The sequence below is a fragment of the Micromys minutus genome, assembly GCF_963924665.1.
Source record: "Micromys minutus genome assembly, chromosome: 2".
NCBI lineage: Eukaryota > Metazoa > Chordata > Mammalia > Rodentia > Muridae > Micromys > Micromys minutus.
In genome coordinates, this window is record NC_137971.1 from 35,434,997 (window position 1) to 35,579,175 (window position 144,179).

General features: G+C 45.0%; 2 protein-coding genes across 3 annotated transcripts in view; one reads left to right on the forward strand and one right to left on the reverse strand.

Moving 5' to 3' along the window:
- Positions 1–20,136: 20,136 nt before the first annotated feature.
- On the forward strand, positions 20,137–68,559 carry ENTREP1 (endosomal transmembrane epsin interactor 1). 2 transcript variants are annotated; one of them, XM_080912500.1, is made up of 11 exons: positions 20,137–20,591; positions 27,928–27,984; positions 47,386–47,496; positions 53,700–53,828; positions 55,647–55,754; positions 56,093–56,226; positions 61,130–61,259; positions 61,382–61,460; positions 62,806–62,961; positions 65,259–65,551; positions 67,710–68,559. In XM_080912500.1, exons 1-11 carry the CDS (start codon positions 20,202–20,204, stop codon positions 67,914–67,916), a joined length of 1,794 nt encoding a protein of 597 aa, XP_080768626.1. In that variant the 5' UTR covers positions 20,137–20,201; the 3' UTR covers positions 67,917–68,559. The 2 variants fall into 2 exon arrangements, with proteins under 2 accessions (XP_080768626.1, XP_080768627.1); XM_080912501.1 differs by having other exon boundaries at positions 62,809–62,961.
- A 26,601-nt stretch (positions 68,560–95,160) lies between these two features.
- Positions 95,161–144,179, reverse strand: part of APBA1 (amyloid beta precursor protein binding family A member 1) — a gene marked incomplete at its 3' end in the record, with an annotated part of 190,187 nt that continues 141,168 nt past the window's right edge. The window contains exons 3-13 of the mRNA XM_080911624.1: positions 127,717–127,812; positions 124,884–124,923; positions 123,235–123,380; positions 109,077–109,109; positions 108,011–108,097; positions 107,221–107,406; positions 105,577–105,756; positions 102,208–102,420; positions 97,175–97,294; positions 95,914–96,054; positions 95,161–95,232 (exon numbers count right to left, since the gene is read on the reverse strand). Coding sequence (XP_080767750.1) covers positions 95,161–95,232; positions 95,914–96,054; positions 97,175–97,294; positions 102,208–102,420; positions 105,577–105,756; positions 107,221–107,406; positions 108,011–108,097; positions 109,077–109,109; positions 123,235–123,380; positions 124,884–124,923; positions 127,717–127,812 — 1,314 coding nt within the window. The remainder of the gene's footprint in view (positions 95,233–95,913; positions 96,055–97,174; positions 97,295–102,207; positions 102,421–105,576; positions 105,757–107,220; positions 107,407–108,010; positions 108,098–109,076; positions 109,110–123,234; positions 123,381–124,883; positions 124,924–127,716; positions 127,813–144,179) is intronic.

Genomic DNA, 144,179 nt, shown 5'->3' on the forward strand with positions numbered 1-144,179 from the left:
TCTGTGGGATATAAGAAACTAAGTCTTCAATAGCATCCCTCCAATAAAACCGGGGGCAGTTTCCAGGCTCCGCCCACTTGTAGCACTCACTTGTGGGCAAGGAGTGACCCAGAGGCAAAGGTTACCTGGGAGTCTCTGGAAGCTGCTGGAAGAAAGCAGCCATCCAGATCCAACGCTTTTAGGAGACCAGCCCCAATTCCAAGGCAGTGTTTTAGACCACCCAGTGAGCTGCAAGGAGTGGTTTTTTTTCCTTCCTTTTATTGAAAGTAGATTTATTTTTCTCTCATAATACATATGGACTACAGTTCCCCTTCCCTCTACTCTTCCTAGTTCCTCCCCACCTGTCCTCCGTCCGGGTCCACTCCGTTTCTGTTTCTCATTAGAAAACAAGCCTTTAAGGGACAGTGGTAACACATAATAAGATAAAATAAAAAACACGCACACTGGAGGTGGACAGGTCAATCAGAAGAAAAAGAGCCAAGAGGAGACACAAGAACCAGACACCCATTTGTCTGCACACTCAGGAATCCCGTGAAAACACTGCGCTGAAAACCTTAAACCCTATGAGAGGACCTGGGGCAGGCTCCGTGCATGTGGCTCTGGTCCCTGTGAGTTCGTATGTGTGTGGATCATGTTGGTTTAAGTGGCCTTGTTTTCTTGGTGTCCTCCATCCCTCCAGCTTTTAAATTTTTTTTCAACCTCTTCTTTTGTGGGGTTCCCTGAGCTCTGAAGGGAGGAATTTGGCAGAGACATCTACAAGGTCTTTGTCTCTGTGTCTCTCTGTCTCTTTCTCTCTTTGCATACTGTCTCGCTGAGTCTCTGTATTTGTTCAAGCAGCTGCAGGAGGAGGCCTCTCTGATGTTGGCTGAGCAAGGCACTGTTCAGTTTCCTTGGTCAGAGGGCAGAAGTTTGGTCTCATCTGTCGTTTGAAACACAGACAAAAATTGGAGATCAGGGTCCACCTGAATTTACCTTGGAGGCTCTGTGAAGCTGTATCTGGTTTTGTTTATCCCCTTTCTCTGCTTCAACTGATTGTGCCCCATCTCACTTTCCTGCAGTCTTGGGGACAAGTTCCCTTGAATCTCTGTTCTTGAGTTAGTGGTTGTCCTCGAGCTGGCCCTACCATGCCGCTACCGTACTGTGGATGAGAAATCCTAAGGTAGAACCCAGAGGATGCTCCACCTCTGTAGTTCTTGGCAAAAAGATCCATGTTGGGCTCCAGTCTACTTCCTCTGCTCAGCTCCAGATTCCCTTGTGGTCTGCTCTGCAGTACACATGGTAAAGAGGAACATTCTGATCATGAGCCAGGGCAGACAGGCTTAGGTTTATAGCGGTGAGTCTCCAGGATTGTTCCTCCTGATGCCTTCAGTGGTTTAAAAATGTTTCTGTGGAAAATTCAAATCCTGTGGGGTGTGTGTGTGTGTGTGTGTGCCCGTGCTTGTGTTGATTTAACTTAATTAATGTTAGGTCAGTAATTGTTCATAAAAGCCCACTGGAGGGCATTATGTGTTACCCTGCAAGTTTTCTATGACAATGGGCCGGATTCTGTGTCCCCACTTGGGCTCTGAGTGGAGGGGTACAATGACTATATTCTGAAGCAATCCTGAAGCCAAAGGTTCTCTGGGTGCCAGGTTCACCCACGGTGAAACAGCTTGAAAAGATCCTGGTAAAATATAAAAAAAAAAGAGCCTTAACTTTTTCCTAGTTGCAAGTAGAACAAAGCTGCCTGAAAGTTTTTCTGTATGTACTGGAGTGTAAACTACACGGATGTATAGCAGACTATAACACAGTGTCTTAGGGTTTCCATTGCTGTAAAGAGACACCATTACCAAGGCAACTCTTAATTGGGTCTCGCTTAAAGGTTCTAAGATTCAGTCTGTTATCATAGCATGAAGCACAGCAATGTTCATTAGCAGTGGTATTAGAGGAGCTGTTGAGTTCTACAGGAGAAGGCTATTGTCTTCTAGGCAGCCAGGAGAACGGTCTCAAAGCCCACAGTGATATACTTCCTCCAACAAGGACACACCTACTGCAACAAGGCCATACTTCCCAATAGTGATAATCCATGGGCCAAGCATATTAAAATCACCACACATTTCCCCCTATGTAGCTCTGGCTGGCTTGGAACTCGAAGAGATGTGCCTGCCTCTAACCTCCCTTGCTGGGATAAAAGGCATGTGCCACCACACTCAGTCTGTAAGACACTCTTAATAACCTGTAAATAATCCATTTTTTGAAACAGGGTGTCAGATGCCCTGGAATGGGAGTTATAAACACTTGTTAGCTGCCATGTGGGTTCTGGGACTTGAACTTGGATCCTCTGGAGCAGTCTGTGCTCTGGGCAGCTGAACTATCTCTCCATCTCCTCTTCCTTTTGTTTTTGATAGACTCTTGTTGTCCAGCCTAGGACTCAGATCCCCCTGTCTCATACTCCTGAGTGCTGAGATTACAAGTGTGCAACGCCATCCTTGGCTACAAGTGTCTTTATTTTATTTTATTTTTCTTAGCAACTTCAGAGGGAGGTTTTGCCTCTCCTGCAGTAGACACTGGCTCCCAGTCAGCCTCTTACGGGCCAATGCAACCCACCCATTTCTTCCTGCAGTGTCTAGCTGTACTTGCATATGGGAATCTACCAGTCAGGAGAGTTTGTGCAAATGAGTCTATGGGCAATTTTATTCAACTCTATTCACGACCCATCATATAGACATTTTATTGTGGTGACTTCTCTCACAAACCACTGATCAAAAGCAAGCAAACAAACAAATGAACATTTGCTTAAGTAATGAAAAGTTTGGGACATTAAAATTTTATTTATAGCCATAATCTCCAATGTATTTAAACTTTATGAAGTTAATCAACTGGCTTGACTAAAAACTGACTTTTTCCAGGTGTGGTGATACATACCTTTAATCCCAAGCTCAAGAGGGAGAGGCAGGCAATTCCTCTAGGAATCTGAGGTTACCTTTGTCTACAAAGTGACTTCAGGCTAGCAACAGCTACATAGCAATAACCTGTCTCAAAAAAATTGATATTTGACTTCAGCTTCTTCAGGTATCTTGGTATTTGCTGTCTAATTAATACTCCATAGTTACAATACTCCCCAACACCCTGGGGGTGTGTTTCTGTTTTGTAATTCATATTGTGGGTATTTCTCTACCATGTTCTCTATGCTGCACCCCCTCCCCCTTCTTTTTTTCTGCTTTTGTTTGTTTGTTTGATTGATTGATTGTTAAGACAGGATCTTACAGTATAGCTCTCACTGGCTGGAACTCTCTATGTACAGAAAGTTGGCCTTAAACTCATACAGAGCTGCTTGGCTGCCTTTGCCTCTGCCTCCTGAGTGCTAACGATGTGGGCTGCCATAAATGACTCCCTCATGCTTCATGAGCTTGGTACTACTCAAGGTTGAGGGGGGGGGATTGGGGGGACTTCATGCATTATACACTTTCAGTGGGGAGAGCCTATAGTGGGAAAGGGAATGAATGATAAAATCCATATATTGTTCACTGGGAGAAATAGCAGTCTTAAGCTGCACTTCTCCCTACTGGCCATGGAGGGAAAGAAACAAAACAAGATATTGTCTGAGGGGTTACACTTAGATGACAGTTAGAACTTGGAGGGAGCTCAGATTTCCCCTAGACTTCATAGGTGGTCACCCCTCCTACAGGGCACACTTCCAGGGTCTGAGGGTCTTATCCTGCCTGTCATCCTCCTCATTTGGCTAGCTTGTACCTCTTTAGCTCCCCAGGGCATTGGAATGTAACTACTTAGGTGCTCAAGAGCCTTCCACAAGAAACACAAGGGCTTTGTGTTCCACCTTCTGGTTCTTTGCCCTACAACTGTCTCCCAAAACCACTGTGGTATTTTTGGAATGGAAAAAAAAAACCAAACACAATGGCTTCTTGAAAAGACAAGGAGATTGCTCTCTGGTTTGCTTTCAGAAAATAGGCACTTGAATGCTTCCCTCTGATAGACGTTCCACATTTGAGAAGAGCCAGGCCACAGGAAAGAGTCTATATTCACATCTTGTCACCAGAACAGCAGAAGTGGGAGCAAAATACAACCAAGCGCATCAGCACATACACACAGCGGCCATCAGTGGGATGGACTGTGTGGCTCACTTTCAGACCTGCTGTTTAAAAAGAAAAGAGCCCCTGATTCACTCCTTAGCTCTGGAATTTCCAGGTGACTGATTAACATAATGACTAGTAATGATTTCTTTTCTGTCTTCCTTATATACCATTTCAGTCACACATGTAACATATACCCAAACTATGTGCTGGGTTTTTTTTTCAGGTTTTCGTAATAATTCGTATACATGCTATATAGAGTGTTGAATATGTGCCTATACTATGTTGCCCAGAACTGTGTCTGTGACCTTATTGGGGAAGGGTCTTGGCAGAATTAGTCGAATATGAGATGGACCAACCTAGGATTCTGGGTAGACCAGAAATCTAACTTAGGTTTCCTTTGAAGAGCTGGGAGGGGTAGCAACACAGGCACATGGAGAAGTCATGGAGACACAGAGATAGAGACCAGAATGATACAGCCATAAGAATACCTAGAACTATCAGAAGCTGGTGAGGTGGAGAGGTTTCTCCCCTCGAGCCCTGGAATGACCTGATGATGCCTTCATTTAGACACCTAGCCCACAGACTGAATATACTTCTTTTATCTGAGGGCATCCAGTTAGAAGTAAAATGTTATAGAAACAAATGCGATTAATACCGCTGTTGAGAGGTTTGGGGAGCAAGGAGGACAGTGTTTACAATGGAGTCAGCATCAGACATGGCCCCTCGCGGCTTCTAGAGAAGGGATATTTATGTTGGGACGTGAGTAGAACAGACAGCCTCAGCTTTTCATAGCTGGCAGGAGCCTGTGAGACTGACTCAGGCACCTCATTTTGATCCTGAGGAATTTGAAACATTGCTGTACTTAAGGTCACATGGGCATCTAGTGGCAGGGACAGTGGGCTCTTCAGATTCCCACTCTGCAGGACTCCTTCTCCATGAAGTGGGCCACTCAACGGAAGCTTGTTCAGTAATCAGTGTGCGTCACTCTGGCAGGAGTGTGGCACCTGCATTCTTTCGGTCTTAAGTGACAGAAGGTTATCTAGAAGTCAGATGTAAAGCCAATGGCTTGCATGCCTGGAATGGAAGGAGTGGGGTTGGTATAGGGCACTGAAGCTGGATCTACCCGGACTGTACGCTCTGTGCTCAGTCAGTTCTTCTCCTCTTTCAGGCACAAATTCTCTGTTTATCTTCACTTCCTCAGATGGTGAACATGCCTTTATCAAGTTTCAATGAAGGCTGAAGACTGACCCAGTCTTCAAAGCTGAGAAATAAATTTTTGTCTGATCCATAGAGAACATCCAAGGAAGCACTCTGATTGGCTTAATGTAAATTATATGTCCACCTCAGGGGTGAAGTGCCAACCGGTAGATGGTAGAGGCTGCCTTTTGCTTCTCCTTGAGCGCTTGGGTGGAGAACCTATTCAGCTTCCCTCACAGAAATTCATGGTCAATCACCATAATCTAGCCAATGGCTAAGAGCCATGGACGTGCAGTCGCCTGGAAGAGAGATCATGGGCATCCAACACATGAATGACTTCATGGCTAAAGTCCAACTACTGCCCTGTTTATCTGCACACTACTTTGTGCGAAATAAGAGATGAACCTCTATTAAGTTTGTGTGAGTTTGAGGTAGGTATGCTTCTGCAGATAGTCTATTGTAACTAATATGATACATCACCAAAAGAAGGCATGAGCCAAAGAACCTGGGCTTCAAGAAAACTTGCAGTTCCACCAAAGCGGGTACCAGGTAGGCATGGTTAAGCTACAGTCACGATAGCTTAGTCTCTGCAGCAGTCTGTCACTTATGTAATGTTTTAATCATGGGCTGTCTAGAGAGAACTTGGAAGAGTGCAAGGACCCAGACAGAGGGACTCTCCAGCATCAGGAGTCATAACTGCCAGGCAGAGTGAAGGGAAGGGATTCATTCACTGGGTTTTATAGCATCAGCTGTGAAGAGATGTATTGTTCAAATCACATCCCTTAGTGATTCCTATGTATAAGAAGGTAGCTGAGCAGACACATGGCATTCCTATAGTCCAGGCTGTGCAGAGAAAAATGACCTTTCTAAGAAGCTTTTAGAACAGACAAGTGTGGCTTGGGGAAGAGAACTGGGAGACAGGGAGAGAAGTGAAAAGGGATATGGGTTTCTTCTCCTTTTTAACCCTCTGAAATTATAATTAAAAATATTTCATTAGCTTGACCTGATGACACACACCTTTAATCCCAACCATGGGGAGGCAAAGACAGGCAGATTTTTTTGTGAACTCCAGGCCGGGTTGGTCTCCGTAGATCAGCTAAGGGTACATAGTGAGACTCTGTCTCTAAATAAATAAATAAAATCTATTATAGTAAAATATAACAGGGAAGACCATCCTAAGCGTTTCCTGTGTGCAGTTCGGCTATCTTTGAAGCATCTATATGATTTAGCTTGAGTCTTCAGAACTCTCACCTTGCAGAACTCAAAGGTCCAAACCTATTCATTGCCAGCTTCCATGATCCCTATTGGCCATCCCCAGTAACGACTTTTATGTTTGAGCATGCCTACTGAGGCACCTGGTGTAAGTGGAACCACATAACATTTGTCTTGTAACTGGCTTGTTTCATTTAACATTAAGGCTGTTTTATGCATGTTGTAGCATAGGTCAATAGTCCCTCTTTTAGTTTTTTAAACTTTGTATTAACAGTATGAATTAATGTGTTTCAAAAAGTTTCCATACATTCATATAGTGTTCATGGCTGAAAGAATTTTCTGTTTTCAGAGACAAGTACTACCATTGTGGGTAGACACAGATTGAGTTATCCTTATCAAAATTGCTTAGATAATGAGAGTTTCAGATTTTAGGGTTTTGTGAATTTTGGAATATCTTTAGATGTACACTGAGATATCCTGTAGATGAGACTTAAGTCTAAACAGACACACATTTATGGTTCATGTATACATCACACAGCCCAATGGAAACTCTTGACATAACACTTTAATAAATAGCCTTGTGGATGACGTGAATTTCATTGTGCAGATTTTATTTATTTATTTATTTATTTATTTATTTATTTATTTATTTATTTTTTGCAGCATGTCAGAGACTCAGCTTTGGATATGGAACATTTTGGATTTCATATCTTTAGTTCCAAGATACTCTACTTATTCCCTGCTTTCCCTCCACTCAAAGGTGCCCAATATCTTCCATCTCTGGGCTACCGTGAAAGGCTTCTGTCAGCATGGTGGGTGAGGACCTACTGGAGACTCCTGTTTTTAGTTCCTTGGGAGATACGCCCAGTGGAATTGCTGAACCTCAAGAGAATACTATTTTTAATCTCTTGAGGAGCCGTGACTTTGGAGCTTTGCACTGAGAGGATGGTATCTGCTCAAAATAAATACGAGAAGAATGTTAATGACCAGCTGAAATAGTGTGTCAGCAGGCAATGCTGTCCAAAAGGCTGCGGGGTCTGGGATATGACTTGCTTGCAAGCCGCGTCATGACCGACAGCTTTGTCAGGTCCCCTTCCTGTCATATTGACCTTGCTGCCCTGCTCTCCTACCTTCGTGGTATCTGGGGCTTCTACCCATATCTCCCCAGCTTGGTAAAGACATGGAGGTTGAGCTCTGGCCATTGGAAGAATGGAGGGTAGTTCTCTGTCAACAGCACACTCCGAGCTGTCAGGCTTCTGAGCTGTCAGGGAGAAATGAATTCAGCTGCAAGCCCTAGTTTGGTTGTGAGGAAGGCTGGCTGCTGTTGGTTGATGTTCTGCAATAACATGTGGGACGTTGTCTGGCTTGGTGATTTTTGCCAGCTTTTTGTCAGTCATCTCCTCATTCTGAGCCCCTTGCCACCTTGAAGGGAGAAGAGTGGCATTTGTTTCCCTCGGATCCCAGAGCTTGACTGGAGAGGTTTTGCTTTGGGACCTGCTGCATTCCTCAGGGTAGAACGTAGAATTCAAGGGGAAACATGACTCTCTGTGTTTCAGAATGGCCTTACTGAAATACAATTCCTGAGTTATGTAACTCACTTACTTACAGTGGTGTGCTATATTCACAGAGTCGGGAAGCTATTACAATAGTGACATTTCAGGACTTCATCACCATTTCCCACAAAGAAAGACATACACTTTTCTATAATGCCCCATATGTATTCCTCACTCCATCTGTACCCATCTAGTCCACCACTGATCTTATTGTCCCTATAGCTTTGCCTATTATGGAAATTTCATTTAAACAGAGAGATATAGCACGTGCTCTTTGTGCCTGGCTTCTCTCACTTAGCACAATATTCTGGAGGTGCATCCATGTAGAAGCACACACCAACACCTCATTCCTTTAATGGCCAAATGATGCTCTTTTATATGGATATATTCTATCTGAGTTTGCGCTTTCATCTGTGGATGGGAGAAAAACATATGAGTGATGTTTTACTTCTCAGCTATTATGAACAGTGCTTCTGTGAACATTTGCACATAAGCTTCTGTGTAGACATAAAGATTTCATTCATATCAAGTATTGAACTAGCACTGGGGTTTCTGGGCTGTACAGTTACTCCAGTCAAGTGTTAAGTACTGTCAGTAACTGCCAGTCTGTCTTCTAAAATGGCTACTCCGTTTCCTATCCTCACTACAACATTAGAGCTTCAGCTTTGTCTCACCCTCTCTAACACACACAATTTCTACCAGATTTGTTTCACTATCCCATTGAGTGTGAAGTGATATGTTTTTCTCCTATTGTGTGATGACATTGGTCATCTTTTCATCTGTGTGTTGGCCACATGACTCTACTTGGAGAGCTACTTAGATTGCTTGCCCATTTTAAAATTGGGTTACTTGCTTTTTAATAGTTAACTTATAAAGTTCTTTAGCGTAAAGTCTTCAGTTAGATACATGGCTTATGAAAATGTCTCCCATCTTGAGGATTCTCTTTATAGTCTTGATATATTCCTTTCATTGAAAATCGGTTTTATTTTCTCACATAATTTATCCTGATGACTGTTACTACCCTCTTACTCCTCCAGCTCCTCCCTGCCTCCCATCCCATCTGGATCTATCCCCACTTCTGTCTCTCATTAGAAAACAAACAGGTTTCTAAGGGATAGTGATAAAACAAAGCAAAACATAACAAAACAACAACAAAACCCAAAACACTGGAATAGTACTAAACAAACAAACGGAAGGAAAAAAAAGAGCCCAAGAAGCCCCACTCATTTGCATAAAACACTAACCTGGAAGCCATGCACAAAGGACCTATATGGCATTCAGTTCGTTTTCTATTGGCTATCTACTGCAGGGCATGCAGCCCACCATTAAAAGTAGTGTGACTCCCTTGGAGAAAACTAAATTATCATTTGCAAGAAGTTATCAGTTGGAGACAGCTTCTGGGTTAGGGATGGGGTCATATGTCCCCTTCTTTCAGCTCTAGGACCTCAGAGGTACAGACCTGTGCAGACACTGTGTATGCTGCCTCCCGCTCTGTGAGTTCAGCCCTATTGATTCAGAGCGTCCTTTTCTTGCTGCCTTCACTCACTCTGGCTCTTACAACCTTTCTGCCTCCTCTTCTGCAGAGTTCCCTGAACCCAAGGAGAAAGATTTGATGGAGACGTTCTTTTTAAGGCTGAGTATTCCAAGGTCTTCTTCTCTCTGTGTAGTGTCTGGTTGTGGATTTCTGGTTTTGTTTCCATTTGCCTCAGAAGGAGGATTCGCTGATGATGGCTGAGCAAAGGCACTGATTTATGAGTATAGCAGAATGTCATTTAAGAGGGGCATTTGGTTTATCCTTAGGTCCTTGAGTTGTCTAGTCTCAGGTACTTGGTTACTTAAGCAGTACTGAGTATGGGTTCCATCTTGCAGAGTGGGCCTTAAATCAAAATTGATTGTGGTGCTTTGAGTAAAAATGGTCCCCATAGGTTTATAGGGAGTGGCACTTTTGGGAGGTGTGGCCTTGTTGGAATAGGTGTGGCCTTGTTGGAGTAGGTGTGGCCTTTTAGAGTGGGTGTGGCCTTATTGGAATAGGTGTGGTCTTGTTGGAGGAAGTGTGTAACCTGGGGTGAGCTTTAGGATTTCAGAGAGAGATTTCCGGATCTCTTCCTGCTGCCTGCCAATCCAGATGTTGAACTCTTAGCTACCTCTCTAGCACCGTGTCTGCCTGTGTGCTTCTATGTTTCTCACCATGGTGACAGTGGACTAAACCTCTAAACTCTAAGCCAGGCCCAGTTAAATGCTTTCCTTTTTAAGATTTGTGGTGGTCATGGTATCTCTTCACAGCAATAGACAGCCTAACTAAGATAGAGATATTGGTTGATTATTCCCAAGCCTTTGTTCCACCAATGTACTAGTGCAGTTTGCAGGCAGGACAGCATTTTAGATCAAAGAGTGTGTGGCCAAGTTGCTGTTTATTTTTCTCCTTTGGGAGGGAGCAGTGTAGCAATCTGTAACAAGGACAATAGCGTGCAGGGGTGATTTTCATGACCTCCATTTATCCCTTGCGTTGGTTGTATTGTTCACTTCTTATACTTTGGGATCATAGCTAAGAAACTGTTGCCCAACCCGTGATTTTTGAAGATGACTCCTATTGTTTCTTGTAGGGATTTTTATGGGTTAGCTGTGACCTTTAAGACTTAAAAAAAAAAAAGATTTATTTAATTTTCTTTTTATGTGTATATTTTAGTGCCCGTAGGCAGGTATGTGTATACTACCTGTGTGCCTGGTCCTTGTGGAGGCCAGTCCTCTGATTCCCCATAGCTGGAGTTAGAGGTTGAAAGCTGCTTGAGATGGGTATTAGGAACTGAATTCTGATCCACTGCAAAACCAGCAAGCTCTCTTAACCGCTGAGCTATCTCTCTAGACCTATATTTAGGTTTATGGATTAGTTTTGAAACAAGTCTCACCATGTAGCCCAGGACTTGGTCATCTTCTCGAAGTCTCTTGAGTGCTGAGATTACAGGTGTGTGCCACCACACACAATTTACACAGTAATTTTACCCCTTGAGTGTAACTCATAGGCCTTTGAGAGGTTCCAAAGCTCTACCTCCCTTCTTTTGCATGTGGCACGCAAGCATATCACTGCTTTTTGATGAAGAAGTCTGTCCCTCTTTGCCATTGTTGTTGAAAAGTAACTTGACTTTAAATATGTTCATTTCTGGTCTCCAGATTCTATTCCATGGATCTATATGCTGTCTGTTTCTAGGCTAGTGTTATCCGGTGAAGACTACTGTAGCTTTGTGGAAAGTTTGGGTTATAGCGTCCTTGTCATATGTAATTGAGACCTTTGCTTTAGCCACGTTTTTTGGTGGTAGAATATCTGGCCCATCATTTACTTCTTACAATGTAATGGGGTGGGAATTCCTATTGTTTCAGTTTGTTTGGGTTTTGAGTTATAGTTTCTCTGTGTAGCCCTGGCTGTCCTGGAACTTACTCTGTAGACCAGGCTAGCTTCGAACTCAGAGATCTACCTGCCTCTGACTCCAAAGTGCTAGGACTAAGAGGCATGTGTGCCACCACCACCTGGCTATTTCAGTGTTAATGATAAGGATTTTGGGGACTTACATTATTTTAATAACTTTCAGATTTCCATTTGTCTTTCTCAGTGGGCTGACTTAAGAGTGGACTTCAGAGGCTGAAATGAGGTATATTCTTCTCTAAATGCATTTACTGTCCCTTCTACCTTCTTCTGTTTCTAAATAGATATTTCTAGATTCTGAATATGTTACATTTTCCTTAAATGCAAAATTTATGCCAGAAGTCAAGTATAACTTAACATCAAGGGAGCTGCCACCAGGATTGAAGGCCCCGCATTCTCTTTACCCCCTTTCCTGAGTTTTACTCATGTTTCTTTCAGCCTGTCAGATTCACCCTGCAAATAAGGATACTCTTCCAAGACCAGGTTGCAGGTAGATTGCAAAACCTTTGACTCCAATCCCCGCCCACAATTTGAAAAATGCCAGGCAGATACTCTGATTGGATGTTTGTGATCATGTGACATGCAAACCCATAATCTGCACTTCCTGAGTACTTTGAGAGTTTTATTTGCAGAAAAGAATTCAGGAATTTCATTTTGGGTCAAGTATTTTGTTTTCAGAACTCTTATTTATAAACCTAGCAACTGTGAATCACTTTTTAATGAACCTTTATATGCGTTTAAAAACTCAACCAGTTAAATTGTTTCAACATTTCAAGCATAGTCATTTTAATATATTTGCTTTCCTTCTTAACTATTTTAGTTGCTTGGCTAACCAGTCTTCTTAGCACGTAAACAGTTCCCAGGGATTCAGTAAATAGTCTCATACATAAGGAGAACTCTGCGTTCTCATCGGCGGTCCAATACGTGTGTGCATGAACTTGGCAGGCTTCCAACAGGGCATTATTTATCTAACTTGGCTATTCAGTTGCCAGTCTTAAAGTCAGGTCACTGTGTTACTCTTCAAGGTTATAGTTTCTTTCATCTTGCAGACCCAGAAAATACCAAGCAAGGACAGATCTTTGAAACACAAAAATGTCAATTCTATGTTTTTGATACTTTTAAACGTCTTTATAGTCACTTAAACGTTCCCCAAAAGTGGGAGAATCCCATAGGGATTAATTTGGAGGCTAATTTGAGACTTTTCCAGGTGCTCATTCACTACTCACTATTTAAACCTTAAAAAAAAAAAAAAAAAAACCAATTGTTTATGTGTATGGTATTTTGTCTGCATGTGTGTCTATGTGAGGGGTTGGATCCCCTGGAACTGGAGCTACAGACAGCTGTGAGCTGTCATGTGGGCACTGAAGCTATTGAAACCAATTTTTAAGACAGGGTTTCACTGTGTAGCCCTGGTTGTCCTGGAACTTATTCTGTAGGCTGGAACTTATTATTATTAGGCTGGCCTTGAACTCACAGAGATCTGCCTGCTTCTGTCTCCCAAGTGATGAGATTAAAGGCGTATGCCACCACTGTCTGGCTTGAATTTTAAATATGTTTTTAACTATAGAGAAGTTCATATTTGGTGGAGTCCTCTGCACTTTTACACTCTTGTTTTATCCAGTTTATAAGTTATATATATATATATATATATATATATATATATATATATATATATATATATATATATTCAATAATGGTAATTATTCTAATCATTTCTTTTTGCTTTGCTAAAGAGCTCAGGAAAGCATCTAAAATGAAGAAAATGACATGCTAAACTTGGTCTAAATTTAATAAATATTTTTGAATGTTCTTGATAATTTGAGGACACCATAATTAAGAAATTAATGATCTCAGCATTCAGCAAGTGAAGGAAGAGGAATGTGTGTTCAAGGTCAGCCTGGGCTACATAGCAAGATGAAGTAGTAAAGAAAAAAAAAGTGGCGGGGGGAGGGGCAAGCCTGGTCTACAGAGCTACTTCCACACAGCAGGGCTACACAGGGAAACTCTGACTTGAAAAAAAGAACCACTTAAAACCTACAATTCAATGGTCTTAGTGTAGTCATACGTATGTGCAACCATTACCCCAGACAGTTTTTGTTTTTCCCACCCCTTTTATCTTTAATGTCACGCCCAGCCTGTGACGAAGGTCTTATTTTGGCTCACGGTGTGAGGGTGTAACCCACTGTGGTGGGAAGGTTCATGGGCAGGAGTGGGAGGCAGCTGCTCACATTACATTGGCAGGCAGGAAGCAGAGAGAGAGAGAGAGAGCTGAATGGTGTTGCTCAACTCACTTTCTCTTCTTATTCCATCTGGGGCCCCAAACCATGGGACCCTCGAGCCATTCGGAGTGAGTTGTCCCTCCTCACTGATATCTTTCTAAAACTACTCTCAGAGACATACCCAGAGGTGTGTCTCCCAGAGGTCTCTAAATTCAGTCACGCTGACAATGATTGTTACTTATCCAGGACACAGCAAAAAAGTCACTGAAAATGGGACAGGCATAATTAAAAATACCTTTCTTAAGTAAAGAACTAGAAGCCCTCCTCTACTCCCCCTCCCCACCTACGAGTGTCTGAATCAAAATAATAAAGCTGGACACAAAATGCCTCTGTGCTGTTTTGGGCAACTGAAATAGAAATTAGAAGTCATAGATTAGGTTTATTTTATTTTTATCTATTTATAGTTTGAATTTAAGGAATTTTTTCTAAATCTCTGAATTTTATTTATTTATTTATTTATTTATTTATTTGATGTGAACTCTTGTGCCCAAACAGTCCTCCTGCCTCAGCCTCCTGAGTAGCTGGAACAAGAATAGTACCACACTTAGTTACATTTGAACCTCATCCGCCTTCCCTCCTTCCCTCTCCACTGCTCATGCTCTTGATAGAGTCTTACTGTGTGGCCCAGACAAATCTCAAACTCACAATCTTTGGGCCCCGTCCTCCTGATTGCTGGAGTTCTTCATTTGTAAATGGGTAAAAATGAAAAAAAAAAAAAAATCAACTGCTGAATGTGGATGCTGGTGGCCTTAAATGAGATAATATGCCTGAGATCGTAGCTGGGAGATAGGTGGCTTGGTGGTTAAGAGCGTTGATTGCCCTTGCAGAGGACCAGGGTTCAGTTCCCAGCACACAGCAGCTAACAATGGTATTTCCAGTTCCATGACATTCAGCACCCTCTCTGGCCTCTGTTGGCACTACACGCTGCATAGACATATATGCAGGCAGAACAACCATAACCATAAAATAAAAATAAAATATATCTTTATAAAAAATATGCCTGAGGTCTCCTTCCATACCTCAGAAGTTCTAAGAGTCCTTCTCTACTTCCTTATCTTCTCTGATGCCCACAGTTGCTGCATAGACTCCTGCTTCCTGGAATGCTTTCAGAATTTGCTTTTGGGTGCACTTTGCATGCCAACTCTTTAGTTTTGTGTTGCCATTAAGGTCTGTGCTTACAAAAGTCCCATGTTAGTGGCTTTCATTTTTAAATCCCAACCTTAAGGGGCTTTGGTGGGTTGGCCAAGGCTGTACCCACCTGCCTCTTCCCCAAACGCTGGAAGCTCACATCACTGTCTCTAGTTGAGGTCTTCTCTCACTGCCCAAACCAGCCATTATAAGATGGTTATAGTTCCTCCAGTGTTGTTAGAGGCACGAGCAGACTTATTTTAGTTACCGCCTAAGCTTTCTCAGTTGAGGAAGGGACACAGTTCCTGTCCTTTGAGAATATAGCCTGAGCCTGACAGATTACACTGTGAGTGGGACACCAGATATTCCAGCCACAGGTAACCTGACACCAGGGCTGCCTCACTCTGGGTTCTCTTTCACACACACACACACACACACACACACACACACACACACAGAGAGAGAGAGAGAGAGAGAGAGAGAGAGAGAGAGAGAGAGAGAGAGAGAGTATGTTGTGTGTGCATTATATGGTAGCTTGTGTATGTGTGTATGTGGTGTGTATGTGTGTGTCTGTCTGTGTGGTATGGTGGTTTGTGTATGTGTGTGTTGTATATGCCTGTATGTGGTGTATATTTATGTTTATGGTGTGTATGTGGTATGAGTGTGTGTGTGTGGTTTGGTGTGGTGGTTTGTGTATGTGTGTGTAATGTGGTAGCATATATGTTTTTGTATATATGTGTTGTGGGTTTATGGTGGTGTGTGTGTGTGCTCGAAATGTCTTAGTCTCTCAGGCATTCTTGATAGATCAACACCTAGATCTTTAAGAAAGCTTCTGTAAAACACATCTTCAATTCTTTCTCCGTCACAGATGTCCTACAGTAGCACCTCTTTGGGTGTGGCCTTAGAAAGTGTACTGGCTGGTTTTGTGTCAATTTGACACAAACTGGAGTTATCACAGAGAAAGGAGCCTCAGTTGAGGAAATGCCTCCATGAGATCCAGCTGTAAGGCATTTTCTCAACTAGTGATCAAGGAGGGAGGGAGCCCAGCCCATTGTGGGTGGTGCCATCCCTGGGCTGGTAGACCTGGGTTCTATAAGAAAGCAGGCTGAGCAAGCCAGGGGAAGCAAGCCAGTATGTAACATCCCTCCATGGCCTCTGCATCAGCTTCTGCTTCCTGACCTGCTTGAATTCCAATCCTGACTTCCTTTGGTAAATCTGACAAGCTCTTCAGACAAAAGCAAACTACATCTTTGATTACAGAAACTTGGAACTGCAGAATTGTTTTCTGTGGGATTTTCACTGTTAGAAGTATTTAACTTCAACAATGAGAAAAATATGGCCGATACCTTCCTGTTTAACATACAGGTCTGTTTGGAGCTAAGGTGTTAGCAATTATTCACAATCCCTTCCTACCATTATTTCAGAAAGACACAGTGTCTAATTTGTCTAGCTATGCTCAGAGTTTGATTCATTCACTAATCCACATCTCTTAATGCTAGTAAGGACAGCTACACAGTCTTTTTTTGTGTTGTATAAAGGTCTCTGGAGCTCTCCATGAATTCATTTCCCCATAATACCCTCTAGAAAGAATCAGAGTTTAGAGGGAGGGTTGAGGTTTTGTGCTCGGTATTTTGGGTTTATAGTAGGTCTAAGATATCTCAGTGTGCCTGCCTTGCTTGGCCCTTCTCCTCTTGCTGGCAGTCCAAGAAACAGTAGCGATAAATGGCTGAACTCCACACCTAAGTACATTAGAGTGACTGTGCTGTCTGGTAACTAAGGCCAGAGAAACTCTTGACTGTTGTGAGATAGCTGAGGGGTGCCAGGTGCCATTTTCACCCACATGCAAACAGTCGCCTGCGTAGTAGTACTTGGCTGGGAACCAGTTTTGTCCCACTTCAGAACATGAACATGTAAGCCAGCTTTTAAACCTAATACTCCCTTTTTGACTTCTAACAAAATGGCTGTCCCTGGACCTCTACTATATGATAATATGCACATAAAAATCCTGACCTCTGAATACTTAAAAAAAAAAAACCAATATTTCTCTCAATGTAAAACACAAGACCCTAGCAATCCAGGAGAGACTCTGGATCCATTGGGCTGGGGAAAGCCCGTGACTCTGCATTTCGACACACCACATACCATCTTGGTTCTGAAGTGTGTGGAACATACTTTGAAGACCTTGCTCCATAGGTTTTGAGAGTTCCCAGGACTCTCTTAACTCAGAGAAGCTCTTTTCAGTTTGTAAAGTATAACAGCTGGAGGCAGGTTGCCAGGGAACAGGTTTTGAGGAGTTTCTTTAGCAGCTCAGTTCTCTAATTGGCTTTGAGGATGGGTGCGCTGAGCGGTGCTGAGGAGACCAGAGGGTGAGGTGAGCAGAGAGCAGAGAGAGAGAGGGGAACTTGGGTGATGGGCGGGGATGAAGTAGACGGGAGTTAATTGAAACTTCTCGGAATCAACTTTGATCTTGAGGACAATTGGTTGCTGGATTCCACGAAACAATACAGTGCAGCTATTGTTAACTTGAACTTTTGCCTACGTAAACAAGGCATCTGGGTCAAGTTTTACACAGCTTCGTCTTAATTTTGTTTACTCTTTTTGTAACAACTTTACTGAGACACAATCCACATATCATGCATACAACTTGTCCATTTAAACAAAGAATATAATTCAATGTTTTCATATATTCAGAGACCTGTGCAGCCATCACCACAATTGATTGTAGGATACTTTTTCACCTTGAAAACAACAACAGTAACAAAAACAAAAAAACCTGCCATTCTCATTGGCTATCACCTCCACCCCCAATCCCTCCATTTCCCAAGCACTCAGCAACCACAAAGCGAATCTCTATGGAAGTTTTGCTGTAGACATTCATTCAGAATGAAATCGTATAGGGTGTGTATTCTGTGACTGGCCTTTAACTTAAGCTGTTTCCAGGGTCCATCCAGATAGCAGCATGCATGAGTACCTCATTGCACTGGGCGGGTACTCCACATTTTGGCTGTATTTTCATCTAGTTGACTTACCGATGGAAGATTACGGAACAATGTGTGTACACGTTTGATGTGGATTGTCACTTACGGAGGAACTCCCTACCCTGTAAGGAAGGTTCAGTTTCTCCCCCTGCCCATCCTTCAAGTTCCAGTCCCTGCCTGTTTTACTATTATCTTCTACACCAAGATGGACTCGGTGGCCCTGACTCGTTGTAAGAGATCTGTTTTCTACAGCTCAGTCGAGTATGACCGAATACTTAAGCAGGTGGTGGTGTGAGGTTTGAAGAGTCAAGCTCTGGTTACAGGAATCTTAAGCACAAATACCAGAGGTCATTAATTGGTGCGACTTTAAAAGTTGGGGCAATGTATCTAGATTTGTGCTCCTGGAAACTAGAAAAAGACATTTACAGCAGAACATGTTGATAACAACAGAGAGAGGTTGGATTCGGGAGAGAACCAGAACGCTAAGTTCCTTTACATAGGAGCTTCCAGGGAGGTCATGCGACCTAATGGGTAGGGCTGGTAGATAAAAAAACATCCTTGTATTCCTTATCTCTGCTTCTGTGTGTTTCTACAGAGAGAAAACACTTAGAAACGCTGGGCATTTGAAGTCCTTAGGTAGATCCTTAAGAATAAAAACAAGGAGAAGCAGAAAGACCCCATGAGTAACCACATGGATTTTCACAGTAACCCTTACTGTGTAATTAGCCCTGGATTTAAAAGATAGATTGTCATCAGCACCTCCCCCAACTTTGTCCTAGTCATGGGTATCCCCAAGGGAAGGAGGAGGGTATCCTGACTTCTAACACAAACATTCTTAGACACAAGGAATGCATTTTTAATAGCATGGCTCAGGTGTCAGGCTCTGGCCAATAGAATAGATTTATTTAGCTTGAGAGAATGTCTGAACACTCAGGTAGACATACTGTATTTCAGGGTGTCATCCGGCCTTAAGAGTTAAATACTTTTAAGCTTGTGTTTAAAATAAGTTATAACCACAGCACTGATGAAATTTAACTCATCCTCACATGCAATTTAAGAGCATCTACTGTAGGTTTTTGTGAAGCACAGGAGACATCAGATTTTCAGTGTTCATTTAAAAACAAAACAAAAGCCAAACTACCCTCCCCGACTCCCAACCTCGAAGTTTATTCCTGGGAGCAGTCTGAAAGGAAGTCCGAGGTAGTATGAAACACAGGAGGCTTAATGACTTAAAACGTGTACATGTAAACACCTGCACATTGGTAACACATCACAGTTTGAGACATAATGTTCAGCATAAATACAGCCTTCACCAGCAGAGCACACGGACAAACCGCATTTCTCTTGTTTTACTGAAGGGGGGGGGCATTAGATAACCTCACTTTTCCAATAAGTCAAGCTTTCAAATGCTAAAACTGGCTGCAAACCGACACCGCTCTGGCTCTTACCTGGAAAAGAAGTTCATTATCCCCATCTTGCCTAGGATACATTAGCCGTCTAGACATTCTATTAGGGGAAACTTTTGTGCAAAAGTGAATAATTGCCTTTTCCTCAAAGTTCAATAAATATAATAAATTACCAAGGCAGATTAAGATTTTATTAGGCCATTTCCTGCGAAGTTTGGGAGTCTGTGTTCTATCAGGCGATCCCAATTAGCTCCCGGTCAAAGCTAAAAGGATGGAGCTTTGTGACCCCTGCCAATCTTCTTACAGGGCAGCCCTGGGCTCTTCCATTGTGAATGCTGAGTAGTGACTCCCAAGGTAACCTGGCTTTGCCACTATTGTTTCCACTCTGGTGCTGGGAAAGCACCCTGTTCCCTCCCAGCAGAGCTGCATCGACAGAGCCGGGAATTCTCCGTAGAAACCATAGATGCGGTTGCATTCCCGGGCAGCAATGTCCAGCGAGTGTCCTCTTCCCCGCTAGGACCTTTTCCCGTCCGGTCGCCCACAGCCCCACCTCCGGGCGTCGGGGAGGAGGAGAAACACACGGGACTCCCTTCCTATTTAAAAGGTCGCCAGGTCCCTCGGAGGGACCTGGGTCAACGTCGCGTCCCTTGGCGCCACGGTTGGGGAAAGATTCTGAGAACGGCTGGGCCGCTAGCTGCGGGGGCACCCCCGCCGTTCCTGGACACTTTTCCCGGGTAACCCCAAGGCGGCGGCGGCGGCGGCGGCGACGCACTTGTCACCGTGGGTGACCAAGAGGGGACCGCAGGGGGCGGGCCCCGCGGGGCAGGTGGGCGCGGCCGGCGCTGGCCGCCGCAGCAAGTGGTTGGGCCGTGCGCAGTCCGTCCTGCGCGGCGCCGGCGCGGGTGCCCGGTGCGCGGCGCCCTCCGCTCCGCTGCGCCGCTCGCCCGCCGCGCGCCCATGTCTCTGCCCGTGGTGCTCCCGGGCTCCTGCTGCCCGGTGGCGGGGCTGTCGGGCGGACCCCAGGCCGGGGGTCCTGGCACCGCCGCCGCCGCCGCCGCTCAGGAGCCGCCCTTGCCCCCGCTGCGGCCCCGCTGGTCCCGGGGCGCTTTACAGCCTCCAGCCCGGCCCCGCTGCGCCCCCGCCGCCGTGCTGGCCCCGCCACCCGCGCTCGCGTCCCGCCGCCCCGCTGCGCCCGGCTCGGCGCTGCTCCCCGCGCGCCCGCTGCTGTCGCTGGGGCTCCTGCAGCTGATCCTGGGCTGCTGCATGGTGGCGCTCAGCTTCGGGGCGCTGTCGCTGAGCAGCTCGCCGCAGGTGAAGAACTCTTGCCCATTCTGGGCCGGCTCCTCGGTGAGTACCGAGAGCACCTCTTTGCAGGGTGGGTGGGTGGGGACTCACCCTCGGGGCTGTGGGTTGTGGAGGGTCCCTTCCGTTGTTTTTGTTTGACCTCTAGTGGGGAGCGCAGACCCCAAAGCCGCCTGAAGTGTAAAAGACAGTGAGTGGGGGTGGGGTGTGGGAGGTAAGTGCCGCGAGGCAGTCAAGTTGATGGGAGAATTGGATTGCACCTGAGCGGTGTCTGTCCCTTGCACGCTAAGGATATTGTTTCGGTCAAGTTAACATTAAGCACAGAATCAAACTGTTCAAGAGATGGACTCGAAGATGGGCGTAAAAGAATTTAAAACTTTTTTTTTTTTTTTTTTTGGCCGCTGAATACTTTAGAGAATTGGCAAAGTAAACTCCCGGAGTACAGGGGTTTTTGATACCTTTTCCTCACCGATACACCAACAATTTTACCCGTACCGGGTGGGGGGACTTCTGGAATGGACAAAGTGACAGATTGAAGAGGGGGCAGGTGGTTGACTTGTTTTTATTCTTCATTAAGACACGAATACATGAAAGAGTGGCTGGAGTTGGATGACTGAGCCCGGAGGAGCTCTGAGGTAATAGGAGGTTGTGTGTGACTGTTGGCTTGTACCTGGTCATTAAAGAAGGGCTCAAACCCCCGGTGGGTTCCTGGAACCACCAAAGCTGTTCTGCAGGAGTGGATGCCCGAGAAACAGAACCTGTCATTACAGATGCACACCCCCAGAACTCCCGAAGTTGGGGCGGCTAGCTGAGGTTGTCTGCCTTACCCTGGCACCTGGTCCCGCCTCCTTGGCCAATAGGAACCCCGGCCTCTGAGAAAAGTGGCTGCCAGTGAGCAAGCATTTGTAGACTGGATGGCTGCTCTTCCCAGCTTCCGAACTGTGTCATAACTTTTAAGGCATCCAACGCTTTAAGGTTTGCCAGGGGTCTGGAGACTTGGAAACAAGGACTGTGGACGTTAAGTACAGCAAAATGACCTTTTTCTAAAAGCCTGTCAATGTCTACAGCTCTTTCTATGATCTCCAGTGAGTGCACATTTTGTGCTCTACTGGTTAAAACATATCCACAATCATACCAAATTAAAAAAAAAAAAGTGCGAGGACTTATTGAACCCCGAGTAATTGTTCGAATGAGAACATTAAGAACATGAGGTTTCTCTGGCCTAACCCAGAATTTTGTATTACCTGGTATTAATCTATACTTCTTCTAAAGACCTTTGCTAAATGCTTCTGTGGGGACTCCAGTCTTTTTGCACTCTAGTGAGTGAAATTCAGAGCTTAAGTATTAGGTGGACAGAGTTCCACCCTATAGTTCTGACCTACTCTCTTTGTGAGCATTGGAAGACTTTGAAGTATGGGGAATCTATTGAGTAGGAACCAGAATAATTCCTCCCCCACCTCCTGCCAGGCTAGTCCTCCAAATGGTTGCTGCATTTCTTCCCTCTAAGTTCCCTGGGGCTAGAATCTTGTATGTAGTTTATGGATTTACTCTTTGCAAAATCACAATCCTTTGTTCTCTCAAGATAGGTAGTTGATTAAAAAATCTTTGTGAGAGGTACTAGGGACATTGCCCAGTCAGTAAAATGTGTGCTGGGTAAACATGGGGACCTGGGTGTGGATCCCTGGATTTGGGTTTAGGGAGAGGGGAGCCTGGACCCCAGTGCCTGGAGTGGAGTCGGAGTCAGAAGAAGATTGAAGTTCATTGGCCAGTCAGGCTAGCCAAATGGATGAAACAAGCAGTCTCTAAAAATCAGATAAGGTGGAGAGTGTACCCAGTGTCATTCTCTGCCACCACACACCTAACACACACACACACACACACACACACACACACACACACTGTATTTGCTTTCCTCTAAAATTAAAAATCTGAAATCAGTTTGCAACTGTGAACTCTTTCCTAGGTAGGTAAATGCACTTAGATATCAGTGAAGCCATAGTGGAATTTGATGAAAAGAAAAACAAAGCTCACAAACCGGAATGCGGAATTCACAGGATGGTAAACCAGAAGGCACGGAATGGTACCTGGGCTTGCCACTGGCTGGGATGTCCTCAGGCACAAGCAAAACACCCAAGAAGGAATCTAGGATTTGGGCTTGAAAGGGTCACTTCTGTAAGCCCCAAGTCCCTGGGTCAGTATTCAGACCTGTAACTGCCATTCATTCTTTGTGTATGTGTGACCTGTTCTTAAGGTTGACTTCAGAATTTTCAAATCGTCAACAGAACCAATGAATATTAACTGTATCTTCAGAACGGTTAAGTAGGCTTTAAGCAGCTGCCAGTAGATGCCATCCTTTCTCTTGGTGTTTTAGGAAGAAAAATACTACACCTATATCATGTAGGTGAGAGAGCTCTGTTGAAAAGCAATCCTGTATTATGACACGCATTAGACTTATGTAGACAGTATATAACAAAACCACCCCCACGCCCCAGGCACTGGAGCAGTGGTCTCATCTGCACCCCTCCTAGGCCTGATCAGCCACTGGTCCCATGTGTCCTGATGTACGGCAGAGCAATGTCAAGGAGGAATTAAGTCCTTTGCGCTCCCAGTCCATTTGGCAGATTAAAATTGCCATGTTATTTCGAAAATCTCAGTATTACATCATTGTAATTTCATGTATAAAAACTTCAATGTGTGTATTTTTAGACAACAGAAATAGAGAAATATAAGAGATTTTATAAAAGTGGCCCTTTCACTTTTAACATTTCACTATGAAAAGAAAGTTGAAGTTTTAATGACTGGAGAAGGGAGAATGCAATGACCCTGTTTATTGACCCAGCGCCACCCTTGGGAGCTAGAGCATCTGAATATCTGACACCACACCCCATGCTGGGTTATTCTAACAAATACAAATGTGCAACTCCAGCCATTAAACACTTGAGTGGACATTTCAAAGGAGGGGCCTAACGACATATTACAAAAACTCAGTTGGCTCAAGGAGGGTTTTTATGGAAAATGGTGAGAAATGGAAACAAACCTAAATAACCCAGCGGGGAGAGACGTCAAGCTGAGCTGGGGCTTCACCCACTTATCTGAACGCCTGAGGAGCTTTTGCATTTGTGTGAAAATACATCAGGAATTAAGTCCTGTAAGCAACTTGCCCTGCACTTTTGAATTAATATTTCAGCACCTGGAAGGTACTATTTTAATGTAACCTTTATTTTTAAAATTACATTTCTTTTCTATTTGCTCATGCTATGACTATTATGGCCAAGGCTTGTGGTGCTAAGAGATTAGCCAGCTGTCTTTAAACACAGCCCATGGTTGGTAAGTGGCGGAGGGAGCATCTTGATGTCTGTGTTCAGCTTGGGTCGTCCTGGTTCTCAGTTCAGGCATGTGCTTTAGTTAGTATTTTGATCCCAGTGGGATTGTGGGTGATGGTGCCTACTGAACAGAGCTACATTTAATAAAAGACTAGAGAGTTTCGTTGGGTTGTCCATCTGATTTTGAACATCCATCCCCAGCTTTCTTTGATGCCGTTTCTTCAGCTTTTCAAATGGGTTATGTCATAGAAAGGGAAGAATCTCTGTTTCTCTCTCATACACACGTTTTTTTTTTTTTTTTTTTTTTTTTTTTTTTTTTTTTTTTCAGTTACATGAAAAGAGGTTGTGGAGAAGTTTGATAAATTATTTTCTGCCTCTTCACAAGGCAAACGGGACATTTTGCAACATGGCTTTCAGATGTCTGTGTTTAGACACAGCAGTTTGTGACAAATGCGCCAGAACATTTTTGCCTGAAGGCACGCTTGTGGATTAGCCAGGGAAAGTAGGCCGGTAGGAGTATAAGCTTTTGATTTTAATGATTGGTTTCTAAGCTGGAAAATTAAGGACATTAGCTGCACGTGGTGGGTCACACTGACTCTGACCAGTCGCTGCTTTGCATCACGGGGGAAAAGGAAAACTCCATTTTGTTCTTATGAGCTACAGAGATGATCTACAAGGAGTGGAACAGAAATGATAATGCCTGTGGTAATCTGGAGATGGTTTGGCACTGGCAATAGGCACTTACCTGCTCGTTCAGGGCATGTCTCATCTTGTGCTGGACGGAAGAATGATGGTGGTGTTGTCCTCTGCCGCTGTTCTCTTTCAGGAAGCACAGGGGGTGGAAATGTGTTCAGGCTTACGTAGCCATCCTTAAGCAAGCACGTCTTCTAGGCTCATGGTACTTGAGTGAGCTTTCCCAGGGACAGGCCCTCATGGCATAGGCAATTAGTAGTAGCACTGTGGACTAGTAGAAGCCATGACAGGCCATTGCTAAGAGACTTTCTGGACTTCCTCCTGACAGAGCCCATCCTCTGCTACACAGAGGTAGATGAAGTCTAGAACACTCTTTCTGACTCCTTGCCTTCTACAGCACCATGCTTTGACAACACGAGTATCCATTCCTTACTATGCCTTGAGATTTGAGCTCTTAAAGGATTCACCCTCAAGGCAGAGCCTCATTTCCTGCCACTTTTCCAGAAGATTCTGACCCTATGTTTCTCCTTTCTCTGTCTGTCCTTTCCCCTCCCCTCTCAAGGTGTTCCCAAAATGTCTTGGGATTCACTGGGTTTGAAAAGAATAGGGCTACTGGGTGAAAGTCAACAGGGTGCGGGTTTGCAGGTTCAGGACTGAGGGGCTTGCAGATGTGACAACCACCTAGAACTCAGATGCAGTTTTATTTCCCCTCTTAGTATTGGGGATTGAGCCACTCAGTATATCCCCAGCCTCCCTTTTACCATTAATTTGAAATAGAATTTCACTGCCTTGCTCTGGTAGCCTTGAAGCTCCTCTGTAGGTCAGATAGGCTTTGAACTTGTGATCCTCTGGCCTCAGCCTCTAAAAGCATTGTTAGGCCTGATTGAACTTACTTTTCAGTGCCTGCTAAGAAATTTGGTCCACATAAGCCTGCTGGCTGTGTTCTGAATCTATTTCAGAATTTGAACGGCAAAGCTAAACAGAGCCTCTTCTAACCCATGACCTTGATATGTCTTGATTTATTTGGGTCTTTATTCAATATTGCTCTATTAGCCTTGTTTTGCTCTCCAACAAGTCTTAAGTATTTTTGCTAAATATATTATGAGGTTATCGATATTCCTTACATATCACATATTTTATTCTTATTTTCCATTACATTTTCTAAAGTTGCTACTATATAAACCAAATACAACCTCCAAAGGAAGAGAGGGAACATGGGTGGTTCTTTTACTTCAGAGGGCTTATTGGAAAAGACATCTATCAACGAGGGTCTATTTGAATTAAAGATATAAATAGCGTTCTATTTACCCACTCATTTCCTAAGACTTTGTCCAACAGGAATAAAAGCACACATCTTTAAAGATATAGGCATAAAACTATGATTGTGTACTGTTGCATTGTTTGTAAGAGTAGAAAGCTGGGACTGGGGTGAAAGCCCATGGATGTGGGAATGACTGGATACATTAGGCTGCCACACAGCTGTCCCTCGGAGATGAATTCCAGCTATTTCAGTGGAGTTGACAAGACTCCAGTGAAGTACTTACTGAGATCAGCAAAAGCAGATCTGTCACAATGACATCGTGGAAATCACAGTCCTGTGCATATGTGCACACACACACCATTTGCACAAACAATAACATTTTCGGGAGAAATTTGTACTTACATAAAATACATTGTACTGACTCCTGAGTGTGGAGGAGGAGGGAGGCTAAGGCTGATACAGAAAGTGTAGCTTAGACACATCTTTGTTCTATGGCTTTTATGTCCTGAGCTGGACACTTCATCTTAATGTTACTGTTTTAATGGAAAAAAAGAGAATGTCCCTGAGAGCTGAACCACAGGGTATTCTGAGACGGTGACACAAATGACAAACATCAATGAATAATTCAAATCCTAGTTATTTTCTACCCAAGAGTGTTTTCCTCAAGGCCAGGGACAATTTCAGTCTTGTTTTCACACAGAACCAGTTTGCATTTCCTCAGCAATGTGCAGTCCCACATAGGAGATGCATGTACATGTGCATACAACACATGTTCTCATGCAAACATGGGCACATGGGTGTGTGCTCATATAGTCACTAGATACTGGGTTTCCGAAGGATCTGTCATCATGGTGGGATCGGTCTTTTTGTTTTCTTTTGATTTTGGTTGTTTGAAAACAGATCAACTTTGTGATTCTCCTGCCTTAGCATCGAAACCCAGCTCAGTGTTAATCTTTTGCTCTGAAGAGACCCAGGGTTTATTCCATTCATCTAACATCTCACCGGAGGCCAGAGCAAGGCCCAGAAACAAAGAAAAGACTTAGCCAAGGTCACATGACTGACTCTTTCAAAGCTGAGCAGGAGACCAGTTCCAAAGTAGAGTCAACACAGCCCACATACTAGGGATGTAGGCAAGCATCCTTTCACAGGTAATGGTACTGCATGGATAGAGTGGGGTAGAAAGAAACTGACACATGCCTGCACATACCGGGTTTGGATCAAGGTTATAGGAGTGCATTTTGTCCTCTGATGCTAAGGGCTGATTCCATCTCAGTTAGTGAGATGGGTATTGCAGGTGAACCTGTGTGTTCATCTGAACATCCTCACCTGGTGTATAGTTAGTAAACAGTAATTGTGCATGTGTGTGGGGGAGGGATTTGGGCAAGGAAGATGCTCTGTGAAGAAAACTCCCCCTAAACGTGCTTGGTGAACACACCCTGTTATGCAGGGGAAGTGTGCTCTAGAGGCCACAGGGTGTCTGTCTTGAGTGGATGATTGCTTTGATTCTTCTTTCTGGTGGCTTAGTGAACTGTGCCATCCAAAAAGCTGTACTGGTTTCCAGTTTGTATTTTGGCAACATTCTGGTTCTTCTTTACCAATAATTTTAGTGTGTTTTTTTATTGAAGCAATGTTGTGCATTTCAAGAGCTTTTTCTCTGTGGTTCCTCTTTGTGGAGTAAATAATTGGTGACTGTCATTTGTTGATAATCATGTGACAAGCACTATGCTAGGCACCAAGGATTCAGACAGGATAGGGGCTCATAGCAGAGTTGTAGACATGCACCTCTAAAAAGGGTGACCACTGAATTTTCTTAAAAAAAAAAGTGTGTGTGTATGTGTGTGTGTTGTCATGGGAATCTGGAACCCAGTCCCACAAAGGTACTTGTGTATTTCACAGACTGAATGTGACCGCCGACTAGGTAGGTGGAACTTGGTCAGAGATGCTGATGTTTTTACCAATACAAATGAAAGCATACACAGCCAATAAATATGCTTTGTAGTTTTGTAAGACAGCCCAGAATGGCTTGCCATGGCTCATATAATCAGCAAGAATGGGAGATGTTTTGCTAGCATTTTCTGGGCTGACAATGTATTTTTCCTCCCAGGTGATACTGTCTGGAATCATTGGATTGACAACTTGGAAAAGGCCCATGATACTTCTGGTAAGTACAGGTCGCATGTCATTACTCTGTAACATTGCAACATGAAACCAGATCACATGACACTACTCTGTAACATTGTAACATGAAGCCAGATCACATGACACTACTCTGTAACATTGTAACATGAAGCCAGATCACATGACACTACTCTGTAACATTGTAACATGAAGCCCATTTAAGTAAACTGTTGAGATTTTTAAACATCCTTGTTCATTAAAAAATAAGTTGACAATAGATACTTTAGAAGTAATGTTCCTAGCTGGGCAGGGGTAGCACAGGCCTTTAATCTCAGCACTCAGGAGGCAGAGGCAAGTGGATCTCTTGAGTTTGAGGACAGCATGTTCTACAGAGCAAGTGCCAAGAGAGCCAGAGAGGGCTACACAGAGAAACCCTGTCTCAAAAAACCAAACCAAACCAAACCACCACAAAAATAAATAAATAAGCAGTAAATGTCCCTATAATAATCATAATGAAAGGTGATAATCTTGATGATTTATGATTTGCTTTAATCTGTATATACATCTAGAATATATATGTAATTATATATATTATATATAATGTTTCTACTTCCAGAATTAGTATTCATTCTGAAGGTATAATAGAAAAAAATCTGTTTAGGGCTAAGCAAACAGCTTAGTAGGTAAGAGTGCTTGCGCTTCAAGCAACAACACTTGAGTTCCAGTATGTAATCAAAGCTGGCCATGGCGATGTATGTATTCAGTGATCCGGTTTCAGGTGTAAGGTAGAGAATGATGGAAGAAGACACCTGTCATTCTCCTCTGGTCTGCACATGAGTGTACACAGATATGCACACACATGACCCCCCCACCATGTCTCGTCACTATGGATACAAAAGTGAAGGGAACAATATAATGAATTCACTGTACATATTCCCCAGCTCTTAACCTAACCTCCCACACTTTCTGCATCCGTTTTCTTCTTTGTCACAAGCAAACCACATTTATTATCCACAAATATATTACTTTTTGTTAGAATAGTTTGATTGGATGACTTCATAATTTTGTTCCTGAGATTTGCTACATTGTCTTTTTAGCCCACAAATGTTAATTTTTAAAAATAGTGTAGACTTTATCAGTTTTCTGTGGCAGAGCTGAGATGAATGTTCCAATATGAGCCATTTTCCCGTGTCCAGTGGCAGTGCAAATGATCAGAAACTTCATCCTTTGCTTTTACGTGTTATGGGAGTTTAAGAGACAACGACAATAGACAGACAGCAGTGGAGTCTGTAATTGCAAGTTGAAAATACAGTTTAGGAAATTTGGTTAGCATTGAAGGGTGATATCTTATACACGGTAGCTTTTCTTCTTTTCTTCTTGCTTTTCTTTCATATCTGTTGATATAGGATTTAATTATTTCCAAGAGCCATTTTTCAAAATTGGTGTTGTTTTATGGGTGGAGGTTAGAAGATGACCTCAGTGTCATCCTTCAGAATTCTGTCTCCTTTGAGACTGTGTCTGTCACTGAACCTGGAGCTAATCACTTAGGCTAGGATGGCTGGCCAGTGAGAGCCAAGCATCCCCCTGTCTCCCCTCCCCAGCACAAGCCACCATGCTCAGTATCTTTACTTGGCTTCTGGGGACCAAATTCAGGTCTTCAAGCTTGCATAACAAGCATCTTACAGGTTGAGCTGTCTCTCCAACCCAAGAGTCATTTCAGGCATACCGGGTAGGAAGCCACTTACAGTTGTTGTATTCCACAGTGAGACAACATGATACAGAACAGATGAGTTAGAGTCCTGGGTGGGTCCCCCACTGCTTTGAGAATCTTGATCTTCAGTGTGTTTCTAGCTCCTCAAGTAGTATAGGCAACATTTTACAGTGCCATCACTTACTGTATTTGGTGAAACACCTTTAGAATAGTGGAGGGGTGAGTTGTTGGTGTGGCATTTAGTATGTTGGAAAGCAGGACAGGAGGGAAGGTGCTGTTGGGTGAGTCAGGGCTCATAGCTGAGGTGTGCTTTGCTGCAGCTGTTTGGGATTAGTCTCTGCAGGAAGAGTTTGGATGGATGGTGTTCTGTGTTGGTATCTAGCTTTGCCATATTGCTGGCTATTTGGTTAATATTAAAGAACTTAAAAATATTTTTCAGTATTTTATTAATATTTAATTGATACCTTGTTAATGCTCAAAGTATTAAAGTGAATGAGGATTTAAAAAATCTCCCCTGATGTTTATATTCTAAAATTTCCATGTGACAAAAAGAAAATGAGTATGCATCCTAGATGGAGTTTGTGAAAGCCCACACTTGAAGATATCCATTCCAGGACACTCAATTATGTATGTGTGTGAATATATAATATATATTATGTAAAATATATTATTGAGTATTAACACATATAGGTGAAAATTACAGTAATACAAGTGAGTTTCCTTAACTGCTTTTTACTCTGTTTTTATCACTGTTTATATATATGGCTTGTTGTAAAGTTGTACCCAGTTTAGGGGCCTTGGAGTTGTCATGAAGACCTGCCTTTGAATATCTAGTACCCACATACAAAAGCCCTGCCTGCCTGTGCCTGCCTATAATCCAACATTGGGGGCCAGATACAGGCAGATTCTGTGAATTCATTGGCCAATACAACCTCTCCAAAACGTTGAGCTTCTTGTTCACTGAGAGTCCCTGGTCAAAGACATTACGTCAGAGAAGAATAGAGAAAGTCCCCACTGTTCGGCTATGGCTTCCATATACCTACACATGGACACTCGCCACTGACCTCCACATATGTGCAGTACACAGAACATGCAGCATGCATAACACCCAGGAATGTCATAACCAGTGTGTGTATACTGTCTTATGTCCTGCCTTTTCAGATCACCGCAAATTAGTTACTACTGTTTCTGCATTTGCCACTCATTATTGCTGAGCAATCTGCTACTGTATTTCTCTCCCGTCATTCAATTTTTGTCATATGGCTGGGCATTCGAACTGTCATACTGTAGTGGCAGAATATAGGGTGGAGAGTGTCATTGTGCCAGCCAGTTTTTTTGTCAACGTGATACAAGCAAGTGGTGTCTGGAAAGAGGAAGATTTAACTGAGATGTTTCCTTCAGATTGTCTGTGGGGTATTTTCTTGATCGATAATTGCTGAGGGAGGGCTTATCTCACTGTGGGCGGCGTCACCCTGGGCAGGTGGTCCTGAGAGCTATAGAAAGCAGGCTGGGTAAGACATGAGTACCAAACAGTAAGTGATATTCCTTCATGGACTCTGCTCCAATTCTTGCTCCCGGGTTCCTGTCCTGACTTCCCTCAGTGATAGGGTGTGACCTGAGAGTTGTTGGGCTGGGATACATGCTTTCTTCTTCAAGTTGTTTTTAGTCAGCCTTTTGTCAGAGAAACAAGTTAACAGTGTTAACGTAAATTAAATTAAGTCCAAGGCATTGCAGGACTTGAACTAGGCAGGGCTGAGATCTTCAGCACATACGTCTCAGTCACTATGCTTCTGAAAACCCTGGGTTTATATGTATCTTAGTAAGACAACATTATAGCCAGGTGTGCGATGCATGCCTGTAAAACCAGCATGTAGGAGGCTGAGGCAGACTGTATGACACAGATGACTTCCTCTCAAACAACAACAACAACACAAACAAACAAACAAACAAAACTGTGGCTGAGAGATGGCTTAGTGTTTCTTGCAGAGGGATTCATTTCCTAACAATCACATCAGGTGGCTCACAGCTGCCAGGAACACCAGCTTCTGCAGGCACACACATCACACACACACACACACACACACACACACACACACACACAATTAATAAAATAAAATCTAAAAAAATCCTTTAACACACATATGTATGCATGTGTGCACACACATGACCCGCATCAAATGTATTATTTTAAGAAGTAAAAACAGTGTGTGCAGAAAGAACCTGGCAGTGCCTTTCAGCTATGCCTGGCTCGTCCTCTGAGCCATAGAACTCTGGCTTTGGAGCCTTTTGGAGCTTAGTTTTTTCTGCACTGAGAAGTTAATTTTGTGATACAGGCACTACTCTCCCCTCCCCCTTTGGGTGTGTATTTCACTCCTCCCCCTCCTTTCCTTCCTTTCTGTCTTGCCCGGGCTCCCCTCCCTTGCTTCCTGAGTGTTGGAATGTGCCAGAGGCCAATGTAGGGAAGAGGCCTTGTTGCATTAGAGAAGCTGGTGGGGTCTTTTTTTTTTTTTTTTTTCTTGTAGTTTTTCTTTTTCTTTCTTTTTCTTTTTTTTCAAGACAGGGTCTCATGCAGCCAGCTAGCCTTGAATTTCATATGTAACTGAGGCTGGCCTTGTTCTCTGCACCCTCCTGTCTCTGGAAGGTTCTGCACTCCAGTACTGGGATTTTCAGGGATGCTTCAGTGCACTGGGGGCATTGCTTTGCAGATCTGGGCTCAGCTGCCTAGGTTTGGCACCTCTAGGCTTCCCCTCCCCTTCACACATCAGGGCACTGCCCACCTTGGTCTTTCTTTCTCTAGCCCAGTGCTTGGCTGCTGCTGCCTTGCCTTCTTTGGCTCTCAGCTCAGCAGCCACACCCTCAGGAGGCACTTTCCCTGGCTACCCCAATGACCGGCTCCTGCTCTCCAGAATCGAGTGTAGTAATCTAGCCAAGACCACTGAGGCAGTCAGCTCAGCCTGTGGACGGGCTGCTTTGCTCCGTTTGCCTTCCCAGGAGGCTCCTCACTTACCCTTCCATTTCTAGGGCCAATTAGCCCTCGTGCTTCTGTGTCTGTGTGGAGGTTGGGGCAAGATTGGGAATTGGCCTCCATCCAGCCCCTTGTGAGACCAGCTGCTCTCATTTCCAGTTACGTCCACACCTGCCTGGAACTCGTGAGCATTCCTTTGTAAGAAGCAGTCCTTTTGTGTGCCCTCTTCTGATTGGGACTGCGATAACTTCAGGTGGTTGATTGGCTTGGACAAAGGAGGGTCAGTTTGCCCCAGTTCCTTCAAACTCAGGTTTTCATGGAAACCCAGAACTTCATTCATTGGCTACTCTTCTAGCAGCAGAGCGCCCACACGTCCAGTACAAGGATAACGCTGGAGAAAAGGTTTTAAACTTGTAGTTGTCCCTAGGGTAAAGCGTATGCCTTTATGTCTAGGGTGAGTATTTGGCACAAAAGGCCATTTTTCATGTTTAAAGTGTACTCTTATTTTTCTGCTGCTTATTACTTTTTGATTTTAACAAAATGTTTTGAAATTGCTTCAAAAATCGAACTCTGTTCTAGAAATGGCCTCAAATATTGTCATGGGCAGGTGGAATTGTCTTAAGTACATGTTTTTCCTTGGTGGCGCGTTAGTAAGAATCACAGCTATGGAAGTCCAGCAGCCCGTTACAGTTTTGTTGCTTATGGAGTGGTAAATGGAGCGGTTGCTACTTTCTTGTCAGTTTGGAATAGATAGGATGCATACGACCTTCATACTGGCTCACTAAGGTAACGAACTGAGGCTCAGGGCCATGGAGGTGGTTCAGGCCCAATAACCTGACTTGATCCCAGGACTCATATGGTAGAAGGAGAGAACAGACTCTTAGAAGCTGCCCTCTAACCTCCACATTGCATGCTGTGGCATGCCCCCCAAGAGACAAACAAACAAATGTATGTCTTGTGCCCCGTGTATTTTCTTTGACTTGAACAGGTCTCACTATATTACCCTGGTGACCTTGGAACTCACTGTGTAGACTGGGTGGCCTTGAACTCACAGATCTGTCTGCCTCTGCCTTCTGTGTGCTGTCATGTCCAGCAGGTTCCATTAGTTGATTCTTACTTGTCGGTGTCCTAGGTTATATCTCACAGCAAGGGTGAGAAATGGTGTAACTACAGTGGCTATTTAAAAATGACCCGTTGATTGCTCCAACTTCATTGTTAGAGTGGTTAGAAAAAAAATGACTTAAAGTAGACATTCCTCTCTTTGTTTACTCTAAATAAGGTATGAGGAGGAGGTGACGCTATTCCACAGCCTTTGAGACCCAGGGGCCCTTCATCTGTTGTGAGACTCACGGGAGACTTATATACTTCGTCTGAGGACTAACCTCTAAGGCTGGTTAGTGATAAAGAGTCATGCTTCCTGATGATCTGAAGAATTGGAGTCTAAGCCATCACATGCGATGGAGGATTATCTGTACGAGAATGAGCTGAGACCTGGGGCTCCGAGGCCCTGTGTAGGCTGGCGCATTCAAAGACATTTTGTGGCTGACCATAATTTGGAATGAGCCCTTCTTATTATTTCACAGGGCATGAGACCCAGTGCTGACACATTACCACTAATTATTAGGTACCTGTGAGGCAATCTTTTAATTTATGTGTCTGTGAAATAGGTGCTTTAATTCAGAGCAATATTTTGAGTCCTTCCACTGTACTATTAGAGATTTCCAGAACCTTCCCTAGTTATTTTGATGATACTTTAATTGCAGATGGGCATTGTAAGCTCCCTTTGTGTAAGTTGTAATTCAGTGACCATATACTCTTCCATCATTTGTTTGCTCTCTTCCCTCCCTCCCCTCTGTCCTCCCTCCTTCCTCTGTTCTCCCTCCTCCCCTCCTTCTTTCCTTCCCTCCCTCTCTCCTTCCTTCTTGTTGCTTTGAGATAGAGCATCATGTATCCGAAGCTGGCCTTGAAGTAGCTATGCAACCAAAGTTGGTTTTAGACTTCTTCCCCCACTTTCTGGGTCCTAGGTCTATAGGCACATGCGTCCATGCATGGCTTTATTTGGTGCTGGACATTGAATCTAGGTCTCTCGCATACTAGGGAAGCGTTCTACCAAGTGAGTTGCATTCCTAATGCCTCCTTCTGTTTTTTTTTTTTTTTTTTTTAAGGCATAAAACTGTCTAGAGAGCTGGGGATGGTGATTATAGCTCAACCATAATCTCAGCTACTTGGTAGGCTGAGGCAAAAGATCACAAGTTTGAGGTAGATCTGGGTAACTTAATAAGACTCTGTCTCAAAAAAAAAAAAAAAAAAAAAAAAAAAAGCTAGATATGTGTCTGAGTGGTAGAGAGCTTGCTTGCCTAGTAGGCTTTAGGTTCAGCACACACACACACACAGAGACACACATAGACACACACAGAAACACACACACACACAGACACACACAGACACACACCACATGCATGCATGGCCTTCAGCACTCTAGAGTTGGGGTCTCCACATTTGTGAGTCCTGTAAGAAGCAGGACCAGCTCCAGCAATGGAAGCTCTGGGGCAGCACACTTTTACTTCTGAGTGTCAACAGCCATGGATGAGGCTGTATCTCAGTCACTGATTGAAATGCATGCAGGTTGTCCACTTAGAACAGCCATTGTGCCTTAGGTGAGTAAGGCAGCAGTGCTAAGGCTGGTTTTCCTATGTGACCTTCATAGAGGTCCCAGCACTCAGTACCCTTGGCTCCCTCTCAGGTTCCTGTGGATTTTGTGAGCTACCTGATAGCCTTGAAGAAATGCCTTCTTTGCATAAGAAGCTGAATTAGCTTTTCTTGTTGGGAACATAAAATTAAGCACTAGACATTTATGGAAACTCAATGATAAGCAGGGGGTCTAGGGGTGCTGATATTGGACAGTACCATTGTAGGTGTCTGGCTTAGATGGGGTAGGCTGGATAAGGGCTCTAAAGGCTTGGATGGTCATGGCAAGAGGTTGTACCATAAAGATGCCCTAGGGTGCCTGTTAGGGCTCTTTGGTAATGAGAATGGATTGTGTCTATTGCTGGGTATTCTGCACACTATTGAAGGATCCGTGTCTGTACTGGGTCCCCCAATGCATTGTGAAAGTCTGGGCATACTTAATCACCTCTATGGGACCAAGTCCCATATATGTGGCATCTATCTCTGTCTCTAAATATTTATCTGTCTGCATTACAAGTACACTCTGTGGCATTATATAATTTCCAAAATGCCTTTTAAACAGGGAATGTAATGTTTAATCTTCACTGTCAACTTACTGGGCGTACCTAGATGATTTAGGTATAGCTTTGGATGTCTATGAGGGTGTTTCCAGAGGATTAATTAGGCAGGGAGGACACAGCAACTTGACATAAGCTAGAGTCACCCAAGAGGCTGGAACCTCGACTGAGAAAATGCCTCAAATTGGTGCGTAGACAGCTCAGGGGAGGTATTTCCTTGATTAATGATTGATATAGGAGGGTCTGGCAAACCATGGGCAATGCCCCTGGGCAGGTATTTCTGCATGCCGTGAGAAAGGTGGCGGAATGTAAATTAGGGCACCAGAAAGAGCTTTCCTCACACTGTTTCAGCTCCTGCTCAGAGTTGTTGTTCTTCTTCTTTTTAATTAATTTTTTTTATTGAAAATAGTTTTTTTTTGTATAATATATACTGATTATAGTTTCCTCTTTCTCTGTTCCTCCCTCCCAGCTCTTCCCCACCTCTCCACCCTTTCCTTTTCTGTCATCTCTCATTAGAAAACAAATAGGCTTCTAAGTGATTATAATAAAATAAAACTGGGTCTGTCCATGTGAACTCTCTGGATAGCGGTTTAATCCCTGGGAGCTCTGGGGGGTTGGTATTGTTGTCCTTATGGGGTTGCAAGCCCTTCAACTCCTTCAATTCTTTCTCTAACTCCTCCATTATGAACCCCGTTCTCAGTTCTGTGGTTGACTGTGAGCATCCACCTCTGTTTCTGTTAGGCTCTGGCAGAGCCTCTCAGGAGGCAGCAATATCAGGCTCCTGTCAGCAAGTACTTCTTGGCATCAGAAATATTGTCTGGGTTTGGTGGCTGCATATGGACTGGACCTCCAGTTGGAGCAGTCTCTGCTTCATACTTTGTCTCCGTATTTCCTTCTGTGAATATTTTTGTTTCTCCTTCTAAGAAGGACTGAAGCATCTGCACTTTGGTCTTCCTTCTTCTTGAGCTTCTTATGGTTTGTGAATTGTATCTTGGGTATTCTGAGCTTTGGGGCTAATATCTACTTATTAGTGAATGCATACCATGTGTGGGTTTTTTTTATTTTTATTTTTGTGATTGAGTTACCTCACTCAGGATAATATTTTCTAGATCCATCTGTTTGCCTAAAAATTTTATGTAGTCATTGTTTTTAATAGCTGAGTAATACTCCACTGTGTAAATATTCCACATTTTCTGAATTCATTCCTCTGTTGAAGGACATCTGGGTTCTTTTCAGCTTCTGGATATTATAAATAAGGTTGCTATACACACAGTGGGTATGTTAGAGCATCTTTTGTGTATATGCCCAGGAGTGATATAGCTGGGTCCTCAGGTAGTACTATGTCCAATTTTCTGAGGAACCACCAGACTGATTTCCAGAGTGGTTGTACCAGCTTGCAATCCCACCAACAATGGAGGAGTGTTCCCTATTCCCCATATTCTTGCCAGCATCTACTGTCACCTGAGTTTTTGACCTTAGTCATTCTGACTGGTGTGAGGTGGAATCTTAGGTTGGTTTTGATTTGCATTTTCCTGATGACTAGGGATGTTGAGCATTTCTTTAGGTGCTTCTCAGTCATTCGATATTCCTCAGTTGAGAATTCTTTGTTTAGCTCTGTACCCCATTTTTAATAGAGTTATTTGATTCTCTGGAGTCTAACTTCTTGATTTCTTTGTATATATTGGATACTATCCCTCTATCTGATACAGGATTGGCAAAGATCTTTTCTTATTCTGTTGGTTGCCATTTTGTCCTAATGACAGTGTCCTTTGCTTTACAGAAGCTTTGCAGTTTTATGAAGTCCCATTTGTCAATTCTTTATCTTAGAGCATAAGCCATTGGTATTCTGTTTAGGAAAATTTCCCCAGTGCTGATGTGTACAAGTTTCTTCCCCACTTTTTCTTCTGTTAGTTTGAGTGTATCTGGTTTTATGTGGAGGTCCTTGATCTACTTGGACTTGAGCTTTGTACAGGGTGATAAGAATGGATCAATTTGCATTCTTCTACATGCTGACCACTAGTTGGACCAGCACCATTTGTTGAAAATGCTATCTTTTCTCTCACTGGATGGTTTTAAGTTCTTTGTCAAAGACCAAGTGACCATAGGTGTGTGGGTTAATTTCTGGATCTTTAATTCTATTCCATTGATCTACTTTCTTGTCTCCGTACCAATACCATACAGTTTTTAGTCACTAATACTCTGCAATACAGCTTGGATGTGATTCTCCCAGAAATTCTTATTGCTAAGAATAGTTTTTGCTATTTTGGGTTTTTTTTTTTTGTTATTCCAAATGAATTTGAAAATTGTTCTTTACAACTCTATGAAGAATTGAATTGGAATTTTGATGAAGATTGCATTGAATCTATAGATTGCTTTTGGCAAGATGGTCATTTTTACTATGTTAATCCTGCCAATCTATGAGCATGGGCGATCTTTTCATCTTCTGAGATCTTCTTCAATTCTTTTTTCAGAGACTTGAAGTTCTTGTCATACAGATCTTTCACTTGCTTGGTTAGAGTCACACCAAGGTATTTTATATTATTTGGGACTATTATGAAGGGTGTCATTTTCCTAATTTCTTTCTTAGCCTGTTTATACTTTGAGTAAAGGAAGGCTACTGATTTGTTTGAGTTAATTTTATATCCAGCCACTTTGCTGAAGTTGTTTATCAGCGGTAGGAGTTCTCTGGTATAATTTTTGGGGTCACTTAAGTATACTTCTACAAATAGTGATAATATGACTTCTTCTTTTCCAATTTCTATCCACTTGACCTCCTTTTGTTGTCTGATTGCTCTGGCTAGGACTTCCAGTAATATATTGAATAGATAGAGGGAGAATGGGAAGCCTTGTCTAGTCCCTGATTTTAGTGGGATTGCTTCAAGTTTCTCTACATTTAGTTTGATGTTGGCTACTGGTTTGTTGTATATTGCTTTTACTATGTTTAGGTGTGGGCCTTGAATTTCTGATCTTTCCAAAACTGTTAACATGAAGGGGTGTTGAATTTTGTCAAATGCTTTCTCAGCATCTAATGAGATGATCATATGTTGTTCTTTTTTTTTTTTTTTTTTTTTTTGAGCTTGTTTAAATAGTGGATTATGTTGAAGGATTTTCATATATAGAATTATTCCTGCATCCCTGGGATGAAGCCTACTTGATCATGATAGATGATTGTTTTGATGTGTTCTTGGATTTGGTTTGGGAGAATTTTATTGAGTATTTTTGCATTGATATTCATAAGGGAAATTGGTCTGGAGTTTTCTTTCTTTGTTGGGTCTTTGTGTGGTTTAGGTATAAGCATAATTGTGGCTTCATAGAACAAGTTGGATAGTGTTCCTTCTGTTTCTATTTTGTGAAATAGTTTGGAGAGTATTGATATTAGGTCTTCTATAAAGATCTGATAGAATTCTACACTAAACCCATCTGTTACTGGGCTTTTTTTTGGTTGGGAGACTTTTGGTGACTGCTTCTATTTATTTAGGGGTTATGGGGCTGTTTAGATGGTTTATTTGATCCAGAAAATTGTCTAGAAAATTGTTCCTTTCATCCAGATTTTCCAGTTTTGTTGAGTATAGGCTTTTGATCTGATGATTTTTGAATTTCCTCTGTTTCTGTTGTTCAGTCTCCCTTTTCATTTCTGATTTGTTAATTTCAGTACTGTCTTTGTGCCTCTGGTTAGTCTGGCTAACAGTTTATCTATCTTGTTGATTTTCTCAAAGACCCAAATCCTGGTTTTGTTGACTTTTTGTAGTTCTTTTTGTTTCTACTTGGATGATTTCAGCTCTGAATTTGATTATTTCCTGCCATCTACTCCTCTTGGGTGCATTTGCTTTTTTTTTTTTTTTTTTTTTTTTGATTCTAGAGCTTTCAGGTGTGTTGTCAAGCTGCTAGTATATGTTCTCTCTAGCTTCTTTTTGGAGGCACTCAGATTTATGAGTTTTTCTCTTAGCACATTTCCATTGTGTCCCATAAGTTTGGGTATGTTGTGCCTTCATTTTCATTAAACTCTAAAAACTCTTTATTTCTTCTCTGACCAAGTTATCATTGAGTAGAGCAGTGTTCAGCTTTCATGTGTATGTGGTCTTCCTGTTTTTTTTTTTTTTGTTTTTTTGTTTTGTTTTTTGTTTTTTTTTCTTTTTTGTTATTGAAGACCAGTCTTAGTCTATGTGTTCTGATAGGATGCCTGGGATTATTTCAGTCTTCTAGTCTCTGTTGAAGGGTGTTTTGTGACCAATTATGTGGTCAATTTTGGAGAAAGTATCACGAGATGCTGAGAAGAAGGCATATTCCTTTGTTTTAGGATAAAATGTTCTATAGATATCTGTTAAATCTATTTGGTTCATAACTTCTGTTAATTTTCCCATGTCTCTATTTAGTTTCTGTTTCCATGATCTTTCCATTGATAAGAGTGCAGAGTTGAAGTCTCCCCCTATTATTGTGTGAGTTGCAATGTGTACTTTGAGCTTTAGTAAGGTTTCTTTTACAATGTAGGTACCCTTGCATTTGGAGCATAGATATTCAGAATTGAGAGTTCATCTTGGTGGATTTTTTTCTTTGAAGAGTATGAGGTGTCCTTCGTTTTTTTTTTTTTTTTTTTTTTTTTTTGATAACTTTTGGTTGAAACTTGATTTTATTAACATTAGAATGGCTATTCCAGCTTGTTTCTTGGGACCATTTGCTTGGAAAATTCTTTTTCATCCTTTTACTTTGAATCTTTCTTTGTTACTGAGGTGTGTTTTCTGTATGCAGCAAAATGTTGGGTCATCCTTATGTATCCATTCTGTTAGTCTATATCTTTATTGGGCAATTGAGTCCATCAATATTGAGATATATTAGGGACCAATGATTGTTGCTTCCTGTTATTTTTGTTGTTAGAGGTGGAATTATGTTTGTATGGCTGTCTTCTTTTGGGTTAGTTGAAAGATTACTTTCTTGCTTTTTCTAGGGTGTAGTTTCTCTCCTTGTGTTGGAGTTTTCCATTTATTATCCTTTGTAGGGCTAGATCTATTGAAAAATATTGTGTAAATTTGGTTTTGTCATTGAATATCTTGTTTTCTCCTTCTATGTTAATTAAGAGTTTTTCTGGATATAGTAGCTTGGATTGGCATTTGTGTTCTCTTAGGATCTGTATGACATCTGCCCAGTATCTTCTAGTTTTCATAGTCTCTGTTGAGAAGTCTGGTGTGATTCTGATAGGTCTGCCTTTATAGGTTACTTGACATTTTCTCCTTACTGCTTTTAATATTCTTTCTTTATTTTGTGCATTTGGTGTTTTAACTATTATGTGACTGGAGGAATTTCTTTTCTGGTTTAATTTATTTGGAGTTCTGTAGGCTTTTTGTATGTTTATGGGCATCTCTTTATTTAGGTTAGGGAAGTTTTCTTTTATAATTTTGTTGAAGATATTTACTGACCCTGTAAAATGGGAATCTTTGCTCTCTTCTATGCCTATTAACCTCAGGTTTGATCTTCTTATTGTGTCCTGGATTTCCTGTATGTTTTAGGTTAGGAGCTTTTTGCATTTTGTGTTTTCTTTGACTGATGTGTCAATGTTTTCTGTAGTATCTTCTGCCCCTGAGATTCTCTCTTCTATCTCTTGTATTCTGTTGGTGATGCTTGCGTCTATGACTCTTGATCTCTTTCCTAGATTTTCTGTCTCCAGGTTGATGTCTTTACATCCAGGTCATGATTTATTTGTTTCTATTTCCATTTTTAGATCCTGGATGGTTTTGTTCAATTCTTTCACCTCTTTTGTTGATTTTTGTGTTTCCTCTTTAAAGGCTTCTACCTGTTTACCTGTGCTGTCCTGTGTTTTTTTTTTTTTTTTTTTTTTTTTTTAAGGGAATCATTTATGACCTTCTTAAAGTTCTCTAACATCATCCTAAATTGTGATATTAAACCTGAATCTTGCTTTTCCAGTGTACCAGTACTTGCTGTGGTGGGAGAACTGGGTTCTGATGATGCCAAGTGGCCTTGATTTCTGTTGCTTAGGTTCTTGGATTTGCCTCTTGCTATCTGTTTATCTATGGTGTTAGCTGGTCTTGCTGATTCTGATAGTGGCTTGACCTTCCTGTAAGCCTTTGTGTCAGCACTACTGGGGGACCAGCTCACTCCTACTTGGTGTAGAGTGCTCTGGCAGTAGGTCAACTCCAGGCACAGGTAGAAACTGGAAGGATCCTGTCCCAGACTGCTCCTTGGTTCCTGTGTCCTGAGGGCTCTGGACGAATCCCTCTTGGGCCAGGGATTTAAACAGGGATAGTGGTCTCACCTGTGCTCTCAGGTATTTCAGCACTTCTGGGAGACCAGCTCTTTCCCAGTGGGATCTGGGTATAGAGATCTGTAGCACAGGGTCTGCTCTGAGCACAGATAGAAAACAGAAGACTGACCTCTTTGCTTCTGTGGATAGTAGCTTGCATATCACATTCTTAACAACTAAACTTCACAATAAATGTGTGCCTGCTGTATATGTCCTTCTGGTTTGGGGATATTTTATTCAGGATGATGATCTATTTTCATCTATCTGCAAATCTCATGATATAACTGTTACTCACTTTATATCGTCACATTGCCCCACCTCTCTTGTCACCCCCACAATCCTTCCTCCATCCTCCTCCTCTTCTCTTTGGGAGGGTAGGGAGCCCCAGGATATCCTCCACCTTGGCACATGATATGATTTTTAATATCTGAGTAATAATCCATTATGTAAATATACCACATTTTATTTTTCTTTTCATTCACTGATGGATACCTGTGTTGTTTCAAACTTCTGGTTATTATGAATAAACCATATCAGTGAGTGCCAAAAAAAAAAAAAAAAAAAAAAAAAAAAAAAAAAAAAAGAAAACAGAAGAATAAACTACTTTTATTTTATTGAAGTAGTCCCTTGTATCTCTAATCTCTACAGGACTTTTATCATGAAGGAGTATCATGTTGCATTTTTGTCAAAGATCTTTTCTGCAACTAATGAGATGACCATGTGGTTTTTGCCTTTTAGTAGTGAGTTAGTAACCTTTCTGTCGTTTATATCCAGCTTTAACCTATGGTGGTCAGATAGGATGCAGAATGCTTTGTTTTTTTAATATTGAGACTTGCTATGTGTCTGAGTTTGTGGTCAGTTTGAGAGGAAGTTCCATGAAGTACTGAGAAGCAGATGCATTCTCTTAGGTGCTCTTTCCCCCTTGCAGCTTTTATTAATTTTCTTTGTTCTGTGTGTTTAGTGTTTTGATTATTATATTTTGTGGAAATTTTTTTCCTGGTCCAGTTTATTTGGTGTTCTGTGTGCTTCTTGTACTTTGATAGTCATATTCTATTTTCAGGTTAGGGAAATTATCTTCTACAGTTTTGCTGAAAACATTTTCTGTGCCTTTGACCTGGGGTTCTTCTCCTTCCTCTATTCCCATTATTCTTAGATTTTGTCTTTTTATAGTGTCCCAGATTTCCTGGATATTTTGTGCCTAGATTTTTTTTAAGATTTAATATTTTCTTTGACTGAGGTATCCATTTCTTCTACTTAGTCTTCAATGCCTGAGATTCTCTTTTATCTTTTGTGTTCTCTTGATGATGTTGCCTTTGAGGTTCCTGTTTGAGTTCCTAATTTTTTTATTTTCAGATTTCCCTTTGTTTGTTTGTTTGTTATTGATTCTATTTCAAGTTTCAGGTCTTGAACTGTTTTATTCATTTCTTCTTACTATTTACGTTCTCATAGATTTCTTTATAGGATTTATTAGTTTCCTCTTTAGAAACCCTTTAGTATCCATAAAGGCCATGTTAGGGTCTTTTTCTTGTGATTAAGTTGTTTTGCAATATTCAGGACCTGCTCTAGTGGATTGCTGGGTTCTAGTAGAGACATTATTCTGGCTGTTATAGGTTGTCTTTTTATAATGACATTTAGGCGTCTGAGTTTGGGGAAATTATAATTCTAGATTCTGAAAATAGTTCTTGTGTTTGTTGGGTGGGTGTTTTGTTCCTTGGTTTCTCTTGCCCTCTCTGGTTCCTAGAATGTATGGAGAGTATGGTGGTTGTGTTTCCTGGTAGAAGAGTCTTCTGAGGTCATATAGGTGTGGCTACTGGGGGTTCCAGGTGAAATGTTTCTATGTATTGGGAGCTGACACTTAGAAGTAGGAATGGTCTAGGAGAGGAGGGAGGAAGGCAGGGTCTTTCCGGGATCTGCCTAGTCCCTTTGGAATGGGAGCAGAGGATAAGCAGAGGCCACACATGTGGTCTGCTACAGAGACTGGACTTAGAGAGAGAACTGGAGATCATCAGTTAGCCCACCTGCTTCTCTCCAGAGTGCTGCTTTGAGTTTTTGCCTTTGTTTCCCCTCAGTTGTGGTCCCGTGATCAGGGACATGTAAGCCAAATAAACCCTTTTTGCTCCAAGTTGCTTTTAGTCATGGTCTTTAATCACAGCAATAGAAATCAAACCGAGACACAGCAATAAGAAGGTAACAAATGCAAAGAAAGAAAACGTACTTTCACTATTCAAAAGAGCTAGTTACTCATCTTTTCATTCTTTTTAAAAATAGAAGAGGGATGTGTATATTTCTTCTAGCACTCCGATCTAATGGTGTGCCCCTCAGTTAATCACTTTAAACTCCCATGGCCTTTGTCCTGAATCACATCCCTTTTCGCTCCCACTTTCTAAAGTACTTTTTATTGCTTCTTTTGGTGACTTTATAATATTAAATTATATTATATACTTCTATGTCTAGTTCCTTTGCCTTTCTTTCTCTTTTTTTATTGAATACTTTAAGTATTTACATTTCAAATTATAGCCCCGGCTACCCCTCCCATTCTCCCTCCCTCTGCTTCTATGAGGTGCTCCCCCTCCCACCTCCCATCCACTCACCCCCCACTCTGGCATTCCCCTACATTGGAATAGCAAGCCTTCACAGGACCAAGGGCTTCTCCTTCTACTGATGCCAGACAGTGCCAGCATGATATCTTTTGACTGTGTTTTTTATAAGAGGAAATTAGCCACTTCCCCTTTCTTCACCCCATCCCCCAGTTTTTGATGATAACAACATTACTATTGTATTATCCTAATTCTGACCTTTTTTTTTTTTTTTTTTTTGAGTCTGTCACAGCCTCCAGATCTTGCCTGATGGTGTTGCTACTGCAGAGAAATACAGCCTTGGCATTTGCAGTGTGTTTACACTGTGTTTACACTGTGAATGGTTCTATCTTAGTGAGTTAGAAACAGATTCTTTGTGTCACATTCACCTGAGGCCTCCATAGGAGAGATTCTCATTGCTCCCAATTCCTAGGCTGCTTTGCAGTCCTTAGCTGATCTCCATCCCCCTGTCCCCCTGGCCTATACAAAGATTAGGGCTTAAAGAGACACAACCCTAACTTTGAAGCAGAGCTCTTCTGGTGATCTGAAGTTGGATTCATGTGCTAGCTAGTTTTATATCAGCGTGACACAGCCTAGAGTCATCTGAGAAGAGGGAACCTCAGTTGAGAAAATGTCTTCATAAGCTGTTGCTGTAGACAGGCCTGTAGGACATTTTCTTAATTAATATTTTACAGGGTAAGACTTAGCCTAGTGAAATTCTTGTAAAACTCACTTTGCAGTACAAACTTCATCCTCCAAAGAGGGGATGTCCTTTATCTTTATGTATTTATTAATTTATTTATTCATAGATAGTGAATGGCTCACTTTGTAGCCCTGGTCGGTCTGGAACTTGCTATACAGAACAGGTTGGCCTTGAACTCACAGAGATCCACTTCCCCCTGCCTCCCAAGTACTGGTATTAAAGGCATGTATGCCACTATGCCTAGTTTTCTCTTTTCTACTCAGTAGTAAACATGTCTGTACAATATTTTTAAAGCAGGAAAATTTGTATACCACATTAGCTTCTTGAGATTGGTAAGGACAAAGATCCGTTTAACAGAAAAAGTAAATCTTACAAGGGTTTCCTAGAATTTTGCAACAAATAAGTGGGAAAGCCTGAATTTGCACTGGATCCTAGCCACAAACTTCATATTTCTTTAAAGAGAAACCCTACATATACTTTCTATAATAAAAACTCAAGTCATCCATAGAAATATTTTTTAAGGAAAGAATGACTTAACATAAGAAACATTTCTCCTTCCTGGTGTTGCTGGGTGGCTTTTGTGACATTGGCATTTGCCATTCACAGTTGATGTTTTTCTGGTGTTTGTTGGTGGCACATCAGTGAGAGGGTGGTTGGACATCCAGGTCTTGAAAGCCACACCATGATACAGCTGGAGGAGTCCAAGCTGAAGGTTCCTGGGACACACAGGTGTCCTTATCTGGCAGCTCCCTCTGAAAGGAGGGTCCTCTTGTTCTGTGTCATGTATTTATTTGCTCCTGGTCTATGTTACTGTTGTCTGTACTAGGGTGACTCAGGTGACCACTGGCTAAAGAGTTTGACTTGAATTTGTTTGTTTGTTTTTTTAAGATTTATTTATTTTATACGAGTACATTGTACCTGTCTTCAAACACACCAGAAAAAGGCATGAGATCCCATTACAGATGGCTGTGAGCCACCATGTGGTTGCTGGGAATTGAACTCAGGACCTTTGGAAGAACAGTCAGTGCTCTTAACTGCCGAGCCATCCTCCATGATCAGCTATCCAAATTGATGACTGGTTTTAATACTAATGATTACAGAATGATGTTTTGTATTTGCTTTTGTTTTTGATAAGGTCTTGCTTTTGTAATAATCAGTTCTCAAGTTTAAAGATATGTTTAATTTCTAGTTGGTACCAAGCAAATACTGAGTTCTTGGTTGGCTTCAGGCAGTCCTTGGTTATTTGAAGAGGTACTATTTTTTTTTTTTTTTTTTTTTTTTGACTTTGGAAAAAAGTTCATGGAAGATTATTGAACATTTTTAGAACCTGAACTGTTCTGGACTGAAACAGGAGCCTCTCCCTTTACTTTAATTTGTAACTGTGATTTCTGGGTTTTTGATGACTTGGCTTTTACTCATCTGTGATCGTTGCCTGCCTGCAGTTACTGATCTGGCAAAACTCAGGCAGAGTCTGAATGGCCCGAGGAGGAAACCAATGGAAACTTTTATCTGTGTAAGATACAGATAAAAGATCAAGGAAGAAGAAATATTTGCAGAGAGGAAGAAAATAGAGACTTGAAGAGAGTTCACAACACTAGAAATATGAAAAAAAAAAAGCAAAACCAAGAGTTACCTTTGTTTCTTTTTAAAAAGATTCATTTATTTATTTTTTTAGTACAATGTTCTCCCTGCATGTATGCCTGCACAGCAAAACAAGGCACCAGATCTCATTACAGATGATTGTGAGCTGTAGTTGCTGGGATCTGAACTCAGGACCTTTGGAAGAATAGTCAGTGCTCTTAACTTCTGAGCCATCTCTCCAGCCCCTACTTTGTTCTGTAAAGTTTTCACTTTTGAATTTTCTACTTTTCCCTTAAAATTCCCTTCTGGAAGACAACATTCTGGCTTTAATGTATGTATTTAATATGTGTCTGCCCACAGAGCCACCTGCACATTTATCTCCTTTCTAAAAACCCATTTTCTTGTTGCAGGTAAATCTTTTTGTGCTGCTCTCTGTGGTTTGCATCCTCTTAAACCTCGCAGGGTTCATCCTCGGCTGTCAAGGAGCCCAGTTTGTGTCCAGCGTGCCCAGATGTGATCTGGTAAGCTCCCTGTCACCTTGCTGTCGCACCAGGTGCACAAACTGCCCCGACGTAAAAGGACGTAAGGAAAGTCAGCAAAGAGAGGAAGCAAACCTTCCTCAGCTGCCGGTCATTTGGCCAGAGTAGCCAGTGGTCAGTACCGCAGTGTCACCAGAGCAGCGAGGTGCAGCTCCTGGTTAGCGGATGGATGGGTCAGCTCTCCACAAGCATGGGCCTGCCTGCTTCCAAAGAGCAAAGACGGCTATCACCGGAATCTAGGTCAGAGATTCTTTATCTGAAGGCTTTGGAGGCTAAGTGTGTGTTAGCATTTGGAGATTTTCTGATTTCGGAAGAGAAATATAATACATTGATCATCTATTATGTAGCATGCCAGCGGTGTCTGGGACAGGAAGCTGTAATCAAGTATTTTGGCTCTTAAGCTGGTGGGCAAGAGGCTATAACTTTATAGAATTTCTGACCTAAAACAGGTTTTATAGAGCCAGCATGGTGGTACATGCCTTTAATCCTCACACTCAAAAGGCAGAGGCCAGCAGGTGATCTTTGTGAATTCAAGGTCAGCTTGGTCTACATAGTGAGTTTCTGGGTTATGTGGAGAGAGAGAGGGAGAGAGAGAGAGAGGGAGAGAGAGAGAGAGAGAGAGAGAGAGAGAGAGAGAGAGAGAGAGAGAGAGAGAAGGAGGGAAGGAGAGAGAGAGGGAGGGAGGGAGAGAAGGAGAGAGAGAGAGAGAGAGAGAGAGAGAGAGAGAGAGAGAGAGAGAGAGAGAGAGAGAGAGAGAGAAAGAGAGAGACCTGGTTTCAAACAAAGAAACAAAACAAAAGAAAAAACCCATCCCAAATGAATGGTTTTATAAATCATAGTGAAGTACTCATACAAACAGTTCATTTTGGCCATGGTTCAGTAGCACACATTTATCCTGCTGTGCAGAGTCTCCTGAGCTCCTCACGCCTCTCCATCACCCTCTCCTCCAGCTACTAGCATTCTACCATCAACTCAAATACCCCAGACAGCTCCATCTAAATGGAATCACAGTTTTAGTCTTTCTGGGGGTGCTGTCCTTGAGGTAAAATAGCTGCAGTATAGTCTGTCAGAATTCTGTTTCTCCTTTTAAATCATTTATTTTTATTTTACATACATTGTTGTTCTGACTGAATGTATGTCTGTGTCAGGGTGTCGTATTCCCTGGAATAGGAGTTACAGATGGTTGTGAGCTACCATGTGATCCTCGGGAAGAGCAGCCAGTGCTCCTGACTGCAGAGCCATCTCTCCAGTCCCCGAATTCTCTTCCTTTTAAAGGCTGAGTAATGCTCTGTGAGACACTTTGTCCACTCATTTGTGGATGGGTCCATGGGTTGTTGTCACCTTCTGTCTGTTGTGCATAAGGTTGGTGTGACCAGGAGTGCACAAATGTCCCTTACAAGCCCTGCTGTCAGTTCCTTTGTGTATTTTTGGGTGTCTAGACCTTAAAAAAAAAAAGACTTCTAGTAATAAATATTTCACTTAGTACAAAGCAGCATGTGTAGACTCTTAACAAGTTATAGTAAATCTTATTTATTTGGAACTTTGTCCATTGCAGTTTACCCATAGAAACTAAGAAGATGTGGGCCAAGAAGTCTGACTTGTTACTAGAAAAACTGTGGTCAACCTTTGTGGAGAAACCTATAACCTTCCTAATCAGGAACCTCCCCAGGGACTCAGAGAACCTGCTGTGGTTTCTCGCATTCTTCATAAATCTTATAACAAGCATTAAAGATTTTTGTTCAGATGATAGTGATGATCAATAGCTGGCCATTTGATATGACAGAAGTGTCTTCAGGTGAAATAGAGAACATACACTTACTATAATGACAGAGGCATAACGGTGGTCTGTCCCTTCAGTTAGGAGGCTCCTCAGTATGAAAGGGCCTTCTATTTGTTAGGGTCTCTATTGATGTGATAAAATACCATGGCCAAAGCAACTTCTAATAGACAGCGTTTAATTGGGTTTATGGTTTCAGGTTAGGGTCCATGATGATAGAGGAAAGGCATAGTGTTAGGAACCCGAGAGCTCACACCTTGAGTCACAAGTAGTAGACAAACTGGGACTGCCATAGGCATTTGAAACCTAAAGCCTGCCCAGGGACTTGCCTCCTTAACTGGGCAACACTCCCTAATCCTACTAAACAATGCTTCCAGCTGGAGACCAGGTATTCAGATGTGCCTTGGGAGCCACTCTCATCCATGGCCTCAAGGTCATGATGGGCCTGAAGGTGGGAGGGAGAGCATCAGGCAAAAGGTTGTATAATAGACTTGAGAAGAAACAATGGTAGGGACCTTCAAAGGACAAGAAGCTTCCTTTTCAAACCCAAGAGAAGCTTCATTATAACTGAAAAGTAAGAGAGAGAAACAGAGAGAGTAATGAGGATGAGAAAGAGAGAGAGAAAGAGAGAGAGAGAGAGAGACAGAGACACAGAGAGAGACAGAGAGTAATGAGAATGAGAGAGGGAGGGAGAGACAAGGAGAGACACAGAAAGACAGAGAGAGATACAGAGAGACACAGAGAGAATGAATATATATTACTGCTATTAGAGAGATTAGGGCTAGGGCAGGGGGAGGCCAGAGCAGAGGGGTGTGGTGAAGGGAGGGGCAGAGAAGGAGCCTCCTTAGGGAGTACATCAGAACACTTCCATGATGAAAATGTCTGGGATGTCTCCAGCCCAATCTCCAGAACAAAGGAACAAAATAGGACTTTATAGCCTTCTAGGAGGTAGCAGGAAGCTTTATGTCACGTGGTTTAGTTCAGCATAGCATGCATGGCAAAGAGTAAGAAAGAGCTCGGTGTTATGAATCGAGGGCTGTCAAGTCATAGCACAGACTGTTTCTTAATACTGTCCTGAAGAGAGCCAGACATCCAGAGAGGATGCTCTCGTTTCTCTTGGGCTTGCTGGGTTTTATGGTAAACACATTCAACTTTACAAAAAGCTCCTAAACAACTTTCCTTTGTAGCTGGTCAAAATAAACTCTTTCAATTCTTGATAGATTGATTGAGACAGGGTCTTACTATGTAGTTCTAGCTGTCCTAGGACTCACTGTGTAGATCAGGTCGGTCTGGAGCTCATAGAGAATCAACTGGCTTCTGCCTCCCACGTGCACCCACCGTCGTGTCTGGCTAGCACTTGCCTTCTGAAATGAATAGTGTTATTGAAGAGCTTCAATTCATATTTCCAGCAATGACTACCATCTCCACCAGCAGAATCTGTTTCTATTTTGAGGGACTAAAGTAAGAGCTTGTCGCCTCATGAATTGAGGATGGAGAGGTGGCTCAGTAGCTAAGATTACTTGTTACTCTAGCTGAAGACCTGAGTTCTGTCCTCAGAGACTTTTCCCTTTCTGGCCTCTGTGAGCACTCACACATGTGCAACACACACACACACACACACACACACACTCATTGCTAAATATGGCTTCAGCATGTTTTTTCAAAGCTCTCCAGAACATTCTAATGTGCAGCTAATTTGAGAACCACAGTGTTGGGCATCACAAGGGAGAGCAAGGATCTGATAGTGTCAGGTAGTGACTTCAAGGTTGAAGGGAGGAAGGTTAGCATCTGAGAACGTTTGCAGGTATTTTGGAGATGACTTAAAGCAATGGAAGAGAAAGAACAAATCTTTTGACAGCGTGAGCAGAGATGGTGGAGGAACAGGAACACAAAAGGCCCTGTTGTGCACTGTCATTTGCACAGAGCCTCAGGACTTCTTGTGGCAAGAAGGAATACTTTCCACTCATGACCATGTAATGATAGAACTCTCAAGTAGTCTGGTTTAAAGGGATTAGCTTACACTCATCTGGACGGCCTTGCCATCTACCCCAGCTCACCCTGAAGACAGCAGACAGCAGAAGTTCCTGTGTTCTTGGCAGTCTGGTGGGATACTGCAGCCTTGATCCCCACATCCTTTATCCCCACACCCCAGGCCTTCACCTTCCCTCATCAGACACTTGACAGGAAGAGTGTGTTGGTGAGGAAGGGATCCTTTGTAAGATGACACCTAGTGCTACCAGAGGGAACTTTGAAATATGGGCCCTTGAGTAAGGTCTGGAGGGTTGCACCAAGGACTGAAAATAGAAACATCCTGAGTCACATGGAAATAGTCTGGTTCCCATGAGGAGGAAGAAGAATGAAAGTTGGCCGTCATCTGCAGGAGGTTGACTTGTCACTACCCAGTGCTGTTGTTGGCGCTCACCCAGGCACTGCCCATCAGGAAGCTCAGAGGAGGGAGCCCTTCCAAGTAATGTTCTGCTGAATCCAACTTAATGTGAGGGAGCCCACCGACTATGGGAGCAGAGGGGCAAAGGGAGGCTAGGGATGCCAAGAGGAGGAAGAATATGTGGAGCCTGCGGAGGTGGCCATTGTCCTTTTCATTGAGAGGGTGAGAGGCAGTCGGTATTAACAGTGAGATTCATCCTAATACAAACAGCCCTGTGACTCTGTGTGGGGCCTTAGGTATGGTGGGGATGTTGCACCAGTTACAGGATTGAACTGGTGGAGGGGATCATGGAAACCACCAGCTGTGATTCTTGGTGTCAGAAACAGAATATACATAAAAAGCCAATACAGTAATGCATCATCTTAAACATGGCTTTATGACAGAGAATAAAGAGCGTGGGAGTCCATGGGGGTCTCGTTAGAGAAGAAGTCAGACTAACCTATAGGAGCAAAAAGAGTGAATGCAGTTGTCCGAGGACAGAGATGGGCAGACTGAAGGCGAAGGGCCATGAAGGAGTTTCTCTGATGTGGGGGTAACAGCCGGTATTGAGAAGGGCTTGGGTGATACAAGTACATTGCAGAAAACTCCACAAACGATATACTTACTATCTGTATATATGTAATGGTCACATATGTGCAAATTTTACCTCAAGAGAAAATAAACTATAATAGATCCGCATGTCATGTAATCTAATGATGGGAAATGTTATCTCCTCAACTTTAGTGTGAGGAGCCAAACTGTGAAACTCAGTGCTGCGCATCGAGATTACGAGCATTAGTCCAATAAGAAAAATGCCCCACCAACAGTTCAAACAGTGTGACCACGTTAGTCCTCCTCTGGAGAGTTTGCGCGTAGTGAATTGAGAGCCGCCTAATAAACACTTGGTGAATGCACAGTGAATGAGCTAAAACCTTGCTTGTTAGGAAAACGGGAAGCAAAGCCAAGTCAGCTCAGAGTGCAGAACAAGTCAGGAAGATTGCCTCTGCCCTCAGGTTTTCAGTCTTATTTACCCAAAGCAGGTGTTACATCTTTTCTCCGCTTGCCTTAAGACAAGCTAGGAAAAGTGGACAAACGCTGGCAGAGCATCTCATTAAGAATGGGCGAGGTTTTCATCGGTTATTACTTGGATACAAATCTGTGCTTGTGCTGGAAATGAGCACCGGGAGGTCTTTCTGCGTGGTCCAGATCTACTGTCTGCAGAATTCACCCCGTGATTCTTACCCTTGAGGAATCCTGGGCTTCCTTTGCCTTCTTGGAATCGAAGTCCATCATGTGATTCCCTTTGGCCACAAAGTTATGAGCTAAAGAGATGGGCATCGTTGTCAGCCCTAATTAGTAAAATTATAGGATGCTCACTGGAGTCTGGACTTCAGATGAACTGCTAGTGACCTTCTGCCATCAACATGCCTCGAGCTATGGTCGTAGAGAATTCACATTTCCATAGGGTGTCCTGTCATTTATCTGACAGCCCCGCCTTCAGTGTCAAGTCCTGTGAGTTTTCTGTTTCTCAGGTGTGTCAGTCATGCCGCTGTACCAAGATGGTGGGTGTTTCACAACTCTAAGTCCCCAAAGGAATATAACAAACAGCCCCATGCTGGCCTGCGTGGCCTTGCAGCATTCGTAAGAAATGAACTTTGAGGCCAGCAAGATGGCTCAGCAGTTGAGAGCATGCCCTCTACTTCTAGTAGATCTGAGTTCATTTCCCAACACACATTGGATAGCTTAAAACTTCCTGTAAGTTTAGCTCCAAGGGACCCAGTGATGGCATTGCATAGACATACACACACACACACACACACACACACACACACACACACACACACATTTAAAAATAAATCTTGCCTGAGGTTGCCTGACATGGAACTGTACAGGCTACATTCTGTACTATACATGCTGTGTGTATAACAAGAGTGTTTTTATCCTCTTAAATAATTAAACCATTGTTCTGCATCTTTCCTTAAGGTGGACTTAGGTGAAGGCAAGATCTGCTTCTGTTGTGAAGAATTTCAACCAGCCAAATGCACAGACAAAGAAAATGCCTTGAAACTCTTCCCGGTCCAGCCCTGCAGCGCTGTACACCTTCTGCTTAAGGTGAGCTCACAGGCTCCACCAAGAAATGTTCCACAGGGGCTCAAGAAGGCTGCTCCTTGAGATAGTCCTATTTGGTGACTGCCTGAAAACAGTCAGGCTGCTCAAAGCAAGTATGGGAAGCCCTCCACAGACTGTGTTCTAAATTATGTGCAGAGAGTTTTCATTGCATCTAAGAATTATAAACTGGTGAAACATGCAAAGGAGTCTAGCTATACATATGTATATATGTTTACTCACACATCTGAGGTGCAGCTTTCAGGAAAGCCTCATTTGCACACTCACTTGGCATTGTTGTTCATTTGTAGTGAGTTGTATGAGCTTGTTGAATGTTGTCATCCTATGACACATAGACTAAGGTCAGCCAGAAAATGACAGGAGACACTTGAGTTCTTTATATCTTGTTCAATAGGCAACATTAAGTAAAAGAAGTTTAGGAGAGTACACCAAGGTTTCAGGTCAAAGAGGAATACAAAAGCCGTCTTTATGATGGAGCCGAACCACTGGAGGCTGACTGGAGTGGGTGGCAAAATCAGCTGGTGATTCCTCAGCTGGTGGTTAGTCAAGCACTTCTTTAGGCCTTTGCTTTTCAGGGAGGGGAGAAAGCTCGGAGAGAGAACTCTGCAGAGCTTCAATCTCTGTGTAGTACAGGACTTTAAAAACGACCTGCTTGCTTTGGTTTCTGCATGTTTGATTGTTGAGTCATCTGGAACTTTCTAAGCCTGACTTAGCTTGAGGAAAGCCCCTGAAGGAGCCAGGGCTGTAGCCACGGTAACCTTCAGTGTTGACTTAGCTGCTATTTTGAGGAAAGAAGACCTATTACTCCCTGGCTGCTCCTGGTTCCCACTGTGTGCTAGTTGAGTGCTCCAGATGCCAGTGCCTGTTGCTCCCGGAAAAAGAAGCAGTGGCCACATGCTAAGCAGGTTCCATCCTGTGGGGAAGCGCTGACTAGAAAAGAGGGAACTTTATAAATAGTATTCAGATGCTTGTTAAAAAAAAAACAAAAAACAAACAAACAAACAAAAAAAACCAAAAAACAACAAAGTCCTTCTGTGTCCTTGGAAAATAGGCTCTAGCTCCCCTGAGGATCCTGAACTCTGTCACACCCAAGCCCCTTCCATATAATGGCATAGGGTTGCACATAACCTTCACATACTCTTCTGCATGGTTGAGTTAGATGCAGTACCTGCTGCAATGTGTTCTGCAAGTAGTTACTCTGTCATTTAAGAAAAAACAATAGGAAAAGGGACTGCCCCTGTTCAGCACAGCTTTTTTTTTTCCCTTCTGAGTATTTTCCATCTTGGTTTAGTGGAATCTGAGAAGGCGAACCCATGGAGATGGAGATCTCACCACCCTGGATGGAACCAACTCTAGGCCTCTGTGAGACAAGGAGCTTGCTGGGGATTTTTTTGGGGGGGGGGGGTTACTTATTTTTTAAGTGGAGTTTGGCCCAGAACTCAGATGCTCCTGCTTTGAACCTTCAGGGTGCTAGGAAGGTGTGTCTCATTATATCTAGTCTAGGCTGTTTTTGGGGTTTTTGTTTTTGTTTTTGTTTAGGAAGTTTAACTGTATTACCAGCCCAGGTTTGAACTTATGATCCTCCTGCCTCAGTCTTCAAAGTAGCAGGAATTGTAAGGTTTTAAAAGTAAAAAAATCTCCATTCTGGCCAGGGGATTATAATAGCCAGCATTTCTTTCCACACTTCCCCAAGCCAGATGCTATGTGACCTCCTGCCCTTATCCACTCAGAAACTTGCCAGTTTGGACACCATTGTTATCGACATGTTTTACACGTCTCTCTGATTGGTCCTCTTGTTTCCAGAAAGTCCTGTTTGCCCTGTGTGCCTTGAATGCCCTGACCACCACAGTGTGCTTGGTGGCTGCTGCCCTGCGCTACCTCCAGATTTTCGCCAGCAGAAGGCCGTGCGTTGTAAGTGTGTGGAAGCACTGTGTGGTGTTTCCACCTAGCTGTCCATCCCTACTGTGTGTGAAAGCACTGTGTGGTGTTTCCACCTATCAGTTCATCCCTACTGTGTGTGGAAGCACTGTGTGGTGTTTCCACCTAGCTGTCCATCCCTACTGTGTGTGGAAGCACTGTGTGGTGTTTCTACCTAGCTGCCCATCCCTACTGTGTGTGGAAGCACTGTGTGGTGTTTCCACCTAGCTGTCCATCCCTACTGTGTGTGGAAGCACTGTGTGGTGTTTCCATATTGCTGTCTCTCCCTCCCCTGTGGCCATTGCTTTTCTCCTGTTATGCTATCTGATCAGGACGAATCCCAGATGTCTGCAGAGGAAGCAGAAGAGCAGGGGCCGATTCCCGACCCAGATGACTTTGTGCCGCCAGTGCCTCCTCCTTCTTACTTTGCCACATTTTACTCCTGCACACCTCGGATGAACCGCAGGTATAACTCCTAAGTCACACTGGGGTCTCCGGGCTATGCCCTGCCTTTAGACTTGTGTGGTCTCCACTTTTTTTCCTCCAAAATCCAGGCAGATTGTCCTGCCCGATTAACTCTCTTTTCCTGTCTTCTTGTTTCTCTCTGATAAACGGGATAACTCCAGAGATAAGTCCAACCTCGACCTAGAGATAAAGATTTTCAATTTCTTTTAGCTTTGTAGGGAAAACTGACACCCAGTGAGATAAGAGCTGTAATTTAACAGGATTGGGAGTTTCTGTTGCCCTGGAAACATGCCCAGTTAGGCAGAATCAATGTTTCATTATAACACCATGAGCCAGTTCCAACAGTGGTAACATTCTTTGCAGCAACCAAGAAAAAATTAATTATTAATTGCATCTTTCTGGCTTAGGGAAAAAATGGACCCCATGCTTAATTTTCCCTTTCAAATTCCAGCTCAAATTTTGACTGTTTTTTCTCAAATATCAGAAATATTATTTGTAGAGTGGAGTATGTATTCATCTGGTTGTTAATAATGCCCAGGATTGAATCTTTAAAGAGTGATCTCGTTTATTCATTCAGCAAACATTACCAACTTCTTCTGCATGCTTGGTGCTGTGCTGGGTTATAGGAATTCAAAATGAGTTAGTCCTGCTTCCTCTGTGCCAAGCCAGGAGCTCAGTTTAGATCACTAACAAGAATGTTAGGATCACAGTGCTCTATGCCCAGAAGTCTCCCAAGCCCAGAAGAGCCAACTGGATCACCCAGTCAGCTTTGGCATCCCTAGAGAAGTGGCTTTGTGTGGAGTTTAAAGATTAAATCCCAAAGGAGAAAAAAAATCTCTGGGGTGTAAGAGAAGATTAGCATCTTTAGCTTGATATCTGGGATCAAGCCTGTGTAGCTTTGGATATCTTTAGTACATGTCAAGTCAACAGACAAATGTGCTACAGATTTGGGGCTGTTGGAAAAATACTTTCTGATGTTCAGGACAGCTATGCATTAATTTGAAATAGGATTCATCTAGGCTCTGCTGATGGTTTCTGAATCTTACCAGACCCCTCCTGGAACACCTATGTAGGCCAAGGCAGAGATGGCTATAAAGCCAGGGGAGGGACTGTAGCTGGGAGAACAGATTATCTTGGGACAGCAAAGCTTTCCTTTGTTTGGGGAGTGGCCTGCTGACATTGCAGAACATCAGGGGCAAGGATGAAGTGGTTCTGATCCTTTCAGAAACTGAGAGGAGGGTTGTAGATGCTGAAGAGGGTTGGCAACAACAAAGCACATGTTCTCTGTGGGCTGCCTCTTTTGTAAACATTCCGAACTGATTCTTCTCCATTACTAGGGCTGTGTCATAAAGGATCCCAGAGAAAAGAACAATCCTGTTCATTCCTGTCTTAGTCAGAGTTCTATTGGTGCAAAGAGACACTACGACCATGGCCAATGTTATAAAGCAAAGCATTTAATTGAGGCTGGCTTATAGTTTAATCTACTGTCACCGTGGTGGGAAGCACGGTGACAGCTGGGTAGACATGGTACCGGAGAAGTAGCTAAGAGTTCTATATCTGAATCTGCAAGCATCAGGAAGAGAGAAAAAGCTACTGGGCCTTGAAACCTTAAAGCCCACCCCTAGTGACACACCCACTCCAACAAGGTAACACCTCCTAATCCTTCCCAAGTAGTACCATTCCTGATGACCAGGCATTCCTAGTCAAACTCCCACAGCCTCACCTAACCTCTTGTTTGCCTAAGTAATGTATGATAGGAAGTGGCTTACTTGACTTTCCTTTGGTGCTGACTCTGAAGTGTTGTTCATCAAAATTCAGTGTCAGTGGTCATCCTAATGACATAACAAGACTACAGGAGTCATTCATTTTGTGGCCATGTTGTGTAAAATATCATCTTCAATTTCTGGGTTTCCTTCTGGAAGAGATTTGTGCTAGTTTAGCGTCTAAGATGAAAGCCCAATCTCCTGACCTTTTCATCACTGGAAATCTAGTGCCTTACCTCTGTGCGTACAAGGATAGCCAGTGGGTTGGGAATGCCCTTACCTCTGTGGGTGCAAAGATAGCCAATGGGTTTGGAATGTCAGACTGTCAGAGAGAGCAGACAGGCAAAGAGAGCTAGGGACAGTAATGCCCTAGGCAAGGGACAGCACTCCTCTGCCTTTGCTGAAGAGGCAAAGGCAGGGTTTATAAATGTTAGAAAGATGACTCATGGGTGCTGATTAAAGGTGGAAGCCTCACTGTATCTGGTGAAAGTTGGCCTCCCTGATTCAGACAAGCTGTGCTGTTTACTGGTCAGGACTCCTCCCCCAAATTTAGGAAGAGTCTAGTTCTTTGGAGTCATTCAGCAGTTGGAATCTTAAACAGCATGAGTGAGGTAGGAGGGTTGGGATGAAATCCATGCCTGAGTCTTCATCTAAGAAGAATATCTACTCAGGACAGCTTTGACAAGAACCCTCCAGCCCGGGGAGAGTCTTTTATGGGACGCTTTTGTGCACTGGATGCTTGATACTTTACACACCCTCTCTGGGGAACACTCCAAGTCAGATGCCAGTATTAAAAGCTCTTCTCTACCCTTTCAGGGTAGCATAAATGGACACAAGGAATAAGATGAATTTTAAATCCAGTTAATGTCTCTTCCCTTCAGAATCAGTCTCGCAGATGCATTTGGCCTTGACTCTGTCTTTTCACCAAAAACTGATAACTCTCCCACCTCTCTTTTCTTTCCATAATCTAAAAAGAGACTTTTTAATTTTTTAAAAAGACGTTGTTAAGGGTGGTTCCTTCTTGTTTATTTTCTTTTTCTAGTACCTATTGAGCACAGGGTTCTCTGTTTTGTTTTGTCTTTTTATACTTTTTAATTACTTTAAAATTTCAGTTCTGTGTTTTCTAATGTCTTTTCTTTTTATTATTTGCTATAAATACTGGCAGGAAATCTTTTGAGTTTTGGTTTTGTTTTTTATTTTACTGGCAGGGGTCCCTCAACCACAGGAAAAACCATGACGCAGTGTGTATTTGTGTGTGTGTGTGTGTGTGTGTGTGTGTGTGTGTGTGTGTGTGTAAACACCATGGCCATCAGACTGTTGATCCTCACGAGGCAAGAAGGAAGTCCTGTTCAATATGACTTGGAAACCAGTGTTGGTTCAAACTTCTAGAGTCTAACACCCAGCATATTTAAACTCAGTACAATTTAGAAAAGTTTTCTGGTGTAATACCATCCTGTGTGTACAATAAAGCTTAAGGGAAAATTACACTGAAATTCTTAACATACATGTTACTTCTTCCATAAGGATGGGTTCTTTTATTTTATGTATATAAGTGTTCTATCTGTATGTATGCCTGCATGGTAGAAGAGGGCATTGGATCTCATTGTAGATGATTCTGAGATACTATGTGATTCCTGGACATTGACTCTGGAAGAGCAGGAAGTGCTCTTAATCCTTGAGCCATCTCTCCAGCCCTTGAAGCTGGAGCCTATAGATATGTTATCTTAAAGACTTGGGGGAGGATCTGGAAAGTGGCCTTTGTCATACAGATAGCGAAGAGGTCATCCAGCTTACTGACCACATTCATTCCCAGCCTTCTCAGTGGACAAACAGGTCTTTCTTTGAAGAGACAACCTTGCATGTCTAAAATGTCTGGTTTTCTGGTGCTTATTTGTGAGCACAGGGATCTCTGTCTATAAACAACAACAAAAACTATGACTTAAGAAATACTTGAAAAGGGAAAGCATCTACCATTGGTTGGGAGAAAGGCAGTTTGGAAAGAAAAACTATACTTGAGTCATTCTTCTATACTCAAGCAGAGGCATCATGCACTTAGGTTGCTAAGTGTAGCAGGTGGTACAGTCTAAGGAACCCCACATATCTGTGTGGGAGTAAAAGAAGGGGGTGAAGAACGACGGGGTAGAAACAGTTAAGTTAGCAGGAATGGGTGTGGAGGAAGAGGGGTTCCAGGAGAAATTAGTTTTTACCAGGCAAACAGTAGCTGGGGTTTCAGCCATGTTCACATGACAGAGTAACTCTGTCTCAAGTCAGCCTCTCTATATCTTGGTAATTGTGAGATGTTTAACGTTTCTCTCCTGAGACTGTCAGTTAGCTATGGTGTTGTTGTTAGGAGTGAGGTGTCACTATTCCAAATGAATGTAAATCATTTTGCCAACTCAGCCAGGTTTGTCACACTAAAATGAGAAAAAAACTAGAATGTTAACCCACCTCTGTCTTTGGTCTTAATAAGACTCTGTTTTTAAATTTTATCCATTGCTGCACACCTGGCACAGTGCGTCATTAGTCAGGGAGTGGTTACTGGAGGAGGATGTGGATGGGAGTCACTCTGTGGTCCTTCCTGCCAGCTTCTGCTTTGTCTTGGAGCTGGGGCAATGCTCACCTTCAGTTTGAAATTAGTTCCTCTTTTTAAAAAGTTATTTAACAGAAAGTTTCTCTCACAAATCAGATATGAAGAAAATTGAGGCTTTTTTTTTTTTTTTTTTTTACAGGAGAGCACCAAGATTCTTCTTATCCTTAGTTACTTATACGTAGTCATTGCTAACAATATGCTCCAGTGGTATTGTATATCCACCACATTGAGCAACCACCACCTCTAACTCTCTCCAAAGCTTTTCCCCTCCCATATGCAAATGTCAAGAGTGTAAACCCTAAACAGTGACTCCCTAGCCCCTCCCCTCAAAGGCTGGCAGCCACCCAATAGTTTGCATTTCTACTGCTGTACTAAGATGAAAAAGGCATTATGTTTTATGCACTGTCATTTGCCTATGCACAGCTTGGACGGTTATTCCTCTTTGGGCAGAGCTGCTGTTCACCCACACTCACCCCCAAAATCCAGGGGCTGCTGTCATTGGAGGGCCAGTGTACAGAACATACCTACTGATGCCCAAGTACTTTTTTTAGGATGGTTGGTTCTGATGTCATCCCACTGCCCCATATCTATGGAGCACGAATCAAGGGTGTGGAAGTGTTCTGTCCTCTGGATCCCCCACCTCCATATGAAGCTGTAGTGAGCCAGACTGACCAGGAGCAGGTATGTCCACTCCCCAAAGAATATGCTCTTATATAACCCGAAGGAGTTTACGAGGCTCCTCTGGAGATCATAAAACAAAACAAAGAACCTTCTTTCTTCCTTCTTCCTTCTTCATGATGCAGGAGTCTTCATTCCAAATGCCAGAAGGACCAGAAACTGCTGCGAGCCCAGTGGAGCCAGTTTGCACACAGACAACTCAAGGTAACACACATCTTCACTACCCTGGGCAATAATTCAATAGGCTAGAACATGGCAGAATAATCCGACTAGTGTTTTGCTGGAGGTAAGTATTCTTAGAACAAGTGCTTTAGGCTATATCCTTTTTGTTGGGGCCAAAAAACTGTCGTCTCTTAGGGCTTGGAAGTGAGATCTAAAATGTTAACAGGAAAAAGGAAATATATATATATATACACACTGAAATAAAGAGACCTACTTAGAACCTTTTCATGAATGATCAGACTGTCCCCAGGAACCCATGGAATAGAGTGGAGGTTAGGTCATTAGTCCTGTGGTTCCCAATCCACTTCCTTGTTCTGTTAAAAATGAGCAGGGCTCCTTCTGAGTTTCCCCGTGAGTATTCACATTGTCATTTATAACCAAAGGTTTTAATGCTAGAATTAAGATTTTTTTTTTTCAGCCCCAGTGGCCAGTGCTAGAGTCAGTTTACATTTTTCCTTGTAATTTAAGGACACCGTTGTTCCTGCTTTCTGTCTTTGGGGAGGTTTTAAATGGCCCAGAGAACTGTCCACTGGTACAAAATCACAGATGGCAAATAAATAATGGATTGACTTTCTTCCAAGTCAGATAGGGGTAGCTTTTCAGCAGGGCAGTTTGGACAGTTCCTGTATTCACTTTGGAAAGGGACAAGACTGAGCCCCTGCCACTGGGCTCCAACCCCCACCCACCTTAAGAAGAATTACAAAACATTGCTGTCTTCCCTTAAGCACATTTGCTTTTCACAAGGAATTTCCCAGTCAGAAACCCAGCTTTCCAGATGCTGCTGCTACATTTCCTGGGTAGGGCTCATCCAATTCCAGTGCCATTGCTAATTTATTTTATAGCCACTGGCTTCTTTGCTTTGTCCCAACGTGGGCACTTCCTGGGTCAGACAGATGTGCACCTGCTAGCCTTGGCTCAGCAGTCCAAAAAATAAAACCCTCACCCACATAGGTGAGGTGGCATCTCCCTGAAGAGCCGGCTACTGTGAAAAGCTTTGGTACTCTTGGAGGCCACATCAGGATGTCCTGATGAGAAAGATCCTAAACACCTCTAGGAAACAAACCAAACAGATGTTATGGCATGGACTCTTAATTTTTTCCCTTTGGGCTTTTTTTTTTTGGTTTGCTTGTTTTAAGTGTGGCAGGGTGATTTGCAGAGGGAGGCTTTGCCATGGTGCCAGGAGCTAAAAACTGACTGGGCCACTAGCCTAAATAAATGTTATTAATTATATTACTCTTGCCTTGGCAGGTTTGGGACTACGGGTGTTTCCTGACCAACATTTTGGAGGCTACAGCTGTTGAAATAATGTGTGTGTTTTATTTTAAAGCAGGTGGGGTTCTTACTAACGAGGCTGGTGAAGAAAACACATCTGGATCAACTCCTATTTCCAACCTGGTTCCGACTCCGAGAAGTCGGAGAGCTCTCCCACTTCTGAGGACACGATCAAAGAGTGACCCTGTGCTTCACCATTCGGAGGACAGAGGTGATGTCACTCCTCAGGCTCTTGGTAGACCGCTGTGATTTTTTGACTGGTGCTAAGTATTGGTTAAGGTGCCGGGTACAATCAGGTGGCTCAGGCCAGCTGAGGGCTCTGCAAGTTTAAGCAGTATCTTGAGAGAGGTTGAGAGGCCATGGGAAAAGAAGATACATGTTGTATTTCTTTAAAATAAAAATAAAATTATTTTTGTGTTGGGGGAGGGTGGCGCCATGGTACATATGTGGAGATTGGAAGACAAGCTATATAGGTCAGTTCTCTTCTTATAATGTGGGTTCTGGGGACTCTACTCAGGTTGTCACATTAGAGGCAAGTGCCTTTACCTGATGAGCCACTTTACTGGCCCTGGCACTGGGTGGCTGGTAGAACTACTCCCGCGGTCATGGGCAGTAGCATTTGGTTGCCCATGATGCTGGACTTGGAACGACTGTAAGATGTGAACTGTCTCCCAATTTTTCAGTTGCTGGCAGTTCTCTGAGAATCAGTCCAGGAAGGTATGGTTTTATTCTCTGGCTCTACAATTTAGTATTTGTTATCTTTTTTAGTGTGCTCTAGTAGTCTCAATTAATCTATGTTTCTAACACTTTGGATACTGTGAAACATATTCATGTTACTTTATCTCCTTCCCTTACTGTTTTGGGCATAATAACATAGAGCCTCTTTTGAATACATGAATACATGGACCTCTAGAAACATTTCTCACTATAGAAAAGTATATAAAAACAAAGGAAGAAAAAAAAAAAAAAAAACAGCCATTGTAGTTCTACCAGAAAGGGCCTCTGGGAGAATTAGTCTAGAAGTTGCACTCTGTTCTTTGGAAGCTCTATTCAGAATAGCTGGATACCCTCTAACCTCGCTCTCTCCGGTCTGGTCTGGCCCTTGTGGTCTCTGTTCTGTCCCTCTGACAGTGAGTGTCATTTGTCACAGCTCTGGACTGACGGTATGGAAGCCACAGAGAACACTTCTCTTGTCCTTGCAGCAGCTGCCAGGTGGGGAGAATGTCCCACCTCCTGAGACTAGCTGTGTGCCTCTGCAAACCAGCCAGCTTGACAGTGGGTCCTCTAGTTCAAAGACCCACTTTTACTGTGGATGTCCTGTATCCTACCTGGCAAGTTGAGTCTCCAAGCTGGCCCTGTGCCAGCTTCCAGGAGCATGTAGCTGTTTGCACAGCAAAGGGAGGCTGGACCCCCTTTGTACTCTTCAGCCCTGTGGAAGAGAGGACATTTACCCGTGAACTTGTTTCACTGAGAAAGGCACTAAGTTACTCTCAGTGAGCATGTATGAACTCCACTCTGTCTTCACACGGCTTCACACTGTGTTTCTGGAAGACTAGTTGTCTATAATGTGCACATGGCCATCTGGAAGGACAGCTTCTAACCCTGGATCAGAACTCCTGTCTACCTTTCTCCAGAGGAAAAGGAAACTTTCCCTTCTGTCCATCCTTCCACCCTGTGCTTCCTGCTTTCTTGAATAGCTAAATGTATACTTTTGAGGCCTTTAAAAATTTAAGTTGGCAGCGGTGTGCACTGAAGGCTGACAGTGGCTTATGGACACATGGAGATCAGACCTGAGAATTAACCTCTCCACCCAGTTCATGGTCAAATAGCTTCTTGCCAATCTTTATGCCTTTATCGATGGACGCAGCCATAGAAATTAGAGCCTGCAGTGGATTCTTTTAGACCTTCTGTTGACTTCTGGAACGATATAACTTTCTGCACCTAAGTGTTCTGTAATAGTCATAGTTCTGCTTCCCAGCCACGGTGTGACCCTCGGTAATAGGAGTGAGTAGAGTGCCCTCGAGGATGTTTAGGATGAAGGTACCGTAACAGTACACTTTCTGCTCATCCCACAAGTGTATCATTTGTCCCCTCCTCTCTTTGATTCTTCCAAACCTATCTGCCTCCAACGTTCTCTCATTGAACCACCATGTTTTTTCTTCTTCTGCTTGGCTGTCCATTCCTATCTACTTGCTGTGCCCCATGAAACACACTCCTCTGTGGCTTGCATTGTGTCACCTTGTCTTTGTATTGGGGACTGTTTATGTGCCATGGTTCAGTGTCTCAGCACACAGCCTATTGGGAGTGTACACACTTCTCTTCCTATTGGAAGTGCACTTCACACAATAGGCTGCGTTAGTTTTATTCCCTCCATTCCTTCTGTTCTTCAAGATGGTGAGAAGTACATGCATGGCCTCAGGCATCTGCCAGAAGTTGTCCACACTGAGTTTTATCTGGTCAGTGTTCAGAGGGGGCTTGTTCAATGGTGACTTTTGTCTCTGTCCACAGCTACCCCAGTTCTTAGCTGCGAAGCTGCAACCCAGACAGAGAGGAGGCTAGATCTGGCTACGGTGACTCTGAGAAGAAGTGTGAGACCACGGGCATCAAGATGCAGACCCCATTCTCTAATAGATTACAAGTCTTACATAGACACAAAGCTGCTGGTGGCCAGGTTCCTGGAGCAGTCTGCCTGCAGCATGACTCCGGACATCCATGAGCTTGTAGAAAACATAAAGTCTGTCCTGAAGTCCGACGAGGGGCACATGGAAGAAGCCATCAGGAGTGCCAGTTTCCTAGAGCAGGTACTGCTCTGCACAACACAAGGCATGCTTCCAGTAAGCAGTGTCATTACTGGAGGCAGAGGAAGTCCATGGTCACAGTCTTCAGAGACCAGGAGGAGGGGGTTATGTCCTCAGAGAAGAAACTAGAGAGTGTTCCTTTTGAGCATCATCACGTTTCCACAATGTTCTTGGCCCAAGGGAAGAGAGCTCCACTTTCTGGGAGGTGAAACTGTGCCTGGTAAAAAGCAAAGGATCCGGGCACTGTGGAGTTCATATGATTTTCTGAATGGGAGGTTGCCCAGGATGTAGTGTTTTCTTGGCTCTTGACGACAGAGTGAAGCTTGTGATTGGCAAGGTTCTAGGAGCTAGTCCCATGCCCAGTGAGTTGCTGGGCCAGACAAGTTTGCTGATAGGACTTAGAGTAGTGGTTCTCAACCTTCCTAATGCTGCGACCCTTTCATACAGTTCTTCATGTTGTGGTGACCCCTGATCATAACGTTATTTTCATTGCTACTTCATAACTGTAATTTTGTTTCTGTTATGAACAGTAATGTAAACATCTGTGTTTTCCAATGGTCTTAGGTGACCCCTGTGAAAGGATCATTTGACCTCCCCCAAAGGAGTGTCAACCCATAGGTTGAGAACCACTGAATTAGAGGACCAAATACCTTTCATTCCATAGATTAAAAGCGTAAAAGGTGCCCTAAACTGAAGTCACCCTGGGAAAAGACAAAACTGGGCATGCATAGAGTCCATTTGGGCCTTGGGTTTCTCATCGTTAAACAGAAGGGTTGGGCTCGGCATCTCCAGCCCTGTGTCCCCATGTAAGAGGAATTTCCTCCCTGTAAGAACTTTCTCTTTACCCCTTTCAGAGCTGTTGTTAACTCTTGACTGTTTATTCATTCTCCTGGGTCAGTGGAGTAGAGGCTGTGGACATAGTGCTCCACAGTGCCCTGTGCTACCTGCTCTGAAACAGAGTGGCTTTGGGATGATTGTCCTGTGAGGTTTGGTGGCAGTGAGACTCCTGATTATCTTCCAGTGTACTAACAGTATCACGCTATAGTGACCTGATAGTTCAGCTTTCCACAGATCCTGCCTCATCAGTCCTACTCGGATGAGAAATAGTCTATAGTTTTGCATTTTTGAGAAGTGAAACACTACTGTTCCGTATTTAAAGTTATGTGGCTCACTCAAGACAGGCCAAACAGTAGAGCTTTCGCAGATGGAGTCCTGCTTCTTTATGCTGTTCAGCCAAGCGTTATCAGAGCCATCTGAAGCACCCCTGATTTTAACTGGAATTTTATAAACCTGACCCAGAACAGTGGTTCTTGTTAAAACTTCTTGTTAAAACTTCCAAGCTTGGTGCCGGGGAGATGGCTCAGTGGGTACAATGTTTGCTGTGTAGGCATGAGGACCAAAGTTCCAATTCTCGGTACCCATGTGAGAACAAGGCATGACGGCACCAGCCTGCCGCTGGTGGATCCTGGGGGCTCCCAATCTAACCAAAATGGCCAGCATGAGTTGCAGCGAGAGACTCTCTCCAAAATCTAAGGTGGAGAGTGAAAGAGGAAGTTACTGGGACTACACATTCACACGCAGTCAAGTGTACTGCACATGCGTGCGCGCGCGCGCGCGCACACACACACACACACACACACACACACTACATCAGACACCACACACACACACACACACACACACACACACACTACATCAGACACCACACACACACACACACACACACACACACACATACACTACATCAGACACCACACACACACACACACACACACACACACACACACACAGACACACACACAGGGACCTTATGCCCTGAACAAGCTATGCTGCCCACATTCTCTCCACCTGGGTTGAAACACAGGGATACTGGAGAAATATGAAGAGAACAACCTTAAACATAAAACAGGAACGTGCAATCAAGCCATTATATACGGCTTGCCTACTGCTGAGACAATAGAAAACCAGAATTTCTTCAAAACTTCACAAAAGAGGCAAGGTTCAAAACTTCGTCGGAATTTTGAACAGATTCTACTTTGGAAAACACCCCCCCCCCCCAGTCTAAAACAACTAAACATTAAAATCCACTGATGGCTACAAGGGGCGGATCAAAAGGCCAGTACTGGTGAGGCTAACTCCTTCTCCTGCTCTTTCCCCAAAGATAATGGCTCCATCACAGCCTAGCACTTCGCAGGCACAGGTGCTGAGCTGGAGGAGACAGCCCGGCCTGCTGCACCTACGCAGTTGTGGAGACCTGAGCACCTTCTCCGTGGCAGGAAGACCCAGAGCAGAGAGGAGGCCCCAGCAGCGAGCTGAGGCCGAGCGGCCACACAGTCTCATTGGCGTCATTCGAGAGACTGTCCTTTGAACTGAGTGACATGGAAGGATGTCCCTCCTTAGTGCTGTTTACTGTCTGGGAGCTGGGGGGACCCCCCCCCCGGAATCCCTGAACAGGGGTTCCTCAGGTGGACATTTATTCCTGCTCTCTGGCTCCCCTTTTGCTGACGAGGGCACTCAGGTGAACTCGGGTGAAGTAAGTTCTTCCTGGCCCTTCAGGTCTGTATGTTCCTGTTTGGAGGAGAAGGCAGGGGGGGGGGCTCCTTTGTCTGCTGAATCTCACAGTATCCCCAAGGGGCATGCACTGGGTGAGCAGAAAACAGGCTCCGGAGTCTTGGCCTGCCTCACCCCTTATGGCTCTTGCTGTTGCCAAGTTCATTCCCTCTCTGTAAGGGGAGAGCCGCTGGGCTATTTATAGCCGCCCGCAGCCTCTGGCTGCTCAGTGAGAGGAATTGGCAGGCGATGGAATGGTTAACACCATGTGACTCAGGTCCTCCAGCCTCCTTTAGCTTACCCTCAGTCCCATTCTCTAGGAAAAGCAGGGGACTAGCTAAGCGGTGTCTTTTTCTTTTCTTTTCTTTTTTTAAATGAAGGACATTAAGGGGGAGCACTATGGTTGATTCCATTCCTCCATTCTTGCAAACTAGAACACCTAAGACGGGACAGAGAATAAAGCGCTGACTTTGGAAAGTCTGGGCTCTGTGTGTAGTGTTTGTATGCGTTCAGATATCCAGGCTTTAACTCATGGAGGGTGGGTTTGGGGCTATGGTGGCCAGGGTGTCTCTCTAGGCCACCAAACTAAATTCATTTCCACAGTTCTGGAACCCCACAGATAACAATGTATCAGGGCTGAATTTTACACCTTATGCTGAATAGTGCTGTGGACCTGCATTCTAGTGGGGCCATAAACAGAAAGTAAGACAATTGCTGCTGGTATTGGTGCTAAGATGTTGGTCAGGGAGGGCTTCTTTGAGGAAATGACATTTGAGCTGGGTCTTGACTTTGAGGACCAGGAATACTAGGGATCACAGAATTGTTTTGAAGGAGGGGTGGGTGGAAACCTGGCTAGCTGCATTCCATGAGATGCCATGAAACTTTCTAACACAACAAAGATAAGCTTAATCCTATTTCAAAGTGATCACTGTGAAGGAGGCAAGGAGATGGATTAAGGCTGCCTGAGAGGTGAGCACGGGTTTTAGTGAGCACCGGGCCTCACCTCAGTACCATGATGAGGGTGTTAAAGTCTCACTTGATACTCATCACAGCCTATTTTGTGGGAGCTGCTATTTGTCTCCATTTTATAGGATATTGATATTTCATGACATTCCCACCCAAGCAGCTGGACTTGGCAATCTCTCTGTGTCCAGCTTCTCAGGTTTCTATGTCCCCTGCTTTCACAACACTGTTGGGCGTTCTGCTTGGTTCATGGGACCATAGACACCCCTGGCTTCATGTCAAGCACTCATGTTAGAGGGGGCTTAGGGGTCACTGAGCTGGTGTGGAAAGCGGGCTTTGGAAACATTGGGAAGTGAAGGGCCATGAACAGGCTGGGACTGGCTGAGTGTCCGAGGGAACTGCATTTGGGGGCTTCCCCAAGGTTCATTTCTGTTATTACCACCTCAGCCCCATCCTGAATGAGAGACATCCATCTTCCGGCCTCTCTAAAAGTCCTCAGTGTTACCATGTAGCTTCTCACCACAGGCTGGGCTGCTGCCCAAGGTCTCTGCGAGTCACTACAGTGTCACAAACCTCTGGAATCACTGCTAGTTGCTCACAGAAAGACTGCCCGGGGACCCCAGACTTGTCACTTCCCTTTGCATTTGTTCCAGCTACCTTTTTCGGAGTGTGTGTGGGAGGAAGGGGGCAGGAGTTTTCATCCTACCCGGGCTTCTCCCCATAGTTGGTGAGAGGAAGTGCTGACCATGTCTCTGTGTGCAGCCAGATCTTACATACCCTCTGCCCACCCCAAGCCTATTTTTCTTTCTCCCTAGCTACTGCTCTTTTCAGTCTCTTTCCTGACTCATTTGCTGGTTGCTTTCAACTACCACCACTGAGCATATAGTGTGCCTCAAAGGCTCAGGGCAGATGGCTAGGTATCAGAAGTGTGACCCTTTGAGGCATGGTACAGAGATGCTCTTGTGTGTCCCAAGGTCAAGGTGGTTGCCAGCCACAGCTGACAGGGACAGATGTGAAGCCTGAGGGTACCACCCGAAGGGTAGCAGATGGCAGAGGGGCTGCCTCAGTTTATCAGAATTGCCTCTGCAGGGTCAAAATGTCTCATTTAAGTTCAGAACATGAATGTGTTGGTGAAGAGTCCATTCTCTTCCTTGACCTCCATCCTCTTTATAATGTTTCAGTATTATGATACTACATTATTTTATAGTATTTATCTTGTGGGACACTTAGAAATAATACCGTTCATTTCCCTGTTCTCTCTCTCTCTTTCTCTCTCTCTCTCTCTCTCCCTCTCTCTCTCTCTTTCTCTCTCTCTCTCTCTCTCTCTCTCTCTCTCTCTCTGTGTGTGTGTGTGTGTGGTGTATGAATATCCTCAAAAACCAAATTATTAACAGTGTAGAGTGTATACTCATAGGCTAACAGAATAGGTATAGGGCGGGCTGTTTTTCATTAAGGTGCCACAGGGATCCACAGTCCAGAGGTGGAGACAAAGGATTTCAAATGTGATGTCAGAATGATAACAGTATTGATTATTGAGCCTAGAAATATCTGAAGTCTTCACTACCAAAGTGACTGTCACTCAGGATATCTGGCTGCCTAGAACATTGTACAGTCATTGTTGGCTCTGCTTCAGTGAGTAAGAACATGGTGCCCACTTTGGAAGCTTGGCACAGGATAAATCAGGACAGGGGTTGCTTCTTCAAAACGTTCCAGCAAGCTCTATGTCAGGGTGTCTGACGCCAAAGAGGAAGACTTCCCCAGCGTTTGCACTTTAGGAAGACTGCCTGGTAGTGCGCCTCCAGGGAGGAGGCTCTGAATTCCAGCTGCCTGCCTGCTTTCATTTACCAGAGGCACCAGGCATTTGCTGAAGGCCTAAATGGTAAAATCTGGTTACTCTCCAGCAGTCCCTACAGATCAAACTCAGCCATCCATCCAAACACACCAACTACAGAAACAAGCAATGATGTACAAACAGGAAAGTCAATCAGTTCTTTGGGGTGGTCGGTAGATGAGGAGGTCCAGTGACCCCAGATTTGTCTCAGGTGTTCATAGAAGCTTTAGGTTCAAACAGAGGATGAACCATGGCAGGCGGATAGAAGTGTGTATATTTAAGCAGTCCTAGTCAAGGGTTGGCCCTTCATTACCTCGGCTTCTGACCTTTAGTGTTGTTAATCATGGCTGTTGTCAGAGGGCCTAATCTGGTTCTGCTAAGATCACTGCAGGGTCCCCTCAGCTCATGGGTGGTCTATCCTGCTCTCCGGGGTCTCTTGCCCCTGGAATTCATGGTGCTGCCGGGTAAGGAGCAGGACTTAGTGCTTGAATTTTAAAGGGAGATGAGATTAGGTGGGAGCCTTATGTTTTAGATACCTAGGCTGAGGAAGTGACTGTCAGGCAGCGTTGTAGAAGGAGTTTGAGCCAAAGTAAAGGAGACAGGCACAAAGTGCAGGTGGAGATGGAGGTTGATTCTATATGCAGATGAGGACTGGCACTAGTGATGTCAAGGCGATATGTGATTGGATAGTAGAGAGTGAGGCGGAGACAAATTTTGGTAAGGCAGAAGAAAAGAAAAAGCGGGAGATTCAAGATGGAGCCGGTAGAGGAGGATGGTTCAGATCAAGGTGAACTAGATCGATTTTATCTTGTCTAGGTGGGTGGTTTATGTCTTTATTAATTGGCAGTGAATGCATTGTGTGGATGTATTTGTGGACTGAGAATTTAACATATAAATTTGACTAATAAATTATTGGTTATTGAGCCTTGGTTTTACCGGGCTGAGAAGGACAGTGTGTGAAAGCAATGGCTGAGAGGCAGCTGGAGCGTGCGGTTCCAGCTCTGTTGCCCGCAAAGTGAGAACTTGCAGGGCTGTGAAATGAGATGTGTGGGTGCCAGGCATTATAACCACAGGCCTAGAGGACCATGTGGTAGAGAAATAGGCTGGGTGCCCGGCTCCACACTGGAACCATTTTTATATTTACTACAACGTGGAGGTGCCTCTCCTGTGTCTGTTACCTCATGAGCCCAGGTGAGGAGTCGGTGCTTTGTAGGAAAAGCATCTTCTCCATGCCTGATAGGGTTGCAATTGTGTGTCTGTAGCCTTTTGATCAACTTTTTTTCAGTTAGAAATACACACTTCAGTGTTTTGCAATGTCTTTTTATAGTCTGGCAATCCAACCCCTTTTTAAATTACTTGATTCCATTGTCACCGTATCAGCCATGCAGGTCCTTTGTGCCTTGTCAGGTAGAAATCAGCAAAGGCTAGGTCTAAAGTGCAAGACGAGTGAATGGTTATTACAGGGAAGTACATTGGGTTACTCAAGAGCCACAGGGGACCACCTAATCTACAGGTCAGCCATGGACAAACGTGCGGTATTTCTTCATTATGGGGAAGGGTTAGAATAGGTTTGGGGGACATATTGCTCATGATTCACTGTGTCTGTCTTTGTGTTAGAGTTAACCTAATCTCCACAGAGATTTTATTATCTAAAGTCTACAATGCTTGCCTGGAAAGATGTCTCAATGGTTAAGGGTGACTGATGTTTCTCCAGAATTCTGTTTCTAGTCTTCATGTTGGCAACTCCAGGGATCTGATGCCCACTACTGGCCTCAGATGGCACCTGCATACACCACACACACACACACACACACACACACACACACACACACACACACACACACGACAGGGAATGGGGTGGAGGAGAAATGAATAAATAAGTCCAGACTGTGCTAAAGCAATTATAACAAAGGTAAGTTGAAGCTCCTTGGAACAAGGACAGGCTGGTTAAATTGGACCCATCTTGGCAGTTACTGGTCCTAACCGGTTTGCCCTTGCCTTCTTGCTTTCTTGAGTGTTGCTGCTTCAGCAGGATCTGCAAGTTTCCTGGCTCAGCCCTAAAAAAAACCCCGATCTTTCAGATTAACTTTCAGAGCTCCTCTGTTTGTGTTCTAAACTTAATCTTGTCTCTGGGCTATACTGGCTTGCAGTTGGTCTGGGGCCCACTTCAGTCTCAGTCACCCAGTCTCCCCTGAACTTGTTCTCTATGGTGGTACCTGGACATTGAAAAGAAGACTGGAGGGGAGCAGGAGCAAGTTCTCTCTCCCCCCCCTTACTCTCCCCACCCTCCTTAATCCCCCCCCACCTCTCTGTACAGGAGGCTTCAGGTAACTGAAGGTCTATGGAGAGGCCTGCAGTGCCAAGGGCCAAGGCTCTTTAAGTCCCTCAACATCAGAAGAACTGGCAGAGGGACAGGAAGCTGCTGCCAGCCTCTCCACCCAGTGGGAGAGGAGTTTCTTAGCCATAACAAGGAGCCCACCTCTACCTTTCCCTTGGCTGCTGCAACTGAGAACAAAGGAGGGAGGCACCCCCCCCCCAGAAGGCCTCAACACAGCCATCTTTGTTTACAAGGTGTTCCTCTCTGGGGCTTCTGAAAAGCAAGTCAGGCCTACAGCCAAAAGACAGCACTTTTCTTCCATTTCACCGGCTAGTCACTCAACAGGTATTTACTGAGCTACAGGCTCCTAGGCAGAGGGCCAGGGGGCTGAGGAGGTGATGCTGAGCCAGAGAGAGGGCAGTGCTAGTCACCCTGACACATAGTGCTGGTCATTGAGAGGGTCTGAAATTAGGGAGGGAGGTCACATTCAAACCTGAATACAAGGACAGGAGATTTGTAGTAGGGTGTGTGGTGGTGGTGATGGTGGTGTCTTGTTGCTGGGGGTTAGAACCCAACACTTGGTGCGTGCTAGGCAAGCTTGCTCCTGAGGCGTCACATCCCTAGCCTTTGGGTAATTCTTGATTTATTAATTCAAGAAAATTATTGCAGAAGGCAGGTCAAAGTGGGAAGATAGGAAGCAGAGAATGAGGAATCGGTCAGACCCGAAGGGTGTGGCTTTCTTGTTAAAACTGGACTAAGTGCATCACTGTAGAATCTGATCATCCAAAAAGGGACTTGAGAGGCCCAGGGGATTAAGGGGTTGATCTAAGGGAGAATCTGCAGTCTGTGTCCTTGGAATGGAGGCTTTGCCACTCTGCTCCTTGCCTCAGGATTATGGCCTTTGGTCAGGGAGCTCCTCTTATCCTAGTAGCTGGCAAGCTCTTTTGTGTTTTGCCCTAACCAAAGGGCAAGAGCCAAGATTCAGGATGAATCATCGCCCTGCTCTTGCCAAGTGGCTGTAGGTTCCAGGTCTGTGGAGGCTTTTCCAATGCCCGTTAGACACTGTGTGTGCATTCTCATCCAAAAAGAGTAATCCGCAGTGGACTTGGGGGTGGGTGGCTGGGATGGAACAAGAGGGAAGAAGAAAGGGAGATGAAGAGGGGGAGGGGAGAAGAAGGGGAGGGGAGGAGGAGAGGGAGAGAATTCCAAGCAAGGGGAATTGTTGGAAATCTTCTTTGCCTGAAGCCTGCTTGCAGAAGGTAAGCAGGTTTTTGAGAGTAAACCTAAGTTAGGAGCTAGAGGTATCCAATTGGGGGGAGGGGACGGGTGGTGCTTTATTTTGTACTTCAGGAGCCAAATATTAAATGAAAGAAATTTACTTGCTTGAGATTACAGAATTGCCAAATGGTCGAGCTGTAATCTACCTCTGTCAAGAGATTGCTTGTTTCGCCAAGGACACTGATGGGTGGAAATTGGGAGGGAAAGAGAATACGGAGAAGAGATTGCTTGTTTCGCCAAGGACACTGATGGGTGGAAATTGGGAGGGAAAGAGAATACGGAAACCCATAGGGAGCAGAAACACCAAAGTTCTGACATCACTTCTCTTTAAAACTCTTTTTTTACATCTCTATTTGTAATTCCAGCATTCAAAAGATAGCGATGAATTCAAGAGTTTGAAGCCAGTCTAGATTATGTAATAAGACCCTGTCTCTTAAAAAAAAAAAAGTCTGACTTTATTATAAGGTCTTATAGTCTTCTAGTGTAGCAGAATTTTTCCCTAATTAATTGATTGGATAATAAAGATGACAAGAAGCCAATCACTGGGTGAGGAAGGAGGCAGGCCTTCTGGGTCTGAGAGAGGAAGAGGGAAAGCAGGAAAAAGGAACACCCCTTCTGTGGACAGTGAGAGGAGCAAAAGCAGGCAAAATGTAGGCCTGGGACTGTTAGATCTGGTAGTGGAATCCACCAGACCCCACACCAGGAGAACTCTAACAGAGAATAGTTGATGAGTTTAGGACAATAGATTCCGTGCCCAGTGGTTGTATTAGCTGTTGTTTCTAAAGTAAGATTGTCTGGTGGTTTCCATTTTTCCACAGCTCAGCTGAGCTCCAGGGGGAAGGTAAATGTGGTGGAGTGTGCCCCCAGCTAGATGCTGAAATCTGGGAGTGCTGAGCAGTTTGGAAGCAGCTAGCTGCAGGGGTTAGCAAACTAAGGGAAATTGGGCAGACACTGTAGGTGGATAGCCACTGGGGTGGGTGGGGTGGGTGGGGATGGGATGGGGAGATCGCCAAAGCCGGAGATTAGCTGGTGATAACATGGATTGGTTTTTAATTATTACATGGAACATTCTAGAACTATTTTTTATTTATTTATTTTAATTGCCTTGGCTAGCATTTCTAGTATAATGTGGAGAAGCATTGGTAGTTCTCCCCCTTGACCTGATCTTAGAGGAAACACCCCTGGTGCTTTTCTACTTTATTTTTAGAGACAGGGATTCAAGTATTCCAGGCTGGCCTTGAACTTGTGAACATCCTGTCTCCATGATCATCAGTTGTCAGGTACTGGTGTCACAGGCAAGTGTCATCATGCCTACTTTATGTAGTGCTGAGAACTAAGTCTTTCATACATGCTAGGCAAGCACTCTGCCAACTGAACTACAACATAGGTTCCAAAGTATATATTATTTATATTAAGATGGGCCCATACTATGATATTAATGGGTTTCTGTTGGCAAAGCTCTTGAATTATTGAACAAATACCACTAATTTGTGAGTGCATTATTTCTTAATGTAATGTTGGACTCTGCCAATATTTTAAAAATTCCCAATGGTATTTGTATATATTTTTATACTCCCTCTTTTTTCCACATAGATATTATATTTGCTCTATAAAATTTGGATGTTTCCCTTCCTTTTTGTGTGTGTGTTCTGAAATACCTTTGAGTGTTGGAATATGGGATCTTTGATACATTGATAGGGATGGTAGACTTCTTGTCCAGGTTCTTTTGTGAAGGTATAGTTCTTTGATATATGTCTGTAATTGTGCAACATAGAATCTCTCCACACCTTCTGGTACATGCTTCCTAGGGTCTTTATTTTTGGGAGGCTCCTATGTCATGTAAAACATATTAAGCAAACTTGCATGGCTTTATTTATTTATTTATTTACATTTGTTTTGTTCATAAACCTATGATGAGTGATAGTGATTTTCACCCCCTTTCCTAAGATTTTATTTTAAGCCAATCACAGCAATACTGGGTGCTATGGTTGATGGAATAAGGAGTGAATTCCAATAAAATCAGAGACCGTGCAACAGGTCTCACATGGGAGGTTCACTAAAGGGAGCAGGGTAAGGGGAACAGGCTACCTCTGGGTGGAGGGAGGGAAGAAGGAAGTAGGGAGGAAAAGAGAGACTTTTTAATTAGGGCATGATCAGGAGGAGATGCTACGGAGGACATGGGACAGAGGCAACAATGGGAATATGTCACCTCTGGAGAGCTAGTGATGACAGGTCTTGTTGTCACCGGGTCCCTTGGTGCTGACCATGAAGGTTCTTGATGGTTCCATTGTCCAGGTCCTTCAGGGCTGTCTATGGAGATGCCTAGTTGCATACAGTGGTGAGTATGAAAGGTCCTCTAAAGTCTCATGTGTTTGAACACTTACAACAGCCTGGCCACAGAGGGTCACACAAGGAGGGATTTAAGGTTATATCTACTTCTGGCTCTGACCTATATTTGTTTCCTGTTGCCTAGGTGTTATAAGCTCACCCCTGTCTCCGTACCCCACCCCCCCAGACTCCATACCCTTCCCCCAGGCTTCCATACCTTCCCTGTATGATGGGCTGAAATATTCTTGAACAGTGACTCCCAAATATACCTTTTTTTTGTTTACTTTCCTAAATTGCTTTTGTCTGCTATTTTGTCACAGTGACGGAAAAGTTAAAAACACAGGAGAACAGACAGAGGCTTAGGTCTCACTAGTTTGTGGGTTCTCTCCTGCGACTAAGCAGGGTAGAGCTGAGGGTAGCAAGGGGCCAGCAAGCTGCTGCAGGTGGGGAAGGAGAGTTGTAGATGGTAGTAGTTGGTTCTAAAAAGGACAGTAGTGGTCTCAGGCAGTGGTCAGATCCAGGTACTCCTATAATTCCTGCATACCAAAGGCAGTGCTGCTGACCCAACACTAAAGTTTCTGTTGCTTCTTTATATTCCTGGTCAACTGATGACTGTCCCCAAACACCCATGTTACATAATTTGCCATTATGTTGATGCAATGGGCCAAGAAGTGAACAAGACAAAGATCTCATCATCACTCACACAGCACTTACAGAGGAAGAGACGCAGAGGGCAGATGCCTCTGTTCAATATGCTGGGCTTTAGGAAAGGTATGTCATGTCACTTGGGGTGGGGCAGGGCGGTGGTTGTGGTGGTGAGTGGGTGCATTGTGGGAACAGCCTGGAGTCTGAAGAGGACTTCTGCTGACAGTCACCAGGTAGTCACTGAGACTGAAGAACTGTTTGGAGGAGGTCTCAGGCATCTCACAGAGGCTGTGGCCGGACAGAAGTTGGAACCAGGTTTGGGGTACATTAGGGCCTGTGACTTCATCCTGTCTGCTCAGCCAGAGGCCTGGAAGCAAGCCGCCTGCAGTCAGGTTCTAAGTGTAAACCACCGGACTCTTCTTGCAATATTATTATTACTAAAGCCTTCAGAAAGGTTTGGGATTTAAGAACCAAAATATGAATTGCATGTAAGGTTATCAAAGAAATCATTAAAATTGCCTAATATCTAGCAAGGGGCAGGGGTGTTTTGCTTTAGAAGTGTAATAGTAACTTTTATTTGCCAGATGTAATTGTCATCTCAGAGGCTTACTGCTGAATAAGCTCACCCTTTCTGGTTCTTTCTGAATTCTGGCTAGCTGGTTCAACTTAGCTGTTCCGGCTCAAAACTCCTTTCCAAGCTGACTGATTCAAACTGGCTTCTCTCAGCTTCTTACTGGACTTCTCTGCTTGGAACCACTGCCTCTGAATTCCATGAACTAAAGGGCACTGTTTGCACAAACTCAACCACACTGAGCTGAACTCTGCTGAGTCCATTTCGTTGCCTGAACTTAACTGACCTTCCTCAATTGGTGGTCTCTTTCAAACACTGCTGCTTCCTTCTACAAACTAACCTTACCTACATCGTTTCGAATTAAAGGTGTGTGTATTAAGGGCATGGCTGTTTTTGAGTCAGAGGGATTGAAAGTGAGTCTGTATTCCAGCCAAGTCATACGGACCCAGAAGCTCTCTGGATGTGATCCCTTGCTAAAGCAGCCATGTTGCTGGATTAAAATTTCTCTACAAGAATTATCTTCACAGCTTGGGGTATGTCTCAGTGACCGTGCTTGCCTAGAATATTTGAAGCCTGGGGTTTGATCCCCAGCAAGAATTTAAAAAAGAAAGTATAAGATAGCATAATTAAAAACATTAAGAATGTTTTCAGATAATTCCTAATGGAACAGTGGAAGGAGGTTTAAAAGGACAACTTTATATTTTAAAGTGTGAAAGGGAGCCTATCTTAGACCACTAGGTTCTGGATTCTCTTTGGATAGTTGTGGTTGTGTGCTCCCTGCCCTGACCTCTTTTCAGTTTTCACAGGTGTGTGGCTCTGCAGTAGTTTCCAGTCCTTGCTCTTACACCAGCTCCTTCCTCCCCTGTGGCCTGACCATGCTGCTCTGGCTTCCCCAGTGTTCCCTAAGCAGGCTGAAGACTGGTTCCTGCCTCGGGGCCTTTGAATTTCCCCAACCTCCAAGCCTGATATTCTGTTCTGTGTCAGGCTCTCTCCCACCTTCACACACACAGACACACAGAGAGACACAGACACACATACATGCACGCACACACATGCATGCACACACGCACCTCTTCTGCCCGCCTCTTCACAAACTGCATCCTTTTATACTTCATACTCATCTTTTCCCTAATTATCTTTTATCTCCTCCACTGGAACATAAATTGCAGCCAGGAAGGGATTGTGTTTGGGTTCTGCCCAGCTGCACAGAATTAAAGCTGAAGCCACTCTGGGTGACTGACCTTGGTAATCTAAAAAGAGCCCAAACAGTCCATGCATCACTGAAAGTCCTCTTGATTCACCACTGGTTATTTAAGGCATTACAATTTTTTTCTTTTAATAGGAAGCTTCTTGGTACATTTCCAGTTAGGCTGCACTTCGAAAATTCAGCTTCTTTTTCTTTCTTTCTTTCTTTCTTTCTTTCTTTCTTTCTTTCTTTCTCTCTCTCTCTCTCTCTCTCTCTCTCTCTCTCTCTCTCTCTCTCTCCCTCCCTCCCTCCCTCCCTCCCTCCCTCCCTCCCTTCCTTCCTTCCTTTCTTTCTTTCTCTTTCGTTTTCTTTTCTTTTAAGATTTGTGTATAGAGGTCTGCCTGCACTACACTTGCACACCAGAAGAGGGCATCAGATCCTATTACAGATGGTTGTGAACCACCATTTGGTTGCTGGGAATTGTACTTAGGACCTTTGGAAGAGCAGTGTGTGTTCTGAGCCATCTTTCCAGCCCTTCCACATTGCTTTTTGTTTTAATTACCCATTGGTCAGTTTCGTTGTGTTCAGGAACAACATAAACCTATTATCTGTTTGGCAGTAGAGAGGAAACCGACTCTGTGGGAGCAGGGTGGACGTCAGGGATTCATAAGTGGGAGGCAGCATTGGGGCAGATAGGCCCTCGGCCCAGAGGTTTCTTGCAGGGTCAGTGCAATACGTGGTCAGTGATCACAGAACTGTTGCTGCACGAAGCTCCTCGGCGCCTAATGTTCCGGTAGCAACTGGCTGGGGAAACAGGGTCAGAGAACAGGAAGATCATTTTTCTCCTGAAACCTTTTGGGTATCATTGTCCCACATCCTCCACAATGCAACCCCAAGTGGATGCTGCACACCTCTGAGTTGTAGAAATCTTGGGTGTCTCAGGTCAGGAGAAACATACCCCAGGGTTAGATTGGCTGAAATTCTAAAAACTCTGTGGGAGGCCACGGTGATGGAAGGAATGTTCTGGAATGAGGGCAGGGTTGCTGGGAAGCACACGAAGGAAGGGTCTGTGTTCCAGCTTGATAATTGTTTTTCTCTGGGTGATTTACTTTTTCATAAAAGTAGCTTGAAGGGCAAACCACTCGAAGGGGGAGGGGCGTTCTTCTCTGCGGTGCCCTCACTAGCTGTGGAGGGATGAAACTAAGAATGGCCAGGTGATTGGGGAAAGACCATGAAGACGCTGCGCTTGCCTTCATCTCCACTGCAGCATTTCGCCATGCGCCACCAGGTGGCGGCAAAGTACCACAGTTTGACCCAACGACTTGGCGGGGGGGGGGGGGTGGGGGGGTGGGGGGGTGGGGAGATCTAAAGTCCTACAGACTTTATTTACTTTATCAGAGCTGTTAGCTATATGGGCACGTTACTGTCCCCCACCCCACACACCAGGTACTGGGACCTACCTGGTGTGGAGTATAGGAAGCATTGTGTCCTGATGATTCTGTACCTTTGCTTAGAGAGAGAGAGAGAGAGAGAGAGAGAGAGAGAGAGAGAGAGAGAGAGAGAGAGAGAGAGAGAGAGAGAGAGAGAGAGAGAGAGAGAGAGAGAGAGAGAGAGAGAGAGAGAGAGAGAGAGAGAGAGAGAGAGAGAGAGAGAGAGAGAGAGAGAGAGAGAGAGAAGAAGAAGAAGGAGGAGGAGGAGGAGGAGGAGGAGGAGGAGGAGGAGGAGGAGGAGGAGGAGGAGGAGGAGGAGGAGGAGGAGGAGGAGGAGGAAGAGGAAGAGGAGGAGGAAGAGGAGGAGGAAGAGGAAGAGGAGGAGGAAGAGGAGGAGGAGGAGGAGGAGGGAAGGAGGGAGGGAGGGAGGGAGAGAGAAAGTGTGTAGTCAGGTACTGATAATGTTTGTCTTTCTTTATTGATCCCCACCTTAGGTTTTGTGACAGGATCTCTCACTGAACCTGCAGGTCACTCACAGGCTATACTGACTTGACAGCAAGTCCCTCAGGAGCCTGCTGAGTCTTCCTTGCTGCTCTGCTGGGATCCCAGGCCTGCTCTGCCACAGTCACACTGGGTTTTAGTGGGCCTTGAGGATAGGCCCCAGGTTTTCATGCTTGCACTGCAAGCTCTTTATTCTGCGGGCCGTCTCTCGTGCTCATGAGTTCAGTCTTAGTAATGATTGTATTCAATGTTGGATTGCCACACACCATGGGCTTGGGCTGTTCCCACAGGAGTCCAGATACCGGACCCCCCCCCCCCATGAGGCCTCCAGAACACAATAGAGGCTTGTGGCCATTTTCTAAAGATCAGTGGCCCACTGAAGTCACCAAGGTTGTGGCAATCCCCAGCTCTTCTTACTCCAGGGTTCTCTTCATGAGGAACCAGGATTGGTTTGGGGGCATGGGAAGGAAGCTGTCTCTCGTGCTGACTGGGAGATGAATGTGTTCCCTTTGGCTTCTCTTGTGGAGTAGTCTGTGAAATTCTCCCGGGGACTCAGAATGGCAGTCAGCTGCGTTCAATCTGGGCCCTTTTAATTAGTGTCCTTGGCCCACTGCCCTCTGGAGGATCCAAGCCTGTTTCCTTAACAACAGTAGGAGGATGAGGAGGTTGCTGCAGTTACCATGGGATCCCAGGCATGGGAAAGGGTGGAGTGCATGGCCAGTGAGGGGTTTATCTTTGCAGAAGCAGGAGCTGTTCTTTCCAGCTTCAGGTTCTTGGCAGCAAACTTAATGTGGGGAAGCTCTCGTCTCTACTGATGCATAGGCCAAACTCCTTTTACAAATGTTAGGAGTTGGGCAAGGGTAGAAGGTACAGAGGGATGCCAAGCCAAAGCTACTTAGCGGTTGTCAAGGGGCATAGTGTGCTTGGGCTGACTGCCTCAGGCTTCTTCTCTTCCCTCCTGTGCTTGGGTTCCTTTGGTGTGTGTGAGGGAAGCACTTCCCACAGCTCAGCCAAGCGCACCCGTCCTTCCAGGAAGAGGTCTGCTGAGGCCATAAGGATAGAGTGTCCCTCGCTTCTGTGGTGGAAAACTGCAGGGGGGGTGGTTGCCGTACTGCACCTGGCCCAGTACTCAGCAGCTGCAGTGTGCGGTGTGTGCAGTGTGCGAGTGTGTACGTGTTCGAGTGCCCACGCATGAGTGTAGTGATGGTCACGTGGATCATCAGCCAGCGACAGTGGGTATGCACTGTCATTCTCCTGACATTACACGGCCCTGGTTCTGATTAGATTTCTAAGTCTCAGTTGCTCTTCTGTGCCCAACCTGAACTTGGAGTCACAAGGAGAGAATTCTAAGAAACAATGACCTAAATTTCAAGTTGACTCGGGGAATTCTACTGCACTCTCTTCAGGCTGTGTGTGTGTGTGCTGTTCCAAGCCTATGCCTTTGAATTGTTTGGTCCCCAACCAAACGACCTGACAAACTCCCAGGTAGCCTCTAAGCAGGGTCACTGTAGTGTAATCAGTCTGTCTCCAGGGCTTCAGGACCTGAGCAGCAGGAAGAGCCTGCTCTTAGCCTCTGGGTTTGCAGCCCTGACTGTCCGGCAGCTGTAGTATCCTTGTCTAGACTCGGGTAGGCGAGGTCTATAAAGCTCCTGATTCCTGCAGCTGCCCTCTGGGAATCAGGAGCGGTTATGGCCTTTCTCTCATCAGTCCACCAGGGGGAGTCATAGCTTGTGTTTGGTTTCTGAAGCCTGTGGTTTCCTTCAAAGGAAGTGCTGGGGAGAGTAACACATGCTGAAGCAATTAGCAAGCAGAGATGTGTACAGTTCTTCAGCCACCCGCATCTGCCAAAGCCACCCTTTGCTTGCCAGGCTCACTGTGGTCGCAGGGGTCAAGCCCCGCTGGCGAGGCTGGCTTCCTGGCCCTCCTGTGTCACTCTGGAATATCAAGAGGCCCCTCTCCAGTCTCACAAAGACCCTTTCTAACTAATCTCCATAAAATGATAACCATCAAATCCACTCCACGCTAAAGGAAGAAATTTTAAATTGTGGTAGAGGATATGAAAACATAAGAAGCTTACCACTGTTAACATTGGACATTTTAAATTCCGTGAAATACATTAAACATCATTTGCATTGCTGAGTGTTGAACTTTAGGGCCTCACAAGTGTGAGGTGATCAGTCTGCCACTGAGCTGACTACTCCACCTGAGCTGTGTGTGTGTGTGTGTGTGTGTGTGCGCGCGCGCGCGCGTGTGTTTGTATGTATTACTGTGTTAAGTGTATGGGTGTGTATGCACACATGAAGACACGTGTAGAGGGCAGAGGTCAACATCAGCAAATGTTCCTTCCCCTCGACCACTCTTTAGCTTGTTTTTTGAGACATAACTTCTCAGTAACCCTGCAGCTCATAGATAGCTGGACTGCTGGCCAACAAACCCATCTTCCCTTCCCCAATGTTGGAAATGTAGACTTCTACACTAGTGCTGGGGACTGAACCCAGGTCCACAAGCTTACATGGCAAGCCACCTTATTGACTAAGCCTTCTCCCTCAGCCATGTTAGTTGTTTCTAAGCGATCAGTTTGGTAACCAATGTAAAATACACGTGCACTATTGTACAATTAACCCTCAGGGCTCACACAGTCTGCAGCGACTGTAGAGTAGGGAATCACTTCGTACCGGGGGACGGAAACCCTAGGAACACATTTGCACTCAACATTGGAGGAAGGTCGTGATTTCTGTGTGCCTTAAGGTCTTGTTCATCAACAAAAATAACCATCCATTTGGCTTCCTACACGGCCTCCTGTACTAACAGTTTTTTGACCTCCCTTTCGGCTGCAAAAATTCTGTTAGTAATAGACACCTAGGTCTCACAAGATGATACGCTCAATGAGGTCGAGTAACCAAAGAAGAGATAAATTTAGCAAGACTTTTAGAAGACTAAACCTAGCGATTAGGCAAGCCTTCTAGACGCTGGGGACAGTGCTGGAGGAAGGGGTGGGGCTGCCCAGGGGCGGGACTTGGCGAGGGGCGGGGATTGCCTACAAAAACTAGTTCCTCACAACAGGCTCATTCGTTCCCCTGCTGATACTGTCCTCCAGTTGTGGAGCCTTGTCTTTTGAGCAAATACAGAGCTCAGGAAAGTAGGTCTTCTCTCCCTGTCGGATACGGAAAGCGAAGTATCTCCTTTGTCTTTAAGACGCCCTGTAGAACGCTGGTGCTACTCAGCTTAGGTAGTCCATTTCTCTTTCGAGGGTGAGGGTTCTGGAGAATATTTCAGCTGGCAGCTAGGAAGAGAGAGGGCAAATGGGAGGCTGGGCCTCTTGAGGAGGAGGAGGCTGCTTACAGCCAGGGATGAGGCGGTTCTCTTTGTAGGACTTGCCTGGGCTCCAGAGGGGCTTTTATCTCATGCAGCTCCTGGTCAATAGCAAAGGTAGGCAGAGTAAGCCAGGAAGAGAACTTGCGTCATCTCACAGGAGGTAGAGAGGGGGATGAGCGGCAGAGAGGACAACCAAGAAGCAAAGGTCCCTGTCGTAGCTCTCAACCCCAGCTAGTTCTCAGAGGGAGACGTGCCAGTGTTAAACCTTACGTTCCTGGGCTATAAAGCAGAAGCGGCCCTTGCCTCCTGCAGGTGTTGTGGGAATTAAGCTTCGTTGGGGTCCGGCCTGGAGGCTGGTTCTAGGACCAGGCTGCGATGGGGCACTTTGATCTATGTGATGGGAGGAGAGGCTCTGCCAGAGTTTAGACTTTGTCGACCTCTAAAGTGGAAGCAAGGAAGCTTTGGGTTGGCATTGCAGCCTCCAGTGTGGCTGTGTGGAAGAGGGACCTAAAGAGCCACCGTTGAGTGGATCAGGCCAGGGCGCACTTCCCTCCAGGAAGGACATTGCTTTCTTGGAGGAATGGGATTGGCTGTTGAGTTACTTCTTTCTAGGGCAGGTGGTTAAAAAGGGAGGCCACCCACGGGCTTGGCTGCTTTTGCAGGCCCCTGGCTCCCTTTCTGCTTTTCTACAGGGGCCTCTGGACAGGACGGTGGCGTGAGGCTGCTTGGATCTTCCGGAATTGTGAGTCAAGTGATTTTCTTTTGAAGTTATTGTCCATTTTTATTCTCATAATTTAAAAAATTGACATTAAATTTACATAAAAGTATGGGTTATTATGAACTGAAATTCTCAGAAAAAAAAAAGCTATGCCTGTGTTGAAGATTCTACCAGGCTGATTGATTGATTAAAACTTTATGTTTGTGGAGAGTTGAGATGTTAACAGAGCCCAGTTCAAACTATTTTGGGCTCTTTTCAGCTTCCCTTACTAGCAATCTTTGGCACCCACCTCTGTGTCTGGCCCATGAACCCTTTAGAATATAACAGGTCACTACCTTCTGCCAACACAGACGCTAAGAAAGGCGCCAGATTCCACCCACGCGTTTGAAAAGTGTCTGGATCTATGGCTTTCTTTTGTTCTACCACTATGAAGACTCCATGACGCTGCTGTTACCACATGGAACATGGGATTTGGGATAAAGTAATCTGAGTTCCTGGGTTATGATAGCTCACGTCTGACTCCGGAGCAGTGGTTCTCAACTTTAATACATGCTGTGGTGACCCCCCAACTACAAAATCATTTTGTTGCTACGTCCTAACTGTAACTCTGCCACTGTTATGAATCATCATGTAAATATCTGACATGCGGGTTATCTGATATGTGACCCCTGTGGAAGTCCTTCAAACCCCAAAGGCGTCATTACCCATAGGCGCTCTAGAATACATCCCCTCTTCCTCCCTTTGAGATGAGAGCTAAGTTTGGAGTTGAGAGTTACCCTGGGATGTTTTGATGGACAGGTACCAATAAGAAAAACAACTTCTGGGATATCCTAAATTTAATCACTGAAGGCCTGAGGTTGAAGAGATGAAACAAAGGGCTGATTAGTAGTAAACTGTAGGCTGAGGCACAGAAGGCCTGCTTTAACAGCAACCATTTCTTTCCTGTGGGTTATTGCAAGCTGAAGGTCACAGGGCTGGCGACCTTTCACAAAGCTTCCCCACCTGGGCCGACGGGTAGCACATGGGGATAAAACATTCGTTTCTCAGAGTTTATTACCAGTGTCATTTTTCCTCACTGCTCGTAAGCCCTGCTGCTGGTATTTGGGGGACCCTGATTTTTCTTGTTGCTACCTGAACCATTCAAGTAATGGCTCAGTGAGAGAGAGAGAGCTTGTTGTGTGTGTGAGAACCCAAGCTCTTCTCTAACACCGTGACCTTTTTACTTTGAGACGTGATCCAGCAGCAGGGCTGCTGGACCACAAGGCAAATTATATATATTTTAGTTCTTAAGGAATTTGCATGTAACATCACTAATTTGCATTTCTTTTCTTTCTTTCTCTGTGGAAGGTGCCAGCCTTCACTCCCGCGTCCTCTGCCACTGTGCATTCGCCGTGGACCCTCTCATGGTAGCTTTGAGTTGCTCTCCTTGACGATCAGGGATGTTACACATGGTGCCACACACCTGTCATGTGTTTGCTCTTTTTTTTTCTTTTTCTTTCTTTTGAGAAGTATCTGTTTAGGTTTGTTCCGGTTGATTGTCCCGAAGCTGTTTGTATTTTAATGTTAATTCCACTTCCCCAAAAAAGGCTGGCTATGGGATTTGGGATAAAGTAATCTGAGTTCCTGGGTCATGATAGCTCACGTCTGACTCCGGAGCAGTGGTTCTCAACTTTAATACATGCTGTGGTGACCCCCCCAACTACAAAATCATTTTGTTGCTACGTCCTAACTGTAACTCTGCTAAGGTTCCAATGGAACCTTTCCATTTTAATTAGTAAAATAAAGGAAAGCCAGTGACTGGGCAGGGTGAGGACTGAGGGTCTGCGGAGGTCGGAGGAAGTCATAGGACCGAGGGGGAAGGTTGTGGGGACATGGAGCTTCCCAAGGACCAGCTAGAACCAGGTGATATTGATTGGTGTTAAAAAGCTATGAACATTAAGGATTTTACAGGTCAAATATCTCATATAGAAGGGCAGTTTGTATCTTAGTCTATTTGATGTAATCTTGTTGTGTAGAGGGTTTGTGGATTGAGAGTTGAATATATAAACCTGTATGAAAAGCTATTGGGCTATAGAGTTGTGTTTGTGGGATTTTGGGGTACAGAAACACCCCGGGACAGAGGTGGAGAACAGGTGGCCAAGGGAAGGGAGTTGCGACCGTGGTGGCGGCTCGGACTGGGCACCAGAGGAGCGCACAGCTCTGTATCAGGGTCGGGCCTGAGGAGTGAGACCTCAGGGCCGATAAAGAGATAAACCATTTTATATTTTTTAATATTTGCTACAACATGTTCCCATTTTTACAAAGATTATTATGATTGCTCTTGATCTCCTTACGTGTTGTAAAATCAGCCTCTTGTTAGATACATAGTTTGAAAATATTTCTCCATGTGTTTAGGTTGTATCTTCATTCTTCTGTCTTCTTCACTGGCGTAGGTTTCCAGTTCGCTGTTAGCTCCTTTTTCAATGTTTTCCTCTTATGTTCTCCGCGGTCATCCTGGATCCCTAACATGTTTCCCTTCTGTCTGCTTCCATTCCTTTTTGTGTGTGGTAAGAGGTGGAGCCCAGTCTCTCTCCTGCATGGTCTAGTCTGCTCTGTTGTGCTATGGGCCCATATTTTACATCAGTAGCGTGGTTAAGTTCTTATAGCTTTGTAGTGAACTGTCAAGTTAGAGGACATAGTGATACATTTACCCTTTGTTCTTCGGGATCGACTTTGCTTCATTATATATTTTTAAAATTTTTTGTTAGTATTTGGTGTTTCCGAATGTATTGTAGGGTCTTTTTCTAGATGTGGAAAGGAAATCATTGGTACTTTGGTTGAGACTGCACTGGATCTATAGATAACTTTAGTCGGTATGAGCATTTTGACCAATATCAGCTCTTTGCCTGTACACACAGATATCTTTCTGTGTATCTGTGTAGCTTCTCTGGTCATTTTGTCAACGTTTTATAGCTTTTATTACAAAGCTCTTTTCTTCTGGATAATTTCTTTTTTATTGTTTTCTGTTCCAGTCATTTCATCATTGCTATGTAGAAACACTCCTGATCTCAGCCTGTTTTGTGTCTTGTACTGCAGCCATGTGGAGTTCACTTATTAAATGTTGTTTTGTTTTGTTATTAATTTATTGGCTGTGTCTTTGGGGTTGTATAAATATAAGCTCACACCATTTTTCTCTTCTGCTCTTTTATTTCTCCATGCCTCAGTCTTGGAAAGTTGTATATGGTGTAAACCATACTTGGAATCTGTCCATCTTTTTAGCTTATCAGTGTTTTATATATCATTGTTCACAGTCTCTCACGTTCTTATTGTACTTTATAGTATGAGTTGTGTCTCTTTCTGTCCCGCGCAACCGTCTCGCCAGCAAGAACAACGCGGCACACGTCGATTCTTCTGCGGTAGAGCTTTAATGCATCTCGAGAGGCAGAGCATAAGCTTGCAACAAGTGAAGACGAAGACCCTGAACTACCTAGCCCGTCCCCTTATATAGGAATCAGTTCTCGCCTTGGACGTGGAGCCCCCTGATTGGTTGAAACTCATCAGGCCCTATGATGCCACGGGAGAGGCAGAACTCAAGGAGTGGAAAGTTACCCAGCGCGTGCGCACATGACTTGTTTACTGCTAACTCCAGCCGGATGTCAGCGCCATCTTGTAATGGAGAATGTGCAGGCGGCACCCCACATCTTTCCTTTCTGCTTTTGTGTTTGATTCCTTTACCTTTTTCTTCATGTGTTAAGTTTGGTTTTGGAAAGAACAACTTTTCTTTTAACTAATGGTTTGTATTTTTTTCTTTAATTTCTCCTCTGGTATTTTTTTTCCCTTCTATTAACGCTGGGGTTTAGCTCTGCTTTGTCTTTTTCTTTCTTTCAGATATAATGATATGTTCCTTACTTAAGAACCTTCTTTCTCTTCTTCATCCCCTTCTTGTTTATTTGCCTTTTTATTCCCTCCCTCCCCCCTCTCTCCCTCCCTCCCTCCCTCCTTCCAGTTTTCTTTTCTTTGTCCCATGGGTTGGAGTTGTTATGTTTTTGTTATAATTTAAAGACATTCAAACAATTCTTTACTTCTTCATTATTTGTTATCTATGTGTCTGTTGCTTAATTTACATGTATTTGTGGTCCTCTAATGTTAAAATTTCTTTATAGTTTATTGTAATGTGATTGGCAGAGATTTTGGGGTTATGAGAATCAGCTGAGATTACAGTGGCCTATGTCATATCATACATATGACTTCTTGTAAAGAATGGTCCATGTGCTGTTGAAAATGTAGACCTACAGCAGCAGGCAGGAAGGTTTGAGCTGCTAGGTGTGCTTGGAGTACAATGCAGGTTCTCTCTGTCCATTCTTTGTTGGTTTTTCTGCTTGAATGCTGCGTCCATTGCAGAAAGTGGGATGTTAAAGTAACTTTACTTTACTCTGGGGTCTCTCTATTAACATTTGTTTTATATTCTTCAATGATGTGTGCATTTTATAATCATTCTTTTCTCTAGTTAAATTGACCTTTATTTTAATTTTAAAATCACATATAATAGCCTTCCTTGCCCATTGTCACCGACTCTGGTTTGAGATGGGGTTTAGCTGATCTGAGTGCAGCTGCTCACATTTTCCTTTGGGTTCTGTTTCTACAGAATGTCTCTATTTGCTGCGGTCATGACACATGACTTAAGGGAGGAAATACTCATTTCGACGCACAGTTTCAGAGGGATTGGTCTAGTGCTGTGTGCAGCAGAGCAGTTCACATCATCGTGAGCCAGGAAGCAGGGCAGTGTGGAATGCCAGTGGGCAGCTGGCTCCTTCTCTTGCTTTTCTATTGCATCCTGGCCTCCAACCCATGGGACAATGACATTCAAGGTCAGGCTAGGTCTCCTCCACCCCAGTTAGCCTCGAAACACTGTCATAGATACACCCATATGTATGTCTTTCCAACCTCCTATGTGATACTAAGTCCAGCTATGTGCACAATGAACATGAGCTACCACCCCACCCTGTCACTGTCTGTCCCTTACACATCTTTAGAAGTGACTTTCTTATAAGCAGCATAGAGTTGACTCTTAGGTTTTAATCCATCTGTTGATGTAGTAAGTGGGGGACAGGAAGGACCAAACCTACAATGCTATGGGAAGGTGAGCTAGTGGTCAGAGATAGCTACAGCTGTAGTTGAGGCAGGCTAGGTTACAAATCTACTCCACGGAGCCCCAGTTCTCTGCCTGGAGCCAGAGTGGTCCAGCGTCCAGCACTAGCTTGGGTGGAGGGTCATTGGGATCTGCCTAGTTTGACGTTTCCTGCTCAGTCTTGAATTCCAAGTATATACTGTGCTTACTTCCCTGTCCCCAGCAGCTGCAGTCTTTCCCTACATTCTGCTTCCTGTAGTCACAGGAAGATGGTGGAAGTGGTCCACTGGCCACCAAATCAATGTTCACAGACACTGGATCAGGGCAGAGAGCATGGACCTTGTACTAGGCTGGTAGCTGGTTTCAAGTTTAAGAGCAGCGTTTAATGTTCTTTCCCTTCCACAGGTGGGAAGCATCATTTCCATGTTGTGCCTTGTCACTGGAGAAGGGATGACATAAGCAATTCTTTGTTAACACATTTCTTCATCATAGGATAACAAGATCCTGTGATCTCTCCTCTGGTTTTGTTAACTCTTGTAAAGTGGTTTTAACAGCGAATGGAGCCATTTAAGATGCTTCTGTGGGGAGACAACTGTTGGAGGGTTTTAGTCCACAATCATCTTTTTAGTTATTTCTAGCTTATGTATTTTGTTAGAAAGATAAAAAGAATAGTAGCAGAAGCAGGGATGCAGGAACACAGCAGGACATGGGACTAGCTGTTCAGGAAAGGTGGAAGATGATGTCCCAATGAAGATCAAGAAACTAGCAGAGCACCAGGTCTTCTGTGATGGGACCCCTCTGCCCCATTCATGTCCAAGGGCAGCAGGAAGACCCTGTTACCAAAATTTGAAAAGTGGAATTGCAAAGAGTACTACTAGGTAAAATCTTCCTCTTTGGCTCCAGCCCTCAGTGAAGCTGCTTCTGTTCTTTTCTTGTTGAAGGAATGCTTCTCTTTCTTCAGTGATGATACATACAAAGTATGAAACTGAGAGGGTCTCCCTTTCAGAGTGTTCCAAGAACACTGTGAGGTGACAGGCCACCCAGCCAGTTTCACAAGATAAATACCCGGGTAGCAAGCAGCCTCCGTAAATCTTTAAGGATGGAGGTGGTTTATTAAGGAGAAGACAAAATCCTCCCTCCCTGCAGAGAGCCCTGTTCCTCCCTGAAACAGTAAGACATCCAGAGCCAAGGGGGTGAAGTCCTTGTTTATTGTTGCAGCAATTCTTATACAGACATTAGCGTTCAGTTAAATAAGGAGATAGCACATTAAATACATCACAACCCCAAACCAGACAACCGCTGCCACGGCACAAAGAAGGGGAGGGTGGGCCAGGACCGGTGACCAGACTGTCAGGAAATACATTCAGTGGGTGTGCAGTATCAACATTCCAGGCTCACGTGTAGATATATTTTATTTATATATATTTATATTTATATATAGAGATCATTGAGTTTCGTGTATACAAAGAACGATATTGTTACAAATACAATGCTATATTTCTCCCGATGTTTTACAGTAAGCGCTAATGCACCCTGAACAGGGGTGCGAGTTTGTACCCCGGGTGCTGTGCTAAGTATGTACAAGAGATTCCATTCCCACACAGTGGTCACACACTGCCTTAGATGGAGGGAAGATAAAATCAGAGTTGTGTACTCAAGTGGACCCTAACCAGGGAAGGAGCAGACAGAGGTGAAACTCAAACTCGCAGGTAGCCTTGTGGAGGTGAGAGTTAAAATGTCAGGAAGAGGTGGCCCTTGGTTGTAAACATTGGTGACAGCTACACCAGTGGGTGGAGAGACCTGAGCAGGGCTCTGTGGGTGGGTTTTCGTCAGTGTGCCACAGGGAGCATGGGTGGGGGTAGGGCCGCAGGAGGAGGGAGGGGAAGCTATGGGGGAGGTAGTAGGTTACTCTGGACTCCCTGAAGGCCAATGTTGATGAGCAAAGTTCAGAAAGCAAACCTGTGTGCAGGGAGGTGGCAGCCTGCCTTGTGCTCTATTGTCCTCCTGTCCCAGGCCCCCAGCGGAGCCTGCTGTGAAAGAAGGGCTCGCTCAGGAAGTGGGCTCCTGCTCAGGATCTGTGAGGCTTTCCTCCTCACGGACTCAAGGCTGATGGTGGCTTCCTGAAATGCTCCAGAATAGAAGGCAGAGGCAGAGTGGGTTCTAGTGCAACCTCATTGGACTAGGGGTGGGAGGGGAGGGGGGGATCTGGGAGCCTGCCTCCAAGCCAAACCACCAGCATGTGCCAGCTGAGTGGGCAGGGTGGCTTTGTGCCTTGCATTTTGAGGAAGTCCCTCTGTGTGTAGTCGCCATTACTGGAAGCAATGGGATATTTACATATGCAACTATGTATATAAGATGCCCTTCAAGACTTCTTCCCAAGCTTAAAAACCATTCAGTCTGATGCTGCAGAGGAAGAACGTCCTTCAGCAGGGGGCCTGACCAGGCTCCCACAGATGGCTTTTCCTCTAGGAGGGAGGAACCTCCTGTAACACAAAAGACTAAATGACCCTTACAAGATGCTAAACTGTTAGTTCCTTAGGAGGGTTCACAAGAGAAGCTTTGCCCCTCAGCCCCCCTTAAAGCCTCTAGGGGTTCTGTGCAACAAGAAAGGAAAGCATCCTCTCTCCTCTTCCCCTGGGGTAAATATACTTCATTGTGATTACTGGGTGTGATGGCTGTGGGGTCTGCCCCTGACTGGTCCCAGGTTAGCCTCTGACATTCCGTTTCTGCCTTCCTGTTCCAGTGCTTGGGCAGCTGCCCGTGGTGGCCACCCTGGGTCAGACAGACAGAAGCCTAGTGACTTTACCAAGGTTCCCAATGCCAGAAATAGCAGCAGTAATGTCTCCCTTTGTTCTAGCCATCATCTCTGGCAGGGGAGAGATGGAACCAACCGTTCAGTGTGCGGTTGTCTGAGATACCTGTCAGGTCAGAAAACCCAAGCCATGGCTCTGGGTCTCCACATTTGCTGGGGTTTGACGTTGGGTCTGGTTGTGCAGGAGAATTCAGTTAGAGACCCTTAAAGTCAAGTCCAGACATCCTGGCTCCTGTGGTCCCAACTCAACATAGCTCTTGGAGCAGCAGGCCTGGTCCTTCTCAGGCGGCTGTCTGGTCTAGGTGGCCTCCTATCACTGGGACTTTTTGTGCTAGAGTAAAACTGAGGGCTCACTGCAGATCCTAGCAAGCACCAGGCTTTCCTGAGTCTCTCCTGACAAGCCAGGGCACCCTGGCTGAAGCTTCCTGTTCCTTCTCTCCTTTTATTCATATCTCATTCCCTCCCACCCCAGAGTACCCCAGGTCTCTCCCTTCCATAAATCCATCCTCCCCAACACTGCTCACTGAACTCCCATTTCCAAAGACACAATATAAATATCCCAGATGCAGAGAACAGAGATTATATTCATACTACAAAATATATTAGTTTTTCTTCTCCTGTCTCTACTGAGGTCATCGATGAAACAAAACAAAAACAAAAGCTAGCCACGTTCCACAAGGAAACAAATTGCTCTTTGGACCAAGAATAAGTGGAAACTGGCTCAGAATGATAGTAAAACACATGAACTAGACTGAAACGTGAGGCATCTGATGGAGACATCAAGGCATCCATATCAGCTGCAAACTCCCAGGTCTACAAGACAATAGAAGGTGTTTCCGGAGCACAGTTGGGGACTCGTAGGCCCAACACCATGTGTTAAGTCTGCCTGATCTAGTGGTTTATCTATTCTTGCCTTTATAATATCACATCCTCACTAGTCGTGGTGAATGGGCCCAGGCTGGCTTAGCCTTCGGGCAGGGAAGCATGACACTAGGGTACCCACATGCCAGTTTGTCCTTTAAGAACAACCTCCAGTGTGTACACTGGGTGGGGGGAGTCTTGGAGGGAACTCTGAGCCAATTGGGATAGAGAAGGCCAGGACCATGTCTGTCTTAAGACAAGGCTGGCTGCTTTCTGCCTATATCAACCTGCTAGGGGAAGGGATCTTCCAGAGAGGTGCTGGGGTTCTCTTACAGGGTCTGTGAGCTAGGTTTTTTAGCCTGCTTCAATATAGGTAGAGGGCAAATGAGACACTGTGCAGTGTGTGTGTGTGTGTATGTGGTGTGTATGTGTAAGTGCCTGTGTTAGAGCATAGAAAGTTAGTACCTGCCTGTGGTTATCATCCAGTTGGTAACCTTGGAAATCTGGGAAACTTTGGAGGCCCTGTGACTTGCTAGGGCCTCTGTGGTGTCACAGCAGCCCTGTCCAGGGTGTTACTCTCTCTTTTCTCAGTAGTTAGGCCTTAATTAGCATGCACATTGCAACTGAAAGAAACCCGGGGAGAGATTTAAAGCTGGCTCAGAAATTCTGGGCAGAAATAATGTGGGGGGGGGGGGGGCAACTGCATAGCAGGCATTGAACATCCTTAAAGATGTGGACTTTAAGGATATTCAGTGCTGTGACCTGTCACCAACTATCTTTCCAGAGAGATCAGCAGTTGGGTTTTAGGCACTGCTCTGTCACCTCCTGTGCTGCCTCTGGGAGTTTCTTCAGGGAAGAATGTGTCTCTTGGGGAGGGATGATGCGTCCTTGGGCAGTAACAACCATTTTAAGATCCCCCAAAGGCTTCCACCCCGATCCCAGGTAGATATTAACCGCTCTCCACCCTCAAAAAAGGGCACACCCCAAACTTCCCTGGTATTAAGGAAGGAACAGAAAAAAAGCAAACTGGAGAGAGACAGAGAGAAAAGAGGTCCTTGCTGATTCTTCTCTTCCTGTGTAAGACCAAATGTCGGGGCACGAGAGGGGAATGTCTCAGCGGACACACAGACGCAGCACAAGAAACACAGCCACGGTGAGGAGAGACCTCCATGCATGCTGCCACGCCACCGAGGTGCGGCTCAGATGTAAACGGGCTGCTCCTGGGCTGTCAGCAGTCTGTACATGGCTGCTGGCATCGTCTTCATGTGGATCTGAGGGTAGAAAGCCATGTTAGCTGGGCCTGGGAGTGAGGCCTCAGGAATAGTGCCCCTCACTATACACAGTTTCCAAGACTGCCCACCCCTGACCCCTGGACGTGGTCTTGGAAGATCCGAAGCTCACAGGCTTTCTAGAAAGTTTTGGTGACTCTAAGTGATAAGAAGATATGGGTAAGGCTTAGTTTTCCAGTTAAAGGCTCCAGCTTTTTACAGCACTTTGAAAAATAAAGAAGGGACCACCGGGAGGACTCTGGCTTCTGCCGGCCTGCTTCCCTTTCTTGGCAATGCGGAAAGGCCAGCCCATCTAAAACTGCTCAGCTGCTAAAGCAAGAAAGACACTCTAGAGATATAGGTAGGACTGGATGTGAGCCCATGCCAGTGCTGGGGGATACTGGCTTGGGGGGTCTTGAATCTAAGTTTTGTCTTCTAAGCACACTGGGTGGGGTCAGTTGGGGAGAAGGAGAGGATCTGGGGAGCCACAGAGAGTGGTAACACAACTTGAGCATTGAAGAGGTAGTAGGGAAGGATTATATCAGCTGAGCCAAGGGGGTGCTCACTAAGGAACATCCAGGGTTAGGGTTAGAGGAGGCTTTAGAAGGTTCCCAGCAAGGCTAGCATGGCACCAGGGACACACACGGTACCTCAACCCTGTTCGGCCCCAGGCTTTATTCCTACCTCCCCAACAGCATTGGAGAGGATGTGGACGATCTTCTCGTGTGGTGTGGCTACGACACTCTGGCCATTGATTTCAATGATCCGATGTCCCACGCGGACGCCTCCTCTCTCAGCTATCCCTCCTCTCATGAGGCTGCAGATCTACCAGAGACAAACGTCAGGTCACACCTAATGGGCAGTGCCCCACCTTAGAACCACGTCAGGGTGGGAGACTATCTTCCCAGGAACCCTGGTGACTTAGCCTGAACACCCCTGAGAAGCTGACTCGGCAGGGCTTGGGCCATGTAAATCTCGCAGGTTCTTCTTCTGAGCAATGAATTCTGTGGTCTGGTAGGGAGCCCAGTGGTTGAATGTTTAACTAGCGTGACAGATCCTGTGTCTGATCCCTAGAACCATATTCAGTGGCAGCAAAAGTAGCTTCTGTAGGCCCAGCTGACTGCCTGTGTACCAGCTTTGCACAGGGGACATGGCAGGTGTGACCTCACTAGTATCCTGAACTCTGACCACTTTCTATCCTTGCTGGCCCTGTCAGCTGGTGGCCAGTGCTTCAGTTGGCTTTCTATAGTCGCAAGCAGGCTTACCCGTGGAACTGTTTGATGCTGGTAGCTTGTATTTGGGGATCACTATTGTGTGATCCAAAGAGGCACTGGAAACCTACTCTGTTCCACCGTGTGGCTCCAGGAGAGCAGCACTTGTTGTTCTTCTTGACTTGGTGGTCCCTGGCTAAACTCACTTCCTACTGGAATGAAACTGGATGGCACAGCCAGCCAGTGCAGAGGGTTGGGCCGTGACCGCTGGTGAATGAGACTTCCAGCACCGCAGGCTGACCGACTCCTACCTTACACACCCAGCAAGAGTGTGTGCTGTGTGTGAACTCAGTAAGGCTGACTTTGCATTACAGACTGTGCCTTTATGCAGAAGTTGACACAGACAAGGCCTGCAGCAAGGGAGTTTAGCGGTTCTGCAGTAAGTGGGTCTTTCCAGCTCCTGGTGGTTCTCAGGTCAAAACTTTCCACACTGGAGACAAGACCAAGGGTCTAGGCCAGGGCTGCAGTTCATTGGTAGAATGTTTGCCTGGCACACACCATCCCCAAACGAACAAAATCTCAAGAGCTAGTCAACTTAAAACTGAAAACCCCCAAACCTCTTTACTGAGTGAAAAGGTGAAGGGAAAGGACCAGCCAGAAAAACATTCAATATCTCTCCATTTCCATTTGCCACTGTATTTTGGAAAAGGGTGTGTGGTGTGACTTGTACTTACAATTCCATTCTGCACGCTGAATCCCAGCTGGTAGCGAAGGTCCGGCCTCCTAATTAGCACTGTGGTCACTGGGGGGCACCGCACGATGTTCAGCTTTACACGGGACTGGTTCTTTAAGCCCTTGAACATGAATAAAGTACAGTGAAGATGCTGACCACTGAGTCAGGCAGAGTAAATAAAAGCAAATGATGCCCAACCCAGAGGCAGCACCCAGACCTGCAGTCTTCTGAAGACCTCGCTGCCACCTGCCGGCTGTATGTGCCTGAGCTGGCGCTGTCCCCATGAGGCTACTCTATCAGGTCTATATAGCTTTTCCTAAATGCCTGTCTATGCTGAAACAGCCATTTAGGCTTCAAACCGCAGATGCCCAAACACCAAAGCCTATAGTCCCGTGAAGCGTGGCGGTCCAGGCTTTCCCCACATGCAGATTATGTTTTTTCCTTGGGCACCTACTCTTTGTTCATCTAAAAGTCACATACTGAGAAATGGGTACTAGAAGGAATAAGATTCTCTAGGTCTCCTGGAACTGGGGAGGGGGAGGGGATCAGAGGCTAAGAGATGACACGCAGAAAGTATCAGAACTAGGATGGGGGCCAAGGTAGCTTGAGTCTTACTACATCCATTTACCCCCCCCCCCCCAAGACCACACACTGTAAGATCAGGAATTTGTGGAAAACCAGAGCTGAGAGTGACAGAATCTGACCAAAGGGATTGTGGGCCTTCACACAAAGCCACCTGTTTAAATGCACAGCTATTTATGTGTGGTTATGTGTGCTCGGACAACTCAGAAGACCGGAGAGAATCCACTGAAACAAATGAGAATAAAGCTATTTTCCCAGTGTTACCTAAAGATTTCACATTCCTTTTGAACTTATTCAAGATGCCTGTTGGGTCCCTCAGCAAAATAACTTCAAGACTGGAGAAAATGTGCTCCCACACAAGGCCTAGGAAATGGCGGTCTGAAATAACCAGGGCATGATCTGCTCAGGTATTCCTAATCAGCTTTTCAAGTTGGGTCCTGTTAACTTAGATTTCCTACCTGCCATTTTGTTGGAGGTGCCAATTAAAGAAGTGGTCATTCTGTCCCCATGACAACAGTGACTGATGCAGCAAATTAAGAAACACAGTGAGAAGGGAAGAAGCAAGAGCGGTCTCTATAGCAACAAGGGCAGGAGGACCAGAAAGCTGGGCGCTAGGCTGGAAAAGAACAGACATCTAGAGAGCAGGACTTGGAGGCAATGGTGTGAACAGAGACAGAGACTAGCATGCTTTGCCTACCAGAGTCTGTGCTGCAGGAATAAATTACACCTGAAAAGGTAAGAGCTAGGCACAAGAGAATGTAGAGGGTTTCTGAAACTAGGAACATTCTACTTCCTGTACTGGGGGGAGGGGGCAGGCAATTAGCATTGAAGTGGTAAGACTCAGAACACATAGCTTTAGATGCCTGTTCCTCGGAGTGCAGGCCAGAAGACTCCCTGAAAAGCAGAGCCCTACTCAAGACTTGTCAGAACATAGCATCTTAACAGCATCCCTGGGCATCCCTGTGTGAGAGAGGCAGAGACTGATCAACATGCTGGGTGGAGAACTACAAAGTACACTGGAACCTACTGACATGAGCAGCACTGTAGCTCTGAAGCACGGACATTCCCCGGCAGTAGCTGAGGGGCTTAGGGTTGGGCAGTGTAAGCATCTGTCTTGGTCCAGGCAAAAAGTGGGTGATGTCTAAGGAACTATGAAAAACGGCACTAAACCTACAGAGTGTGTCTTCATTGAGTATCCTGGTTTCCGGCAGATTGTGACAAATGTTCTGCAGCTAAGTTGAGCCATGGGTAGGCTATATGTTTTTTCAGCTCAACAGAGCTGAGGATCTTGGGGCACCGAGTACCTAGCAGTCTCTAACTGGCCCTGCCTGCTGTACCCATCTCTGAGAGGGACGCCATGCTGGATCAGCTGTCTCATCCCTTGTCAACAGTCTGCTCTTCCATCACCACGTGACATTTGCATCTTTTGAGTCCATGGTAACTCCATTTACAGACATCAAGGTTCATCTCCTCAAACAAACTTTCCCTCCTCCCCCACACCCCATGAAGCTTGAGGACTACTCTTTGCACTTGAGTTTTGCTTTCACCTTGATTGAGTTGGTGATCTGTGGACAGAGCAGAGTCCCTAAGCGGTAGACAAGGGGGCCAGCTTGACCACATGGACACAATGACCTTCATCTTGTCTGTGTCATTTAGAGGGCAACGGGGACAGGTAAAGAGGAGAGTTGGGGTCCAATAAATGGCCACCTGGGGGCCCTAAGCCTTTGGAATTTCTGGCGAGGGGTAGCTTATGGGAAGGCCAGGTTCTGACACAGGGCTGGGAGTCATCAGAAATTTTTGCTTCTCAGACTCCGGTCCATCCCTATCTTTACTCAAGTTCCCTCTGCTGTCCCGCCCCCACTCCCATCACAGTGAAATATCACATACTTGGTAGCTTCTACTAGTTACACAGGCCAGAAATCTGAGATTAGGGTGCTGGTGACCAGGTGATGATGAGGGGTCTCCTCTGGGCTGCAGACTGCTGGCTTCTTGTTGCTTCCACAGGAAGGAAGAGAGGCCTGTAGCATCCCTTGCATAAAGGCACTGATCCATCTCATCATGGATTAGGTCCCTTAGGACCTAATCACCCCCAACCCCAACTCCTGGGGTTAGGGCCTCAACCTATAATGCCCTCAGTCTATAATACCCCTCCGTCCAACACATCTTATTTCCAGACCTAGTTCAACTCCCAGTAAAGTCACCCTCACCAACTTCACTCACCACTTTCTCTCTCACCTCTGAATTCTGCACTCCACACACAGGTCCTTAAGACTGGCTCTATCAACAGCAGGGGCTGACCTCTGCCCTGTAGGATGTGTCTGTAGTAACTTTTACACGGTGGGACAGCCAAGATGGTCTCCAGTCTTCTGGGACATGCATTATTACCTCTGGCTGACACCCTCCTTGGATAGTGCTGTCTTGGTGGGCAGACTGCTCACTGGTGAGTGATCTGTCTGTACCAAGGGCCAGCTATGTAACCATTGTTCTGTGCCTCAGTGTCTACTTGTGCAATAGGTGACCACGGTACCTGCTACACAGAAGTTCATGAGCAACTCAGAGCCATGAGTTCTATGAGCTAATCTACAACCACCCTCTGGTCAATGTTCAGTCACTGCCCTTGACTTCTGTAACTGTGGGGCCATCTCTTCTTGCTAGGCCTAGCTTCTGGGTGAGGTCCTGCTCACTGTCTGGGCCACACAACCCTCGGAAGTTCTCACATGCACACACAAGTAATTTGTTCACAGGAGAGAGGGGAGGGAGCAGGCCAATGGGCAGTGATCCTGCCTTTCAGAAAAGGTCACCATGACAACACCAGATCAAACCTTGCAGGTCAGGCTAAGATCTTCCCCTTGACTCAGTGCCAGCCCATTGTCCATCAATTCAGGCAGACACTTCTAAACATCCCTGTCCTTCCTGATATAACCTGGGTCATAACCCTTTCAGAGTCAACTTAAACGCTGTCCCATAAATGTTCCCTTGTCTAAACGCTTGGCATCCTTTACCTCTCTGTTGTTATGTACCCTGACAGCAACATGATTATCTTCCACATGTATGGCTTCTGCATGTTTCAGTTCAGCATCCAACAAAGGTCCCATTAAACATATCTGAGCAAATCTCTGCATTAAGCAGACTCTGATCTCATCATCTTAGTCAACCTCAGCAATCCTGTAAGACAATACTGAAAGATTCCTATTACCTGGAGACACCATAGGCATCCTAACGTCACAGTACCATTCCCTCCTCATGTCTGTGGTGGTGTCTCTGTAGACTCCTCACACTAAAAACTTCTATGCGTAAAAGCACAGCATGTGTGTATGCATAGGCATGTATGTACAAAGTATTTAATTGAGGTTATGCTATTAGCAATATAAATATTCACTATGCTGCATTTCTATCATTATTTTAGGGTGCACTCGTAGTCATTGAAACAGAACATTAATCATAAGGTAGTATGCTGTCTTATGCTGGCAGCCCCTCATGGGTCTTACAATTATTGCCACGGTTTTTTCAAGAGGCCGTGTTAGGTGACTGACCTAAATTTGTGTGGATACTCTGTGATGTTTGGGAAATGACAAAATTGACTAATGACATCTCTCAGAACTAATTTCTCCACACGTGGCTATATACTAAGTGGCAAGTCTACCCTATGACGGAAGCAGAGACCCTGCCCCGTGTGCTCACCTGCACCTAGATCCTCCAATGAGGGGCTGACTTGTGCAGATTTCCTTTGCCACTGAATGTCTGCTGTGCAGGTTTATTCTCCTTCCAGCATTGTGTTCTCTCTGAAACCCCTTGGACCAAGGAAAGCTGGGCACCTCAGCCTACTTCTTGCTGGGTATAGGTTATTGCCAATACTGGTCACACAAGCAGCAAGTATCAACATTCTCTAAAGACTAAATACACAGAGGCTAAGAAGAGAATCCAGCTCTCCCCTCAAGTGGCCACGTTCAATTTCTCTTTAACGCTTCTCTATGCTGATGGCTTCGGTGAAGGTCGAAGGAAAATGAACCTGGAGATTAGAGTGGGGTTTCTCCCTGTGGCGTTCAGGCGGTGGCTAGGGGAAGGTTAACGGGCACCAGTGTTCTCTGAAGAGCTGACACATTTCCATGAGCTGTAAAGGGTGGTAAATCATGTGCAGCTGCTTTGTGGTAATGGACTATCTGGATTAGAGAGCTGGGGGAAATCCTGCTGGGGCTGAACCTGGAAATGTGGGAGGAACTGAGTTAAGGGACGAGTGAGGCCTGAGGTGGGCATTAGTGTTATATATGCTGCTTATATCACACATCACATACGTGTGACTCGATTGTTGGCTACCTAGGGTGTGAGTCCATGCCGTTTGTACTTGGTTCTTGCCCCTGCCTATGCTTACACATGGATTTCGAGGACTGAGTGGCAGTCACATTTCACATCATTTTAGGTCTATGGCTGAAAGGGTTTTCTCGTGCCTAGTACCTTAATGATGCTCTGGCAGGTGGAGAGAGGCAGGCCCACCAGGCTGGTGCCGTTAATGGACATGATCTGGTCCCCAATATTCAGCTTCCCTGACTTCTCTGCCGGGCCTCCGTGCATCATGTTGGCAATGATCACGGTTGGTAGAATGGATCCCCAGCCAGACTCCACAATCACAACTCCCAGGATTTCTCCTTTCTGTTTCTCTATGAAGACCTGAAAGGAGAAGAAAAAGTGGAAATCTCAAATCAGCAGCCACATGAGAGGTCCTGGAGCCGGTCCCCCTGCCTGTGTGGGGAAAACAAGAGACACTTCTTTGGGGCTGTTGGGGCTGCCAATCTAGGTTTCTGTCTTTTCTATATTCCATGGCATTGGGAGTCTGCAAGAAACCACTTCATCCAAACCCATCTAGACCCGGAACTTCACCCTCATTTCATATGACCAATATGGCCTCACATGCAAATACAAGGGGCAGCAGGGTTTTCTGTTTTCCTTTAAAAGTGTTAGTTGTCTTTAGTAGTGAAAGCTTCCATGGCCTTAATCCACATGGCTCTTGGATGCTATGTACAGGTTTTCCCGTTCCACAGTGTGCTGTACTTTGTTTTTAGTACTGAACATTTTTGAGTGAAAAACAAACTCATGGGACACCTGTCTGCATAGAAGAAGGTGAGGAGAGAGTGATGCTGAGGAGAGAGTGATGCTGAGGGGAGAGTGTTTCTGAGGGGAGAGTGGTGCTGAGGGGAGAGTGGTGCTGAAGGGAGAGTGATGCTGAGGGGAGAGTGATGCTGAAGAGAGAGTGATGCTGAGGGGAGAGTGATGCTGAAGAGAGAGTGATGCTGAGGGGAAAGTGATGCTGAAGAGAGAGTGATGCTGAGGGGAGAGTGATGCTGAAGAGAGAGTGATGCTGAAGGGAGAGTGATGCTGAGGGGAGAGTGATGTTGAGGGGAGAGTGTTGCTGAGGGGAGAGTGATGCTGAGGGGAGAGTGATGCTGAAGAGAGAGTGATACTGAGGGGACAGTGATGTTGAAGGGAGAGAGTGATGCTGAGGGGAGAGTGATGCTGAAGAGAGAGTGATGCTGAGGGGAGAGTGATGCTGAAGAGAGAGTGATGCTGAGGGGAGAGTGATGCTGAAGAGAGAGTGATGCTGAAGGGAGAGTGATGCTGAGGGGAGAGTGATGTTGAGGGGAGAGTGTTGCTGAGGGGAGAGTGATGCTGAGGGGAGAGTGATGCTGAAGAGAGAGTGATACTGAGGGGACAGTGATGTTGAAGGGAGAGAGTGATGCTGAGGGGAGAGTGGTGCTGAGGGGAGAGTGATGCTGAAGAGAGAGTGATGCTGAGGGGAGAGTGATGCTGAAGAGAGAGTGATGCTGAGGGGAGAGTGATGCTGAAGAGAGAGTGATGCTGAAGGGAGAGTGATGCTGAGGGGAGAGTGATGTTGAGGGGAGAGTGTTGCTGAGGGGAGAGTGATGCTGAGGGAAGAGTGATACTGAAGGGAGAGTGATGCTGAGGGGAGAGTGATGCTGAGGGGAGAGTGATGCTGAGGGGAGAGTGATGCTGAGGGGAGAGTGATGCTGAGGGGAGAGTGATGCTGAGGGGAGAGTGATGCTGAGGGGAGAGTGATGCTGAAGAGAGAGTGATGCTGAGGGGAGAGTGATGCTGAAGAGAGAGTGATGCTGAGGGGAGAGTGATGCTGAAGAGAGAGTGATGCTGAAGGGAGAGTGATGCTGAGGGGAGAGTGATGTTGAGGGGAGAGTGTTGCTGAGGGGAGAGTGATGCTGAGGGAAGAGTGATACTGAAGGGAGAGTGATGCTGAGGGGAGAGTGATGTTGAGGGGAGAGTGTTGCTGAGGGGAGAGTGATGCTGAGGGGAGAGTGATGCTGAAGAGAGAGTGATACTGAGGGGACAGTGATGTTGAAGGGAGAGAGTGATGCTGAGGGGAGAGTGGTGCTGAGGGGAGAGTGATGCTGAAGAGAGAGTGATGCTGAGGGGAGAGTGATGCTGAAGAGAGAGTGATGCTGAGGGGAGAGTGATGCTGAAGAGAGAGTGATGCTGAAGGGAGAGTGATGCTGAGGGGAGAGTGATGTTGAGGGGAGAGTGTTGCTGAGGGGAGAGTGATGCTGAGGGAAGAGTGATACTGAAGGGAGAGTGATGCTGAGGGGAGAGTGATGCTGAGGGGAGAGTGATGCTGAGGGGAGAGTGATGCTGAGGGGAGAGTGATGCTGAGGGGAGAGTGATGCTGAGGGGAGAGTGATGCTGAGGGGAGAGTGATGCTGAGGGGAGAGTGATGCTGAGGGGAGAGTGATGCTGAGGAGAGAGTGATGCTGAGGGGAGAGTGATGCTGAGGGGAGAGTGATTCTGAGGGGATAGTGATGCTAAAGGGAGAGTGGTGCTGAGGGGAGAGTGATGCTGAGGGGAGAGTGATGTTGAGGGGGAGAGAATGATGCTGAGGAGAGAGTGATGCTGAAAGGGGGAGTGATGTTAAGGGGAGAGTGATGTTGAGGGGAGAGTGGTGTTGAGGGAAGAGTGATGTTGAGGGGAGAGTGGTGCTGAGGGGATAGTGATGCTGAGGGGAGAGAATGATGCTGAGGGGACAGTGATATTGAGAGGAGAGTGATGTTGAGGGAAGAGTGATGTTGAAGGGAGAGTGATGCTGAGGGGAGAGTGATACTGAGGGGAGAGAATGATGCTGAGGGGACAGTGATATTGAGAGGACAGTGATATTGAGAGGAGAGTGATATTGAGGGAAGAGTGGTGCTGAGGGGAGAGTGATGCTGAAGGGAGAGTGATGTTGAAGGGAGAGAGTGATGTTGAGGGGAGAGTGGCACTGGGGGGAGAGTGATGCTGAGGGAACAGTGATGTTGAAGGGAGAGAGGATGCTGAGGGGAGAGTGGTGCTGAGGGGAGAGTGATGCTGAGGGGAGAGTGATGCTGAGGGGAGAGTGGTGCTGAGGCGAGAGTGATGCTGAGGGGAGAGTGATGCTGAGGGGAGAGTGGTGCTGAGGCTGCCATGACCTGAGCTGCCTCTGTTCTGCCAAGAGCCGCTGCCTTTCATCAGTGTTAGAGCTGGCAAGTCACTGAGCACTTTCAGTGCCCTTACCTAGGCTGTGGGCATTGTAAGGACAGTGTCAGGTCATGCATTCACATCTATAGAACTCTCTCAAAACTTGACTCACAGGGCAGCGTATCATCTATACCCATTTTTGACAGGACTTAATTAGAGGTCCTCTGGGAAGAGCCAGAGATGGGCATGAGAACCACAAGGTGTCCTGTGAACCCCAGGACTTCAGCCTCTGCTTCCATGGCAGGGCTGCCTCACCCTCTAGGGCCCTGCCCAGCTGGCTCAGCTTGGGAACAAGTCCTGGGAGGTACCTACATCTTTGCAGTTTTCTGACTTGGAGAAGTGGATCAGATCATCGTTGTACATGTCCTGGGTGTTGAGCAGGTCGCTGTATTCCTTCTGGCTGAGGTCTTCCGGGTTAATCCCGTTGGCCCTGAGGAATTCCTGGTACGCAACACTGAACGCCTGTCCTATGGACTGAGCAATCAGCTGGGCCTAGAGCAGCAGCACAGGGGAAGACAGTAGTGAGTGGGGGAACTCCTTGCACACCCACCCTGGACAATTCCTGGTGGTGTTTGAGGGTTCTAAATAGCAGGTCAGTCAGTCAGTCTGCATCAGGGTACTAGAGCCTACCACGAGCTATCTGAAAAAAAACAATCAGTATGTTTTTTATTATGACTGTGCCCGTAAGGGAGTCATTGATACTCAGTAGACAGGAATCCAAGATGCAAGACAATCTACTCTATGCAGGACAGTCACATGTGATGACAAGTCATTCTGCATCCTATGCAATTTTTGGACATCCCACTAGACATTTATATTATATGTAACACTTGGTTTTGATCACTGTGCCCACAACTGGATTCTAGCTTATGTTTAAACACAAAGACTTGCCGGGAGGCCCTGGCTACACTCTATACTCCAAGAATAATATTATGCAAAGTCAAGGTCCTTGGAGATTTTGTAAGTTTGATGTCTTTCAAAGCCACCCACATCGTTTGTGGTCTCGGCCTCTGAGTTGTTAATGATCACATCCCTGTCTGTATGCACCGTGGTGCACGGAGATTCTGCTTGCGTGGATAGCCATGGATGCTTGCTTGGCCCTCAATTTAAAATGTCAAGTAGAAATTATCCACAGTACCACATCAAATACATTATTATTCTCACAGCCAAACTTAGGAAATAGGTGTGAATATCTGGCTACTTCATGATGCTTTTTGGAATGGCTGGGCCCTGGCATTATACAATGTATCATGATTTTTATCTTAACCTCCTTTTCTTTATTTATGGCTATAAATTAGTTTGTCGAGAAAAGGGCATTGGAGAGATGGCTCAGCGGTTAAGAGGTCTGGGTCTGGTGGCTGATGTTCCTGTCCCTGGGCTGGGGGGGTTTAGGGTCACTGGCTATGGCAACATGACATCTCTGCTCTCCCCCACAGTTCCTCTGTGGTCACTCTGGGGCCCGTGAAGACTTGCTTAGACCGGCAATCTGGGTCTCCCTCTTTCAAAGCCTGTTGGCAGCAGAGCCACTCTTCCTTCCTAAGCAAACTCAGCATTCCCCTGCCTCAGGGCTTTTGCATTTGCTAGTTCCTAGTCTCTTTCTACTCAGCTCTCTGTTCTAATGTTACCTCCTTGGGAAAAAGATAAGGCTATGCTGACCAATCCTAGTCCCGCCCTTTCTGTACTGACCCTATTTTACATTTCAGTAAAGCACTCTGCATGTCTCATTATTAAGCTCATTTATCTTTTTATTTTCTACTCCCTTTCAACTTGTATGAAGAGTAACTCCTGTGCTTCATTTAGCCTTATATCTGCAGATCTAGAACAGTGCCTGCCACACATTTGGTACTCAGAAAGTATGTTTAATGTATGACAAGCCAGACTGATTCGGGTTCTGATATACTGGCTACTTAGTGGCTATCAGGTCACCCAGAGGAGGGTTGGGGAAGCCAGCCTTACGTCCTCGGACTCAAAGACATGGCAGATCATCTTGTACTGTCTTTTTCCATCCTGGGATGGGTGAGAGGCCTCCACATTCTCCTGGGAGTTGGAGCGGGGCATCCGCCTGCGGGCCATCAGCACGACGATGTTCCCAATGTCTGCGATGTAGGAAATGGTCCTCAGAGGGTGGTCCATCATAGGCTCCTAGAGGTGAAGGGCAGAGCAGGTGAGTCTGCACACTGAACCTTAGAACTTACCAGATGGGGCTTTAAGAATGAAGGTGACCTTTGAGTTTTGCTGGAACCTGGTGTGGGGGATGGATGAAGCTCTGACTGAATGTGCACCATGGACATGAACACAGTTATATCAAGGATCCCAATGTCTCAGACCCATGGGGATGGCTAAACTTTTCCCTGGTCCATGTGTAGATGAAAAAAAATGTAGACCCCAGCTTTGTCCTTCCCTGTGTTTATAGTCTGAGACTGCTCTCCTAAAGAGACATCCTACTGAGATCAGCCAAACCTGCCTCCTTGGTTCAGAGGTATAAAATAAACACACTGTTATATAAAATAAACAGCAGTTTCAAGGCCAGTGTCAGTACACCTCCATCAGAGCACATGTACTACCAGATCCTGGCAACTCTCTGAGTCTGTCCTTTCTTCATTCCCTCACCACCCCTGTCAGTTTCTAGGACCCAGAATGCAAGTTGTGGCACCCCAAGACCCTGGGGATAGGCACTTTACAGGCAGGGAATCTGTCAGAATTCCATGGGCCTTCACCCCTGAGAAAAGTGGCAACAATCTGGTACCTGTGTATCTGCATTCAATACTTTGATCCTCTGGGTAGATATGAAGAGGTCCACCTCAGTCATTGGCTGAGATTCGCCTTCAGGAGCCTGAGAAGAAAGTGCACCAAGAAGAAGTTTTACTATATTATCTTAAGCCAGAGGCATGGGAAAGGTTAGCTCACACACTGGGTTACCAAGACACAGTCACCAGAACGGCAACACCGGGTTAAACTGCCAAAGCACTACAGGGAGGATGGACATGTGGGCCAGAGTTAGCATCTCTGCATTACCGGGGAAATGCAGAGTCCCTTCTGCAGCTTCCCCCAGAGCAGCAGTTGCTGAGGCACGTTTAACTCTGACGTGATGGCAGGTGACCCTTTCGGTAAGGCTTTTGGAGACTGACTCACAGTGAGGACCTTGCAGTGGTCGCTCAGTTTACCCTGCGAGAGCTAATGGAGGACAATGTCTGTAGTCGGTGCGAAGGAAGCCACCGGATGCAGTTCTGGTAAGAGGGTCTTCAAAGTCACACATCACCATAGCACCACAGAAGCAGCTGCCTGTTCCCGCAGCCACCCCACTACAAAAGACCCCCCCCCGCCAATGGCTCACATCCTCAGAGTAAGTTACAAACACCTAGAAGCTTTGCCAGCCCCAAAGTGCAGCCCAGCTCACTGAGCGCTGAACCCTGCACATGTGTGGGTATTAGCGGGTTTTCTTTTCTTTTCTTTTCTTTTTTTTTTTTTTGCATCCAGCAATCTGAGAAATCCTCAAATGGAGTGTAACTGTAATTGAAAAGTCCCAGGTCCCTGCCACATCATTGTTCCTGAATGGCTTGCGGCTTCCACACTAGAGGATTCATTTAGCATCTCCAATCTGCTCCCTGTCGTTCCTCTGACGTGAGATGACCAAATGAGAAACGGAAAATGGCCACTTGAGGCAACTGAGTTTGGAGAGAGGCTGGCTTATGGAGCGACTCAAAACGAAATCGGAACAAAAACTTGCTGGATGCAGAAAACAAAAACACGACATCATAAGAAGGCGAAACATAAAAGAAAACAGACAGGCAAGTGATGAAGTTGTACTGCACCTTCTTCCTGCTTTTGGCTAATTTCTGGGCCGTCTGCTTAGCATGGAACAAACAGAGACAGGAGAATAGTTAGAAAAGAAGTTTCGGACTCAGAGTCAACAGGGGAACGGGCACACTAACACTGCTTAGGGGTATACAGCGCTTGTGGGAGGGCGCACACACCCCACTTTACAGGGAATATTCCTATATAGTGTGAGTGTCAGGGACCGGCACGGAGGGGCTTCTATTGCTTCGCTATCTTTTGAATTTTTAAAGAACCCACTTTGGTTCTGTTATCTTGTGTTTCCCTTCTTACATCACTGACTCCAGCCTGCGTCTTTGTTTCTGCTTTCTTTGGGAGTGATGGGCTGAATCTTCCTTCAGCTGCTTCTGATAAAAGCTGCAGCTATCTAGACGTTTCCTCCTACTGAAGTTCTGGACCCCTGCTTTAGCTGTAGCGCAGCTTCCTGCACTGGCACTATCTTCTGCCACCGCAGACACTTCGGCTGGGATGTCTTTGAACCCCAGATCGCCTAGAGCTGTGTTATTAATTTCACAAATATTTGGAGGTTTTCTAGCTATCTCTTTGGCATTGATTTGGGAATCAATTTTACTGTGGCCCGAGAACATGTTATGTATGATTTCAGTCTTTTTGAAAGGTGGCGAGCCTATGGTGTTGTCTGGCACCAGACTGGCTTGGGTGAGCAGATTATATGAACTGCACAGTCTGCAGTCTCAGTTGTCAGTTAAAATGATTCTTCCATCTTTTTATTGACAAACTGTGCTAAGACCACAAGCTCTTACTGTGGACTTGTCTTTGTATTGGTTTGGTACTATTGGTCTCTGCTTTCTCTGTTTGTAGCCATGTTATAGAATATGTATATGTTTAGGGTAGTATATCTTCCCATTGAATCAATCCTATAATCCCCCCGTTTATCTGTAGCAATAATTTCCTCTTAAATTTCATAAGATGAATATAGTTTGTACCTGACTGAAATGGACTTATTCCTCTTGTTCACTCATAATTAAAAGATAGCAGAGCTCATAAAAACTAGCTGAGATTTCTAAATCCAGATCTCAGCTCTACTGCCCATTATTAGTATGATTTTTAAGCAAGCCTCTTGACATTTCTGCTTTCTCTATGTAACATATGGATTAAGATAGTATCTACCTCACAGGGCTGTTTTAAAAGATAAAGTGAATACATGAAAAAAAAAGTCTTTGAGCAGTACACTGAGCATCATGTCGGTGTCTGCTATATATAATTAAGATGTACAGGTGTAGGATGCAGTTCCACAATTGTGTATATGACATATATGATGTCAATGTGAGTCTGTGGCCAGACCGTGGGCGATGTTATGAAGGCCATGGGTAATGCTGCATCACTGTAATGGATGGGGAGAGCTGGACTATTGTCACTGGTGGGGGTGGTAAAGCTGAGCTGTTGTGAAAGCTACGGTACCAGTGTGGAAGGCTGTGCTGTTGTGATGGGGGTGGCTGGGTAACTTACCTGTAGGAAAAACTTTGCTCTCAGCAGTGCGTCTCTATTTCACTAGTGGTTAAAACGTGTTGCCCGCTGCCTGCGTTATCCCGTTGTGGAGACTGGATGAGTCAGTCATCCAAACACTGCATAGCTAATTACTGATACACCCAGGAAAGAGGGCAACCCCACTCCCACACAGCTTCCCCACCGTTCTTCCCGTGGTGATGAGATGGCTGTGAGCAATCTACTCTGGAAGACTCTGAAGTTAATAAAACACACTCGTGCTTTACTCACTGCAGCACATGCCGGTGGGTGTATCTGTGTCCTGAGAAGGCCCCGAGTGCACATGAGTGAGGGGCGGTCCCTGTTCTGACCCGAGTCAGTTTTCATCTGCCCTGTAACTTCTCTAGGATCTGAAATGCTTCCTGTCTCCCTCTCTTGACATGAAATGGCCCAGGAATTCCTTCCTGTTCCTGTTGGTATCAAAAGTCCAATAAGGTTCTCTAACTCTAGGGAACTGTGTTCTCCCTTCATCAATAATTTCCCTGGATTCCATTTTTTCCCCCAAACTACAGAAAGATGAGGAAGGCAAACTGAGTTTCACGACAGGTGTTCTGACATGGGTTCCATGGGGTTGAAAATATTTATGCAGCAGATTATAGCATTTCGATGTAACATGGACAAGATGCACAGTTCAGAGCCGCAATGAAAGATTGGAAGAGGCCGCTAAAACCTTCCCAAGGCCAAGGATGGCAGTACCCTGGGATCACAGCCGTGTTTCTCCCTCTCACTTGTGGGAGGGCCTCTGCTGCTGGCCTATCTGTTCTTTACCCAGCTTACCTATTGAGCTAAGGCCCTTTGCCAGGACTCCTCTAACAGTTTTGCATGTCACTGTCTAAACTCATAACAACCCTGTGAGGCAGGAATTATAGTAAGACACTCAAGAAGAAGAAAACAGAGCACAGAAAGGCTAGGTAATTTGCTCAATGTCACACAGCTGTATGTATAATGAGAACCGTGATTTCAAGCCTAGGCAGTACTTCAGTCTATACTCCCCTTTATGCGGCTTATGCCAACTTCTCTTCTGGAATGTCTCAGTTCCCAGTAAAATGGGGCTAATGATACCTACCTCCCAGGACTCCCTGTCTCTTCCAGTCTGAGCAATAAATGAGGAATACATGCAAAGGCCTGGCAGGAGGCAGCAGCATCCTCTCTACTCATCCGGAACTCCCCAAGCAAACGGGGAGGTGACAGGACTCAGACAAGGCTACAATGATGGAACATTTAATTCTGCAATGAAACGGCAAGCTTTGATATTTAAGCAAAATCACAAAAGAATGAAAAAATTAGAACTCTGGAAGAGGCTGGTAAAGACAGATAAAAGGAAAATGGCGAAGGATGATAGGAACAAAAATGTGTGCAACACACAATCCTGCAACAACACTTGTGACGTCATTGCACGAGCCTCACAGATTAGGGAATGGAGATGAGGACCCTCTGCGTGGATGCCCATGGCCTCTGTGGCTCAGAGAACCTCCCTAGCTTCTACTGAGTGTCCCTGGAGAGAGGAAGACAAGGGGGGCTAGCACAGCTTGTACTCTAGATGGGATAGTCACAGTGTCCTTTCTGTGTGGAGAGGGACATTCCAGAACATCAGGACATGGGCAAAACTCTTCAGAGGTATCTCCCACAAACCTTTCTAAGGTACGACCAGCAGACTTTAGTCAGATATACACCATGATCCTGATGTTCCTTGCTTAAGCAACTAAGGAGCTACTATTTACATATTACAAGATACAAGTGCTGTCCACCACGTACTGTCCTAGTCACATGTTTTATGTCCTCAGGGGTTTTCTAACTTGTCAACATGAAGTTAAAAAAAAATCATTCCCAATGATGTTTTGATGTTCTGTTGAATCAGTTATGTTTCTGTCTTTATTTGTGCAAACAAACAACTCTTGGCTTTGCTGATCTTTTGTATTCTTTTATTTCTGATCTTTGTTATTTTGGGTTTTATTTAATCCTTACTTTTCAAGCCCTTGAGGTACCTCAACAGGGGCACTTGTAAAGTTTCTACCTTTTATGTGGCACCCATAAATGTATTTCATATATGTGTAGAGTAGAAATGTAACCAATGCCCTCATTTTAATAACTTCTCTTCCTAACTGCATGCTATTTATTTATTTATTATTTACTAACTTACTAAGTTCAGTTAGTGTTGCCTATGTGGCCTGGTGTGGGTCCACCCTCTGGAACATGGGAAACCTACCATTATCCACATTCCATGTGCTGGTTTGAATAAAAATGGCTCCCATATGCACATATGTTTGGATATTTGGTCACCAGTTGGGAGAACTGTTGGGGAAGGAATAAGAAGTGTGTTCTCAGGGGTGGGAGCAGACTCTGATGTTTCAGAAGACTTGTATATCCAGTTTTCTCTCTGCCTCCTGCTTAGGGTTCGAGATGTGGGCTCTTACCTGTTCCTGCCACCATGCTTTCTCCTTACCATCATGGACTCTAGACTCGCTTTTATAGGTTGCCTTGGTCATGATGTTTTATTGCAGCAACAGAAAAGTAACTGAAGCACCGTCCAACCGCCAACTTGAGAAAAGTATTAATTCACCTGTCAGTTCTTCGGTGACCTACCACCCCATGTTCCATTTCCATGAATTTGTATAATTGCTAGAGTTTCACTTGTTAATTGATTTCTAGTTTCGTCAATCATTCTGATCAGAAAGGATCTAGCATCTGATTTAACTGCTTTGAAAATGTGTTGTGTAGCTACTGGATGCATTATTTTATAAATGTCTGGAAGTCATTTATAGTATGACTTATAGTATAACTTAACTCTGGTATTAATTTGACTTTAGAAGGAGGTGTTATTTAACCAGAGTAGAATGCTGAAATTGTACTCTATTTGTGTATTGGATCCTTTCCCCAAGTGTTATAATTTCTGTGTAGAAAACTTGATGCTTTAACATTAGGTGCATATTAACTTATAATTATAGCTTGCTGCTGACTTAATTCATTACCACATAGTGACTGCCTTTATCTCTGTCCTAGTATCTAATAGATAGTCTTGTTTATTCCCAGTATATCATTTCACATCCTTCCCCTTTCACCGTGTAAGTACTTGTAAAGTGGATTACTAGTAGGCAGCATACTGGTGGCTAATCCATTCAGCAAATCTAAGTTTTAACTGGAAAATTTAGCCCATTTATATCCAAGGTTGTTAATGATAGGTAAGGACATATTCCTGTCATGTATATGTGCTATGTGCATGCACATACATATTTGTGTGGTGAGGAGAGAGGGCAGAGGTTGACACCTGGCATCTTCTTCAGTCACCTTATATACTGAAGCAGAGTTTCTCAGTTGAATCCGGAGTGCATTGATTCAGTTAGCCTAGCTAGCCTAGAGACCCTGTCTCTACTTCCCTGGTGTTAGGAATACAGACAATTCCATGGGTGCTCAGAATCCAATTCGGGCCTTCACACTCTTTAGTGAGTGCTTTACCCCATGAGCCATCTCTGCCACTCCCAATGATTTTCTTATAGTTGGGATATTTTCATTTTCTTCCCATCTTAGCTTTGGGATGACCGTGGCAGAGATAATGCCTGATTTGGTTCTACTTGTCTTTTGTGTAGCTACTCTTGTACAGGGATTTATACTTTCACAGGCTTCAGTGATGTTAGCTACTTCTTTGATTTCTGTAAATAGGGTTCCCTTAGGTGGTCTGGTGAACATAAATCAGCTTTTGCTCATCTTGAAAGGTTTTAATTTACTTCATCTCTGAAGAACAGTCTTGCTTGGTAGAGTAATTCTGCTTGACATTTTGTTTCAGGACTTGGAATATGCTATTCCATCCCTTTGTATTTCCATCTGCAGGACTGCCTCGGAGACATCTATTGCTGTGCTAATGAGTGTGCCCTAGAAGTTACACAGTGTTTTTTCACCTTCAGATTGTAAAACTATTTTCTTAGACTTTTGACAGTTTGACTATTAATGCTGGGGTGACAATAATCTTTTCTGGTTAGACTAGAGGTTCTGTAGACCTCTGTACCTGGATGGCTGTATCTTTCCAAAGATTAGAGAAGTCTTCTGATAATTGTTTCATGGGATAACTTCCCTGAGTCCTTAACCAGTGATATATTTATTCAGTTAGCTAGGCTAACTGAATCAATGCACTCCGGATTCAACTGAGAGACTCTGCTTCAGTATATAAGGTGACTGAAGAAGATGCCAGGTGTCAACCTCTGCCCTCTCTCCTCACCACACAAATATGTATGTGCATGCACATAGCACATATACATGACAGGAATATGTCCTTACCTATCATTAACAACCTTGGATATAAATGGGCTAAATTTTCCAGTTAAAACTTAGATTTGCTGAATGGTGTTTTGTATATGCTTGCCCAGAGTGTTGCACTATTAGGAAGTGTGGCCTTGTTGGAAGAAGTATTATCACTGTGGGTATGGGGCTTTGAGACCCTTCTCCTTGCTTCCTGGAAGTCAGTCTTCCTCTGTTTGCCTTCGGAATAAGATGTAGAACTCTCAGCTCCCCCAGAGCCATGGCTGCCTGGACATTGCCATGTTTCCTGCCATGATGATAATGGGCTAAACCTCTGAACCTGTGAGCCAGTCCCAATGAAATGTGTTTTATAAGAGCTGCCTTGGTCATGGTGTCTCTTCATAGCAATGGAATCAAAGGTTTTTGTTTGTATGAGACAGTCTTGCTAGGTAGCCCAGTCTGTCCTCAAATTCTCAACTCTCCTGTATTAACCTCCCAAGTATGGGAATTACAGGTATGCTGGGATTACAGGAATATACAATCACCCCTGTCTTTCAAAGATAGTAAGTACATATTCCTCCCTTCCCTTCCTTGTCTTCCTCCTGTGGGTGTTCTGGGGTCTGATTTGGATAGTCAACCCCCTTTTCAAATTCAGTCATTACTTCTTCCCTTGAACTTGTTTTATTGATCTTTTCTGGTTTTCTTTCATTCTATTTGATTGCTCTTAACTATTTTGAGTCTTGTCTTGCATTGTATGACTAATGTCATTTGATGCCTTTAAAAATATTCTCTTGGATCTGAGTTTCTTTCTGTCTGCATCTTAAAAGTTGTTATCAGGCATTTCATCCATTTTGATTTCTTTGGAATTTGCGGCTGGGGAGTGACATCTTTGGACAGGGTACAACTCTTGTGTCCCTACATTGAGCTTTCTGCATCTAGTGGATCTTAGGACTACTACTTTAGAGGTGGCCTCCTAGGTGGCTTTCTCCTGAAGATGTGTCTTATTCCAGGGGTTCAGTTTGCTAGGTATTTGGCCTTATTTTGAGTTGGGCACTGTAGTGTGGCCCTCCTGTAGCTCTGTTGGTTCTGACTCACAATCTGGCACTGTACACGCCATGTTAGAGTCAGAGAGATATTGTGGGCTACACAGCTTGAGGCCACATTAGCAGCTTAGGCAGTACAGTGTCAACAGCAGAATGTGCAGTGCTGTTTGGCCAGTCTCACCATGGAGGCTGTGCTGTCCACTCTGTCAGCCATGTTTTTGCAGCTACTGTTGTTGCTCTGCTACTAGGAAGGGCCTCTGGTACGAGCAATCCTAGTGGTGTTAAGGGACCTGAACTCTCTGACCTGTGAACAGACAGTGGCTTTTGCTCAGAAACGGCACAGGGAGAGGCTGATCGGAACTACAGCCTCTTCTCCATGGTGTTTATATCCGGTCACAACTGCATTTCCTTCCAGACAAGGTGTGAGGAGACCAGGAAGTAGATAGTTGGGGTAGCAGCAAGAGTGTGGCACTCTCCTCTGCTGGCTTCTGAGAGCCTGCCAGGAGTGGGGCCTTGGCCCCTACCACCCTTGTATGTACAGGGGCAGACAAAGGCTGGGGATCCTTGCCTTCCTTTCGACTCCGGGACCCTAGTGATCGAGGAGGAGTAGGGACTGGCAGGAACAGGGGTCATATTCCCCTTAAGGCCTCTTTAGTCCTGCATTCATAGTGGGTGACAGATGGAGTCACAGAGCTGTTCAAGGCTACCTCGGAGCAGCAGGACAACCAGTAGCAGGTATGTGTGGCACAAGGTGTCAGAGTGTGAGTCACCTTCGGTTCTGGTGCTAGTATGAGTCTTCATGCACATTACCATGGCAAATGGTCTCAGAGGACACTTATCCTAAGGTGTCAATCATCTGTTCCCCACCATTGACAAAGTATCCAGTTTAAGTAAGTTACTCTGATGGGCTTAGTTAGGTTGTTGAGGCAGCAGAAATGTGTCTGGGATCTCAGAGATGGAAACATTAGGGGTTATGAACCCATAGGGTAGTCCTAATTCGGATGCCAGCTGCAGGGAAGGTTTCATTGCTCAAGTGGGATGGAAGCCTATGAGGACTGTGAAACTCCTTTAGCTGGGACTGTTAGTGGGGGTCTAGATCTTACCCTTCTTCCTGCAAAGGGCAGACGAGTCTCCTCCCCTGGCTGTGTTTCTCTTACTATGTTGTCTCGGGTTGTGGAACTGTAACCCAGTCACTTAGCTGAAAACACAGCTACACGCTCTTGACTTACAGCTCTTGTTTGTAGGAAAAAATGTAAGTCATGAACACCTAGACCCATTCATCTGCAGAACATTCATTCTCCAAGTCTTTAACAAGGAAGCAGATTTGGGAACTATCCAGAGATGGAGTGTTTCATGATTGTATTTGCTGATGGAGATCTATTAGTAGCAAGTACTCAGCTTGACTAGAGTTCTGCAGAGTATAGGTGAAGAGAAGATGCTTCATAATGCTTTCAGAGAGCAATTTACAGGTCACCATCAGGTAAATTTACAGGTCATCTTATTGCCCAAGCTCCTGTCTTGGGGAGTCTGGGGTCAGGATGGACAGCTCGAATGTCCATCAGGTTTCTACACAATGCTGGTCTGCTGGTCCCTGGACCATACTCTGAGACTCACAGTTCTAATGCATTCCTGGTTGCTGCTGCTGCTGCTGTTGTTGTTGTTGTTGTTGTTGTTGGTGGTGGTGGTGGTGGTGGTGTGTGTGTGTGTGTGTGTGTGTGTGTGTGTGTGTGTGTATGCACACTGCCTGCAAGGACAGTAGTTTTAGTAACAAAGGTCCACAGGTGGGGAAAGCAACAGCAGAAGAGTTCTAATTCTGCTGCCACCATGTAGACTTGCTTTATTCCTGTATCTTGGTAGATGGAACAGGGTTTTCTTTCCAGATCCCTCGGTTTGTCATATAGTATAGCATCAGGTGTACACCCTTTCTGATTCATTTGTTGGACTGCCAGTTAGTTTCTCAAGGTTCAATACTGGATGTTGGTTAAATCTTACTTCTGAAGTACCTATCACAAAAACGTGTGTGTGTGTGTGTGTGTGTGTGTGTGTGTGTGTGTGGTCAAAAACAAATCTAAATTCTCTTTCCACTTTGCAAATAAATCTGGACACTTGCATTGTTAAAGAAAATGTAGATGCCAGATAGTGGTGGTGCACACATTTAATCTGAGCACTAAGGAAACAGAGGCAGGTGGACCTCTATGGGTTTGAGGCGAGCCTGGTCTGTAGAGAAGTTCTACACAGAGAAACCTTGTCTTGAAACAAACAAACAAACAAACAAACAAACAAAAAAAAGAAGTAACTGTCAAAATTCCAAGTAAATCTAATCCTTGCCCAAAGCTGTGGGATGGGTACCATCCAGCAGAGCAGGAGCGTTCAGTAAGGGAAGCTTTGGCTTCACGCTGGCATCTGCTGAGGAAGTCAACAGGAAACCAGAAAGCCCTCATCCCTTAGGCTGTGCATAGCATAGAGGCACAGGAAGGAGAGCAATAAAACGGTGGTTCCCATGGGGGGTGAGAGAGAAGACCAGGCCAGAAGGGCAGGGAAGAAACCAGCCTGTTTTAAGCAAGAGGAAGGGCCAGAGATTACCACTGGCTTGGTGTCATGGACCGCACATGCAGAGTGGAAAAGGAAGGCCTAGCGTTGCTTTCTGTTCTCCTTTCCTGGGTAGACATGGAAATCTGTGGCCCTGCTGCACTCTGTCCACTGTGCTGAGGTGACCTAGAAGAATTTGTCCTTGAAAGGCCAGAGGTACCCAGTCTCTCAGGGAGTGATGTCTCCAGAGCCTGTTGGAAGTGCTGAGGACACACCTGTCTGCCACTTGCTGTAAGGTCTGAGCCAGCTCCTCACCTTTCTAGGTGAGATGGACAATGCAGCCATCTCTGCTTACAATGGGAAACGGCTTCGGGCTCTGTGTGGTGTCATTCTGACAAGCATTTAGATGGATATAAAGGGATCATGAAGCAGAAAATATGTATTGGCAGGCAGTTTCCTTCAAGTGCACAGAAGCACATAGTAAAATGATACTTATAACCTGTGAGGGAAACGTAACCATTTAATTTTACTACTTTATAACAAATTCCTCACACTACATCAGTTTACTTGTAAAAGATAAGTACATGGTTTTCATGTTCAAATATCTACTCTGCTCTGGGCAGAGTGAAACATACTTATAATCAGCTGGCCACTTGCTTGTTTTGAGACCACCATCTAATTTGAGGTTTAACTGAGCTGTGGGGTTTTAGGGTGCTGGTTACTTGGGAACTCCAGAGGAAATGGTCTGATTTTCATGAGAGAACTGGACTCAAAGGTGAAATGACACTGTCAGCTCCTACGGTGGAGGCCAGAAAGCAGTTCAGGGCATAGCTGGTGCCCTGGGAGCTGGCGAAGGGACACTGCTGCTCACCATGTGGACTGCTTTCTGTACAGATGATGCTGTGCCTGCCACCCCTATCCACTCTGAGCACCATCTGAGTCCTCCCTAGGTGCCATAAGAGGAAGGGAAAGACACAGATGCTCATATGTTAGAGTCTCTAAACTATCAGGAGATGAATAAATAAGGGGCCTCAACTAAAGCCTGAACTCCCAAATACAGCCAGATTTGGAAGACTTGATAGGTAGAACTAATAATGAGAAACTAACCTCAAGGCAACTATATTTTCTGGTCCGGGCAGTCTCCAGTAAGCCTTAAAGTCAGACTGTTGTTTTCCTCTGGAAAGACCACCTAAGTGGCCCTGGCCATGGGACTTGGTATTCTGACACAATTCTCATATGTGGCTCTTTGTTCTGGATGGTTTCGGAGTCTGGAGCATACTTGGTTCTGGCCTAAAAGCCATGTGTTAGTGTGACAGCCAGAGATGTCCCTACCCATTCCCAGGCACTTTCTGTCTGTCAGGAAGTCATCCCGCAAGCTATGGCAGATCACGGTGGTCTGTTTAGCTGTCTGGAGACCCACAGCACCACTTGTCTGAGGGACTTAGTGTTACATGTGGTGTTTGCAGGAGTCTGATTGACACTCCATTGGAACACGAGCTTGTCTTTCTTAAGAGATTTATGCATTATTTTAAAAGCCTTGCTGGGAGGTGTAAAATTAAGATGAGGAAGACCATGGGGAAACTTTCTGGCATTAGTGTATTTCTCCGGTGATGCAAACAAAAGGAAGTAGGCCAACCCCTGTGACTTGGATCTAGAATGTTCTCCCAAAGATCCATGTGGAAAGCTTTGGTAACCAGCCTGTGCTACTCTGGGAAGTGGTGGAACCTTCAGGAGATGAGGCTTAATGCAAGGGAGTTAGGTTATTGGGGGCATGCCCTTGAAGGGGTTATCTGGGCCATGACTCCTTCCTTTCTCCTTGGGTTTCTTGACTACTATGAAGTGATCAGCCTGCTCTTACCATGTGCTTCCTGATGTTCTATCAACCACCACTGGCCCAAAGCAACACAGCCAAGTGCCTCTGAGCCGGCACTTGTGGAAGTATGAGCCAAAACAGATGTTCTTCCTTTGTTTACCTTAGGTATTTGTCTGGGTGGTAGAAGTCACAGTGGCTTCCAGTGACACTAAGCCCAGAAAGCCTGAGGCTCAAACTGCTACTTTGCTTTCCTGGTGCTGCCCTGTTGGGAGTCAGGGGCAGGACAGACATTTGTGAGTAGCAGGAGCTTCTCTTAAAAGAACTGATCTTCCATCATCCTGGAAGAGGCTCGTAAGATAAGACATGCACGTGATGGAGGGGGCCTCAAGGCACAGGCAAGGTTGTGTGTCACAGATGAAGTGGCTGCCTGGAGCCTGACACATGCAACAACTGTTAAGCCAGACTCAGCACTAAGGTTGCTATCAGTGCACTGACACCTTAGAGAGAGCTGTAAATCGTTCCCTGGGCCACACATCCTAATTCCTAGCATATCAACGGTAACTTCAAGTCACAGTTACTACATGTTCTATGGGTAGTCAAAGGACAGGGTGGCTCTGAGCTTGGGAGGGAAGCGTTTGCTTTACAAGTGAGGCTGTCACAAGAGCCACTGACCCTCGGAGGCTGCAGTGGTAGGTGCAGTGGAAAGCTATCTGATGGGGAAGCCATGAGAGAAAGGGGTGAGGGATACCACAGAGCATCCTGGGGAGCACAAGTGACCAGGCAGCTGCAGACCTAAGATGGTTGATCTTGCTTATTCATTTAATCTAGGGACAAGACTTGTGATGAAGCCCAGGCACCTTCCTGTCTTAGCCTCCTGGGCACAGCACTGGCTGTGATGGTTAGTCTTGACTGATGTGGGTGGAAGCTAGTAGACCAGCCTTTCAGCATAGATAAGTCCTCACTCTTGCAGCCTGACTGCTTTCTGGCTGCCATGGGGCAAGTGGCTTGGCTTCTTTCCACCCTCCTGCCAAGGTGCTTTTCTTCACCACAGCCCAGACACAACCCTTTACTGACAATGGGCTCTGCAGCTGTGAGCCGAAACTAATGAGGAATTTATTTGGAAACTGGACTAGCAGCCATTTGTGTTAGATTTTGTCCATATGCCAAGACTTTGTGTTAGCATCTGTTTAAATCTGGCAAAGGGAATTTTAAGAAGGTCACCATTCAGGCTATTGTGTGGATATGGCTGTCACTCTGGGTCAGATTTACAGTTAGGACATGGAATAGAGGCAGGGTGGAGAGACATGAAAAGTTTGAGTTATGGAAGATATGGTTTCTAAAAAGTAAGCCTCCAGAAGAAGAGAGGTACTCTGTTACAAGTACAAGGTGCCTCGAAGGTACCCCAGGAATCGGCAAGATCTTGTTCATTGTAGATTCAGTGATGTGGGGATGTAAACTGACTTGAAAGACTTCCCCTGGAAAGAGAAGGCGGCTGGGGTGCTCTGAACGCAGATGCCTAGGAACTTGTTACCATAGGAATCATTTTGCTGTGCTCAGCTGCCCAGACATCCAGAGGCTCCTGTAGCCATGACCCGAGGACAAGGTACTGCTTGGGCTGGTGCTGTCCATGTGACAGTGGTTTGTGGGGGTCCCTCAAGGTATGTGAAAATAAGAGGGTGAAGACAGAGATGAAATGGAGATGCCAGTAAAACAGATGCAAGAACAGGAAGTGTAAGCCACTAAAGCTCCAACCTTCTGAGACAAACCTTGTGGGCTACTATTGGCCAGGCTGCAGGGGACGCTGCCCTGGACCTTTGGAGCTCACATTATGCCACTGCAGTCCTCCAGATGCTGAATGGAAGGCTACAGGATTTTGTTAGCTGCTGGGCTTGGGTCTAGCTGTTCAATCCCTTCCTGCCATTTTTCTACTCTTTCCTTTTGGAATGCTGATGTTTATCCCAAGTCATTACACATTACAAGTGTTTAACTTGCTTTTCTCAGGGGCTTACAGTTGAGAGTTTGTCTAGTGTACCAGGGGAGATTTGGGAGAGTTAATACCCTCACTGTTGTGTTCATCTGGAGGTTAATCATGGCTCGAACACGTATGCTTACAGTGTTAGCCTGGGAAGAAATGAGCTTATGATGGTTATTCTTGTCTACTTGATTCTTGATCGTCCTACATAAGACAGGGCTCAAGGATCCTCTTTTCTTCTCCACAGATAAAGGCCTTTCGTTGCCTTCTCTTGTCCTTTATGACTCTATATAACCACACCAGCACCAGGTTCTATGGTACCAGAGGAGATGGGCAGAGAATATTCAGTCTTAACTAGTTGGAACAAGAAAAAAAACAAAACAAAACAAAACAAAAACAAAAAACTGGTGCATCCTAACCCTTCCTTAATCTTGTTGGTTCTCTGAGTGTGTTTCATGTGTTGACAGCACTTTTTGGATAGCAAAAGTGCACAGTCAGCATCCCTGTTACCTGGTGTGTCTGTAACTCAAGGTGGCATTAGGGTAGAGAGTCTAGAGTTATGCATTTGCAGACTGGCTTTGAGTAATCTACTTGTGAATTATGGAAACTAGGTGAAAATGGTTCTTGGTGTATCCAGTTGGCTTTCTCCTTTAAGTCTTGATAAAACTAATTTAAACAGACTGTGACAGTGTTCAAACTAGTTTAAATTAGGATTTGCCTGACTTCTTCAGACTACCCAAGTAAGATTTAACCAAATAGTCCATTTTACTGGAATTGAGACAGTCTGAATAGAGCCTAACAAAGGACTGTTCCCATCAATGGCTTCTAGTTGTCAGTGGTGGAACTTCACCTTAGAGGCATAAAGAGCAAAGCCCATACGGATTTATTCTCAAGAGCAACCTGAATATTGTTTATCTGGGCTTTTAGTTAGGCAGGAATAAGCTTTGCTTACAACATCTTAGTCCACTCTCTAAGAGCTGTGGGTTGATGCTGCCTCTCAGGTGTCTCTGGCCACCCATCACCTCAGCCCCCACAGACCCCCTCACCTTGATCCGGCTTACTGCTTCCTGGGCCTGCATCATGCGCACGTTTTTGGAGGGTGTTTTGTCTGAGAGTAGCTGAGTGGAACCAAGGTAATTGGCAGCAAAAATAATCCCATCGATCAAGTCTTCAGGGTCACAAGGTCCAGGAACTATAACACAAAGAGCCACAGTAGTGAATGATGTTCTAGGGTGGGGTACCACATGCAAACCCCCCATGTTCACTGTTTACATGTGATCTACCTGCTAGTCTAAGGCATCTTAGAGTCATTTATGCTGACTATGAGAAGTGATATATTTATTTGGATATGAATCAGGGTCCAACAATAAAAAAGCCCGGCCTGTAATCCTGCTTGCTTGGGAGGCTGAGACAGTCTGTTTCAAGCTTGTCTGTTAGGCACTTGCCTGTCATGTGTGAGGCCTTAGGTGAAACAATTCCTCACTCCTCCAGCATAGTACCAGGGATTGGAGGATGAGCTCCCCCTCGTATTTGACTTTCATGCCTGTCACTTGTGTCTATAAACTGTGTGTTTGCCTGGGTGGATGGCTTAGGGGAACAGAAAGCTGTATTAACGGAAAACACCGTTTTCCTGACACTTCCTACTTCCTTTTTACCCACTCAAAATTCCCTCCTCTGTCTGGTCTCTGATGGAGGAATCACACTTCATACATCAAGAAAACGGGGGTGTATTTTTCCTATAAATGGCATCAGACTCCAACATTGAAAGTTGATAATATTACCACAAAGCCATGGTCCCAAGCTACCAATATTGCTGATAGACCATGATGCTCCTGGTTTCGCATAGAGATCAATCCCAAGGATGGTCAGATTTTTGTTTTCTCTTCTCACACCCTGTCTACTCTGTTTTAAATAGAGGGGCATCTTATTTTAATAACAATCACCTATGATCCACAGCCCAAATGAAAGCATGTCAGCAACTGTTAAGTTTAACAGGTTCACTAAAGACAGATATTTTAATCACAAGTAAAAGCTGTATTTTATTCCATTTGAATGACAATCCTGAGGAGACTAAAATATAACCACCGCAAAGCCCCAGGTTCTAGGAATAAAATGACTTGAAGTGGAAACAATTTGCTTTCTCTCTTGTAGGGCTAGTCTGAAGTAATTTTAATTTTCATCTTTAATGGTCAAGCTCATCTTGAGTTGTCCCCTATGAAAAATTCCTGGCCAGGGTACAAACTTAACTTATTCACTTTTTTTTTTTTTTGAGACTGGGTTTCTCTCTGTAGCTCTGGCTGCCCTGACACTTGCTCTGTAGACCAGGCTGACCTTGAACTCACAGAGATCTGCCTGCCTCTGCCTCCCGGGTGCTGGGACTAAAGGTGTTTACCACCACTGCCCAGCATCTTACTCAGGTTCCAACAACTAGAACTGTGGCCTAAACACAGCCATGAGAAGTTTGCCAGGACTTTCATGACAAACCTGGGGCATAGCTTTACTGCTTGGCTCACCCACCCTCTACCCTTGGTCTGTAACAAGAACCAAGGATTCGTGTTTACTATACTGTTAGTCTAAGAAACTCAGGGATAGCAGGTTGGTCTTTCCCCCTATGCTTTTATACATCCAGAGCCTACAAATGCTAAAAGATTCATGAGTGACCCCAGTACTCAATATTTTTCCCTTCAGTTCTTACCTTCAACGTAGGTTGGGAATGAAGCCAAGCTTTTTCTTGACTGTAATTAAGACAAAGAAGTTTCAAAGGGGGCAGAGAATGATTAAATATACATTAGCACAAATGTCCATATTATATAAAAATGAAATACATTACCGGTGGCGTCTGTTAACCAGTTATCGACCAGTTTTTATTAGAGATAATCAAGTGTGGATAAATATACACATTTACTACTAAGGTTACCTAAGACCCAGAATTGCTCACTGAAGTTTGAAGTGATCAAAATACCTTACAGTTCAGGGGTGTTTGCCAGCTTTACAAGTGTATAATCAGCAACGAAGACTGTACTTTACATTTTAAGAATGTACTCAGTATGAAAAACTATTCAGTATTAAATGTGCCAATAACATGGATGCCAGGACTTTCTGGCATATTTTCTTTAGGTCCCCGACTCAGGGTAGCTTCGGAAAGGAAGATAGATTCTTAAACCTTTCTAATCTCCCGCTGGTGCAGTTAGGTTGGGAATTTCCATTCTGTAAATCATGGATTTGTGTTTCTTTAGAACGGGAATGAGAGGGCAGGTGAAAGACACTATCAGTTCTTGAATTTTAAGTGTCAGCTCATATCAGAGGTTAGTCTTAACAGCTCTGCTAGATGGAATGAGCTAGACACCTTTCCCCTGGCTGGGGTGGAAGTTTGAATGCCAGCATGCCAAGGGGCAAAGCTTGCCATAGGCTCCTTTCAAGGCACACATGCTGGAAACGGCTCTGCATGAGAGAAGAATGAGGAACTCACTTCTGTTTCAAATGGTGACAAGAGCCTCTCGCACCAAAGAAATTGGGTCTCTTGGGTACCAAAGTCTAAAGCTCCTAGCTGCTGGTGCATTTGTGGAAAACTACAGGTACATGGCTAGGAGACCTCATGCTAAGCAAAAGCAGCTAAGTTCTTTACAGGGGTCAATGGCTTCATTTCCTGTCCATCTCCCTGCCCGGCTCTCAATGTTCTAGGATAACGAGAAGTCACTTAACTTCATCCCAACAGGCATCTTTAAGAAGTGGGTTCGGTTTTCTTGGGCTACTAGGAGCCTTCTCTGAATGCTAAAACCTGGCTTAGCAGAAGCTCCAGAAGAATTACTTTAGAGAGATGATGGTGGCTGATGTGTACATTCACTCACACTCCTTTTGTTAGCTCATGATCAATTTCATTTCTGGGGTAATACTTAAAAGACAGCTTTGTAAAATGAAAGGATCTCTGCTGCATACAATGCATATTTCCATCATTATGTCTAAAGATATGCAGAACCATGGGCCAAGCCTTGTAGAAACTGTGAGACTAACACATCTACCCTGCTTGCTACGGCCGATGCATAATTGAAAGCTTAATATTCAGACACCTGCCTAGACGTGCCTTCTCACGTGTGGACTGAGATGAATATCAGTCACCCTTGGAAAGAATCAATCAAGTTGCTTTAAATACATGAAAAGCTAGGCTGGATTTGGTGGGGGACATCAGTAATTTCCAGCACTGGACAGGAAGAGGCAAGAGGATTGTGAGTTCAAGGACAACCTGGGTTACATAGCACGTACCCTTTTTCAGGGGTCACATGAACTCTGTTTGGAGCCTTACAGGACTTCTCGATTCAAACCATGGCTGAGCAGCGTAGCCTCAGCTAAAGTATCCAAGTTCTAACATCAGAACTCATGTGTGAGGACAGAACCATTAAAAGGCTAAGAGACATAGCCCATGACTTGCTTAGCCTGGTGCCTGGAATATCGGAAACGGTTAATAACTTATAACCTCCATTGGTGTTACTGCCCTGCACGAGTCACCCCTTCTTCTCAAACATTCATGCGCTGTGAACAGAGGGTGACAAATGGGGCCAGCAGAAACCAGGACCCTGCCACCCGTGCTCCAGAGGCAGAGTCTGCATAGACCAGGGGACAAAACATATTTCTAGTCTAACGTTAGTATCACCTGAAGAAAACTTTCGTACGAGCTACTGCCCCTCTCTCACGAGCAGCACACATTGAACAATCTGTTACTCAGGTTAAGATAATGCTTTGATTATCCAGTTGATTCAACGTAAAATTGTCAGCACGGTGAGGGAGCGTGACACATACCTTGTCACCACCTCTCCTCAGGGCTGATGAAGCATCTACTGCTGGATTGACATGCGCTCACACAGTCACTGTGTAGGGAAACATCTGCCTGGTGTGGATCCCCACTAAGTAGTACCCGTCACCCTGGGATAGGAGAGCGTTGGGTCCTAACAGAGGCAGTGGCTCTGCTCAGGGAAAAACACCTGCCCTTTTGGAGCCCCAGAAATCTTAGCCACATCTTGTCACTTCATGACTCTGTGTTCAGTGTGTCCCCTCTGAATATGGCAACTTGTCCTCAAGGGACACCCTATGGCCTCCTTGTTGAGCAGCCCCTAGCCTATGGTTATAAAGAGAATTTCAGTTTCCCAGTCCTACTGACCATGTTTCAAGAGCTCCCTGGGCACCAGCAACTAGGACCATTTCTTCATCACAGAATGGTCTTATGGAAAAGATGCTGGTAGGTAGCTTTGAGGTTCAGTGTCCAGTGGAACTTCCTGTGACGCAAAAGTTCTGTGACCAGTTGCCGATGGCACTGAACACTGGCAAGCCCAGGGATGTAATATGAATTCTCATATTCAAGACTGTGGCCTGCGACTACCGAACTGGACAGGTAAACCGCGGCTTTCAAACAGCGGAGGAGAAGAAATGCTTCTCCTCAGGGTGGTTTCTTTCTGTCAGGACGGGCAGAGGCGAAAACGATAAAGCATTATTGGGGTGAAGCAAAACAGGCACAAGCCATGGAGATGGCGCCTTACCTCTTTATTTGCGGAGGCGTCCGTGGGGTCACCGGGATGAAGGGGTATGTTTGATGACTCAGCACCCAGGGGTGAGGAACTGCCAGGAGACGGTGACTGGAAGACAGCGAGAAAGACAGACAGCAGTGAGGATCTGAGGGGCGTGGCAGCAAGTCACACAGAGCAGAGCTGCCCTCAGAGGACTGCAGTGGGGAGAAGCCTTTTTGGCAACAATTGCCAACTGCCCTGAGCAGGCCTCCGAGCTTTCACCTCCATCTCCTCAAAGGACTTTTATAGCTTCGAGATTTATTCCTTCCCTCAGGCTAATATTTTAAAGAAAATACAGACTTAAAGCCTTAAGGGTATTATATAATATGTTAATTTCTTTTCGTAGTGAAAGTTAGATGCTTAGAATACAAATGTTTAAACATCACCTGCCCAAGAAGACCTGAATGGCAAATTGGCAACTGAAGTTACACATTGCGTTTTTCTTGTCTGCTCATAACATGTTGTCTCTCTTAATTTTGTGGGCCGCTGAAAATCCAACATCCAAACCACACCATTTGGACCATGCCAGCCATCATGGCTTAGAAACCCTCTGTCAAATGACAGGGTTGAAAGCAAGGCCTAGATCAACAGCTCTGGGTAACGTGGTCCCTCCGTAGGCGGGTGCAGGGACGAGCCATGAACACAAAACTTGGGTTTGCACATAGACCATAGCTAGTACCCCGTTAAGTATGTGCTGAACAAATGACCAAAAAATCAAGCAATGGGGCAAAGCCAAGCCCTGGAAACACACCCCTCCTGATACCAGAAAGTTCCTGGAGTCTTGGGAGCTGAGGGACATTTTTTTTGGGTGGGCCTCAGAGATGGTTACTGGTTCTGTAGTGATGATTTGGGGGAGCAAGAGTGTGGTGCTTCCTGGCTGTGGGTGACTTCTGAGAGCCCACATGTAACAGGAGCACCATGCAGTGTGTGCTCTCCCAGGACAGGTGAGGAATGGAGAGGCAAATCCTGGGCAAACGAAAGTAACGCTGTGCACACCTCACTTTTTGCAGCTTGCCCTTTGGGGGGGTAGGGTGGGGTGGAATTAAGGCACAGAGAGGTCAGTAAAGTATCTTTGCATGGTCCCAGATTTTTCTTCCACCCACAGCTCCCTTCATCTCTCTCTACACTTAATGCTTAGTTCAGAAGCACACCTCTCATGGGGCTGAGGTGCCAGCCTCAGTTCATCTCTCCCCTGTGAAATATGCTGTAGTTTGTATTAAAACTTGTTTATGTGTGTACCTAAACCCCAAGAGCTCTTAAGCAGTAGGGATCCTGTCTCCATTGTCAGACCAGAGCCCAGGCACAAGTCTTCAAAGTAGGTACTTAGCAAAGAGAGGCATGGGCAAATGACTGGTTAGACTGCGTCCATCTCCACTGAAAGGAGGAATGGAACAAGGCTGCCCACTGCCTCTTTGGGATGGCGTCTGTTAGTGGTCGGTGGTGAGTCTTCCCCTGATGTGTTCCCTGCTTCTCTGTGTAGAATGGTTATTGCTCATCCTAAGCTCCAGAAATCTGTTTTCTCCTGTGCAGAGGACTCTAACTTGGGCTCTAGTGAAGTTCTTTTGATACACAGAGCTACAAATTTGCCATTTGTGGACCCAGGCAGGTAAGCACGTGCACCTTCAAACAGACCCAGCCTTTACAGGGCTGAAACAAAGGCATTCAAATGCCTGCTTCAGAACCTTCCAGGTGGGTATACTCTTAAAATAAATTAGAAAGTAAAAAAAGTTCGATAATAGGTTTCACTTTCAAAGAACATATCAGAGGTGAACTTGGGCCAGTGACATATAAGAGGAAACATTAGAAAAGCAGACCTGTGGCTAGAGTCTCCTGATGAGAATGGCTCATCAGGCCCAGCATCTCCCACTGGAGAATCCTGGAGAAAGAGTCTCCATGGGTTGTGGCTGCAGAGGCAGTGTTGTTGTTGTTGTTGTTGCTGCTGCTGCTGAAGTCGGTGTCACCAGTCCTGCCTCTGAGGGTACCCAGACAGTCCTGTCCTCCCTACATCTCACAGCACCAAAGCTATGGAAGCTGCCATTGCTTCCTCTGTGTACTTAGGGATCACTTTGTAGAGTCCCCAGACACATACAGAAGCCTGTGTCATGACCCCTCATAACACAGACAATGCTGATATCAATCAAAAAAAAAAATATCAAAGATTGCTTTGGAATCCACTATTGCCAAACTCAAAAGATCCCATCCAACTGATGTCCTTTTTACATCTCACCTAAACAGAAATGTCTTTTCCTATAAAAGCTATTTATAAAAGGTAAAGAAATAGAATTGTTACACCAGATGTGCAGACATTATCAAGACACAAGAAACAGGAAAGGGAACATGGTGCTTACAAGGAAAAATAACTATCCAGAAATAGATCTGTGCAAACAAAACCTAAAAAATGCCCCCAAACAGACAGACAAACAAGCAACAACAACACAACCACAAAAAACAAAACAAAACAAAAAAACCAAAAACCAAAACAAAACAAAAAACCAAAACCTAAGCAGCAACCCTAAGGAAACTCAGCGAGACATGAATGGGATAATGAGAAAAGCAACTGGGGATAGGATTGAGGAGTTCCCCAAGGACAAATGACAGAAAGAACCAACAAGAAAGGGTGATAGTAAAAACTTCAACCAGCGACATGGAAGATACACAGGAAGTTCCAAATTGGGTGGAAGAAGACATTTCCGCATGTGAGGACAGCTTCTCCCAGAAGTCAGACAAAAACTGAAAAACATTGTACACGGATGAGAAAGCTCTAGGAAACACATGGGAAACCATTAGATTAAAACACCTTTGCATCATAGGATCTGAATAAAGGGGAAAGACGCTGAAAAATATTTTTCATGGGAAAATGCCCCCAAAGCTCTCAAATCTTTAGAGACACACGGACATCCAGATTCTGGAAATTGAAGGACAACAGATCCAACCAAAGCAGACCCTCACCAAAGCATATTAGAGTCAAAATTACAAGAGCACATGACAAAGAATCTTAAAGTAGCATGAGAGAGAGACTGGAGAGATGGTTTAGGGTTAAGAGCACTAACTTCTCTTCCCGAGGTCCTGAGTTCAATTCCCACAACCACATGGTGGCTCACAACGGTCTGTCATGGGATCCAATACATGAAACAAATATTTAAAAAAAAAATAGCAAGAGTCACATGTATGGGACAGTCCCTCAGACTCACAGTAGGTTGCTTCACAGAAATCTCACCACTGACTGCAAGAGAATGGGATGGCACATTGAAAATAATGGGAGGAGGAACCCTTGCCCCAATAACTACCCCTGGATAATAACAGAGGACAGGTCACCTGAAGACCAGAAGTACCTAGAGGACCCTACTGTGTAAACAAAGGGTAGACACTCTCATGATGACATCTGGGCACACACAAAGCTTACCAGAAGGAGAGCTGCATCCCACACAGACTTAAACCTCAGCAGGATAGGGAGGTTTTATGATGTGAAGGGGAACAAAATTAAAAAGCCAGCCCTGTGCAATTAACAGATCAGCAGGAAGCCCATGCTCCTCAGGAACAACCTTGAGTGTAAGTAGATTATATTCAACAATAGGTATGGCTGGATGAATGGGTTCAAAAGAAAAGATTATACACCAAATAAAGTAAACTCACATCTCCGGTAGAGAATCATGAGTCTAAAAGCAAAACCATAGAAAATGATACATCACACACATACATGGGTACTTGACCAAACAGGAATAACTAGTGATATTTAATAAAGCACAATTTAAATGAAAAAAAAATGCAGAAAGAGACAAAGAATGCCATCTTATGTTGATAAAAGGATCAGCTCACAAGAACGTAAAAGCTGTATATATACACACCCAGCATAGGATCAAACAGATCTTCTTCAGTAAATAAGGAAAATGTGGTGTGTTTATACACACAGTGGGATCTGAACTGTACAAAAAACCTGGAAATGGTTGTGTTAAGTAAAACAGACAAATACTATGTGTTCTTATCTCATTTGTGGACATCAATGATGCCAATTTCAAGAAGAGCAGAATGGATCTCTGGCCACTAGGGACTGAAGACATGGGAGAAAGGTGACAGGAAGTTTTCAGTAAGAGTGACAGAGTCACTGATCTTCTGGAGTTAGGTAGGTGTGAATCACACACACTACAATCCATAGACGAGGTGTATAAGGTAAGTATGGGCTAACAGGGGCTAACACATACACACGCTGAGTATGGGGTAGAGGTAAGTATGGGCTAACAGGGGCTAACACATACACACGCTGAGTATGGGGTAGAGGTAAGTATGGGCTAACAGGGGCTAACACATACACACGCTGAGTATGGGGTAGAGGTAAGTATGGGCTAACAGGGGCTAACACATACACACGCTGAGTATGGGGTAGAGGTAAGTATGGGCTAACAGGGGCTCACACATACACACGCTGAGTATGGGGTAGAGGTAAGTATAGGCTAACAGGGGCTAACACATACACACGCTGAGTATGGGGTAGAGGTAAGTATGGGCTAACAGGGGCTCACACATACACATGCTGAGTATGGGGTAGAGGTAACTATGGGGTCCCAATATTTAATAATCAACAGCTGAAGAGATGCAAATACTCATTACCCTAATGTGATTACTACACAGTTTATACTATTAAATTACCCTGTGACCCACAAAAATACACAAAATATAATAGTTCAACAAAGTGTATAGATAATATACAAGAGTCAGATACTGATGATCCCAAAAAGATGATAACATTAAACAAAAAGCCTCATCTAAGCATGCTCACGGCCCCCCTGCTTAGATGGGCAAGGGCTATAAAGAACATTCCTCTGGAGATTTTTGTAAAATTAAAGAATATGGGTGTTTGCCCTTAAAATGCTACTCAATTTTCACTTAAATTTAGAATGAAGAAAGAGTGTTAAGATTTGCTAGGTAGTTAATTAGAAATGAGCAGACTCAGAGATCAAGGAAGAGAGGAGTCTCTTCTACTGAGGAACAAGATTGCTCCTCCTATAGATTTAAAACATGGTAAGGTAGAAGTTGTACGAGCCACTGTAGCAAAGACTGCCTCCCTAGAGCGTAACAGGTTCACAGCTTTCTTAAGATGTTTGAAAATATTTTCAGTTATATGGTGTTATTTTTAGTAAAAAAATGCTGGACTTTTTATTAAAATGTATGTTGGTACATGTTTGTAATTCCAGCAGGTGGGAGGTGGAGGTAGGCCAGCTCTTTGTGAGTTCAGGGCCAGCTTGTTTTATACGGCAAGCTCCAGCCCATGGAGGCTACACAGTAAGACCTTATCTCAAACCACAGGAGGCAACGGCAAACACACGGGGGTCTGACCTGGCCTATACCTGGTCCCTGGTGAAGAGGCAAACTGTCTGAAAGATTACAGAGACAGATTCTTGTCCCTTCTCTTATGAGTTAATCTAAACATGCCTGTCAATCACCTGGACAGGAGAATCCCCCTCAGAAGCTACATGAAACTCTATGATACCAGGTACAACAGAAGGCACGTAAGTTGGGAGGAATAACGATGCCCCAACGAGGTACCTGCTTACACGTCCTCTGGTGGCTGCTTATCGACTTTACTGTTAAACCGGCCTGTCTGAGTTCTACCCAAACTGTAACTGTCTTTTCCTTCTTCTAGTTCCTTTTCCTTGAGGCGAGACACAAGCCTTCCTGCCTTGACACGCCCCGTGTTCTCATTCTCCATCTGGAGATTTACTTCCCCATACTCTGACTGATGTAGCTGCTTGCAGGTCTACAACTGCTGAACTTGTTTGCCTTCTTGACCTCGAACTCAAACACATGTATTTTTCTCTTTCTCTTATCCATCTCCCTCTTCCTGTCTGGCAGCTGCCGAGAACTCCAGTTTGCTTGGCTTTTTTTTTTTTTCTTTTCTTTTAAATTTCAATAAAATTGTCCTTGAGTTTCCTCACTAGCTCTTTAAAAAGTTATCTGTGAAATGAAGAAGCAAATGGATGCCATGTTTTCCATACAGAAATGTGTCCCTACAGTTCATACACTGGCAACTTAACCCCTAACTTCCCAGTGTTAATGGCAAGACTTTTATGAGAGATCAGTTCTTTGAGATGTTTCGGCTGTTCCTGGATATGGGTTAACTGTGAAGAGGGGGCCACCTTGTTAGCTTTAGCTGTCTGTCAGCGTCCACAGCCCAGAGACATCTGAGGGAGCATCAACTGGGGGACTGCCTCCATCAGACTGGCCTGTGGGGTGCTTTCCTGATTGCTGATTGATGCAGGGGGGCCCATTCCACTTTGGGTAGTACCAGCCCTGGACAGAGGCTTCTGGGCTGTATAAGAAAGCCAGCTGGACGGAAGCAAGCAATGCTTCTCTGTGTCTTCAGCTCCAGTGCAGCCCTGACGTCCCTCAGAGATGGAAGGGGACCTAGAAGCGTTTGATAAAATAACCTCATTGTTCCCCACGTTGCTTATCAGAGCAACAGAAATCAAACCAAAACAGACGAGAGTTCAAGCACCCTTTCCTCCCTGCATGCTTGCCCTCTGCCAGGCTATCAGGTGTCACGCAGGCCCTTGCCAGGTGGGAGCGCTGGACTGCAGCTTAGCCTGCGGAACTGTGAGGCAAATAACCAGTTCTTTATGGATACTCGGTCTGGTTTTTGGCACAAAGGCTTGAAATGCCCATACTTTAAAAGATCTTTTCTGATCATGCTGCCAAAGTCAAATCATGCTGCCGGCTTTTTGAGTGGGTGCTTCAGTGGCTTTCCTTTAAAAGTAAATTGATTGCATCCCTTCCTTTCAAAGATTTTCAGATGTGACATGACATCTTTGATGAAGGCCTTCCTGTCCCACAGTGAGAGGAAGCAGAGGCCACACAGACTCTCTCCTCCCATGACACCCCCCGACTTTGTTCTGGGAACTTCCAAGTCCGTGGTTGGTTAATGCATACATCAGTCCACTCCTAATATGTTAGGCTGAGTCCTCAAAGCTCATGAGATGGGGCTTTGTAGCACTGAGGGCCCATTTTTTATAAAATACTATGCTCATAGTAAAATATTTACATTTTTTCCCATAAAAATGACTTGGCTGTTTTAATTTTTTATCATGCCCAAATACATGAGATCATCTTTTTGTGTGTTTTAGGATGATGAGGTGTTTAAACTCTCAAGCCCTGGTGTCTAATAGAATAGAGACTGAGTTTAGTCCTGCTCTGAACCGGGCAGGGAGCCTATCCTCTCTGACCCTTCCCAAGGAAGTGGGAAGAGAGTTTTGACCCACTTCCTGAGGCCAACACAGGACAGGCTGGGCAAATGCACACTGATGGGCAGCTCATTGTCTGGGCACCCACCTAGCACTCACCTACTATGTGCTGTCTTCTACAAGTCTTCCATGTTACAGCTTTATTTGCTGACTTTCTCAGCAAGTGCTTAGAGGGTCGGCGCAGCCACGGGATGCTTTCTTCATCTCATTTTGTTTCCTCATTAAAATTTCATTCATGGATAAAGCAAAAGAGGAAGCAGAAGGCTCCTCTATAAAAGCACACCACAAAGACTCTACATTGGTTCATAAGCTCGAGGACTTTAATGGGATATTGGTAAAAATAGCACATTAGTGGCTATAGCTAGAGGGCGGGTGTCTGCAACTGCTGTGTGTGTAACTTCTGGCACACCCACTGCTTTCCAATCAAGACAGGTCTTCAGGATCAGAAAGTTGATATTGATCCTACTGAGGTGATTGATCTAAGACACGTCCACCTGCCCTCCTGTTAATTACAGCATGTCGCAGATGACCCCAGCCCACCACAGAGTAAGGACACCTATGAAAGATGTCTGTCAGCTCTATCCAGCCTTGAGTCCAAGGGAAAACTGGTACTTCTCTTACAAAGAAACTCAGGGACAGAAACTCACTTCAATGAGGGCTGGGGAGAAAACAAATATCGAAAACGTATACAGCACGGCCAAACCCACTGGGGGACTGAGTTACTTAGTAATTTCACCCATAAAGAACAATTCAGAGAAATGTCTGGGTTTTCCTTTGTTTTTTCCTCTTTTCTAGCCACCCCACCTCCCCGTGACTAAGGAGCTGATATATCAAATGAGACAGTAAGAGTTCACAAGCCTTCTTCACCAGGGACCTATTTTCTCTCCTCATAAAAATCCCCGAGCAAATCAGTTTCGATCCAAGCCTTTAATCTACCTTCTTTGCTCGGAAGCAGTGGATCCAGACTTAGCTCAGTACTCAGTGCTGAAGGTGCCCCAAGCTCAGCTCTACCTCCATGGCTGAAGGACTGCTGCTCTGTTCTAACTCCTTTTCATCGAGCCAAAGAGCATCACGTGCTGTGTCCAACCTATGGCCTCACGTTCCTGTGTTGTGACTTTATTTCTGCTCCTTGCCTGGACTCTGTATGTGTGGGCCTCCGAAGAGCCACTCTAAATACACTCCCCCTGCATGCATTTTATCTGTGCCATTCATGTACTGCTTGACTTTCTCCCTTGTATATTATAAAATGACAGTACTTTGGCATAATATTTTTATAAGTACAACAAAGGCGGGATTTATAATTAATTTACATGTTTCTCCTCCAAGTACCTAAGACAAAGGCCCTCATAAAATATACAACAGGGTTTCAATGCGTGTGAGGAATAGAAAATGCAGATGCCTATCTTGTATCATTTAGACAAGCAAATGAAAATGAGTTTTCTGTAACAGAGGAAGCTCTGAGCACACGCACGCACGGCTATTGGTATCTGTGGCTCTCTACTCATTTGGGATGAGGTTCCGTCACCCCTGCTTGCAAACCATCCCCCTCAAGAGTACGGCATGGTAGCAAACACTAGAGGCACCTGGATTCACAGAAGCTGCTTTTACATACACTGTCAGGGAGCACTCCATCACTGCCAGGGAGCACTCCATCACTGCCAGGGAGCACTCCATCACTGCCAGGGAGCACTCCATCACTACCAGGGAGCACTCCATCACTGACAGGGAGCACTCCATTACTACCAGGGAGCACTCCATCACTACCAGGGAGCACTCCATCACTGCCAGGGAGCACTCCATCACTGCCACGGAGCACTCCATCACTGCCAGGGAGCACTCCATCACTGCCAGGGAGCACTCCATCACTGCCAGGGAACACTCCATCACTGCCAGGGAGCACTCCATCACTGCCAGGGAGCACTCAATCACTGCCAGGGAGCATTCCATCACTGCCAGGGAGCACTCCATCACTGCCAGGGAGCACTCAATCACTGCCAGGGAGCACTCCATCACTCAACCCTTCCCAACCTGAACAACACCCTGCTTCTAAGACTTTTCTGCATGGGATTTCAAAGGTGCAAGCACACAGGGTGAGCCATGGCACACACCTTGGTTCTTCAGTTGTGTTTGGAGACTCTGGGGGAGCTTCTCACTCCCAGCGTTTCCAGGTGGTGGCTCCATTTATTCCCAGCACTCTGTGTTTACCTGCCTTTATCCCCTTCTCCAAACCAGACACACCACCTCCCTAGGCGTCTGAGTTCCTTTAAATCAACCTCATTCCTTGGCAGAATTGTTTTTGAAAAGCCCCAGATATGAGTTTCTTCCCAATGTATGCTCACACTTCTGAAACCGGAAGCTGACTGAGAAGTGCACGATGATCCGCTCTCTCTATAACTCAAATGATCAGTGCGCATTTGTATTTCCTTAGTGTGGAGGAGCAGTGAAGTTAGCACAGGCACAGAATGAGCGTAATTATGTCATTAACATGATAATAGCTTAGCTTAATGAGGTGTTTTATGCATACATTCATAATGGGTTCAATTAATACTGGTGGAATACTTGGGAAGAGCTGGCGGCCCACCTTCTCAAACAGACAATGCCTTCCATTTCCACCGCTAAGCCCACGAACCTGTGCGGAAGCTGTGCTTGGTGACACTCAGCTCAGATGATTTTATCATGGGACTGACACACACACACACACACACACACACACACACACACACAATTGTTTCTGTTGGATGATATCACCAGAGCTCTAAGCTTTTAAAGCCATGTTCTCAAGGCAAAAAAATAACTAGTTAATTATAAACCACCTATTAGCTGAGAATAAACCAACCCATCACCTGATAAAGCTGCCTGTGTTAACAGAGCATCTCACGCCAAACAGCTCACTTGATGTATGTGAAATGCATTACGCTGGACAAATGAGAAAGCCTTTTGTTCACTTCCCTTTCAAGCCCATTTGTCTCTTGATGGATGCCTCATGATTTCCTGTCTAGGCTCTAAAAGCAAAACCCAGGCCCTTAAAACTCGTATTAAGAAATGCAACGGAGGTGAGTGTAACCGTACCAGGTGTGGTGGCGCACACCTCTAATCCTGGTACTTGAGAAGGTGAGACAGAAAAGACAAAGGATTTGTGAATGCCCTGGACTGTGGTGGGTTCGAGGATGGTCTGAACTATATAGAACACCCTCTTACCCCCATCGTAAACCAAAACAAAGGAGGAGATACAGCTGCACTCACAATGTATAACAACACATCTGCTAGAAATGCTAAGAGCTATCGTTTTCAAAGGGCTTAGAGTGTCCTCGGCCCCGTGCAGGGTCACGTTATACCTGCTACCTCATTACCTAGCCAGCTGCTTATTTGTGCACAAGGCAGTACTAGCCACCGATATGCATCAGCCCTCGGCAGCGAAAGACGCCACAGCCTGGAATGCAGGGAGGGCAGTGTCCAGATGAACGCATCCGTCAGCACACAGAGAATAAAAGGCAGCAATGGAGAGAGACAGCGACAAACACACCCTCCCCAGGTCCTGGCTAAGCACGAAATGGCCCCCTAGGCCACCATTCAGTTCCAAACTCATTCCCCTTCATCCTGGACAATGCCTTCTCCTCACCTACTCCCTACTATCCAGGGAAACGCAGAGCACAGCCTATAGTCTGGCCGGGTCCGAAACAGAGGGATAAAGCCAGTCAGCATATCCCGGTGCAGCCCAAGGGGCACGTACCTCTTCTTCATGACTTTCAAACTGGTACATCCAAAAGTTCTCCATCTTTCCAAGTGCTGTTTGGGCAGCGGGGCAAGAGCCCTAGTGCGCATCCACTTGTGAGCTGCGGTGTGCTCCTGATCTCAGGTGTGCTCCTGATCTCAGTGCCGCTTGGGGGACGCTTCTGGTGGTGTCAGGTGCCCTTGTCAATAATGCAACTGGTAATAGGAGATGTGACCACCTACAGGGTGTCTGACCCTCCATATTAACCCTTCAGCTTCGGGTGGCCAGGGCTGTCTTGAGTCATTGGCACAGCAGTGTCAGCTGATATTTCCAAGAAGAATCTAGCCCATCTTTGCTGTCAGCGGCACCTACTATTTCTGGGGAAAACAAACTCAGCGCAGAGGTGCTGCCAGAGACTTTCACACACCCCAGACTCTGCTATGTTTATAAAACCTGTGAAGAAGATCCAGCTCTGGTGAAGGGAGGTGGGGGAAGGTGGCTGAAAATGTTCTTTTAGGCCTTAATCAGTACACACCTGGGTGTGCGGGGAAAGTTTAGGGAATTCTGATCAGGTGCTGGCTGGGCCCCAGTGGCACAGGCTGCTGGAAGTGTACCACCCTGCACTAACTGTGTGCTCTGTCACTGTGCTCTGACAACTGTGTGCCACAGGCTAGAGGAGGGATCACACAGACTGGAAGAGAACTGACTCATGGTTAGCATGGCTTGGACCAAATGAACTGAGGACCCAAAGTTAGGCCTGTATCTATCTGTGGGGCCAGAGCCAACAAGAGGAAGGACAAGACACATCTGGGTAGAAGTGATCTGGGGGAAATGCAGGGAAGCTGAGGAGGGACCTGGGTCACGGAGGCCCTCAAGGAACATCAGCTTCCTAGTCACCAAGCTCTCTGTCAGACCTGTTAGCAGGGCTCCCTCTGAGACTATACCTATCCAGCTACTGAGCTGTGGATAGCACTAAATTGGCAGAACAAACCACACAAGATATAAAGCATTCCACAGCTGGAAAACCTGCCGTTCTTACTGCCAGTTTCCCGTGTGTGGGCAAGCGCAGTGGCCAGTGGAAGGACCACAGAGACTGCATCTCCGGACTTGCCCATCTCTTCTTCATCGCCCAAGTCTGATCAGACTTGCTGTCAATTAAGGTCATCCTGCACAGCCCCGGCCAGTGTCCTGCAATACCTGTAACTACTAGACAACATTCAAGAAGGAAAGCCCTTTGCAGGACAGTGCTCAGGGTGTTCCCACGTTAGACATTTCTCCACATGCCTTTTCCCTCCTGTTACCTGTTTTAAGCGGAGAAATCTTTGGGTGTTGGCTAGGAAAGCGTCCAGACTAACACTCTCTGCCAGTTACCTCTCTGGCTCACGATAAAGCCGCTTTTCCTCGACAATGCTTTGGCTTCAGTTCTAGAGCCATTAGAACAAGGCTCTGGAAGCCACTGCTGCCATGGAAAGCTTGTCAGCTTCTCGGGCATTAGCTAGAGACGACCAGCTCCCACAGGAACTGAGTTATCAGACAACGGGAGACTCAAAAGCAAAACCTAGGCCTTGTGTGGTGTAGGTAGCACCCACGTGCATCTTCCTTTTGGCCCGACGGAGCTCGACCCTCTTTCCCTGGCTGTTTTGTTTTTATTCTTCCTCTCCTTTAATGTTCACTCTGTACCTGAAACCTACTTAATTATTCATCACCATCTTCTCCAGCTGCATCAATTATGAATCACATCTGTGATGGAAAACTTTACTAGGAGCAAGATCGTGCTGAGACGGGAGCATAAGGAATAGGAAGCACACACTACAATGGAGGGAGACAGCAGTTCTGGGACAAGAGCCAGCCCACAGGCTTCTCCCAAGCCCAGCAATTCCTCTGAGATCCACGCTCTCCAATCACCCCTGCATCTTGGCCTAGAGAGAAACTATGCTATTCACAGACTAGGCTGGGCCAACTAGAGGCCCAAGTGAGGCTGAGCAGGGCTGAAGGCTACAGTCTGGCAGACAGATACTTCTGTCCCCATAGTCAAAGGAGGTCACCAGCACAAAGAATAGATGCTTAGCATAACTCATGATTCTTTCTAGCAGATTCTATGGATACTAGAAGCTCCCTAGGATTGGAAAAAAAAAGCCAACAACTCATCCCAAGAGCGTGCCATGGATATCCTTGCCTTTTAGGACAAAAATCTCCCCTTCCAAACGTCTCCATCACTCCTTTCCCTGTGTTCTTAGATGTAACCACCTGCTCCACACCTGTGCCAGCTCACTCACACCTATGTAGCATGTGGTTTTGTTCTCCCATCACCTACAAGGTGGAACAACAGCCTAGATACTGAAAATGTCTGATGAGTTTGATGGCAGAAGACACAGTTAGCTGTGGTCTCACCCTTGTGGGCTTTGCTGACATAATCACTGATACCAAATATGGGGGAGGCTTTTTGTATGCCCCCCCAAAGGTCAGACCCCCATATAAACCTCTTCTTAAGAAGGACATGTGGGTCAGATATTTGCTTAAATAATGAGATAAAACTACAGTAGTACAATGTCACTGTGTTACTGGGTTACCAAGGGCTATGGCTGCCATCTTGCCATCAGATTCTGGAACCTTTTTGTCTTGCATACTTTCAGGGTGAGACTGGGACCATGGGACAAAGAACTGAGAATGCCCTGGCCACAATCAATGGGAAGCCAAGGCTGTCAGCCAGTTGGCTTTGAAGAGCTGGATCCTGCCCACAGTATGGGAGCTTGGGAGCAGAGCTTTTCCCAGGAAAGCTTTATGGTGGCAACCTCCTCCCTCCTGTGCCCACTTGCAACCTCATAGCGGTTCTGCAGTATCAAACACCATGTGGGTGTTGCTTTATGCTGCTACATTTTGGGACGCAGTAGTCGAAGGCATCCCGTGAGGATTTGGATGAAAGTCTTAGGAGCAGAGTAGGCTGAGAGGTCTGGCTGTGGACTTGATGAAGGACTGGCCTCACGTAGAACACTATGCAGACAGACCTCTGACTGTCACACAGTATCCCTGGGGTCTTGTACAATATCTTAGGTGCAGAATACAGTCTAACATATCAGTCCATCTTTAAGATGGACTTTCAACTTACAAATAGGGACCACGGTCCTACGTCTATTCTAGTTCAGTAGAAAGTGATGGACAGGTCTGGGATGGGGGAAAAAAAAGACTGCTAAAGATGCTCTGAGGTCAGGAAGGAGGATGAGACCTAGTGCCCTCTGCTGGCCAGTCCCCACCCCAGTTAGCCCTGTGAGGCAAGGTACACCAAAGACTCTTGCCCCACTGGAAAGATTGCTTAGTGATTAAGATCACCTTTTCTCTTCCAAAGGACCCAGGTGTGATTCCAAAGTGAAGACTTAGGACAAAACCAAGAAATCAAAATGGAGGGTTTCGCAAGATAGAGACTCAATGTCCTGACACCAGAACGTGCTGAGAGCTGAAACAATAATCATCACTGCCTTAGAATCAGGCAGCCTTTTCCAAGCAGAAGCAGGGATCACAAGTCTGCAAGGGCTTGATAAACCTGACAAGGACCATAAAACTCAGGGGCCAGGCAGCTCGGCAGCTGCTGGTCTCCAGTGTACCTCAATGCACCCGAGCCACGTACACTACCAACAAGGGACTCTTCCGGTGACCGTGTCTTCACAAAGATTCCTTGAATCTGACCTTGGAGATCACCGAGAATCCAGCATCCCGGTTGACCTGGCTGACTACAGGTGGCCCTCTAGCCTCCATTGCTCTTAAGCTGTCAAGGAGCATCAGCTGCAGAGCCAGCACCCAGTCATTGTCCTTCCCTCATCAGTGGACATGGTGGCTTGCTGTGCACGGGGCTGCTGTGCCACCCTTACAGTCCACGAGTGACTCCTCCTCAGGATATCAGTGGCATCTCTTACAGCGAGATCGTCAGGTTGTTAGGTTTGCTTGCTGTGACTTTTTTTTTAAATGCATGAACAATAAACCATGCATTTGGGAAAGACACTGATCTGTGTCTCTGTGATGGGTAAATCATGTTCAAGACAGGTCCTCAGCATCCATATGATGGCTCACAGACATCAGTAACTCTAGTTCCAGGGGATGTGGTACCCTCTTCTGGCCTCTGAGGGGATGAGGAACACATGGGGCACAGAAGCAGACACGCAGGCAAAACACTCACATTAAATGAAGTAGAATAGATTTTAAAACAGGACTTCTGACCCAGAGCTAGACTCCTTCCAGCTCTTCTTATTCTCTACGGCAACTCCTTATCTACATAATACTCAGTCAGTATATATAGTGAGCAACCTGGTCCCCCACTTACTTTTCCTCTCTTGAAAACCTACCCAGGCTGCTTGATATGCAGGGTCTCTGTGATTCAACCCACCCCCACAACAAAAGCAACGAGACTGGGCTACATGACCTAAATAGATATCATTACTCCTTTCTTTTCAGTATATCTTGAACCAAAATTCTCACGCACACCCTCCTCCTCTACCCTCCATGTTAGTCCCCTCTTCCACTTGCTATACTAATACTAACCATTAATTTCACCATCACTTCTTGCTTCTTTATTTTCTCGTCTGCTAGTCCTACTTAGCTACGGCACCTATGAAAACAACAACCAGCTTGGCACAACAACCCTAAGGGTGAAGTGGTGACACACACACCTTGAGGGTAATCAACAGCTCTCTAATTGGACTTCAGACCTACTCAACAAGAGAGAGAGTGTGTGTGTTCCTGATAACTAAAACATAGCTAATTATTCAGAGCTTGTGAAGTCTTAGACCATGGAGACCCTAAAGTGCCATTTTACTAAACAAGTATAATCTATAACTATATTCTAAACATTTGTCCTTATACCCATAGATAGTATAGTCCTTACCCCTAACTAAGGAATCATCTCTTTACACCAGATAAAGACTATTACAGAAAACCACAACCAATCAAAACACAGAGCCCAGTCCCAGTGGACAATAAATCTACTGAACAACTTCTGCACCTTAGGCTCCGAGAGCACTGTGGGAGAGTGAAAAGACTGTAAAGACCAGAGGAACAGGGAGTTTGCTGTGGGAGTGTGTCTCCTAGTGATGTCAGAAGCTACACTGATAGTCTCACCAACAAGACTGCCTGAATATGAACAAACGGGTAACAACAGACATGCTAACTTGGACCTGAGAAAGCCCACAAAAGGCTTCAACACTACAAGCTACTAAGGAATGCGGAGGGAAAGGAAGTCTTCCCCAGCATACCAACTGGTTATCCAACATGCATACAGAAAAAATCACAGACTGAGCAAGTTGTATTTATGTAGAGAGAGAGAGAGAGAGAGAGAGAGAGAGAGAGAGAGAGAGAGAGAGAGAGAGAGAACACCAGAGCTCCAGTATGTGCTTATAGCAATTAATGAAAAGGTTCATGAATTTGAAAGAGAGGAAGGAGGGGGAGGGATATATGGGAGCATTTGGAGGAAAAAAAGGAAAGGGAAAATGATGTAATTACATTAT

Coding starts and splice junctions, on each gene's coding strand:
- ENTREP1 (XM_080912500.1), top strand. CDS start 20,202: ATGTCTCTGCCCGTGGTGCTCCCGGGCTCCTGCTGCCCGGTGGCGGGG. Junction 55,755..56,092: donor CCAGCAGAAGGCCGTGCGTT/GTAAGTGTGTGG, acceptor CTATCTGATCAG/GACGAATCCCAGATGTCTGC. Junction 56,227..61,129: donor ACACCTCGGATGAACCGCAG/GTATAACTCCTA, acceptor TACTTTTTTTAG/GATGGTTGGTTCTGATGTCA.